At 45.0% G+C, this 144,179-nt stretch overlaps 1 protein-coding gene across 1 annotated transcript; it reads right to left on the bottom strand.

Annotated features, from left to right (window-relative positions):
* Positions 1-35,248: 35,248 nt before the first annotated feature.
* FAM174A (family with sequence similarity 174 member A) lies at positions 35,249-86,854 on the bottom strand (the record flags this gene model as incomplete). Its single annotated transcript, XM_038765569.1, has 3 exons — positions 35,249-35,852; positions 60,219-60,353; positions 86,646-86,854. Coding segments are annotated over 3 exons (348 nt in total), but the record flags the coding sequence as incomplete, so codon positions are not given.
* Positions 86,855-144,179: the final 57,325 nt, after the last annotated feature.

Raw genomic sequence — 144,179 nt, 5'->3', positions numbered from 1 at the left:
GTGAGCCCCCCATGGGACAACCTGATCACCTTGTAACCGCCCCAGTGCTTAGAACAGTGCTTTGTACATAGTAAGCGCTTAATAAATGCCATTATTATTGTTATTATTATTATAGCTTCTCATCTTTCCCCTCCATGGGATGGAAACACCTCACAGTGTTCCCTTTCTAGCCTAAGGACACAGTAAAGGATTCATAATAACTTTGGTGTTTCTTAAGCTCTTACTATGTGCCAAGCACTGGGTTGATACAACATAAGCAGAATGGACACAGTCCTTGTTTCACATAAGGCTCACAGTCTAAAGGGAAGAGAGAAAAAAGGTATTTTATCCTCATATTACAAATGAGGAAACTGAGGAACAGAAAGTTAAGTGACTTGCTTCTCAAGGTCAAGCAATAGCATTACAGCCCTAGAGTTTGCTTCAACACCAAGTTGGGAATCAGAGGGCCTGGGTTCTAATCATGCTTCCCCCATTTATCTGCTGTGCAAACTCAGGCAAGTCACTTAACTTCTCTGGGCCTCAGTTCCCCCATCTGCAAAATGGGGATTCGATCTCTGTTCTCCCTCATACTTAGACTGTGAACCCTATAAGGGACCTGATCATCTTGAGTCTATAGTAAATGCTTTATAAATACCACTGTAATTTATTGCTATTATTATTATTCCAGCACCAAGTACAGTCCTTGGCATATATGATGGCATTTGTTAAGCGCTTACTATGTGCAGAGCACTGTTCTAAGCACTGGGGAGGATACAAGGTGATCAGGTTGTCCCAAGTGGGGCTCACAGTCTTAATCCCCATTTTACAGATGAGGGAACTGAGGCACAGAGAAGTTAAGTGACTTGCCCAAAGTCACACAGCTGACAAGTGGCGGAGCTGGGATTTGAACCCTAGACCTCTGACTCCAAAGCCTGGGCTCTTTCCACTGAGCATATAGTAAGCACTTAACAAATATTATTATTGTTATGGGCAGGGAATGTAACTGCTAATTCTGCTATATTGTGCTCTGCCGAGTGCTTTGCACAGTGCTGTATACATTATGAGTGCTCAATAAATACCACTGATTGACTGACTGAAAGACTATTGACTGAAAGACTGAAGCAGCATGGCTCAGTGGAAAGAGCACGGGCTTTGGAGTCAGAGGTCATGGGTTCAAACCTCGGCTCTGCCAATTGTCAGCTGTGTGACTTTGGGCAAGTCACTTAACTTCTCTGTGCCTCAGTTACCTCATCTGTAAAATGGGGATTAAGACTGTGAGCCCCCCGAGGGACAGCCTGATCACCTTGTAACCTTCCCAGTGCTTAGAACAGTGCTTTGCACATAGTAAGCACTTAATAAATGCCATCATTATTATTATTATCACCCCCTACTTTCTACAGTGCTTGTCACAGAGTAACTACTTAGCAAATACCACAATTAATAATATCATTATTATTATTATTATAGTTGGTTCCAAATTCCTAGCACACCCCAAGGTTAATCATTTGTACTCTGATTTAGAAATGATTTTGGGTCTGGGGAGCTCTGATTCCTATCAACCCAACTTAAGATTCGCCTCAGATTGATGGAGCAATTGTTTCCTGAGAACTGCACCATAAGTCAAATCACTGGAAGTCAGAACCAAGGCTGGAAACTCTATCTTTACTAACATTACCTCCAAACTGGGTTATGTCAGTAAAGATAAAGTTCCCAGTGTAGCGATTATAGATACTGGAGCTACATGGAATATCCCTCTATAATGGAGACAACCAGATATCGATCAGTCATACTTCTTTTTCAGAGCATCGTACTAAGCGCTTGGGAGAGTGCAATATAAAGGAGTTGGTAGACACGTTCCCTGTCTACAGTGTGCTCACAATCAAGAGGGGGAGAGAGACATTAAGAGAAATAAACAAATTATGGATTAGGACATAAGTGCTTTTAGACTTTTAGACTGTGAGCCCACCGTTGGGTAGGGACTGTCTCTATGTGTTGCCAATTTGTACTTCCCAAGCGCTTAGTACAGTGCTCTGCACATAGTAAGCGCTCAATAAATACGATTGATGATGATGATGAAGTGCTGTGGGGCTGAAGGAGGGGTGATAAAAGGGAGGAAATGAGCACGATCCAGAAGGGAGGGGGAAAAGAAGAAATGAGGGTTTAGTCAGAGAAGTCCTCTTGGAAAAGAAGTGCCTTCATTAAGGCTTTGAAAATGGAGAAAGTAATTGTTCATTGGTTATGAAGAAAAAATATGGAATGCTTCAAGAATTTGCATGTCATCAAGGGTGTGGATTTACCCTCCAGGAGTTTACAGTCTGAAAAGGCAAGGACTGACAAGTGCCAGTTAGGATTTACTCAACCGGCTCCGTGTCACACACTAAAGGTAACTGCCATCCCTCCACCGGCATAGTTCGTGAGTTTGGCGGAAGCGCGAACTCGACTTTTGAAAAATAGTTGAAGGAGGAAATGTTTCCCTTCAGAACAAGCTCTCCGTCTGGGCAATGGGCCAGCATATTTATTTATTTATAGTGTGGTTATTATGAAATGTGTCTGCTGCTGGTCGCCCTTGGGCACGAGAACACAGCAGAAACAACTCTGAAATAAATTAGCTCACGCAAAACAGTCTTTTCAATATCAGCTCCAGTACCTGGAGCAATTTACCCAGGACAAGAATACGCCTAACGCCAGTGCTTAAGGTTCATTCGTTCAATCATATTTATGGAGCAATTATTTTGTGCAGAGCACTGCACTAAGTGCTTGGGAGAGTACAACAGAACAATAAACAGGAACATTCTCTGCCCACAATGAGCTTGCAGACCAGAGGGGAAGACAGATGTTTATACAGATGAATAAATTACAGATGTTACATATGTGCCTACTATGTGCAGGGCATGGTACTGAATGCCTTCAACCTATATCGGGAGTCTACTAGGAACAGAGTATTGTTTGGGCTCCTTACCGTGTGCAGAGCATTGTACTGGGCACTTAGGAAAATGAATTAGAAGGAAGACCCCATCCCTGGCCTGGAGGAGCCCCCCTCCCTTGGCTCTTCTGTACATATTTGTAATTTATTTATTTTTATTGATGCCTGTCTCTCCATCTAGACTGTAAGCTTGGAGTGGACAGGGCATGTGTCTGTTTAACAATAATAATGATGGCATTTGTTAAGCGCTTTCTATGTGCAAAGCACTGTTCTAAGCTCTGGGGAGAGTACAAGGTGATCAGGTTGCCCACGTGGGGCTCACAGTCTTCATTCCCATTTTACAAATGAGGGAACTGAGGCCCAGAGAAGTTAAGTGACTTGCCCAAAGTCACACAGCTGACAAGTGGCAGAGGCAGGATTAGAACCCATGACCTCTGACCCCCAAGCATGGGATCTTTCCACTGGGGGCACATTGTACTCTCCCAAGCACTTAGTACAGCACTCTGCACAGAGTAAACACTCAATAAATACGATTGAATGAGAAACGGAAGGTCTCCATTCATTTGCAGAAATCCATGACAGTGGCTGTCCTTTTCATTCCGTCTAATGGTTATGGATGAACTAACACCCCTAACTTTTCCCTCTAATAATAATAATAATAATAATAATGGCATTTATAAAGCACTTACTATGTGCACAGCACTGTTCTAAGCGCTGGGGAGGTTACAAGGTGATCAGGTTGCCCCACGGGGGGCTCACAGTCTTAATCCCCACTTTACAGATGAGGTAACTGAGGTCCAGAGAAGTTAAGTGACTTGCCCAAAGTCACACAGCTGACAACTGGCAGAGGCAGGATTAGAACCCATGACCTCTGACCCCCAAGCCCGGGCTTTTTCCACTGGGACACACTGCTTCGCTACTTTCCTCACTTCCCGTCTCATAGCCCACAATGAACCACTCAATCAGGAATTTATCCAAGGGCCTCTGGATATTTTTAGCTTCTCCAGCTTCCCGTGGTAGTCAATTCCAGATGTTTTACAACCCACTTCATCATGAAGTGGCCTTTGTTGGACTTGGATAGTCCTCGTTTATTTGTGCTTCCTCTAGCTTCTTCCTCAGAGCCTGAAAATGATCTCTTCCCAGACTAATCCCCCTTTTCCTCAGCAACCCCCCATCTCCCTTTGCTCTAACCCCCTCTCTCCGCCCACAGCATTTTTGTATACATGTACATATCTATCATTCTATCTATTTATATTGATTCCTGTTTACTTGTTTTAATGTGTATAGATCTATAATGTATTTACATTGATGCCTGTTTCCTTGTTTTGATTTGTATATATCTATAATTCAGTTTATTTATGTTGATGTCTGTTTACTTGTTTTGATGTCTGTCTCCCCTCTTCTAGACTGTAAGCCCAGAGTGGGCAGGGATCGACTCTCTTTATCACTGAACTCTACTTCCCAAGCTCTTAGTACAGTGCTCTGCACACAGCAAGCGCTCAATAAATATAATTGACTGACTGAATGAATGAATCTCTGTGCATCTCTTAGTAACTGTGAATATTCCAGTTGGGTCTAGATTTATATTTTAATACTTTTTAGGGGCAAACCCATGAATCCCCAAGTCCTTGGCCTGCAACTGATGCTATTAAATTGTGTTGTTCTTGGACAGTCTCCCAAGGTGACTAATAGAGCACAGTTTTCAATGTCTTGTATCCTCTCATATCTTGCTGCGGAAATTTTACTGGACTTGGAAAATCATTTCCACTGGTATTTATCATGCGCTTAATACATGTGAAGCTCCGTACTCAACACTGGAGAGATTGACTGTGAGCCCACTGTTGGGTAGGGACCGTCTCTATATGTTGCCAACTTGTACTTCCCAAGCGCTTAGTACAGTGCTCTGCACGCAGTAAATGCTCAAAAAATATGATTGAATGAATGAATGAATTGACGGAGATGAAACAATCAAACTTTTCAACCGTTTTGGAGAATTTCTTTCATCAAGTTGACAGAAGGTTTGGAAGCAGCCGTGAGCCCTTGGGTTCTGAGAAGACATGCCTCCCGTCAGCCCAATGGCACACCAGAAAAGGACTAATTTTTTACCGGATTGGAAAGTAAGGCAACAACTCAATTTCTGCCTATGGAAAGTCTGAAATCTTCTTCTACCAAGGAGGAAGTGTCAAACGATGTCTATCGACTCTGTGAGATTGTCATTTTGTACTTTTTCAGGGCTTACTACAGTGCTCTGCACACAGTAAGCACTCAGTAAATGCTACTGATTGATCGATTGAGAGCAGTGATGCATGCCAATGATTGGGAAGCAGTGTGGCCTAGTGGAAAGAGCACGGGAATGGGAGTCGGAAGGATGAGGTCGAAGATGAGCACAAAATTTATGTCAAGGATTTGAATTTATTTTGCTGCATTTATCAGAGTAATCACCTACCAACCTCTACCACTGGTTCTTTCTGTGCTAGGGATGGTATCAGAATCAATAGCCTCAAGTCTTTCCCCTTTGCTTCACACAGTGGTTGGCGTGAAATAAGTGCTCAACAAAAGGGGCTTAGTCAGGGAAGGCCTCTTGGAGGAGATGGGCCTTCAAAAAGGCTTTCAAGGTGGGAAGAGTCATTGGATAGGAAGAGGGAGGGCATTCCAGGCCAGAGGCAGGAAAGGGAGTTTGGAGGCAGGTCCCCTACTAGCTGAAATATTTAGAGAGTATTATAAGTGTCTGCGGTGGTCAAAGGAGACAGGCCCCTCAACTCCGGCTCAGTGAACAGGACACATTAAAAAAGGATATTCGAAACTAGATGGCTAGTCCCTCTAGGAGAGGAACATACAAGAAACTCATCAAAGGGACAATTTTAGCCCTTGCTGCTCAGGTGGTATCTCCTTGCTGCAGGTGGGCACCGGGAAACCGACTGCCAACTTCAAATTAGGATGTCGGATGGTTGCATTTCCATGGCAAATGGCTTTGGCGGTCACAGCTGCTTGAAATATGGGACAAAGTTGAGATGACCAGGCAGTGGGTAGTTCCAAACTGGGGAGAGACGTGTCCTGGTACTTGGGATTTAATCCGCACGGACACCTACATAGCTAGCCTGATGGGGAAGATGGAGAAGATGGTTTTTTTGTTTTTTTATGATGTTCGTTAAGTTTTTACTATGTGTCAGGCAGCAGATTAAGTGCTGGGATAGATACAAGTTAATACGAGTAGGGGAGAGCCATCACCATGCGGGCTGGGCTTGGGAGTCAGAAGATCATGAGTTCTATTCCCAGCTCCACCACTTGTCTTCTAGGTGACCTTGGGTAAGTCACTTCACTCCTCTGGGCCTCAGTTCACTCAGCTGGAAAATGGGGATTGAGACTGGGAGCCACATAATAATAACAATGATGGCATTTGTTAAGCACTTACTATGTGCGAAACACTGTTCTAAGCGCTGGGGGTGGGCGGAAACAAGGTGTTCAGGTTGTCCACATGGGACTCACAGTTTTAATCCCCATTTTACAGATGAGGTAACTGAGGCCCAGAGAAGTTAAGTGACTGGCCCAAAGTCACACAGCTGACAAGTGGCAGGGCAGGGATTAGAACCCATGACGTCTGGCCCCCAAGCCCGTGCTCTTTCCACTGAGCCGCACTGCTTCTCTGCTTCTCTGTCCCCAATGCGGGACAGGGGCTGCATCCAATTCGATGTGCTTGTATCTACCCCAGAGCTTAGTACAGTGCTGGGCACATAGGAAGCACTTAAAAAATACTATGATAATAATAATGATAATCAGGTTGGGTGCAGTCCATGTCCCTTAGTTAAGTTAATAATTTGGGAGCCCCAAGCAACCCCCCCACACCCTAACCTCCTCTGCATTGAATTACAAGAAGTAGAAGCAGCGTGGCTCAGTGGAAAGAGCCCGGGCTTTGGAGTCAGAGGTCATGGGTTCAAATCCCGGCTCTGCCAATTGTCAGCTGGGTGACTTTGGGAAAGTCACTTAACTTCTCTGTGCCTCAGTTACCTTATCTGTAAAATAGGGATTAAGACTTTGAGCCCCCGGTGGGACAACCTGATCACCTTGTAACCTCCCCAGCACTTAGAACAGTACTTTGCACATAATAAATGCCATTATCATTATTATCCAACCCTTCTAACAATTTTTTATGGTATTTGTTAAGCACTTACTATGTGCCAGACACTGGACTAAACACTGGGGTAGACATAAACTAATTCATTCTTTCATTCATTCATTCAATAATATTTATTGAGTGCTTACTGTGTGGAAAGAACTAGAATAAGCACTTTGGAGGGTACAATACAATAACAAAAAGACATATTCCTTGCCCAGAATGAGCTCACAGTCTATAGGGTGACACAGACATTAATATACATATATTAATGAATAAATTACAGCTATTTAATAATAATAATAATAATAATAATGATTATGCTATTTGTTAAGCACTTACTGTGTGCCAAGCACTGTTCTAAGTGCTGGGGTAATTACAAGCTAATCAGGTTGTCTCATGTGGGGCTCATAGTCTTAATCACCATTTTACAGATGAGGTAATTGAGGCCCAGGGAAGTCAAGAGACTTACTCAAAGTCACCCAGCTGAAAAGTGGCGGAGCCAGGATTAGAACCCACAGCCTCTGATTCCCAAGCCCATGTTCTTTACAGTAGGTCATTCACTGAGGTGTTGTGGGGCTGGGAGGGAGGATGAATGAAGGGAGCAAGGCAGGGCGATGCAGGAGGGAGCGGGAGAAGCAGAGAGGAGCTGAGAATTCAAGAGGATAAGGATGGAGTAGGGGTCACTGGATTTGGGAAGATGGTAGCTTTTTTTTTTAATGGCCACTGTTAAGTACCTACTATGCTCCAGGGTCGCGTCTGGAGAGTTTCCAGTCCTCTATCAGTCTCAACTACAAGAGGGAGAGTCAAGCAGGGGCCTGTCTATTCCATTCCTAGTTTGGCCAGTGGCTAGCGAGTGGCAGGCAATTGCTACAAGAAAAAACTCACCTGTGCCGGGCAGCAACGTCACGGGAGAGAGTCGAGGGCGGAGACTCAAGTTGACTGCATGGAAGGCGGCGATGGTAAACCACTTCTTTGTTTTTTACCAAGAAAACTCTATGGATACGCTACCAGAACGATTGCAGATGGAAGTTGGGCATTCTGGGAGAGATAAATCCCTCGCGTTGCTATGGGTCAGACCCGACCCGACAGCATACGACAATGATAAGTACAGGAACTGTACTAAACCCTGGGTTAGGTACAAGATAATCAGATTGGACAGAGTCCCTGTCCCACATAGTGCTCACAGTCTGAATCCCCATAGTTCAGATGAGGTAACTGAGGCAAAGAGAAGCTAAGTGACTTGCCCAAGATCAAGCACGGAGACAAACGGCAGAGCCGGGATTAGAACCTAGATCCTCTGAGTCGCAGGCCTGCGCTCTTTTCACTGGGTCATGCTGCTTCTCCAGAGGTTATTCGTGACTCAGAGTGGGCAGTTTCCATTGAATGAAGTGGGCAGAAGCCAAACTGCAGCAAGAGGTAGAGATGGAGAAGAGGGAGTGGAGTCAACAGGTGTGTAAATATGTTGAGATGCCTAGAAAGGAAAGGTAGATGGGAGATGGGGTGATAACTGTGGGGTCAAGGGAAGGTTTTTTTTTTGTAGAATAGGAGATTCATTCATTCATTCATTCGTCTTTATTGAGCGCTTACTGTGTGCAGAGCACTGTACTAAGCGCTTGGGAAGTACAAATCGGCAACATAGAGTGACGGTCCCTACCCAAAAATGGGCTCACAGTCTAGAAGGGGGGAGACAAAGAAACAAAACAAGTAGATAGGTGTCAATACCATCAGAATAAATAGAATTTTGGCTATATATTACATCATTAATAAAATAAATACAGTAAATATATAGAAATACAATAAATAGAGTAATAAATATGTACAAATATATACAAGTGTCATGGGGAGGGGAAGGAGATGCATGGGGGTGTTTCAAAGCAGTTGGAACCCTGGAGCCCCTCCTAGACCAAGTGGTCCAGAGAACTCAGCTCCAACTGTCTAAACTGCAGTTTGTTAATGGATTACCCATGACCCCTTCACCATCTTGGAGGAGGGAAGTGACACAGTCACTTTCGTGAGAAGCCATGTGGTGTCCATCGTAGACTCACCGGGTCAGGGGCTGCCAAATGTGGGAGGGGCCTGTCCTGCCACGTTGTTTGAGAAAAGCCTTTAAGATGGACCAGGAGGCTGGAAGGTCGCCCGCAGCCACCATCCTTGGTGACTGATGAGGTGGTGGTCTGGTTGGGGATGAGCTCGCTAGCCATTGGAAGCTGGGCTTCAGAAGGAGCTTAGTTCAGTGTTCTGCGTATAGTAAGTGTTCATTACACATCCAATCCATCACCAAAACCTGCCAGTCTCACCTCCACAGCATCTCCAAGATCTGCCCTTTCCTCTCCATCCAAACCGCTACCTTGCTGGTTCAATCTCTCATCCTATCCCGAATGGATTACTGCATCGGCCTCCTCTCTGATCTCCCATCCTCCTGTCTCTCCCCACTTCAGTCTATACTTCACGCCGCTGCCCGGATCATCTTTGTGCAGAAACGCTCTGGGCATGTTACTCCCTCCTCAAAAATCTCCAGTGGCTGCCTGTCAACCTACGAATCAAGCAAAAACTCCTCACCCTCGGCTTCAAGGCTGTCCACCACCTCGCCCCCTTCTACCTCACCTCCCTTCTCTTCTTCTCCAGCCCAGCCTGCACCCTTCGCTCCTCTGCCACTGCTAACCTCCTCACTGTACCTCGTTCTCACCTGTCCCGCCGTTGACCCCTGGCCCACGTCCTTCCCCTGGCCTGGAATGCCTTCCCTCCACACATCCGCCAAGCTAGCTCTCTTCCTCCCTTCAAAGCCCTACTGAGAGCTCACCTCCTCCAGGCGGCCTTCCCAGACTGAGCCCCCTTTTTCCTCTCCTCCTCCCCATCTCCCCCACCCTACCTCCTTCCCCTCCCCACAGCACTTGAATATATATTTGTACAGATTTATTACTCTATTTTACTTGTATATATTTACTGTTCTATTTATTTTGTTAATGATATGCATATAGCTTTAATTCTATTTGTTCTATTTTGAAACCTGTCTACATGTTTTGTTTTGTTGTCTGTTTCCCCCATCTAGATTGTGAGCCCGTTGTTGGGTAGGGACCGTCTCTATATGTTGTCGACATGTACTTCCCAAGTGCTTAGTGCAGTGCTCTGCACACAGTAAGCACTCAATATGATCGAATGAATTAATTACACCACTTGGTCAGTTTTCAGTGGATGTTAATGATGTGATGATGCTGATACGAAATGGTTTCAGCTGGACATTGCTTTTTGTCCCACACAGATTTTTTACTTTTTTATTATGGTATTCATTCAATTCATTCAATCGTATTTATTGAGCGCTTACTGTGTGCAGAGCACTGTACTAAGCACTTGGGAAGTCCAAGTTGGCAACATCTAGAGACGGTCCCTACCCAACAGCGGGCTCACAGTCTAGAAGGGGGAGACAGACAACAAAACAGAACATATTAACAAAACAAAATACATAGAATAAATATGTATTTGCTTTATTTGTTGTTTTATGGTATTTGTTAAGTGCTTACTGTGTGCCAGGCACTGAACTAAACGCTGGAGTAGATACCAGCAAATCAAGTTGGACACAGTCCCTGTCCCATGTGTGGCTTACAGTCTTAATCCCCATTTTACAGATGAGGGAACTGAGGCCCAGAGAAGTGAAGTGATTTGCCCAAGATCACACAAACAGACAAGTGGCAGAGCCGGGACTAGAACCCAGGCCTGTGTTCTATCCATTACGCCAAGCTGCTTCTCATGGGTACTTATGGACATATCTAAAATTTATTTTAATGTCTTTCTCCTACTCTAGACTATAAGATCTTTGTGGGCAGGGAACCCATTTACCAACTATGTTGCAGTGCTCCCTCCCAAGCACTTTGTACAGTGTTCTGAACACAGTTAGTGCTTAATACTCATTGATTGATTGGAAACATGACTATCCTACCCATTGCTGAAGGCACTCATTCATCCGTTCAATATTTATTGAGCACTTACTGTGTGCAGAGCACTGTACTACGCACTTGGGCATATAACAATACAAAGACATATTCCCCGACCACATTGAGCTTACAGTATAGAGGGAGCTGGGAGGGGACAGATAATAATAATAATAATAATAATAATAATAATAATAATAATAATAGCATTTGTTAAGTGCTTACTATGTGCAAAGCACTGTTCTAAGCACTGGGGGATACAAGGTAATCAGGTTGTCCCCCATGAGGCTCACACTCTTAATCCCCATAATAATAATAATAATGATGGCATTTGTTAAGCACTTACTATGTGCAAAGCACTGTTTTAAGCGCTGGGGGGTACAAGGTAATCAGGTTGTCCCCCATGGGGCTCACACTCTTAATCCCCATAATAATAATAATAATGATGGCATTTGTTAAGCACTTACTATGTGCAAAGCACTGTTCTAAGCGCTGGGGGGGGATACGAGGTGATCAGGTTGTCCCACGTGGGGCTCACAGTCTTAGTCCCCATTTTACAGATGAGGTAACTGAGGCACAGAGAAGTTAAGTGACTTGCCCAAAGTCACACAGCTGACAAGTGGCGGAATTGGGATTAGAACCTGTGACCTCTGACTCCCAAGCCTGGGCTCTTTCCACTGAGCCACGCTGCTTTGGAATTTAGACCGGAAACTCGTTACGGGCAGAGAACGTTTCTGCTAATTCCGTTGTATTGTGCTCTCCCAAACGCTTAGTATAGTGCTCTGCACATAATAATCACCCAGTAAATACCATTGATTGATTGGAAACACGATTATCCTATCCATTGCTCAAAGCGTTCATTCATTCCAAGAGCAAACACATCCCTGATCGATCGACTGATTGATTGAACTCGATCCGAGGACAGCTTCCCTACTGAGAAGCAGCGTGGCTCAGTGGAAAGAGCCCGGGCTTGGGAGTCAGAGGTCATGGGTTCTAATTCCGGCTCCGCCACTTGTCAGCTGGGAGACTTTGGGCAAGTCGCTTCACTGTGCCTCAGTTCCCTCATCTGTAAAGTGGGGATGAAGATTGTGAGCCCTCCCCATGGGACAATCTGATCACCTTGTATCCCCCCAGCGCTTAGAACAGTGCTGAGCACATAGTAAGCACTTAACAAATACCATTATTATTATTATTATAAGTCGCTTCATGGTGCCTCAGTTCCCTCATTTGAAAAATGGGGATGAAGACTGTGAGCCCCACGTGGGGCAACCTGATCACTTTGCGTCCCCCAAGCGCTTGGAACAGTGCTGGGCACGTGGTAGGTGCTTGACAACTGCCATAATTATTATTATTATTACAAAGTCGCTTCACTGTGACAGTTGGAGCCCACTGTTGGGTAGGGACTGTCTCTATATGTTGCCAACTTATACTTCCCAAGAGCTTAGTACAGTGCTCTGCACACAGTAAGCGCTCAATAAATATGATTGATGATGATGATGATGATTGATTGACTGATTCCCTCATCTGAAAAATGGGGATGAAGACTGTGAGCCCCACGTGGGGCAACTTGATGACCTTATATCCCCCCCAGCGCTTAGAACAGTACTTTGCACATAGTAAGCACTTAATAAATACCATTATTATTATTATTATGATTATTATTATTATTCCTCTAGTCTGTGAGCCGGCTGTGGGCAGGAATCTGTTTGGTGTTATATTGTAACCTCCCAAATGCTTAGTACTATGCTTTGCTCACGGTAAGCGCTCAATATATATGGTTGAATGAATCCCCCCTGCCGCCCCCAGCAACCCTGCTCCTATTGACCTCTCCGATTCCAATTCCCTGCGGTCGCAAGGGAAAGGTTTACCTGGGGAAAACTTAGTCTCTAAACTATTAGTCACTATGTCACTAGAGAAGCAGCATGGCATAGTGGATAGGGCACGGACTTGGGAGTTGGAAGGACCTGGGTTCTAATCCCGGCCCTGCCGCTTGTCTGCTGTGTGACTTTGGGCAAGTCATTTCGCTTCTCTGGGCCTCAGTTACCTCATCTGTAAAATGGGGAGCGAGACTGTGAGCCCATCATGGGACAGGGACTGTGTCCAAGCTAATTTGCTTGTATCTAGCCCAGTGCTTAGCACAGTACCTTTCACATAGTAAGAGTTTAACAATCTGATTGTTATTATTATCATTTATTGCTCCAAACTCTGTTGTCTCCCAGAGACCCACATCCTTCTCAGCTTACTAGGGCTGTTGAATGACCATTCAGTCGGCTACTTAAAAAATGTTTAGGAAAAGCCTCAGGAAATCTCATTCAATCGTATTTATTGAGCGCTTACTGGGTGCAGAGCACTGTACTAAGCGCTTGGAAAGTACAAGTAGGCAACATATAGAGACGGTCCCTACCCAACAGCGGGCTCACAGTCTAGAAGGCTCACAGTCTGTGGAATGACATCTGCATTGCAAGCCCTAATATTGCCAGTTTTTTATTTATCCAGGTTTCAGAATTTCTAGCTTAGTGAGGATTCTTTTGTCACATCATCCATCACAAAAAACGCAAACAAGAGAGATGGAAACAGGCAAAACAAAAGAACACCCCCTCCCCCCATTAAAACAAAAAAACCTGTTTATTGCCCAGGGCATGTTTTGGTTTGTTATTCAGCTCTGTTTGTTTCAGAATTTCACATTTCATGGTTCACTTAGCTCCTGTGAGTCAGATGAAACATTTAAAATGTCTATTATTATCCTATCTATTTGCATATCTGTATATTTTATGCGCCTGCAATTTTCAGATTGAAGTTCTGTTTGCAGGAAGACTTCTTCTCTCCAGGACAGAATGATTGTTCTTTAATTCCCCGAAGTGTTTAAGGTTCCATTTTCCAAAAAGTTGTCTTGAGCCACACTTACCCAGTATGCTGCATTGCTAACAAAAAGGATCCCTTTGCACTAAAGGTAGCTCTGTCAGGTAAAGAGGAAAACGTTTAAATGGGGGTCAGTTCCCTCAGTTCTCCTTGGGAGCAAGTACTTGGAAGACATTACAATGCCTTTTCACAATATCACCTGGGAGGAAATTTCTATTCAAATTCCACGTCTTAAACTATTCCGGAATACTAAGCGGCATGACCTAGTGGATAGAGCAGAGTTATGGGTTCTAATCCCGGCTCTGTCACCTGTCTAATGTGTGACCTTCAGCAAGTCACTTCACTTCTCTGGGCCTCAGTTACTTCATCTGTAAAATGGGGATTAAGACTGTGAGTCCCATGTGGGACCGGGACTGTGTCCAACCTCATTAGCTTGTATCTACCCCAGAGCTTAGTACAGTGCCTGCCATATGGTAAGCATTTAGGAAATACCATAAAAAATTACTGGAAAAATAAACCCTGGAAATAGAGACGGTTTACTGTCTTCCTCTGCTACTGATCTCCAGCCCTTCACCTGCCTCCAAATTCTTCCTCCATTCCATGGTTTAGTAAACTGCCTTCAGCAGCAGGATTTGGGAAAAACAAAACAAAACAAAAAACAAATTCAGAAGCCAAGATTTTCTTTTAATGCTCTCGAAGGTCACCAAGGTGGGGTTCCTCTGAATCATTCTTTCCACAGGCTGCATGAATTGATGGCAGAAGATTTGGTTGAGGTGTGGTTTTACTTTTTTGGCATCTGAATAACTTGGGGTGATTCTTGGCTGATTTGAGAGTCTGCTCGATTGACAGCTTCTGTCCAGGGGAGCTGATTCATTCATTCATTCAATTGTATTTCTTGAGCACGTACTGTGTGCAGAACACTATACTAAGTGATTGGCACTGTTGGTTTTAACCACTCTGGTTTGTTAGGCTGTGCATATATAATAATAAAGATGGCATTTATTAAGCATTTACTACAATAATAATAATAATAATAATGGTATTTGTTAAGCACTTACTATGTGTAAAGCACTGTTCTAAGTGCTGGGGAGATTAGAAGGTGATTAGGTTGTCCCGGGGGGGCTCACAGTCTTCTTAATCCCCATTTTACAGATGAGGGAACTGAGGCCCAGAGAAGTTAAGTGACTTGCCTAAAGTCACACAGCTGACAAGTGGAGGAGTCAGGATTTGAACCCATAACCTCTGACTCCAAAGCCCATGCTGTTTCCACTGAGCCATGCTGCTTACACACACACACACACACACACACACACACACACACACACACACACACACACACACACACACACACACACACACACACACACACACACACACACACACACACACACACACACACACACATATACCATTTAGATTTGTTCTGTAACGATGGTATTTATGAAAGGCTAATTATGTGCCAAGCACTATACTAGGCACTGGGGTAGATCCAATGCAATCAAATCAGAGGTAATCCCAGTCCCATGATGTTCCCAGTCTAAGAGGAAGGAAGAAATGGCCTCATCCTCAATTTGCAAATGAGGAAACTGAAGACCAGAGAGGTTAACTAATCTGCTCAAAGTCACACAGCAGACGAGTTTCAGACCTGGGACTAGAACCTGCGTCTTCTGATTCCTAGTCCAGTTTTCTTTCCCCAAGGCCATGGTGTCTCTAAATAGGAACAATTAATCAATTGGTGATACTTATTGAGCACCGACTGTGTGCAGAGAGCACTGTTCTAAGCGCTTGCGACAGGACAATACAACCAAGTTGGTAGACACGTTCCCTGGCCACCAGGAGTTTGCAATCTAGCAGGGGAGGGAGCCATTAAAATACATTATGGCTACGTACATAAATGAGCAGAATTCTAATTATTTTTTCCTTCGGCTCATAGATGATTAAAAAAGGAGCTTTCCTAAGATGACCCTGGGGAGACCATTTATTTTCACCTTGGTGCAGTCATTTAACTCCTACAATATTAATCAAGTGTAGGCTGGCACGCTTTGTCATACGATAGTTAATAAACAGTTCTCTCTGTAAGCCTAAGATGGTAAGTTCTCCCAGACTCCCGGGATGTCAATCAATCAATCATAGTTATTGACCAGTTACTATGGGCAGAGAGCCATTTCAAGTGCTTGGGAGAGTATAATATGACAGATTTGGTAGACATATCAGCGGAATAAAGAGCAGAGGCCTGAAATATCTTCTCTTAATCAGGTGGGTGGGTTGAGAGGAAAGAAGATGAGGCTAGTGGATGGGTGTGGGGGGAGTGGGGAGTGATTGGTGTGAGTGTGTGTGTTGTGTGATTCTGAAAACATTAGTCTTGTTTGCCTGTCTGGTACTTTCACCTTGGTGCTAACATTAAACTTGCCCTGTTTAGGTTTTATTAATAATAATAATAATGATAATAATGGACTTCTAGACTGTGAGCCCGTTGTTGGGTAGGGATTGTCTCTATCTGTGGCTGAATTGTACTTTCCAAGCGTTCAGTACAGTGCTCTGCACCCAATAAGCGCTCAATAAATACAATGGAAAGAATGAGTAATAATAATTGAAGTATTTGTTAAATGCTTACCATGCGTAAGGTGCTGTACTAAGCACTGGGGTAGATACAAGGTAATAGAGTTGGGCACAGTCCCCGTCCCACATAGGGCTCATATTCTTAATGTCCATTTTACAGATGAAGTGACTGAGGCCCAGAGGAGTGAATTGATTTGCCCAAGCTCACCCACTGAACACGTTTATTTATTTATTATTATTTTATTTTTATTAAGTGGCAGAGCTGGAATCAGAGCCCGTTGTTGGGTAGGGACTGTCTCTACGTGTTGCCAAGTTGTACTTCCCAAGCGCTTAGCACAGTGCTCTGCACACAGTAAGTGCTCAATAAATATGACTGAATGAATGAATGAACCCAGGTCCTTCTCACTCCAAGGCCTGGGCTCTATCTATTAGGCCACACTGAATTCAAAACAGATTTCCATATTTCCCACTCTTTCTCCTCAGAGTATGCCTGTTCCATTGCACGGCCAACAGAGATAAAAGGCAAAACTATCAAGGCCTCATCTCAAAGGAGAAAGAATTCTAGTTTTGGCTCAAGGGCCCAAACTCTGGAACAGCCTTCACTTTGAGAAGTCAGCGTGTGGCCAAACATTTACATCATGGTCTCTTGGGAGCCGGGAAAATCAGCCCTGCTAAAATGTGTACTGTTCTGGGTGTTGGAGGGAGAGATGCAGGAGGGTTATTGGCTGTGAGCCCGTTATCGGGTAGGGACCGTCTCTATATGTTGCCGATTTGTACTTCCCAAGCCCTTAGTACAGTGCTCTGCACACAGTAAGCGCTCAATAAATACGATTGAATGAATGAATTGGCTGGGATGCATTCTAGGTAGAAACATTCGCAGGAAAATCAACTCCATTAGGAGGGCAATACTGCATCATCAATGATTTACAAAGCAGCATGGCCTACTGGAAGTCAGAGGACCTGGGCCTTATTGTAATTCTTTTTTTAAAATTTGCAATGCCCTTACTGTATTCCAGGCACTGTACTAAGGACCGGGGTAGATAAAAGTTAATCAGGTTGGACATAGTCCATGTTCCATATGGGGCTCACTGTCTTAATCCCCATTTATAGATGAGGTAACTGAGGCACAGAGAAATGAAGTGACTTACCCAAGGTCAGAAGGCAGACAAGGGACAGAGCTGGGATTAGAAACCACATCCTTCTGAATTCCAGGCCCATGCTCTATCCAATAGGCAACAATGCTTTTCCAAGCTGGTTATAATCCTGCTGTGTGGCCCTGGACAAATCACAACTTCTCTGTGCCTCAGCTCCCTCATCTGTAAAGTAGGGATGAAATCTTACTCCCTCCTACTTAGATTGTGAGTCCCATGTGGACAGGGACTTTATTCAACCTATCTTGTATCTATCCCAGCTCTTAGTTCAGTGCTCTGCACATAGCAGGCACTTAATAATAATAATAATAATAATAATGTTGGTATTTGTTAAGCGCTTACTATGTGCCAAGCACTGGGGTAATATAATAATGGCATTTGTTAAGCGCTTAATACGTGCCAAGCACTGTTCTAAGCGCTGGGCGGGGGTTACAAGGTAATCAAAGTTGTCCCTCGTGGGGCTCACAATCTTAATCCCCATTTTTACAGATGAGGAAATTGAGGCACAGAGGAGTTAAGTGACTTGCCCAAAGTCACCCAGCTGACAAGTGGCAGAGCCGGGATTAGAACCCATGTCCTTTGCCACTAAGCCATGCTGCTTCTCAGAAGATAAAGAAAAGTGGCATTCTTCTGTCATGCGTGTCTTCCCCACTTAGATTTTGAACCATCTCTGAGGGCCAGGGACCCCAATGCCTGGCATCAATCAATTAAATGTATTTATCGAGCACTTAACTGTGTGCAGAAAACTGTACTATGCACTTGGGAGAGTCCAATAGAGCAGCACTTGGGAGACTACAATAGACCAGAATTGGTAGACATGTTCCCCAGCCTCATGCTTTACATATGGTGAATGCTGAAATTGTTAGTTCTTCACATATCACCTCCCCGGACTCTATCTATCCTCTAGACTGTAAGCTCATTTGGGGCAGGGAATATGTCTGTTTATTGCTTTATTGTCCTCTCCCAAGCGCTTAGTACAGTGCTCCACACACAGTCTTCTTCAAACGCCGTCGAGTCATTTCCGACCCATAGCAACTCCATGATCACACCCTCTTCATAATAATAATAATAATAATAATAATAATAATAATAATAATAATGGCATTTAATAAGCACTTACTGTGTGCAGAACACTGTCCTATGCACTTGGGAGAGTACAATCAATCTGTGCATCAGGCAGAAACTCCTCACCCTCGGCTTCAAGGCTGTCCATCCCCTCACCCCTTCCTACCTCACCTCCCTTCTGTCCTTCTCCAGCCCAGCCGGCACCCTCCGCTCCTCTGCTGCCGCTAATCTCCTCACCATCCCTCGTTCTCGCCTGTCCCGCCGTCGACCCCCGGCCCACGTCCTCCCCCGGGCCCGGAATGCCCCCAATCCCTCTGCACATCCACCAAGCTAGCTCTCTTCCTCCCTTCAAGGCCCTACTGAGAGCTCACCTTCTCCAGGAGGCCTTCCCAGACTGAGCCCCCTCCTTCCTCTCCCCCTCGTCCCCCTCGCCATCCCCCTGTCTTACCTCCTTCCCTTCCCCACGGCACCTGTATATATGTATATATGTTTGTACGTATTTATTACTCTATTTATTTTACTTGTACATATCTATTCTATTTATTTTATTTTGTTAATATGTTTGGTTTTATTCTCTGTCTCCCCCTTCTAGACTGTGAGCCCACCGTTGGGTAGGGGCCGCCTCTTTATGTTGCCAACTTGTACTTCCCAGGTGCTTAGTACAGTGCTCTGCACACAGTAACCGCTCAATAAATACGACTGATGGATTGATTGGGCCTCAGTTACTTCATCTGGAAAATGGGGGTTAAGACCGTGAGTCCCACTTAGGACAGGGACTGTGTCCAATCAGATTTGATTGTAACTACCCCAGCTCTTAGGACAGTGTCTAGCACATACGAAGCACTTAATAAATACCATTTTAGAAAAAGTCACAACTTCTCTGAACCTCAATTTCCTCATCTGTAGAATGGGGATGAAGTGAATACCTGTTCTCTCTCCTACTTAAGACTGTGACCCCCATGTGGAACTTTGACCTAATGATTTTGTACCTTCTCAACTTGTACTTCCCAATTGCTTAGTACAGTGCTCTGCACACAGTAAGCGCTCAATCAATACGATTGATTAATTGACTGGGCCTCAGTTACCTCATCTGGAAAATGGGGGTTAAGACTGTGAGTCCACTTAGGACAGGGACTGTGTCCAATCAGATTTGATTGTCTCTACCCCAGCTCTTAGGACAGTGTCTAGCACATACGAAGCGCTTAATAAATACCATTTTAGAAAAAGTCACTTAACTTCTCTGGACCTCAATTTCCTCTTCTGCAGAATGGGGATGAAGTGAAGACCTGTTTTCTCTCCTACTTAAGACTGTGACCCCCATGTGGAACTTTGTCTGACCTAATGATTTTGTACCTTCTCAACTTGTACTTCCCAAGCGCTTAGTACAGTGCTCTGCACACAGTAAGCGCTCAATAAATACGATTGAATGAATGAATGCTGAGTGATCAGGGTTTGGCACTTAATAAGCAGTTGACAAATACCCCAGTTATCACGATCTCAGATGTGTTTGGGAAAGGCAAGAAAATCTCAGTAGTCTAAGAGGATGTAAAGCAGTTAAAGAGATTTGCCGCTTTTGTTTCCTAAGAAAAGGCAGCTTTTCTCTGACTGATAAAAGAAGGGGAATTTTCTGGTAAAGGACGTAAAGCAGTTAAAGAGATTTGCTACTTTTGTTTCCTAAGAAAAGGCAGCCTTTCTCTGACTGATAAAATAAGGAGAATTTTCTGGTAAAAGACATCACTCACTCCTGAGGATTTGCCCAAGGGTAGACCCCACCTATATAAAAATATGGTGGCATTTACCCCGTGTACCGGCTCAAATGTGAGAACTTAAATTGATTTGAATTAATATTTCAAGGGCAGGTCTGAGAGGCACTTCTAATGGAATCTATATTTACTAAATCATGGCAGGAGAGTTTGAGTATGCCAACGAAGCTTAGGGCGATGCCATATAGGGCTACCCAGAATGGAAAGGTCTAAGCCGAAGCGTCAGCCCAAGTGGATTCACCCACGCTGGGCAGTGGCGGCCTGGGAAAAAGTCAAGTGATTAAAACATTGACCAAAGGCAGCGACAGAGACCCAAATTTTTACTACACAGAAGAAGGCAATGGTAAACCACTTCCGTAGCTTTACCGAGAAAACTCTTGGGTTACGCATACCAGAATGACAGACAATGGGATGAAGAGAAGCAACGTGGCCCAGAGAAGTGAAGTGACTTACCCAAGGTCGCACAGCAGACGCGGCAGAGCCGGGATCATCATCATCATCATCAATCGTATTTACTGAGCGCTTACTTTGTGCAGAGCACTGTACTAAGCGCTTGGGAAGTACCAATTGGCAACATATAGAGACAGTCCCTACCCAACAATGGGCTCACAGTCTAAAAGGGGGAGACAGAGAACAAAACCAAACATACTAACAAAATAAAATAAATAGAATAGATATGTACAAATAAAATAAATAAATAAATAGAGTAATAAATATGTACAAACATATATACATATATACAGGTGCCGTGGGGAAGGGAAGGAGGTAAGATGGGGGTGATGGAGAGGGGGACGAGGGGGAGAGGAAGGAAGGGGTTCAGTCTGGGAAGGCCTCCTGGAGGAGGTGAGCTCTCAGCAGGGCCTTGAAGGGAGGAAGAGAGCTAGCTTGGCGGATGGGCAGATGGAGGGCATTCCAGGCCCGGGGGATGACGTGGGCCGGGGGTCGATGGCGGGACAGGCGAGAACGAGGCCTAACGGTGAGGAGATTAGCGGCGGAGGAGCGGAGGGTGCGGGCTGGGCTGGAGAAGGAGAGAAGGGAGGTGAGGTAGGAGGGGGCGAGGTGATGGACAGCCTTGAAGCCCAGGGTGAGGAGTTTCTGCCTGATGCGCAGATTGATTGGTAGCCACTGGAGATTTTTGAGGAGGGGAGTGATATGCCCAGAGCGTTTCTGGACAAAGATAATCCGGGCAGCAGCATGAAGTATGGATTGAAGTGGAGAGAGACACGAGGATGGGAGATCAGAGAGAAGGCTGGTGCAGTAGTCCAGACGGGATAGGATGAGAGCTTGAATGAGCAGGGTAGCGGTTGGGATGGAGAGGAAGGGGCGGATCTTGGCAATGTTGTGGAGCTGAGACCGGCAGGTTTTGGTCACGGATGAGAAACCAGGTCCTTCTGACTCCCGGGTCCGTGCTCTACCCACTAGGCCTCGCTGCTTCTCGAAAGTCACCCAGCAGGCAAGAGGCACATAAATTCCTTGAGGGCAGGGGCTGTAGTATTTCACTCCCCCCGCAATAACTCCTTCCCCAAATCCTTATTCATTCATTCAATCGTATTTATTGAGCGCTTACTGTGTGCAGAGCACTGGACTAAGCGCTTGGGAAGTACAAGTTGGCAACGTATAGAGACGGTCCCTACCCAACAGTGGGCTCACAGTCTGAGGACTTACCACGGACTCAATCGGTACTTACTCAATAACAAATAATTACGAAAATCGAGACTGGGTGGAGGGGACTGGAGTTCTTTCTAAAATTACTTTTTGTCTTTCGAATTAGTTTTGAAATGACACCTGGGCTCTACTCCTTCCTCTGCTCAATGTTGCCAACCTGTACTTCCCAAGCGCTTAGTACAGTGCTCTGCACACAGTGAGCGCTCAATAAATACGATTGATGATGATGATGATGCTGCTGCTCAACTTCCCGGGTCTCTCCCATAACGACCTGAAACACGGAACCGCTTCTGGGATGAAATATCCAAGCAGCTACTCTTCCTTCAACCTCACTGGGAATAGCTAATCCTCCCAATTTAAGGGCAGCACTGGATATATGTAGGTCACTAAGCAGCACAACATGTTACTACATGACAAGGGACCGCCTAGAGGGGTAGGAAATTAAAAGAAAATTATCTTCACCTCAATGAGAGGATTCCTGACAGGAGGAATTGGCTAAATGTTATGTGCATCTTTTGGAAAATTGTCATGTCAAATATCTTCAAAGCATGAGTAGATACTTGACAGAAAACTGAACCATTTAGATGCTGAAGCTATTCATTCAGAATCACAATTAAGAATCTTAAATTTCTAAAGTGTAACCTTCCCCCTATTATTCCAGCTGCTTTCTATCTTTGGTAGACAATGAAGGATGCTTCTTGGAATGTCAGGGCTGAGAGACGTGGTGATTCCACAAAAATATCCCCTGAAGTCAGAGAATCTTCCACTTTCTCCAATCTGGCGTGTAATAAACCTTTGGGGAAGGCAGAATCATAGAACACAGATACTGAGTCCAGAAAATGCTACCACCTATCACAGTGTGATAAGGGAGAAGTTGGTGAAGAAAATGTTTTATTAAAACTGCAAGTCATACCAAGATAGTTCCAATTAGATCACTATTTATAGTGACACATAGTGACTCCCCTGATAATTTCTCATCTCTCCCATCTATTTCCTTCCTTAGAGCATCACCTTTGCACTTTGAGTCTTTACATTTGGTACTCACCTCACCCTTTCTCCCGCAGCACTTACCTACATATCAATCGATCAAGTGTATTTATTGAGCATTTCCTGGGTGCAGAGCACTGTACTAAGTGCTTCGGAGAGTAGGATATAACAGTGGGCACGTTCCCTGCCCACAATTTATTCAGTCAATTCATCCAATCTTATTTATTGAGAGCTTACTGTGTGCAGAGCACTGTACTAAGCACTTGGGAGAGTACAATAGAACAATAGACACATTCCTTGTCCAAAATGAGCTTATGGTCTGGGGGCGGGGGGATGGACAGACATTAAATTAGGAAACACGTACATCTGTATATTCTGTTATTTCCCCAACCTGACAATTATTTTATAGTCTATCTCCCTTTACAATGTAAATTCCTAGAGGGCAGGGGTGGGGCTTATTTACTCTATTGTACTCTCTCACATAGTAGCATTAATAATAATAATTACGGTATTAAATTCTTACTCTGTGCCGGGCACTGTACTAAGCATCGGGGAGGATACCAGCAAACCGGGTTGGCTTGCAGTCTCGATACCCATTTTTCAGATGAGGTAACTGAGGTACAGAGAAGTAAAGTGACTTGCCCCAGGTCACAGGGCAGACAAGTGGCGGAGACGGAATTAGAACCCACGACCTTCTGACTCTCAGCCCCAGGATCACAACTATTCTGTTGCATTGTACTTTCCCAAGCACTTAATATACAATGCTCTGCACATAGTAAGTGCTCCCCATGGATTGATTAATTGCTGCATATGGAGTAAGCGTTCAATTATTATTATTACTACTATTATTGATTAACTGGATTGAGCCCCTTCCTTCCTCTCCCCCTCTCCATCCCCCCATCTTACCTCCTTCCCTTCCCCACAGAACCTGTATATATGTATATATGGTTGTACATATTTATTACTCTATTTATTTATTTATTTATTTATTTATTTTACTTGTACATTTCTATCCAATTTATTTTATTTTTTTGGTATGTTTGGTTTTGTTCTCTGCCTCCCCCTTTTAGACTGTGAGCCCACTGTTGGGTAGGGACTGTCTCTATGTGTTGCCAATTTGTACTTCCCAAGCGCTTAGTACAGTGCTCTGCACATAGTAAGCGCTCAATAAATACGATTGATTGATTGATTGATTGATTGATCCCAACAACCCAATTATCACTTTCGATTCCAGAGCCAGAGGCACCATGGAATGAGAAGGACTATCTTCATGCCTCATCCGTAGGGGACTTACTCTTAGAAAAATGTCAGCATGCCCAGTCAGGACGGAATATTCCACCAGGTCCGGAATTCCGTGGCTTCGGTTGGCCCGAATGGCCGGTTCGATGAGAATCCAGAGCAAAGCAGTTAGCTCTTCCTCCCTTCCCACTTGATCTATTATTTACTGCTAACAAATAATGCACACAGATGCCCTGAAATCCAAAAGAGCCAAATTTAAAAACCTTACTCATTCAAGGATGGAGAGGAGATAAATCCACCGCTTCAGTGTTAAGGAGCGCGTGCATATCCACAGTTTATTTAGCTGTAAAAGTCAGGATAAGAGAGCTTAAATAATTTATGGAACTGGGTGGATATCTTTGCTGAGAAAATGCATCGCCTCTCTGTGGGAAAGTCTTGATTTCCTAGGAGAATTGTCTCTTTTATCATTCATAGCTCTTTGAGTTTGATAGCCGGGTTAAATACCCCTCCCTATGAGTTGCTGTGGTATAGCAGTGAGCAGAATGAACTTTGGAAACTTCCTAAGAGGAGACTGCTCCAATAGGCAATAATGACTTCTAATTGCCTGGGGTGTATACGGTACTTAAACTCCTTCCTCTCTCTCCCGAGGTAATGTACAGGAAAAGGAAATAAAATTGGGCGGTCCACTTGGTTTTGATTTTCCAAGCAAAGGGGGAGCAGGATTAGAAGTGGGGGATTAAATCCAAGGAAAAATCTCAAACCTCGTTGTAGCTATTAGCTGCCACACCCCTGAAGGTTATGTTGCCAACTTGTACTTCCCAAGCGCTTAGTACAGTGCTCTGCACACAGTAAGCGCTCAATAAATACGATTGATTGATTGATTGATTGGAGCCCTAAAACGGACAGAATACAGAGGGCCTGGATGAAAGAGGACAGCAGGAAAGGGGAGGAGGAAAAGCAAAGGACATCAAACACTACACACTGGATAAAATCCACTCTTCAACAACTCTATTGATTTTATTTTTGTGGCCGCCATGCTGCCTCCTTCAATATGCTGAACAAGGCAACCAATTGAAAAAAGTGACAGAAATATCTGAGGAGAAAATCTCCGCTTGAAAATCTTCTGAATGATTCAGGAGGAAAAATATTTCAGACCCCAAACAAGGACATTTATCATCCCCATTGCACATTCAGACCAATCAGTCAATCAATCAATTCATTAACTAATTATGGTACTGGTTAAGCACTTACTAAGTGCCAAGCACTGTTCTAAGCACCGGGGTAGATACAAATTAATCAGGTTGGACACAGTCCCTGTCCCACATGGGGCTCACACTCTTAATCACCATTTTACAGATGAGGTGACTGAGGCCTAGAGAAATTAAGTGACTTGCCCAAGGTCACACAGCAGGCACATGGTGGAGCCGGGATTAGAAACCCTGGTCCTTTTGACTCCAGGCCTGTGCTCTAACCACTAAGCCACGTTGCTTCTCTTATAGTATTTCTTGAGTGCTGTGTGCAGAGCACTGTACTATGTGCTCCGGAGAGGATAGTATAACAATATACTCAACACGCTCCCTGCCCAGGTCATTCAGGAAAACTGTACGGTCGTTGACCTATTCTCAATCCATCAATGGCATTTATTGAGTACCCACAGTAAGCAGAACACTGTACTAAGTGCTTGGGAGAGTCGATAGTGAGTAGATACGATCCCCGCCCTCAGGACAGGGAACGTGTCTGCCAATGCTGTTACACTGAACTCTCCCAAGTGCTTAGTACAGTGCTCCGCACACAGTGAGCACTCCATAAATGTAATTCATTCAATCGTATTTATTGAGCACTTGCTATGTGCAGAACATTCATTCATTCATTCAATTGTATTTATTGAGCACTTACTGTGTGCACAGCACTGTACTAAGCACTTGGGAAGTACAAGTTGGCAACATATAGAGATGGTCCCTACCCAACAGCGGGCTCACAGTCTAGAAGGGGGAGACAGACAACAAAACAAAACTTATTAACAAAATAAAATAAATAGAAGAAATATGTACAAGTAAAATAGAGTAATAAATATGTACAAACATATATACAGGTGCTGTGGTGGGGGAAGGAGGTAAGGCGGGGGGGGATGGGGAGGAGGAGGAGGGGGAGAGCACTGTACTAAGCACTTGGAAAGTACAATTCAGCAATAAAGAGAGACAATCCCTTCCCACACCGGGTTTACAGTCTAGAATCTAGCAGGGAGAATGACATAAAATAATTCCAGAGACAAGGAAAAAAAGAATGGGAAGATACTTCCCAAGCACTTAGTACAGTGCTCTGCACACAGTAAGCACTCAATAAATACGATTGATGGTGATGGGCACGAGAGTGATTAAGGGCTCAAATAGTGAAATCCAACATGTACTCAAGTGCTAAGTTGCTTGTGAGAGCATAAATGTGTGGGTGGCTGAAAACTGTGGTAGTGGGAAGGGTATAATCTGAGGAGAAAATAATCAATTGTTATATTGTACTCTCCCAAGCTCTTTGTACAGTGCTTTGCACACAGTAAGCGCTCAATAAATATGATTGAATGAAGGAATGACTAATTGGGAAAGGTGTCTTTGGAGGAGATGGGATTTCAGAAAGGCTTTGAAAATGGGGAGAGTTGTGGTCTGGCTGATCTGAAGGGAGAGACAATTCTAGGAAGGAGGAGAACAAGAGCAGGGCGGGCAGAGGTGAGAGAGTTGAGTATGAGGTACCAGGAAAAGATGAGTTGGAGAGGAATAAATAGGGCAAACTGGGATGTAACGGGGAAACACGGTGGATAATCATCATCATCATCAATCGTATTTATTGAGCGGTTACTATGTGCAGAGCACTGTACTAAGCACTTGGGAAGTACAAATTGGCAACATATAGAGACAGCTGATGGAGTGACTGCCTTTATACGTTCCCTGTCCTGAGAGCGGGGATCATATTATTCACTATTAACTCTCCCAAGTGCTTAGTACAGTGCTCTGCTTACTGTGGGCACTCAATAAATGCCATTGATGGATTGAGAATAGGTCAACGACCATACAGTTTTCCTGAATGACCTGGGCAGGGAGCGTGTTGGGTATATTGTTATACTGTCCTCTCCGGACACTTAGTACAGTGCTCTGCACACAGCACTCAAGAAATACTATAAAGGATGGAGGTAGGGAGACCATTCAGGAGGCCGATACAAATGTCTAGTCAAGGTTGACCGGGGTCTGGGTCAGGGTGATGGCTGTCTGGACGGAGACAAAAGGGTGGAACTTGGAATGTCATGGAGGCAAAATCAGTATGATTGTGCAGCAATCAATCAATCATATTTATTGGGCCCTTACTGTGTGCAGAGCCCTGTACTAAGCACTGGGAGGGTACAATACCACAGAGTTGGCAGGAAGGATTCCTTTCCCACACAGAGCTTACAGTCTGGAGGTTAAGGTTAGCTGAAGGCCGTCTGTTGCCAAGCAACAGGCACAGTGCTGGACACATGGTGCTCGCTTGATAGAAACTGGTGATGATGATGAATTCTTTCCATTTTGTTCTTAGTAATAAAGGTATTTATTTCATCCATTCAATCGTATTTATTGAGCGCTTACTGTGTGCAGAGCACTGTACTAAGCACTTGGAAAGTACTATCGCATGCCTACCAACTGTGAAGCCCTGTTCTCAATGCTTCTGGAAGCTGAAACAGATTTAAAAGACACATACATTCCCCAGACACTGGGAGCTTACCACTTAAGAAGACCTAAGAAAAATCCCTCTTTGGCTCAAATCCTTTGTCTCCCATCCTCCTGAACAGGGCTTTATTATTTGAAATAACATCTTTGCTTTTTATTGAAAATACATGTTTTTTTAAATCAAATGTCCAGAGTCGTAACTTAAGAGTAAGTTTCTAGGCATCAAAATGCCAAATGGACATTATGATCCAGACAAATCATTGAATTTTATCGCTCATACCAACACGTGAGGACGCTCATAGGTAGGTAGATAAGAGTTCCAATCAATCAATCAATCAATCATATTTATTGAGTGCTTACTATGTGCAGAGCACTGTACTAAGCGCTTGGGAAGTACAAATTGGCAACACATAGAGACAGTCCCTACCCAACAGTGGGCTCACAGTCTAAAAGTTCCACACATGGAAGTATTCATCAACGTAGAAAAGACAAAATTCCCAATTATGATGGTATGTGTCACGTGCTTACTATGTGCCAGGACATCGGGTGGGGCATAGTCCCTGGCCCGAGTGGGGCTCACTGTCTCGATTCCCATTTTACAGATGAGGTAACTGAGGCCCAGAGAAGTGAAGTGACTTGTCCTAGGTCACGCAACAGACACGTGGGGGAGCCGGGATTAGAACCCATGGCCATCTGCGTGCTCTACCCGCTAGGCCAGGATGTTTCCTGTTGGGTGATCCTGTGAAATGCAATGCTTCTTTGCATTTTGCCATGCCCACGGCAGATTGAAGAGGGTCTGAATGGCCGAAGAGCTTGGGCACTGGATATTGGCAACACGGTGAGAGAAGGCAGGCCGGTGAGGCATTACCGTTTATTGTCCGGACGTGTCCATCCCGTCGCTTTTGGGCACACGCAAAAACGAGACACTTAATTACAACTTCTGGACTCGAAACCGGGCCCGGCGCCTGCCACCTCTTCTGGCGAATGTCTGACAACACAGATGGTCCTTGTGTCGGGTCCCGAAGGCCAGAGAAAGGAGGCTCTGTGGAGCCCGGAGGGAAATCACTGTTTTCCACCTCCGTAGCTCGCTAATGACCCGGAGCCGAGGCTTCGCTCATCGGCCGTGCCAAGATGTGAAATTGGAGGTTCTGGGTTGTAAACATGACAAAGAAGAGGGAAATCGAAAGAAGCCAGCCCTCGGAAAGGGGAGGGACGGCAACTTCAGATTCATTTCAATTTCCAAGATGCAAATGAACGCGTTGAGGAAACACCGGAACAAATGGGGAGAAATATGGGACTCTGCAATGCTGAAAGAGACTTGGGGAGTGAAAAGCAATTAGGTAGTGTACAGAATGCCAGCTAGTGAAAGTGGCCATGGTGATTCTGGAGAATGTTGGCAGAAGCCCATGGAAATGTCAAGAATTGAACGGTCCTCTCTAAATGCAGCTGGTTAAGTCCTCTTTGGGATATTGCAAGCATTTCCTAAACTCCCAACTGACAGTAAGATCCCTGAAGATGATGTCTTCGACTTCTGTTTCCAAGCACTCAGCAAGGGGCTCTGCGGTCAGCAGGGAGGGTGTTAACGGAAACTGGGAATGTTAAACAGCATGGTTGAAGGCATAGTGCACGGGCCCGGGGGTCAGAAGGCCCTGAGTTGTAATCCCGGCTCTGCCACTTCTCTGCTGTGTGACCTTGGGCAAGTCACTTAACTTGTCTGGCCTCAGCTACCTCATCTGTAAAATGAGGATTGAGACTGTGATCCTGTTATTGGGTAGGGACTGTCTCTATATGTTGCCAACTTGTACTTCCCAAGCGTTTAGTACAGTGCTCTGCACACAGTAAGCACTCAATAAATACGATTGAATGAATGAGGGACAGGGCGTGTATCCAACCCGATTTGCTTGTGTCCACCCCAGTGCTTAGTACAGTGCCTGGCACATACTAAGCGCTTAAAAATACCATTATTATTATTATTCTCATTATTACTTCACTTCTCTGGGGCTCAGTTCCCTCATATGCAAAATGGGGGTTAAGACCGTGAGCCCTATGTGGGACAGGGGATTGTTTCCAACCTGATTAGCTTGTTTCCACCCCGGAGCTTAGTACAGTGCTTGGCACATAGTAAGCGTTTACATAATACCACAGTTATTAGGCTCTGAGCGGGAAAGGAATGATTGGGTCTTTTTCCTTTGGAAGTTTTTGAAACCAGATAGGCCTCTCACTGATTTTGTCACCATAGGGAGGGACAAGGATTGAAGGAAGCCTCGTTGAGCAAATACATTAATTACTTAATGATGGCATTTATTAAGCGCTTACTATGTGCAGAGCACTGTTCTAAGCACTGGGGAGGTTACAAGGCGATCAGGTTGTCCCACAGGGGGCTCACAGTCTTAAACCTCATTTTACAGATGAGGTAACTGAGGCACAGAGAAGTTAAGTGACTTGCCCAAAGTCACACAGAGGACAATTGGCGGAGCCGGGATTTGAACCCATGACCTCTGACTCCAAAGCCCGTGCTCTTTCCACTGAGCATGCTGCTTCTCTACATGACAATTTAAGTCCCTTTACTATGTGCCAGGCACTGTTCTAAGCACATGGATGGATACAAGCAAATCAGCTTGGACAGTCCCACTTGAGGCTCACACAGTCTCAGTCCCCATTTGACAGATGAGGGAATGGAGGCCCAGAGAAGTGAAGTGACTTGCCCAAGGTCACAGAGCAGGCAAGTGACGGCGCAGGGATTAGAACCCATGACCTTCTGATCCCCAGGCTCATGATCTCTCCACTACACCATGCAGCTTCCCATCCAGTTATTTACCCACTGACTCCACTAGAAGCATTCATTCATTCATTCAATCGTATTTATTGAGCGCTTACTGTGTTCAGAGCACTGTACTAAGCGTTTGGGAAGTCCAAGTTGGCAACATATAGAGACGGTCCCTACCCAACAGTGGGCTCACAGTCTAGAAGGGGGAGACAGACAACAAAACAAAACATATTAACAAAATAAAATAAATAGAACAGTAAATATACAAAATAAAATCTGTTTGATTGGTGACTGGGGGTTCTCGGTCTCGCTCTCTCTTTCTCCCCGGCAGGTCCTTTCCCTCCCTCTCAACTCTGGCCCCTCTTGGATTCTGCTCGACAGCTGCCACCATCTGGAAGCGCCATCCCCACAGGAGCCTATGGACATGATGGTGAGCTCGCAAATTCCCACTCTAAAGTCCCAAACCAGAATTCATTCATTCAATCGGATTTATTGAGCGCTTACTGTGTGCAGAGCACTGTACTAAGCGCTTGGGAAGTACAAATCGGCAACATATAGAGACGGTCCCTACCCAACAGTGGGTTCACAGTCTAGAAGGGGGAGACAGGCAACAAAACAAAGCATATTAACAAAATAAAATAAATAGAATAAACATGTACAAATAAAATAAGTAAATACAGAGTAATATAAGATAAATAAATAAATGAAAAGAAAGAAAGAGAGAGAGAGAAAGAGAGAGAGAGAGAGAGAGAGAAAGAGAGAAAGAGAGAGAAAGAGAGAGGAAGGAAGGAAGGAAGGAAGGAAGGAAGAAAGGAAGAAAGGAAGAAAGAAAGAAAGAAGGAAAGAAGGAAAGAAGGAAAGAAAGGAAGAAAGGAAGAAAGAAAGAAAGAAAGAAAGAAAAAGAAAGAAAGAGATACACATGGAAAGAGCCCGCTGCAGGACAAGGCCTGCATCCAACCCGATCTCCTTGGGAGCCACCCCGGCATTCATTCATTCATTCAATCGCATTTATTGAGCGCTTACTGTGTGCAGAGCACTGTACTAAGCTCTTGGGAAGTACAAGTTGGCAATATATAGAGACAGTCCCTACCCAACAGTGGGCTCACAGTCTAAAAGGGGGAGACAGAGAACAAAACTATACTAACAAAATAAAATAGAATAGATATGTACAAGTAAAATAAGTAAATAAATAAATAGAGTAATAAATATGTACAAACATATATACATATTCTCCACAGTTTGGGAGGGCGGGCCATTTTACCGCTGCAGGATCGCGTGGGGTGGAGGAGGACGTGGGTACACCTCCATCACCACTTGGTTCTGGTCCATGACCCCACCGCCCCAGCCCACCCAGTGCTGCCGAGCTTCCCGCTCTTCACGACAGGAGGGAACTGAAGTCGCCAATTGGGAGACGGGGGCAAAAATTCATTCCTCGGCCGAGGAGTGTGGCTCAGTGGAAAGAGCACAGGCTTGGGAGTTAGAGGTCGTGGGTTCTAATCCCGGCTCCGCCACTTGTCGGCTGTGTGACTTTGGGCAAGTCACTTCACTTCACTGGGCCTCAGTTACCTCATCTGGAAAATGGGGATTAAGACTGTGAGCCCCACCTGGGACAAACTGATCACCCTGTATCTCCCCCAGAGCTTAGAGCAGGTCTTGGCACATAGCAGGCACTTAAGAAATACCACCACCACCATCATCATCATCATCACTGAGACTTAGTGGAAAGAGTCTGAGAGGTCAAGGGCCTGGATTCCAATCCAGTCTCTGCCATTGGCCTGCTCTGTGACCTTGGGCAAGTCACTTAACTTCTCTATGCCTCAGTTTGCTCACCTGTAAAATGGAGATTAAGACAAAAGCCCCACGTGGGACAACCTGATTACCTTGTATCTACCCCAGCCCTTGAAACAGTGCTTGCCACATAGTAAGCGCTTAACAAATACCATCATCATCAACATCATACCAGTTTTCCTTCCTAATTAGGTTGTGGTCCCATGTGGGACAGAGACTGTCTCTGATCTGATTATCTTGTAACTACTCCAGTGCTTAGAACAGGGTGTAGTACCTAGAAACCACTTAATATCCTTAAAAAAAAAATGGAGAGGGAGGCAAAAACCTTACCAAAAAAAAAAAAAAGAAATCATCACCGATTCCTGGATCCCCTGGCTCCTCATCAAATCTGACACTGTTTCTTGCTAAAGCATTAAGAATTCTTGAGTCAGCTCCACTAGCACAGCTTACACTTTGGCATCTGTTTTCGTTTTTCACCTGGCTCATTCTTTACATTCTCAACTTCAAAAGGCTTCTGGGAACAGAGAGATTTTTCAGTCCCTTGTTAGAGGACGCTAGAAGAGGAAGCAAACTGAGGAAGCCTTGCTGAAGGAGGGACACAACCTCTGCTCTTACCCAGGAAAGCAGGTGAAGGGAGGAGGGGGAAGAGAAGTCCTGGCCTCTTCACAGCCCTACCGGGTCCATCCGAAGCCCTGCATAATGAAAGAAGCCGGTAACGTCCTTTATCGCGGCCTAAATCCAACTGATCCACCAGTGGTGACCCAGAGGTAAAAGCAGATCTCTCTCGACTGTGAGTCTTCTAGACTGTGAGCCAACTGTTGGGTAGGGACCATCTCTGTATGTTGCCGACTTGTACTTCCCAAGCGCTTAGTACAGCGCTCTGCACACAGTAAGCACTCAATAAATACGATTGATTGATATTGATTGATTGACTGAGACGCTGCATGGCCTAATGGCTACAGCCCGGGCCTGGGAATCAGAGGACCTGGGCTCTAATCCTGCCTCGGCCACTTGCCTGCTGTGTGGCCTCGGGCAAGTCGCTTCACTCCTCTGGGCCTCGGGGACCTCATCTCTAAAATGGGGATTAAGACGTTAAGCCCCTCTAATACTACTAATAATAATAATGATGGCATTTATGAAGCGCTTACTATGTGCATAGCACTGTTCTAAGCGCTGGGGAGGTTACAAGGCGATCAGGTTGTCCCACGGGATGGACGACTTGATGCCTGTCCACATGTTCGGATTTGTTGTCTGTCTCCCCCTTCTAGACTGTGAGCAAGTTGTTGGGTAGGGACCGTCTCTATATGTTGCCAACTTGGACTTCCCAAGCGCTTAGTACAGTGCTCTGCACACAGTAAGCCCTCAATAAATACGATTGAATGAATGAATGAATCTCCATTTTACAGATGAGGGAACTGAGGCCCAGAGAAGTGAAGTGACTTGCCCAAAGTCACACAGCTGACAAGTGGCGGAGCCGGGATTTGAACCCATGACCTCTGACTCCAAAGCCCGGGCTCTTTCCACTGAGCCACGCTGCTTCTCCTCTAGACTGCAAGCTCGCTGCGGGCCGGGAATGGGTCTGTTTATTGTTGTACTGTACTTTGCCAAGCATTGAGTACAATGCTCTGCACACGGTAAGCGATCAATAAATACGACTGAATGAATGAATGAACAAATGTTGGACATGGACTTTGTCCAACTTGATTGACTTCTAACTACCCCCAGCACTCAATACAATGCCTGGCACGTAGTAAGCGCTTAACAAGAGAAGCAGCGTGGCTCAGTGGAAAGAGGGTTTGGAGTCAGTGGTCAAGGGTTCCAGCTCCGCCAATTGTCCGCTGTGTGACTTTGGGCAAGTCACTTAACTTCTCTGGGCCTCAGTTACCTCATCTGTAAAATGGGGATTCGTTCATTCATTCATTCAATCGTATTTATTGAGCGCTTACTGTGTGCAGAGCACTGTACTAAGTGCTTGGGAAGTCCAAGTTGGCAACATATAGAGACGGTCCCTACCCAACAATGGGCTCACAGTCTAGAAGGGGGAGAAGCAGCGTGGCTCCGTGGAAAGAGAACGGGCTTTGGAGTCAGAGGTCAGGGGTTCGAATCCCGGCTCCACCACAAGTCTGCTGTGTGACCTTGGGCAAGTCACTTAACTTCTCTGAGCCTCAGTTCCCTCATCTGTAAAAATGGGGATTAAGACTGTGAGCCCCACATGGGACAGCTTGATCACACTGTATCCCCCCCCCCCAGCGCTTAGAACAGTGCTTTGCACATAGTAAGCGCTTAACAAATGCCATCATTATTATTATTATTAACAAAACAGAACATGTGGACAGGTGTCAAGTCGTCAGAACAAAGAGAATTAAAGCTAAATGCACATCAGTAACAAAATAAATAGAATAGTCAATATGTACAAGTAAAATAGAGTAATAAATCTGTACAAACATCTATAAATGTGCTGTGGGGAGGGGAAGGAGGTAGGGCGGGAGGGATGGGGAAGAGGAGAGGAAAAAGGGGGCTCAGTCTGGGAAGGCCTCTATCCACTCCGGCGCTCAGAACGGAGCTTGACACGTAATGAGTGATTAACAAGTACCAGGATTAAATTAAAATTAAACCGAAATTATGGCCAGAAGCTTCTGGGAGCCAGCGGACATGGATTTCCAGCTGCCAACTGCAGGGCTGAAGAGCGAGACAATGGCCACACCTGAAAGCTAGTGGCCCAACAACCAGCCGGCCCACACCATTGAAGTAATGATTCCACACAGGTTCTGAACTGATATTTTGAAAACGTGTTTTATTTCTACCGCTTAGAACCATTTTCAATCATGTCTATTTGTTTGCCTTCAATAACTCAGACGCTCATTGAAGTTTTAAAAACCTCAAGCCACAAAGCAATAAATTTGGCCTTTTTCTTTTTTTTCCTCCCCCAAAGGGGAAATACATCTTGGCTACAAGAAAAAAAATTCTAATTATAGAATTCATCTTAACGTCGGCCGGTTGCTGCGATTTATAATTACTTAAAAATTACACTGACAGAAAAAGGAACGTTAGCTGATTAGTACATAAAAGAAAACTGTTTAGCATATCATGGTAAATAAGAAATAAAGCAAAAAAGACCCTGTTCTCAAGGTAATTTTTTAAATAGATCTCTATTATAGTGCATTTCTCTTTCATCTGCTCAAGCCATTATTGAGCACTCCTCTATATACAAAGGTACAACAAATTAATACAGTACATACTGCAACAACAAATTAAAGTATGTCGTAATATACCAACTTCAATCTCCCCATCTTGTAGCTGAAATATTGGCTTCTTATTCCTCAACTCTTCCTATGTTGTTCAAAGATGACATTTTCTCATCAAAAGGCACATTCTTACCTGCAACACAAAATATATGCAATTATCTTTAATGTGTCTTTTCTTGCTTGGATGTGTTTAATTTCTACCCAAAGCCCTAATGGGAAAAAAAACTGCAACAACACAGATTTACATGGGTTGTTTTGATTATTCCAAAAAAGTACAGTGACTGATTCCAAAAGACTATGGTCTTGTGTGGAAATGATGCCTTGTTAATTACCTGACCGGATTCCAGGAGTGTGTGTCTCTTGTTCGCTGAGCTTCACAGCACAGCACCACACGACAAATGGAAAACATCTCAGTGGCTACTACAGGAAAGGTTAGTTTTTCCGAGCATCTGCAGTTTGAGACCCATTTTTTGAGTTCAACTTTTGCTAATTTATGCCGGTCTATTTAAGAAACCCACCATTATTGTCTTTTTTTGCCAATCAATAGGATTTATTTTATGGTATTTGTTAAGTACAGCCACTACAATAAGCTCTGGGGTAGTCACGGGATACTCAGGTTGGACACAGTCCTAGTCCCACATAGGGCTCACAGTCTTGATTCACATTTTACAGACGAGGTAACTGAGGCACAGAGAAGTTAAGTGATATGCCTGAGGTCACACAGCAGACATGTGGTGGAGCTGGGGGTAGAACGCAGGCCCTCTGACTCCCAGCTCTGTGATCTTTCTACTAGGTCATGCTGCTTCCCCATTTATTGAGCACTTACTGCTTGCAGAGTAATAATAATAATAATAATAATGGTATTTGTTAAGTGCTTACTACGTGCCAATCATCATCATCATCATCATCAATCGTATTTATTGAGCGCTTACTATGTGCAGAGCACTGTACTAAGCGCTTGGGAAGTACAAATTGGCAACATATAGAGACAGTCCCTACCCAACAGTGGGCTCACAGTCTAAAAGGGGGAGACAGAGAACAAAACCAAACATACTAACAAAATAAAATAAATAGAATAGATATATACATATATACAGGTGCTGTGGGGAAGGGAAGGAGGTAAGATGGGGGGGATGGAGAGGGGGACGAGGGGGAACAATCACTGTTCTAAGCGCTGGGAGAGATACAAGGTAATCAGGTTGTCCCATGTGGGGCTCACAGTCTTCATCCCCGTTTTCCAGATGAGGGAACTGAGGCCCAGAGAAGTGAAGTGACTTGCCCAAAGTCACACAGCTGACAAGTGGCGGAGCCGGAATTAGAACCCATGACCTCTGGCTCCCAAGCCCGTGCTCTTTCCGTTGAGCCACACTGCTTCTCAAGTGCTCGGAAGAGTGTAATGTAACAGCGTTGGTGGACACATTCCCTGGCCACAAAGGGCTTACGGTCTAATTGAGCTGTAAACGACAGGGCAGCAAATGAATATCTAGAGATGGATTTAACATTATCATCTGCTTGGGGCGGATGCATTTTCCTCATTCTGTTTGAGGGCACTAAGGATCTAAATGGAAGTGAATCTCTATGTTTCGTTTGAAATCTGAAGGTTGGGAAGGATTCTTAGTTGGGAAAATAACTACCATGGCTACCCCTTCAACATTCATTATTCATTCATTCAATCGTATTTATTGAGTGATTACTGCGTGCAGAGCACTGTACTAAGCGCTTGGGAAGTACAAGTTGGACAGAAACAAGTCATGGCTACCAATCAATCGGTCATATTTATTGAGTGCTTACTGTGTGCAGGGCACTGTACTAAACATTTGGGAGAGTACAGTATTACAACAATACAACAGACACATTCCCTGCCCGCAACGAGGTAAACGATACCATCTTCCCTTGGTAGATCCTATTGCTCCCTCCTTTACTTATTTACTTTATTTTACTTGTGTAAAATCCAAGGATGATTCGCTGTCGACTTTATTTCATTGTCACCGGTATGACTTTTAATTTCCCACATCCAAATGGATTGACCCCAAAGTCCCAGCCACGATTTAAGAGCAGAATCCCGTGGTCCCCTCTCCTGTCACCCGGGTCACCCACGTCCCCTTTCCCGCCAGTTGTAGCAGTCCTGTCACCAGCCCCTGGAGCAATTTACAAAATGGCACCCAGAGGTGCCACAAGACAGGAGCTGAGATGGAGCAAATTACGTGGCTAATGAGGCCCGCCGTCTTCCAGGGAAGCGGCACGGCCTAGTGGGTAGAGCACGCGCGCGGGAGTCAGAGGACGTGGGTTCTAACCCCGGCTTCGCCACTTGTCAGCTGTGTGACCTTGGGCAAGCCACTTAACTTCTCTGTGCCTCAGTTACCTCACCTGTAAAATGGGGATTAAGACTGTGAGCTCCAAGTGGGGCAACCTGATCACCTTGTAGCCCCTCCCCCAGCGCTTAGAACAGTGCTTTGCACATAGTAAGCGCTTAACAAATACCACCATTATTATTATTATTGTCTGCTGTGTGACCTAATGAGGCCTGCTGTTTTCTAGAGAAGTTTGCCCACCTCAGGGAAGTAGACGGTGGGAAAGGACGTGGGTGATGGGAGGTCAGCGTTTGGAGCCCGAGCACTGTGTGGCCTCCAAGGACAATAAATCTCTTTCAGAAGTCTCTTTTTTTTGTGTGGTATTTGTTAAGCGCTTACTATGTGCCAGGCACTGTACAAAGCGCTTGGGGTAGATACGAGCTAATCACGTTGGAGACAGCCCGTGTCCCATACGGGCCTCTCAGTCTTGATCTCTATAGCACAGATGAGGGAACTGAGGCCCAGAGAAGTGAGGTGACTTACTCTGGGTCGTCCAACAGACAAGTGGCAGAGCCGAGATTGGAACCCGTGCTCTATCCACTATTATTATTATTATTGTGAGTCCCATGCAGGACAACCTGATTACCTTGTATCTACCCCAGTGCTTAGAACAGTGCTTGGCACACAGTAAGTGCTTAACAAATACCATCATTATTATTGTTATTACTATTACTATCATACTGTTAAGTGCTTACTATGTGCCAAGCACTGTTCTAAGTCCTGGGGCAGATGCAAGTTGAACAAGTTGGACACAGACCCTAGCCCACATGGGGCTCCCATTCTTCATCCCCATTTTCCTGATGAGGTAACTGAGGTCCAGAGAAGTTAGGTGACTTGCCCAAGGTCCCATACGGATGTGAGGAGGAGGCGGGATCAGAACCCAGGTCCGGGCTGTATCCACAAAGCCACAGTGCTTCTCATCTCGGCTCCAGGCCACCCTGCTCCTCTTCTCCCAGTCCAAATCAGATGCCAAGTTGGCAGGCGCCCTCAACTCAACCCCTCAGAGATGCATTTTGCGAGTGAAGGGCTAGTGTCCCCCTCAAGCCCCTGACCTCCCAGCTGCTTTTGGGTCAATCCATTTGGATTTGGGAAATTAAAAGTCATACTGGTGACAATGAAATAAAGTCAACAGTGAATCACCCCTGGATTTTACACAAGTAAAGGAGGGAGCAATAGGATCTACCAAGGGAAGATGGTATCCTTTACCTCTGTTCACCTTCAGCCCGTTGATAATCACCCTACCCCCATGGCACTTACAGAGAAGCAGCATGGCCCAGTGGAAAGATCCCGGCCCTGGGAGTCAGAGGACCTGGGTTCTAATCCTGGCTCTGCCATTTGTCTGCTGTGTGACCTTGGGCAAGTTACTTCACTTCCTCTGTGCTTCAGTTCCCTCGTCTGTAAAAGGGGGATTCAGTTCCCGTCCTCTCTCCTACTTAGAATGTGAGCCCCATGTGGGACCTGATTATCTTGTATCTACACTAGCACTTTGTAAAATAATTGGTATTATTAATCAATCAATCATTTATTGAGTGCTTACTGTGTGCAGAGCACTGTACTAAGCGCTTGGGAAGTACAAGTTGGCAACATATAGAGACAGTCCCTACCCAACAGTGGGCTCACAGTCTAAAACTATATAACATTATACTACATGTTATAGTATACTATAACATTATACTATATGTTAACTATACTATACTATAACTATACTATAGTTATATACTATAACTACTATAACATTAATGTCCTTCTTCTGAGCTAATCTGAATGCTCACTGTGGGCAGGGAAAATGTCTGCCAACTCTGTTGTATCATACTCAGGTGCTAAGTACAGTGCTTTGCACACAGTAAATGCTCAATAAATCCACTGATGATGATGCTATCCTTATACTCTGTTGCTTCACCAGTCTGTAATTTATTTTAATTTCTATCTCTCCCCCTCTACAGTAAGCTTCTTGAAGACGGGGACTGTGTCTAGCAACTCTATTGTATTCTCCCAAGCACTCAGTTATTACCCTCAGTTATTATTTATTACTCAGTTATTATTATTACTCAGTTATTATTCACTACCCTCTCAATAAATTCCACTTTCTGGGAAAATGCTACTTTATTAAATTACCCCTTTAAATGAACATTATCCACACTTCCATTCTTGATGCTGATGATGGCATCTGTCAAGTGCTTACTATGTGCTGGGCACTGTTCTAAGTGCTGGGGTTAATTAGGCTATCCCACGTGGGGCTCACAGTCTTAATCCCCAATTTACAGATGAGGGAACTGAGGCACTGAGAAGTGAAGTGCCTTGCCCTAAACCACACAGCTGATCAGTGGCGGAGCTGGGATTCGAACCAACGACCTTTGACTCCCAAGCCCGGGCTCTTTCCACTAAGCCAGGCTGCTTCTCTGCTCGGTTGGACTGAAATGAAGGCATTTAGTGTATTTTGTAATAAAATGCCTTTGGTATCCAATCAGTAGCATACAGTAAGTCTCCGAGTTATTAGTGAAAACTAGTGAGATTCTAATGTATTCTTAATTTGAGGGTAGATTTCACGCTTGTCCGATAAATCCTGAGGGCCCTATGACCCCTGGTTCCATGAGCCATGATGCCACAGACCCTCGGCGGGCTTCGAAATTCACGAGTGCCCAGATGGCTTGCAGCCTTGAACTCCAATTGTTCTGGACTTTCGTGGTGTAGCTTAGGAAGAGGCTGACTCCTCAATTACCCATCTGCATTTTTCGTCTACACCTGAGGTTCCTGTCGTGTTTTAGGAGGTCGCTGGGGGTCTGCTTCTTTGTCTCCGGATGAAAAAAACTACCAAAGTTACATGAACAGTGGTCCTGATGGATAGGGGAGCCACAAGAGTCAGAGTTTCTCTTGGATTCTGCAGACTCTGTAAGCTCCTTGCAGGCAGGGATCGTTGTCTACCAACTCTATTATACTTCCCCAAGTGCTTAGCACAGTGCTCTACACACGGCAGGGGCTTAATAACAGAGAAGCAGCGTGGCTCAATGGAAAGAGTCAGAGGTCGTGGGTTTTAATCACGGCTCTGTCCATCAGCTGTGTGACTTTGGGCAAGTCACTTAATTTCCCTGTGCCTCAGTTCCCTCATCTGTAAAATGGGGATTAAGACTGTGAGCCCCACGTGGGACAATCTGATCACTTTGTATCCACCCCAGCGCATAGAACAGTGCTTCGCACATTGTAAGCGCTTAACAAATGCCATTATTATAGAGAAGCAGCGTGGCTCAGTGGAAAGAGCCCGGGCCTTGGAGTCAGAGGTCATGGGTTCAAATCCCGGCTCCGTCAACTGTCAGCTGTGTGACTTTGGGCAAGTCATTTACTGTTCTGTGCCTCAGTTATTTCATCTGTAAAACGGGGATGAAGACTGTGAGCCCCCCCCGTGTGACAATCTGATCACCTTGTAACCTCCCCAGCACTTAGAACAGTGCTCTGCACATAGTAAGCGCTTAATAAATGCCATCTTTGTTATTATAATCAAATGAATCAGATGAGGTTCTACTCCCTAACCTATGATGGCATTGAACAGATTCTTGTTAGGCCCCTAAGACCCTCTAGCCCCCCATCTAGACTGTAAGCTCCTCTCGGGCAGGGAATGTGACCATTAATTCAGTTGGCTTGTCCTCTCCCAAGCGCTTAGTACAGTGCTTTGGACACAGTAAGCACTTAATAAATACCACTGACGGACTGATTGCTACACTGTCATGTACAGCAGACATGCAAATCACACCCAAATTGACCGGGTCGTCAATTCAGCAGCCTGGAAGAGCAATTGCTTCTTTCGCTAAATAATAGTAGCAGTATTCATTCATTCAATCATATTTATTGAGCGCTTACTGTGTGCAGAGCACTGTACTGAGCACTTGGAAAGAACAATTCGGCAACAATGGGCTAACAGTCTAGAAAGGGGAGACAGACAGCAAAACAGAACAAGTAGACAGGTGTCAATACCATCAAAATAAATGAAATTATAGATATAGACACATCATTAATAAAATAGAGCACTGAATATATACAATCAATCAATCGTATTTACTGAGTGCTTACTGTGTGCAGAGCACTGTACTAAGCGCTTGGGAAGTCCAAGTTGGCAACATATAGAGACGGCCCGTACCCAACAGTGGGCTCACAGTCTAGAAGGGGGAGACAGAGAACAAAACAAAACATATTAACAAAATAAAATAAATAGAATAGAATAGATATGTACAAGTAATGTACAAGTACATATGTACAAATATACACAAGTGCTGTGGGGAAGGGAAGGGGTTAAGCACCTGCTGTATGCCAAGCCCTGGAAATGAAATAAAATAATAGTGGTATTTGTTAAACACTTACAATGGGCCAGGCACTGTACTAAGCGCTGAGGGGTGGATACAAGCAAATGGGGTTGGGCACACTAAGTGCTAGGGTAGAAACAGGATAATAATAATAATAATAATAAGGATGGTATTTATTAAGTGCTTACTATGTGCAAAGCACAGTTCTAAGCGCTGGGGAGGTGACAAGGTGATCAGGTTGTCCCCCGGGGGGGCTCACAGTTTTAATCCCCATTTTACAGATGAGGTAACTGAGGCACAGAGAAGTGAAGTGACTTGCTCAAAGTCACACAGCTGACAGTTGGCGGAGCTGGGATTTGAACCCATGACCTCTGACTCCAAAGCCCGTGCCCTTTCAGAGAAGCAACATGACTCACTGGGAAGAGCATGGGCTTTGGAGTCAGAGGTCATGGGTTCGAATCCCAGCTCCGCCACATGCCTGCTGTGTGACCTTGGGCAAGTCACTTAACTTCTCTGAGCCCCAGTTACCTCATCTTTAAAATGGGGATTAAGACTGTGAGCCCCGCGTGGGACAACCTGATCACCTTGTATCCCCCCCAGCGCTTAGAACAGTGCTTTGCACATAGTAAGCGTTTAATAAATGCCATCATTATTGTTATTATCAGGTCCCATACGGGGCTCACAGAATACGTAGGCGGGAGAACACGTATTGAATCCCCATTTTGCAGATGAGGGAACTGTGGCAGAAAGAAGTTCAGTGACTTGCCCAAGATCACAGAGCGGCTAAATGGCGGAGCCGGGATTAGAACCCAGGTCCTCCGACTCCCAGTCCCGTGCTCCTTCCACTAGGTCGCACCACTTCTCGGTTCCAACGAGATTTTTCCAAATATTTGGCTCTCTAATCGATTCAGGAAACGTGGAACCACGTGCTGTTGTTCAATGAATTGGCTGGAGATACGGCATTAGCAATTAAATGCTTTTCCCGTACCGAGGGTGTAAGTCACGGAACATGAATCTTCAAAATTCGAGTTTGTTAACTTGCCAAATGGGATTTCCAGGGCAACAACAGAATAACGGCTTTCTGTTGACTTCGTTTCTCTTACGGTCTAACACATCCTTTCCAAGTGAGCGCGTGAGGGGGGAATTCTACAATTCGCTCCCTCTTATGTGGGAGACCCAATGGGCTGGGCTTCTCTAAGTGGAAAAATAACTTGATGTCCCCGATCTCATTACCTTAGAAAAGCTCGTGGTGGGCAGGGAACACATTTACCAATTCGTTATGCTGCGCTCTCCCAGGTGCTTAGTTCAGTGCTCTGTACATAGTGAACGCTCAAGAAATACCACTGATTTAGACTGTGAGCCCACTGTTGGGTAGGAACTGTCTCTATATGTTGCCAACTTGTACTTCCCAAGCGCTTAGTACAGTGCTCTGCACACAGTAAGCGCTCAATAAATACGATTGATTGATTGAAAAACAGCTCAAAAGAAGCAGCGTAGCCCAGTGGATGGAGCGTGGGCCTACGTGTCAAAAGGACCTGGGTTCTAATCCCGGCTCCACCACGTGTCTGCTGTGGGACCAGGGGCAAGTTACTACGTTTCTCTGCGCCTCCGTTCACTCATCTGCAAAATGGGGATTAAGACTGTGAGCCCGATGTGGGACAGGGACTGTGTCCAACCTGATTAGCTTATATAATAATTAATAATAATTATGGTATTCGGTAAGCGCTTACTATGTGCCAAGCACTGTTCTAAGCACTGGGGGATACACAAGGCTATCAGGTTGTCCCATGGGGGGCTCACAGTTTTAATCCACATTATAGATGAGATAACTGGGGCACAGACAAGTTAAGTAACTTGCCCAAAGTCACACAACTGACAAGCGGTGGAGTCGGGATAAGAACCTATGACCTCTGACTCCCAAGCTGGTGCTCTTTCGGCAGTGCTTAGTACAGTGCCTGACACGTAGTAAACGCTTAACAAATACCCTAACAACAACAAAAAAGCAGGAGAAGGTTTGAATGAATGCCCTACAGCGCTGTAATCGGGCCCCTCCTTCAAATTTCACTCCCGCCTCTTTCCAGCACAAACCCACTGATAAACTATATCCTGAGCCAGGCTAGGGGGACGACAACCCCTTTCTGTTCTCATGTTTGCATTTTGTCCTTCAACCTCCACACTTAGTTGTGCAAATATCTGAAAGCAACTATATTTACAGCAATGACTGCCTCAGAATCCAAGTTCCATTCCTGTATTTTTATTATTTAAACACACTCCTAAAGCACCTTGTAACAAAAGTGACAAAGAAACCTGAATTAAAAAAATGCCACCCTTTGCCTGAGATATGACGGTGTTTGAATGTATGCGCTGCATCATTAAACTTTAGATGTCTTAATCACGGGGTTTTCAACATAAGATACATCTCTAGAAAAAGCTAACAATGTTATGTTCGTTTGATACGTGCAACTATGCCTCCCAAATATGACTGGGATATTTTAAATGCCAAATTGCTGTTGTTTGAAGGACAACTATACCTTTCGTTCACTTGGGTAACAAAGTTTCAAGTAGACAGTCGGGTTGAAGAGGAAACTAAAAACAATGCTTAACAAAGATTGATAGGGACTAAGATGGAGCTGACAAACACTTTTGGAGAAATCTATAGGACACCCCCGCCCCCTTTTTACGCTGGACTGGGCCCTTAGATCAGACAGTCATCATCATCATCATCATCATCAATCGTATTTATTGAGCGCTTACTGTGTGCAGAGCACTGTACTAAGTGCTTGGGAAGTACAAGTTGGCAACATATAGAGACAGTCCCTACCCAACAGTGGGCTCACAGTCTAAAAGGGGGAGACAGTCCAATCAATCCATCAGTGGTAATGTATTGAGAACATACTGCAGGAAGAGTGCTCCAGCGCTTACTACCCACTTCACTCCATACTTCACTCCGCTGCCCGGATCATCTTTCTACAGAAACTTTCATGGCATGTCACCCTGGCCTCCTCAAAAATCTCCAGTGGTTGCCTATCATCATCATCAATCGTATTTATTGAGCGCTTACTATGTGCAGAGCACTGTACTAAGCGCTTGGGAAGTACAAATTGGCAACATCTAGAGACAGTCCCTACCCAACAGCAGGCTCACAGTCTAGAAGGGGGAGACAGACAACAAGACAAAACGTATTAACAAAATAAAATAAATAGAATAAACATGTATTAACAAAATACATAGAGTAATAAATACGTACAAACATCTTCATAGGTACAAACATAGATATGTCAATACAACCTCCGTATCAAACAAAACTCCTCGCTATTGGCTTCAAAGCTCTTCATCCCCTTCATCCCTCACCTCCCTTCTCTCCTTCTCATTCATTCAATGGTATTTATTGAGCGCTTACTGTGTGCAGAGCACTGTACTAAGCGCTTGGGAAGTACAAGTTGGCAACATCTAGAGATGGTCCCTACCCAACAGCGGGCTCACAGTCTAGAAGGGGGAGACAGACAACAAAACAAAACATATTAACAAAGTAAAATAAATAGAAAGCTGGGTGACTTTGGGCATTCATATATATATATATATATATATATATAGGCATTCATATTTATATATATATATATAGGCATTCATATTTATATATATATATATATATATATATATCACATACCACTGATGGCCTTTAAATAAACAAATGGTAAGGGTGGTTCTTCAGCCCAGCCCGCACACTCTGCTCCTCTGCCGCCGCTCACCTCCTCACTGGGCCTTGTTCTCGCCTGTCCCACCGTCGTCCCCTGGCCCATGCCCTACCTCTGGCCTGGAATGCCCTCCCTTCTCAAATCCGCCAAACAATCCCTCATCCCCCTTCAAAGCCCTACTGAGTGTGCACCTCCTCCAAGAGGCCTTCCCAGACTAAGCCCTTTTCCTCAGCTCCCCTTCCCTTCTGCGTCACTGACTCGCTCCCTTTACCCTTCCCCCCCACCCCGCCTAAGCCCCACAGCATTTATTTATATATGTATAATTCTATTTACTTATATTAATGCCCGCTTACTTGTTTTGGTATCTGTCTCCCCGTCCCTACACTTTAAGCCTGTTGTGGTCAGGGATGGTCTCTCTTCATAGCTGTATTGAACTTTCCAAGCACTTAGTAATCCATCCAACCATTCATTCAAACGTATTTATTGAGTGCTTACTGTGTGCACAGCACTCTACAAAGCACTTGGGAAGTACAATTCAGCAACAAATAGAGACAATCCCTGCCCAAAGGGGGCTCACAGTCTAGAAGAGGGGAGACAGACATCAAAACAAGTAAACAGGCATCAGCAGTATCATTATAAACAGAATTATAGATATATACACGATTAATAAAAACAGAATTATAATGATTAATATGTACACATATACACAAGTGCTGTGGGGTGGGGAAGGGGGTAGAGCAGAGGGAGGGAGTTGGGGCGATGGGGAGGGGAAGCAGAGGAAAAGGGGGTTTAGTCTGGGAAGGCCTCCTGGAGGAGGTGAGCTTTCAGTAGGGCTTTGAAGGGGGAAGTGTGCTCATTTGGTGGATTTGAAAAGTGAGGGCATTCCAGGCCAGAGGCAGGATGTGGGCTAGGGGTTGACGGCGGGACAGGTGAGAACGAGTCAAAGTGAGGAGGTTAGTGGCACCAGAAGAGCGGAGTGTGTGGGCTGGGATGGAGGAGGGAAGGGAGGTGTGGTAAGAAGGGGCAAGGTGATGGAGAGCTTTGAAGTCAATAGTGAGGAGGTTTTGCTTGATACGTGGGTTGATAGACAACCACTGGAAATTTTTGAGGAGGGGGGTGACGTGTCCAGACCGTTTCTGTAGAAAGATAATCTGGGCAGCACAGTGAAGTATAGACTGAAGCAGGGAGAGACAGGAGGATGGGAGATCAGAAAGGAGGCTGATCAATCAATCAATCGTATTTATTGAGCACTTACTGTGTGCAGAGCACTGTACTAAGCGCTTGGGAAGTATAAGTTGGCAACATATAGAGACAGTCCCTACCCAACAGTGGGCTCACAGTCTAGAAGGGGGAGACAGAGAACAAAACCAAGCATACTAACAAAATAAAATAAATAGAATAGATATGTACAAGTAAAATAAATAAATAGAGTAATAAATGTGTACAAACATATATACATATATACAGGTGCTGAGGGGAAGGGAAGGAGGTAAGACGGGGGTGGGGGGGGACGAGGGGGCGAGGGAGGAGGGGGCTCAGTCTGGGAAGGCCTCCTGGAGGAGGTGAGCTCTCAGTAGGGCCTTGAAGGGAGGAAGAGAGCTAGCTTGGTGGATGGGCACAGGGAGGCCATTCCAGGCCAGGGGGATGACGTGGGCCGGGGGTCGACGGCAGGACAGGCGAGAACGAGGCACAGTGAGGAGATTAGCGGCAGAGGAGCGGAGGGTGCGGGCTGGGCTGGAGAAGGAGAGAAGGGAGGTGAGGTAGGAAGGGGCAAAGTGATGGAGAACCTTGAAGCAGGTGGTGAGGAATTTTTGCCTGATGTGTAGGTTGATTGGTAGCCACTGGAGATTTTGGAGGAGGGGAGTAACATGCCCAGGGCGTTTCTGGACAAAAACGTTCTGGGCAGCGGCATGAAGTATGGATTGAAATGAAGAGAGACATGAGTATGGGAGATCAGAGAGGAGGCTGATGCAGTAGTCCAGAAGGGATAGGATGAGAGCTTGAACGAGCAGGGTAGCGGTTTGGATGGAGAGGAAAGGGCGGATCTTGGCAATGTTGTGGAGCTGAGACCGGCAGGTTTTGGTGACGGCTTGGATGTGAGGGGTGAACAAGAGAGCGGAGTCGAGGATGACACCAAGGTTGCGGGCTTGTGAGACGGGAAGGATGGTAGTACCGTCAACAGTGATGGGAAAGTCAGGGAGAGGGCAGGGTTTGGGAGGGAAGACAAGGAGTTCAGTCTTGGACATGTTGCAGTATTCCAGTCAGGATAGGATGAGAGATTGAACCAGCAAGGTAGCAGTTTGGATGGAGAGGAAAGGGCGGATCTTGATGATGTGGTGGAGGTGAGAAACCGGCAGGTTTTGATGACGGATTGGATGTGTGGAGTGAATGAGAGAGCGGAGTCAAGGATTCATTCATTCAATCGTATTTACTGAGCGCTTACTGTGTGCACAGCACTGTACTAAGTACTTGGATGACACCAAGGTTGCGGGACTGTGAGACAGGAAGGATGGTAGTGCCGTCCACAGTGATGGGAAAGTCAGGGAGAGGTCTGGATTTGGGAGGGAAGATAAGGAGCTCAGTCTTGGACAAGTACAGTGCTCTGCACACAGTAAGCACTCAGTGCCTGGAACATAGAAAGTGCTTAAATACCATAAATATTATTGCTAAGTGCTTGGGAGAGTACAATATAAGGAACTTGGTGAACATAATCCCCACCACAAAGAGACCGCCTATTCTTTTCTTAGAACTATGCAGAGGAATAGACTCCTCATTCTCCTCCCTCAGCAGCCAGCTAGTGTTCCACACCCAATCACCAAGAAATCCAACCAGAAAGCCTCCTGCCACAACTCAATCCCATTTCCCCCAGCCCAACCCTCAGCGGACTTGGGGAGCAACTTAGCAAGCCTCCTCGCCGTCAAAATCTTCCTCAGTTTCAAATTCTCATTACATGAGTCATCAACTCTTCCCTTCTCCGTGTTAACTCATACCACTCATTTTTCCTTCTCTAACAGGATCTATTTCGTATCCCATCATTCTTCTCCATTCCTTCTCCAGTTGCTCGACATCCACTTGACAATGATTTGACCCCAACTAGGTGTAGCTCTGAGACCAGCCGAATGCACGAAGGATTTGCAGAGCATGTAAAGATCCAGGTTTGCACTCTCTACTCTAACTCCGCCTGAAGTCAGTTTTTGTTTCCACTCAGCTTTTTCCTTTTACCGTCTCAGTCATTCAAAGGGATATCTGGAGCGCTTGCTCTGTGCAGAGCACTGTGCTAAACGCTTTGGACTTGGACACAATCCCTGACCTCAAAGACCTCGCAAGTGAGTGAAAATCAGAACTGTTATTGTGTTCCACGTGGGATTCCTGTCTGAGGGGGAAGGGGGAACAAGTATCTCACCCCGTTTTGTAAATGAGGAAACCGAGGCACAGAGAGGTTAAGCGACTAACCCAAGATCCAGAAAAAGCAGGTGGCAGAGCTAGAATTAGATTTCCAGTCTTATCATCATCAATCGTATTTACTGAGCGCTTACTGTGTGCAGAGCACTGTACTAAGCGCTTGGGAAGTACAAATTGGCAACATATAGAGACAGTCCCTACCCAACAGTGGGGTCACAGTCTTAAAGACAGTGGGCTCACAGTCTAAAAGACTTTTAGAAAAATCTGATTTTTTCTGTGCTCTTCCCACTAAGCCACTCTGCTTCACCCAGGCACCTTCCCACCCCGTGCGAGCTTCCTTTCTAGAGTTTGTTGGATATCCTGTGTCCTGTCTCTCCGCTCATTTTCCGCTGAGGGCTGGCTTCAGGCCAGACACACCCAAAGGGCACTGCCTTGCATTTACCGGAATGAATCTCATCCGGTTTCTACAAGAATCTTTTTCCAAGTAATCAAGGTCACTTTGGATTTTATCCTTGTCCTGTAACGGGAGGCAACCTCCCTTGGAGCATCTGCAAACCTGATTTATTTTATTATGGTATTTCTTAAGTGCTTACTATGTGCCAGACACCGTTCTAAGCACTAGGGTGGATACGGACAAATTGGATTAGACACAGGTCCCTGTCCCATGTGGTGCTCACAGTCTCAATCCCACCATTTTACAGAGAAGGTAACCGAGGCACGGAGAAGTGAAGTGACTTGTCCGGGTTCACAGAGCAGACAAGTGGTAGAACCGGGATTAGAACCGTGATCTTCTGACTCTCAAGCCGTACTCTTTCCGCTACGCCATGCTGCTTCTCTTCTCAGTGTCCTCTCACTGAGCCCCTGATGAGCAGGGGCTCAATTTCTTCATCCCCACCATTGCTAGAGATAACCGGTGTACTCCTTGCAAACACCTGTCTGGACACCTCCCGATAATGTAGCCGAGACAGCGTTAGGCTTTGCAGAAGCATGATGATGAATGAACTAAAACAGATCCAGGCAAATCCCAACACAATAAAATACCCGCAAGAAGGATATTTCCAATGACCCTATTTAGTATATTAGATTGCCTCTGGCCTGCTGGGTGACTATGGGGAAGTCGCTAACCCTCTGACCCGCTGTAGAACGGGCAATGACATATTCATTCACTCACTCAACCATATTTACTGAGTGCTTCCTGTGTGCAGAGCATTGTACTATGCGCTTGGAAAGTACAATTCAGCAACAGAGACAATTCCTACGCAACAAGGGGCTCACAGTCTAGAAGGGGGGAGACAGACAACAAAACAAGTTGACAGGCATCGACAGCATCAATATAAATCAATAGAATTATAGATATAATGACATATCTCTTGGATTGAGAGAGCTGTGTGGGACCCAGCCTGCAACCGACCTGATGAAGAAGCAGCATGGCTCAGTGCAAAAGAGCATGGGCTTTGGAGTCAGAGGTCATGGGTTCAAATGCCGGCTCTGCCAACTGTCAGCTGTGTGACTTTGGGCAAGTCACTTCACTTCTCTGGGCCCCAGTTACCTCATCTGTAAAATGGGGATTAATCCTGTGAGCCCCCTTTGGGACAACCTGATCACCTTGAAACCTCCCCAGTGCTTAGAACAGTGCTTTGCACATAGTAAGCGCTTAACAAATACCATCATCATTATTATTATTATGATCTTGTATTTAACCTGGCATTTAGCATCCGCGGGGGTGAGATAGCAGTCAATCGATCAATTGGATTTATTGGGCGTCTACTGGGCAGGGAGCACTGTACTAAACATGTGGAAAGAGTATATGCTATAACAGAGTTGCTCACCACAAGTTAACAGTTAAGGGCCCGTGTGGGGGATAGAGGATAGGAGGGCTGAGAAGGTACAGACTGTAAGTTCCTTGAGGGCAGAGATTTTATCTACCAACTCACCCCAGCGCTTAGTACGGTACCTGATGCTGTGAGCGCTTAATGGATACCATAATTATTATAATTAAGCACTCAATAAATGCCAGGGATTGACTGAAGACACAAGGGGCTATAGGGACTGGATAAGATGGAGGCCATCCTGGCTGAAGAGGTCTTCCCTGATTAAGCTTTCTATCCCCACCTCCCTCCCCGTTGGGCCTTGCCTATGCGCTTGGATGTGGGACCTCCAGGCTTTTGAAATTCGCCATGCCCCCAACCCCACAGCCTTTAGGGACACACCTTTAAACGTGGTTGACTCATCTGCTCTGCACACAGTAAGTGCTCAATAAATACGATTGATTGATTGATTGATTGATCTGGTAATTCAGGGATCCAGGCAGGTCACCAGCCTCCAGCTTCTCTCTGTTATTATCAGGAGGTGAAGAAAGGGGGAGAAAGGGCCTGCCATGGTCACAGTCTCTTTCCCAGTGATAGAGCCCGGCCCGGGAGTCAGCAGGTCATGGGTTCTAATCCCGGCTCCGCCACTTGTCTGCTGGGTAACCTTGGGCAAGTCACTCCAATTTTCTGGGCCTCAGTTACCTCATCTATAAAATGGGGATTAAGACTGTGAGCCCCACATGGGGCACCTGATTCCCTTGTGTCTACCCCAATGCTTAGAACAGTGCAGAGCACATAGTAAGTGCTTAGCAAATACCATCAATAGTATTATAATTCCCTCATCTGGAAAATGGGCATTGAGACTGTGAGCCCCATGTGGGACAGGGGCTGTGTCCAAAGGGATTTGCTTGTATCTACCCCAGCGCTTAGTACCGTGCCAGGCACATAGTAAGTGCTTACCAAATACCACAATCATTATTATTATTATTATTATTATTATTATTATTATTATTATTATTATTATTATTATTTTATCTTACTCTTTCATAGGCCCCAAATAGCTTAGCTGCTTTCCAAATTTCTCATCCAAAAGTTTTTGGATCGCACATTCTCCCAGCAAAGTGACAGGCTCTATGACAGCACGTACTGTTTAAGTACATTAATTACTATCTAGGCTTAAAGTCATCGGTCAATCAACTTGTATTTATTGAGCGTGCAGAGCAATGGCCTAAGCGCTTGGGAGAAGACAACTGGATTTGAAGACACTGTCCAGGAAAACGTGGACAGCACTATTTAACATGTTTGGCCCTCCAGAGAGCTCTAAGGCCTCTGTTTTTGCAATGAACATTAATCATTCCTTTTCAGTTGCTTCTGTGTGCTGCATGCTGGGGCTAAACTTAGGAATTGATCCTTAAAATGCTTCGAGCCAATACTGAAGGCCATAATTTGCAAATTAGGACAGTTTTCCTTCTATTTGAGCACCGTAAAATAGAATTTGTTTTCTAAACGGGAAAGTTTAAGTGAGGGTTGAGGGGAAAAATAATCCGATTCCAAATTCAGATCTATTTGTTGATTTTAATAATTCAGAAAATACCTGGCAGTAAACTTCTTTTTAACAAAATGCCGTGAGACCACAGTAAAGAAAACCCATTTAGGTGAAGTAATAAGGGGGTGGTTGTGAGGGTATAAAATCAGAGAATTTTAGGTGGAAATTAATGTCAAATATTGTCAAAAGGGAGCCCCCACAGTGATGTTTCCTGGTTCCCGAACCTGCCTTTAAAAATTTCCTGAGCATTAAAAACAAACATTAGAGGCAGTAATTAGGGGTGACTTACACTGCTCAACTCTAAGCAGAGACCTAAGGTAGAATTCACATTTCATATGTTGTCGCATTCGTCCCTTTTCGTTTTACATTACAAAGCAGCCATTTGTAACTCAAGTTCTGTTGAGAATGCCCATGTGTCTATTTTCCACATTTTTCTTCTGGAAAAATGAAAGTAACTTGAAGCTTAAGTCACAACACACATTACCCTCTGGTTCTTCAACAAACAGGCCTGAAATACCCCGCTTTGGTTAACGCCACCAAGGCCTGGTTTTTAAATGGATGCTCGATTACTCCCGACGTAGTGCTTTTAAAGCGAGGAGAAATAAAACCATTTTGCTTACAGCAACGGGTTCTAAGGGGCTTTTAGCTCAGGGGCCCTAACCTATTTATTCCTCCGATTTATAAAATGCATTTTTTCTGCCTTCACTGAGGAACTTGAGCACAAAGTTTAGACAGAAGCTGACTGTCAAAAATATAATCTTAACATCCCTCTGCCCAGGTTCAAACCTTATGAGACCGGGGCTCTCTCAGACCATTATGGGTGTGAAATTGTATTAGAAGTTGCTCTGTGGATCGTGTCTTCTTCCCCTTTCCATCCCTATAGATGGAACTTGGGAGCTGCGGTTAGATCATCTGGCTAGGTCAGAGGTTAGTAGTAGAGCGGCGTTAGCAATGTGGACCTTTGCAAAACCTAGGCGGAAAATACAGATACAGACAGATATACTCAGGCAACGTCAGCATTGCTTTGTCCATCTGAACCAGCTATTTTTTTTAAAAAAAAATTCCTTTTATACCGTAAGGTCTTGGGGAGGGAAAAGACTGTTCTTTTTACCTCAACTCTATAATTCTCACTTAGCAGTAGTAATTCATTCATTCATTCAAATATATTGAGCACTTACTATGTGCAGAGCACTCTACTAAGCGCTTGGGATGGTACAACAAAACAATATAGAGACACATTCCCTGCCCACAACGAGTAATGATAGTATTTATTATTCATCTACTTTGTGGAAAGCACTCTACTAAGCACTGTAAGCTCCCTCTAATAATAATGATAATGACTGGGGTATTTGTTAAGCACTTACTATGTTCCAGGCACTGTACTAAGCACTGGGGTGGATACAAGCAAGACTGTGAGCCCACTGTTGGGTAGGGACTGTCTCTATATGTTGCCAATTTGTACTTCCCAAGCGCTTAGTACAGTGCTCTGCACACAGTAAGCGCTCAATAAATACAATTGATGATGATGATGATGTTGAAAACAGTCCCTGTCCCGCATGGGGTTCACAGTCCTAATCCCCATTTTATAGATGAGGTAACTGAAGCACAGAGAAGTTAAGTGACTTGCCCAAGGCCACACAACTGACGAGTGGCAGGTCCGTGCTCTATCAATCAATCAATCAATCATATTTATTGAGCGCTTACTGTGTGCAGAGCACTGTACTAAGCGCTTGGGAAGTACAAGTTGGCAACATATACAGTCCCTACCCAACAGTGGGCTCTTCCACTAGGCCATGCCTCTTCCCCTCTAAACTGTAAACTCACTGTGGGGAGTGGATGTGTCTTTTATATTACTGTACTGAACTCTCCCAAGCACTTAGCGTTCTGCACATAACGCTCAATAAATATGACTGATAAGACGTACGCTGATCTGATGAAAACTAACAAGTTCCCTGGCCCTCGAGCGGCTCACAGTCTTGTCTGGTGACAGACAAGGAAGGAAAGGGGAAATGACAAAAAAACCCAATAACATGGAAAAATAAGATTGAAACAAACTCCCCAGGAGTTGCAGTCTCATGCTCCTCATCGCCTAGGCACAGAAGGAGCAGGCCTAGTGAGCCCACTGTTGGGTAGGGACTGTCTCTATATGTTGCCAACTTGTACTTCCCAAGCGCTTAGTACAGTGCTCTGCACACAGTAAGCGCTCAATAAATATGACTGAGTGATTGAGTGATTGATTGATTGATGCAACACAGGCCTGGGGGGGTCAGAGGACCCGAGTTCTAACACTGGCTCTACCACTTCTCTGCCACGTGACCCTGGGCAAATCACTCGGTGGCTCGGTTTCCTAATCGTAAAATGGGGAATTAAATGCCTATCCCCCTCTCCCTTACACTGTGAGTCCCACGTGGAACAGGGATGGTATCCAAACTAATTATTGTGTATCTAATTATTGTGTCACTTAATACAATGCCAGGCACAGAGTAGGGCTGAACAAATACCACAGCTGTTGTTATTGTACTCTTCTCTGGACCCAAAAATTGCTAGGGGAGAGGGTAAAGGTGGGTTGGAGAGAGAGAGAGAGTGAGAGAGAGTGAGTGAGTCCGTGCAGAATTTTGGGATTGAAATTTAAATAGCAAATCCGGGCAAACTGAAGGGGAAAACCGGTTAACTGTCATTTCTTCATCTTTGGCCTCCCAGCTAGGTCACTTGGGATCATGCAGTAAATTGTCCCTTTCATAGTCCTTGAAAAGCAAGAGCTAGAACAGGCCACTGAAAGGCCGGTGGTATTCAGATTTAAGCCTCCAGGACACGGCAAACTTGCTTTGAACCGGCAAGCCCAGCTCATTAGCCACTTTCATGTCAGTTCCCGGTCCCTGAAGCTACAGAAAACCCAGCTTCTGCACGCATAATACAACTATAATACATGGCTGGAAGGCTTTATTGGAAGGAATATTTTTTATTATTCTCTGTCTAAAACATATTGTTTAGGTTGCTTTTATCTATCGAGGTAGTGAGTTCAACCAATGTTTTATCAGCGCTATGAGGACTCAGGTGTCTGGAACAATTTATAGACTGCAATCTTGGGGATTCTAACAGGCCCATCCTCATTACTTTACACTTAGTCTTTATAAAAACATTTTTGACTCTGTATGGAGGAGAGAAATATAAAATGAACTTCCTCCGGTCTTCAGGCCCAAGGGAATTTGGAGTAGGAGCTGGCAGAGAGCTGCCCAAGGTCTGGGGACTGGAAAAACCCTTCAGGGGTGAGCTGCTCAAGCAAGAGCAAAGTCACACATCACCACCTCCTTCTCCGCTCCACCTTTCCCCATCTGATGGGTGACTGACTGGGAAAATGGAGAGCAAAGTCACACCCCCGGGTCCCAAAGAGCTACCCCAGCGGAGGGGGTGGGAAGATAATGATCCAAATTCTGGCCCGGTTTCCGATGCTTGATCCAGTCCAGATCCAGGCCAGATGGTGTGGGATATACCAGGAGATTCCATGATAATCCCTAGTTCCAATGACCCTAGAGGAGGCTGAGATTACTAAAAATATTGATAATGATAGTAATTGTGGTATTTGTTAAGCCCTATGTGCCAGGAACTGTACTTTGCACTGGGGTAGATACAAGATAATAATAATAATAACAATAATGGCATTTATTTAGTGCTTACTATGTGCAAAGCACTATTCTAAGCCCTGGAGAGGTTACAAGGTGACCAGGTTGTCCCATGTGGGGCTCACAGTCTAAATCCCCATTTTACAGACGAGGGAACTGAGGCACAGAGTAGTTAAGTGACTTTCCCAAAGTCACACAGCTAACAGTTGGCAGAGCCGGGATTCAAACCCATGTCCTCTGACTCCAAAGCCCGTGCTCTTTCTGCTGAGCCATAGGATAATCAGGTTGGTCACAGTTCATGTCCCAGGCGTGGATCACGGTCTTCACTCTCATTTTACAGATGAGGTAACTGAGGCACGGAGAAGCCAAGTGGCTTGGCCCAGGTCACACAGCAGACGAGTGGCGGAGACGGGATTAGAACCCACGTCCTCTAACTCCCAGGCGCGGGGTCCTTCCACTAGGCCACCTTACTGATGACAATAACAGGGGTCTCTGTTAAGTGCTAACTATGAGCCAAATCTTGTGCTAAGCACTGAGGTACGGAGAACATCATCAGACTGGACAGTGTCCCTGTCTCACATGGGGCTCATAGTTCATTCATTCAATCGTATTTATTGAGTGTATCGTATTTACAATCGTACAATTGTAAATAAGGCATGGAGAACATCGTCAGACTGGACAATGTCCCTGTCTCACATGGGGCTCATAGTTCATTCATTCATTCAATCGTATTTATTGACCGTATCGTATGTACAATCGTATTTATTGATAGTCTAAGAGGAAGGGAGAACAGATTAATTAATTAATAATGGCATTTATTAAGCGCTTACTGTGTGCAAAGCACTGTTCTAAGCGTTGGGGAGGTTACAAGGTGACCAGGTTGTCCCACAGGGGGGCTCACAGTCTTAATCCCCATTTTACAGATGAGGTAACTGAGGCCCAGAGAAGTGAAGTGACTTGCCCAAAGTCACACAGCTGACAATTGGTGGAGCTGGGATTTGAACCCACGACCTCTGACTCCAAAGCCCATGCTCTCTCCACTGAGCCACGCTGCTTCTCAACAGATATTGAACCCCGGTCTCCAGACCGGGAAATAAAGGGCTCGGAGAAGTTAAGTAACTCGCCCTCGGTCACACGGCAGGCAAAGGGCCGAGCCACAGTTAGAACCCAGGTCTCCTGATTCCCAGGCCTGACTCTTTTCACTAGACCCCACTGCTTCCTCATCGACATCAGTATGATATTGGCTAAATGCCTGTGTGATGCTCCCATCAGATTCAGATCAAAGAAGGTCTTGAATGGTGGCCGGAGTTTCAGTACTTGCTTAATGGCAGATTATCCCACAAACATTAAATCCCAACAAAGCCACCTATCTTGCTGTGCCCAAATCTGTCTTTTCCACTTGGGGGTCTTCGTTGCCACCCCAATGGCTGAAGGGGAAATCTGGGGCTATAATAATAATAACGGTGGTATTTGTTAAGCGCTTACTATGTGCAAAGCACTGTTCTAAGCGCTGGGGGGGGATACAAGGTGATCAGGTTGTCCCACTTGGGGCTCACAGTCTTAATCTCCATTTTACAGATGAGGTAACTGAGGCACAGAGAAGCTAAGTGGCTTGCCCAAGGTCACACAGCTTCCCAGTGGCCGAGACGGGATTCGAACCCATGACCTCTGACTCCCAAGCCCGCGCTCTTTCCACTGAGCCGTGCTGCCAGAAACGTCGGCTCACAGGACAACTTGCTACACCTTTCGTGCTTCACCTTCCTCGAAGTTGGTATATCAAGCCTGGCGGAGGTTGCGGGGGGGGCGGCAGAAAAATGAGGGCACGGTGGAGAAGCACGGGAAAAAAGCTAAAGACAGGCAAGGGAGTGGTGAGCAGGATGTTACGAGGATGGCAGAATTTAGGAAGTCCTACGGCCAGTGGAATATAAGAGTTCCACAGGGAGGGAAGGTTAGAGAAGGGGGAAAACAGAACTAGACAACTCGATATTATCTCCTCACCTCCTATCTCTCTGGCTGCTCCTTCTCAGTCTCTTTCTCAGGCTCCTCCTCCGCCTCCCACCTTCAAAACGAGGCTCAGTTTTGGGTTCCCTTCTATTCGCCGTCTATGCCGACTCCTTTGGAGAACTCATTTGTTCCCAGTTTCCCAATTTACTGTGGATGATTCCTCAATCTACCTCTCTGGCCCTGATCTCGCTCCTTCTCTGCAGACCTGCATTTCCTCCTGCCTTCAGGACATTTCTGCGTGGATGGGCCCACTGACACCTCAAAAACGTTCAAACCAGAACTACTCATTTCTCTGCTCAAACGCTGTCCTCCACATGACTTATGCGACACTACAGAGACCACGGAATAAAGGGAGTGAGTCGGGCGACACGGAGGGAAAGAGGAGCTGAGGGAAAGGGGGGGCTTAGTCTGGGAAGGCCTCTTGGAGAAGGGGAGCCTTCAGTAGGGCTTTGAATGGGGGGAAGAATGATTGTTTGGTGGATTTGAGGAGGAAGGGCGTTCCAGGCAAGAGGCAGGACATGGCCCAGAGATTGATGGTGGTGTAGGTGACAACTAGGCACAGTGAAAAGGTTAGCAACAGAGGAGCGGAGTGTGCGGGCTAGGATGGAGAAGGAGAAAAGGGAGGGGAGGTAGGAGGGGGCAAGCTGATGGACAGCTTTGAAGCCATCATCAAACTCATTACCACTGGCTCTAAGGCCCTCACTTAGCTCTCCTCCTCCTATCTTACCTCGCTAATCTACTACATCCTAATCTGCACACTCTGTTCCTCTAATGCCAATTTATTTCCTGTACCCCAATCTCAACTATCTCACTGCCAAACCCTTGCCCATATGCCCTAGAACTCTCTCCCTCATCACATCCACATCACATCCAATCACCACATTCAAAGTCCTCCTAAAATCACATCTTCTCCATGAAGCCTACCCTAAGCCGTCATTTCTCCTCCCCTCCCCTCCCTCCTGCATCATCTTTGGACTTGGATTTGTACTCACTAAGCACTGGACATTCAACTCCACGGCATTTATGTACACATCCTTACATTCTGCCATTTCCACTATCACTAATTTCTTTTCAAGTCTGTCTTCCCCTCAAGACTGAAAGCTCCTTGTGGGCAGAGACCGTGACTGCCAACTCTTTTGAACTGTATTCTCCCAAGTGCTTAGTACAGTGTTCTGCACACAGTAAGGGCTCAAAAAACACCACTGTTTGGCTGACTGATTGAGGTTCTCAATCTGCTTGTTTGCTTGTTACAGAATGGGAAATAACAGATCTTGGGAAATAAAAATCAACATTTTCAGACTCTAATGTTAAAAAAGGCATTCGAGCCATGGGTAAAATGCCCGTTACGAGCAGCTCGCTGGAATTTCTTTGAATTTTTTTCAAATGATTGTCAAAATCAATTTTTGCATGCCAGAAATCCTCTGGGGGCTATCGTAGCTATTAAATTGGAGTGAATTACCTAATTAAGAGAGCTCAAAACTGCATATTCTGTCAGGACGGATCAGATGATTATTTTCTTCTCTCTAATTATTATGACTTTCTTCTTGGTGTGTTCATCTACATGAAATAATTAGAATGCCCTTCTAGCACGTCATTTTATGACTGTATAACTACCCGAGATTTAAAACAACACCACTGAAATGTCAGAAAAGGGGAAAATCCACACCAAGTTCTATCTCCAATGTACACTGCACGACATTGCAAGAGGAAATTAGTTTCTTCAAATGTACACTCTAATATTTTCACTCTCCCCCATCGAAATGATGTCCTTCTCAACTAACCTTCGAGGGTGATTGGCATCAAATGCTGTTATCTCATCGTCATCTTCATCTTGCTCTAACGGTGTCAACTCCATATTTTCTAGATTAGTGTCCAAGACGCCATACTTCCGTGTCTTCCTATTTCTTCTTCTCATCCTACGAAACAAAGGTTTACAACGGGAGGGTTTTAAATCGGTTATATTGAAAAATCAAAACAAGAATCCACGCACATCTAGAATTGTCTTCATATCTGAGGGTGACTCTGCTTAGGGGGAAATCCCAGGCTTGTGTGTGAGTCTGACTGAAGAGACCAATGATTCAGTCCACAATGTGTGTATAAAAAAGAATATCCTTTGCCAAACACACACACCTACCACTTGCAGGGCCACTGAATTCTAATCTGACAATGCCACACACTCATTCATTCTGTATATATGTATATATGCTTGTACATATTTATTACTCTATTTATTTATTTTACTTGTACATATCTATTCTATTTATTTTATTTTGTTAGTACGTTTGGTTTTGTTCTCTGTCTTCCCCTTTTAGACTGTGAGCCCACTGTTGGGTAGGGACTGTCTCTATATGTTGCCAACTTGTACTTCCCAAGCGCTTAGTACAGTGCTCTGCACACAGTAGCGCTCAATAAATACAATTGATTGATTGATTGATTGATTCATACTTCTCTGTGCCTCATTTACCTCACTGGTAAAATGGGGCGCTAACGCTGTGAGACCTGAACTGAGACCTACTTGATGAGCTCAGATCTACCCAGCACTCAATAGAGTGCCTGGAACGTGGTAAGTGCATAACAAATACCATTAAAAAAAACAAACCCACTTGTGAAATTCCTACTCAGTCTTCCAGTCTCTTCCCTCTCCAATCCATACTTCACTTTGGTGCCTGTTTTTTAAAACGCTGTTCCGTACACATCTCCTCCACTCCTCAAATACCTCCAAAGGTGGCCCGTTCCTCTTTGCATCAGTCAATCAACGGTATTCACTGAGTGCTTACTGTGTGTACAGCACTGTACTAAACACTTGGGAGACTACACTATAACAGAGTTGGCAGACATGTACCCTGCCCACAATGAGCTTACGGTCTAGAGTGGGATGGAGCAGAAACTCCTAAGGCACTTGATCATCTTTCTTCCCTTACATACCATCATTCCTCTCCCACTACAACTCACTGCCCCCACGCACTCTGCTCCCCTAACACCAACCTCCTCACCGATTTCATCTCTCGTCGTCAACCCCTCGCTCACTCATTCATTCATTCAATCTTATTTACTGAGCACTTATTGTGTGCAGAGCACTGAACTATGTGCTTGGGAAGTACAAGTCGGCAACATATAGAGACGGTCCCTACCCAACAATGGGCTCACAGTCTAGAAAGGGGAGACAGACAACAAAACAAAACGTGTGGACAGGTGTCAAGTCAGCAGAATAAACAGAAGTAAAGCTAGATGCACATCAGTAACAAAATAAATGGAATAGTAAATATGTACAAGTAAAATGGAGTAATAAATCTATACAAACATATATACAGTTGCAGTGGGGAGGGGAAGGAGGTAGGGCAGGGGGGATGGGGAGGAGAGGAAAAAGGGGGCTCAGTCTGGAAAGGCCTCCTGGAGGAGGTGAGCTCTCAGTAGGGCTTTGAAGGGAGGAAGAGAGCTAGCTTGGCAGATGTGCAGAGGGAGGGCATTCCAGGCCAGGGGGAGGACATGGGCCGGGGGTCGATGGTGGGACAGGCGAGAACGAGGTTGGCAGCAGAGGAGCGGAGGGTGCAGACTGGGCTGGAGAAAGAGAGAAGGGAGATGAGGTAGAAAGGGGTGAGGTGATGGAGAGCCCTGAAGCCAAGAGTGAGGAGTTTTTGCTTGATGCTCAGACCATCCATTTCCCCTGGACCCACCTAAATCTGTCAGATAACTTCACCATTTCTCTCTCCATCCTCCCTTTTAAAAAAAAACAACAACAAAAAAACGGTATTTGTTAAGCGCTTACCATGTGCCAGGCACTCTACTGAGCACTGGGGTAGATACAGGCTAATCAGATCCTGTTACACATGGGGCTCATAGCTTTAATCTCCATTTCACAGTTGAAGTAACTGAGAAGTCCAGTAAAGGCACAGAGAAGTGAAGGGACATGTCCAAGGTCACCCAGCAGACAAGAGGCAGAGCCAGCATTAAAACCCAGGTCCTTCTGATGCCCCGGCTCGTGCTCTTTCCACTATGTCATGCTGCCCTTCTGAAATGACAACTCCTCTGTTAGATAATAATAGTAATGACGACTTTTGTTAAGTGCTTATTAAGTGCCCAGCACCGTTCTAAGCACTGGGGGGGATACAAGGTAATCAGATTGTCCCACTTCGGGCTCACAGTATTAATCCCCATTTTCCAGATGAGGTAATTGAGGCCCAGAAAACTTAAGTGACTTGCCCAAAGTCACATAGCGGACAAGCGGTGGAGCCAGAATTAGAACCCATGACCACCGGCTCCCAAGCCCGGGCTCTTTCCACTGAGCCACGCTGCTTCTGATTAATCTAACATCTCTCAATTCCACTACTGCCATTTCAGCACTTTCACATTCTGTGTTGTACTCTCCCAAGCACTTAGTACAGTGCTTTGCATATACCAGGCACTCAATAAATACGAATGAATGAATGATTTGGACTCTCTGCTGTTCTCATATACATATTTTAATACACTATTTCTTCCCCCTACCTTTAGCTGATTTTAGTGTCTTTTCCCACTGATGGATTGTAAACGCCTTGAGGGCAAGGATCATCTCTATTAAATTCATTCATTCATTCATTCAATCGTATTTATTGAGCGCTTACTGTGTGCAGAGCACTGTACTAAGCGCTTGGGAAGTACAAGTTGGCAACACATAGAGACGGTCCCTACCCAACAGCGGGCTCACAGTCTAGAAGGGGGAGACAGACAACAAAACAAAACGTATTAACAAAATAAAAATAAAGAGAATAAACATGTACAAGTAAAATAAATAGAGTAATAAATATATACAAACATATATGCATATATACAGGTGCTGTGGGGAGGGGAAGGAGGTAAGGCGGGGGATGGGGAGGGGGAGAGGAAGGAGGGGGCTCAGTCTGGGAAGGCCTCCTGGAGGAGATTAGTTAAGGTTAAGCGCTTAGTACAGTGCTCTGCACATAGAAAGCGTTCAATAAATACGATTGAATGAATGAGGTGAGCTCTCAGTAGGGCTATAAATCTACTGTAGTTCCCTAAGCACTTAATATCATGATAATAAATTGTTACTATGCATCAAACACTGTTCTAAGCAGTGGGGAAGATACAAGTAAATCAGGTTGGACATGGTCCCTGTCCCACAGTTGAGGAAAAGGAGGCACAGAGAAGTTACGTAACCCACCCCAGGTCACACAGCAAGCAAGCAGTGGCAGAGCCGGGATTAGAACTAAGGTCCTCTGACTCCAGGGCCTGTGTTCTTTTCCTCTAGGCCGTGCTGCTTCCAATCAATACTGTTGATTGATTGATGGGTCAGGGATCATATCTTTTACCGCTACTGATTCTCCCCCGTGCCTAGTTCTCAGTACTCTACTCAAACACTACTGACTGATCGGCTGATATTTACAAACCCTTCACTTCTAGCCTAGGAAAACAACTCTACCCCTTGACTGATACAATTCAAACCATCCATCAGCTGCTTTTGCCTCCCAACAGCTACAGAGATGGTTCCCGTGGGTTTAAAGCATTAGATCCGTTTCCCCGGCTTGCTCTTTTCCATGAAGCAGTGTGGTCTAGTGGAAAGAATACAAGACGACCTGGAGTTCTGCTCCAGGCTCACTCTTTTCCATGAAGCAGCGTGGCTCGGTGGAAAGAGCCCGGGCTTTGGAGTCAGAGGTCGTGGGTTAAAACCCCGTCTCCACAAGTTGTCAGCTGTGTGACTTTGGGCAAGTCACTTCACTTCTCTGGGCCTCAGTTACCTCAACTGTAAAGTGGGGATTAGGACTGTGAGCCCCCCGTGGGACAACCGGATCACCTTGTAACCTCCCCAGTGCTTAGAACAGTGCTTTGCACATAGAAAGCACTTAATGCCATTATTATTATTATTATTATTATTATTATTACTCCCAGGTCCATCACTTGGGCAAGTCAGTTAATTTCCCTAGACCTCAATGGACATTCAATACTTGTCCTCCTCTAACACCAATCTCCTCACTGTGACTAGATTTCATCTCTCGCCGTCAACCCCTCACTCAGCCTTCCATCCTCCCTGGACCCACATATTCTGGCAGACCACTTCCCTATTTATTTATTATTGATTATACTCTATTTATACTCTGAATCCCGTATGGGACTTGGACTGTGTCTGACCAGTTTATCTTGTATCAACCAAAGCGCTTTGAACGGTGCTTGGCACATAGTAGGCACTTAACAAATATCATGATTATTATTTTCATTATTGCTATGCTTAATTTTAGTTAGAAAGCTTAAATCCAGCCCTTCCTGCTACACAAAAATTCACTTTATGCCTAAATTTCGCTCTATCATGAGGGTCGTATTCTGGCAAAACCCTACATTAGGGAAGCCTATTTTGTATCCTGAAAACAGACTATTGTGCATATAGCTTTAATTCTATTTGTTCTTACGACTTTGACACGTCTCCATGTTTTGTTTTGTTGTCTGTCTCCCCCTTCTAGACTGTGAGCCCGTTGTTGGGTAGGGACAGTCTCCATATGTCGCCAACTTGTACTTCCCAAGCGCTTAGTACAGTGCTCTGCACACAGTAAGCACTCAATAAATACGATTGAATGAATGAATGATGCCGCATATGTGAACAAAGAACACTTCTGTCCAACATCAAGGTGCACGGTGAGTCTTCGGAAGAACGTTTCCTGACTCCCTAATGTTCCGGCCGAATTTCATCATGGAAACACAAAGCTGACCGGTCCGTTCTTTACCTGTGAAGTAAGAAATCGCTCATTGCTTCTTTATCAGGAATGGATTTTTCCTGTTAAGGAAAATTCTGGGGACTTTTTTGTGGAGAAACCATCCTTCCATTTTTTTAAATGCTTTAACTTTTGGAAATTATAGGTTTTAATTAAGGGTTTCAAAAAAAAAGCAAAAAAGCAGTGCTCCCCTTTGTCCAAGTGGTCCTGGCAATCAATCACAGTTAACTGAGCATTTATTGTATGGAGAAGAGCACTGTACTAAGCGCTTGGTGGTGTACGATGTAACAGAATCGGAAGACACATTCCCTGCCCACAGCAAGCTTACGGTCTAGAGGGGAGACAGGCGTTAATGTAAATATATGATGTCTATGTACATAATAATAATTTGGTATTTGTTAAGCGCTTACTATGTGCAAAGCTCTGTTCTAAGCGCTGGGAAGGATACAAGCTGATCAGGTGGTCCCTTGTGGGGCTCACAATCTTAATCCCCATTTTACAGATGAGGTCACTGAGGCACAGAGAATTCATTCATTCATTCAATTGTATTTATTGAGCGCTTACTGTGTGCAGAGCACTGTACTAAGCACTTAGGAAGTACAAGTTGGCAACATATAGAGACAGTCCCTACCCAACAGTGGGCTCACAGTCTAGAAAGTGGGCTCACGGAGAAGTTAAGTGACTTACCCAAAGTCACACAGCTGACAAGTGGCGGAGCCGGGATTAGAACCCATGACCTTCAGTTACAGATATATACATAAGTGTTGTGTTCTGAGGGAGGGGTGAAAAAAAAGAATAAATCTAAATTTAAGGGTGATGCTGTGGGGTTGAGGGAGGGGTGAATAAAGGGAGCAAATTCAAGTGCCATGGCGAAGCTGAATGCAGTGGGAGAAAAGGAAATGAGAGTCTAGTCAGGGGAGGCATGTTGGAAGAGATGTGCCTTAAAAAGGCTTAGAAGGTGGGGAGACTAATTGTCAGATACAAAGGAGGAGGGCGTTCCAGATAAGAGGCAGGACGTGGGCGAGAGTTTGGCGGCGACGAGAATAATGGGATCGGGTACACTGGCGTAACATGTCTACAGAGGACAGGGCACTAGTGCCTCTTGTGTGAGGGTAGACCAGTGGGGGCATGCTGGAACGGAGGGAGTGTTAGGAGGGGAATGGCCTGATTGTTGGAGGAATCAGTGAGGGAGCCCCAGGGGCCTTCATTGGGACCACCAAAAATGTCCATTGTGAATGTACGGGATTCCCTCTGGAGTGGGTGCGGAAGAGCCTTGGGGTTCGGAATGGGGGACTTCCAGCTCTCATTCCTGTGACATTTGATATCTCCTCGGGTCCTGTGACACGCTATCTTATCGTACGCCACAGGACAGAGCACCGGCTTGGGAAGCAAGAGCCCCGGGGCCCAATCCCAATTTGGCCACTGGCCCCTTGGGAGACCGAGGACAAGTCTGAGCCTCAGTTTCCTCATCTCTCAAATGGGAAAGGCACGTGCTCTCCCTTCCCCTTAGATTGTAATTACCGTGTGGGACAGGGACCATGTCTGATGGGATTACTTTGGACCTATTTAGTACAGTGCTGAGCACTTAGCGCTTAGTAAATATGATTGATTGAATGACCTACCTCAGCATTTAGCACAGTGCTTGTCACCTAGTAAGCCCCCTGCTCCTCAAAGCCCTCTAGTGATTGACCATTCCACATGGAGCAGAAACTCCTAACCTTTGGTTTTAATGCACAAAATCAGCGCTTGTGCTATCTCTCTCCCTCAAGCAATTGTATTTATTGAGCACTTTTCGCAGAGCATGGTATTAGGACCTTGGGAGAGCACAATACAACAGAATTAGCAGACCCGTTCCCTACCCATTCATTCATTGTCATGTTTATTGAGCACTTATTCATTCAGTCGTATTTATTGAGCACTTACAGAGTACTCTACTAAGTGCCTGGAAGTACAAGTTGGCAACATATAGAGACAGTCCCTACCCAACAGTGGGCTCTAAAAGGGGGAGACAGAGAACAAAACCAAACATACTAACAAAATAAAATAAATAGAATAGATATGTACAAGTAAAATAAATAAATAGAGTAGCAAATATGTACAAACATATATACATATATACAGGTGCTGTGGGGCGGGAGGGAGGTAAGATGTGGGGGGATGGAGAGGGGGACGAGGGGGAGAGGAAGGAAGGGGCTCAGTCTGGGAAGGCCTCCTGGAGGAGGTGAGCTCTCAGTAGGGCCTTGAAGGGAGGAAGAGAGATAGCTTGGCGGATGGGCAGAGGGAGGGCATTCCAGGCCCGGGGGATTCCCTTGAGGCTCCTCGTGCCTCGGTTATTCACTCAGCAAAGCAAATGGCTCCGGCAGCCCAGAAAGGACTGTGTTCGGGCCCAGGGCTGGAAATGGGCCCCTCGTGCCCAGCAGCTCGGGGCCACTAAATGGTACCCCGAGCCGCCTGAGGCGATCGCTTGTCTTCCGCGACGCCCCAGGGAGCGATTGAAGCCCTGGAGAGACTCCAGCCCAATAGCTCGGCGGACTGCGGGGATAGGGAATGACTGAAAATTGCTCCTCGGTGAACTAAAACTGGGTCACGCTCTCGAAAATCTCCGGCGGGCTCTCTAAAATCTCAATTCCTTTTTCCATCGTCCTCAATGATCTCAGCCTGGTTCTCTTTCGGGGCCTTTGGCTCCCAGGCCCGCGTTCTTTCCATTAGGCCATGCTGCTATCCTAAAGCCCCAGCTGCGGGAGGTACAGATCAGGACTTGGGGCTCCTTTATTTCGAGGAGGCGATCCGGCGTCGTGGCGTCCAGGTCGCACGGACCGGATCGGATGTCGAAACAATCATCGGTAGCCGCTTCGAGACATCTGGAGAAGCAGCGTGGCTCAGTGGAAAGAGCACGGGCTTTGGAGTCAGAGGTCATGGGTTCGAATCCCAGCTCCACCACGTGTCTGCTGTGTGACCTTGGGCAAGTCACTTAACTTCTCGGAGTCTCAGTTACCTCATCTGTAAAATGGGGGTGATGACTGTGAGCCCCATGCGGGACAACCTGATCACCTTGTATCCCCCCCCAGTGCTTAGAACAGTGCTTTGCACATAGTAAGCGCTTAATAAATGCCATTATTATTATCATTATTATTATTATTATTATTATTATTTTATCCCAGCTCTGCCACATACCTGCTGTGTGACCCTGGGCAAGTCACTTAACTTCTCTGTGCCTCAGTTCCCTCATCTGTCAAATGGGGATGAAGACTGTGAGCCCCACGTGGGACAACCTGATCACCCTGTATCCCCCCCAGCGCTTAGAACAGTGCTTGGCACACAGTAAGCGCTTAACAAATGCCATCATTATTATTATTATTATTATTTGATTTTATATCGACAAAGCCAATTTCCTCAACAATCCGTACTTCACATTTTATAGCTCCAGAGTGATGTCAGTCAGCCCTATGGTTCTCGACCAACAGCAGCTTTAAATATGTTAAAGCCATGCTTGAGACTGCAGAAAAAATATCTGAATAACGATCCGCACACTTCTTAGGCTAATTCTTCTAGTATGACTAGGCCTACCCTAAAAGTGGAAAACAAAGATTAGGTTTCAAGCAGCAAAGAATACCAGTTGGGTATTTTGCTTGACTTCCTCATGAGGAAAGTTTATTTTACTTGTACATATCTATTCTATTTATTTTATTTTGTTAGTATGTTTGGTTTTGTTCTCTGTCTCCCCCTTTTAGACTGAGAGCCCACTGTTGGGTAGGGACTGTCTCTATGTGTTGCCAATTTGTACTTCCCAAGCGCTTAGTACAGTGCTCTGCACATAGTAAGCGCTCAATAAATACGATTGATGATGACGATGATGATGAGGCACGATTCCGAGGACCCTCCTTCGGAGGGCTGCCAGATTCATTCATTCATTCAATCGTATTTATTGAGCGCTTACTGTGTGCAGAGGACTGTACTAAGCGCTTGGGAAGTACAAGTTGGCAACATATAGAGACGGTCCCTACCCAACAGTGGGCTCACAGTCCACTAGCATAAACGTGGGTTTCACTCTTACTAGATTTGGAAATAAAAATAAACGGTCCTCACTGCCACCTCTCCTACAGCTTCCACTCCGTCCAAAAGACTCCACTCCACAGTCTTTTAGACTGTGAGCCCACTGTTGGGTAGGGACTGTCTCTATATGTTGCCAATTTGTACTTCCCAAGCGCTTAGTACAGTGCTCTGCACATAGTAAGCGCTCAATAAATACGATTGATGATGAAGAAATGGAGATGTATCTGGTGGAAGGTAAATAGAGGCAGCCATACTGGGGATGGGCCACCATTTTGGCTTACCGGCTACTTCTTTTTAATGATCCTGCGTGGGCAGTGCAGAGGGCCAAGGCATGATGGTGCTTAGTACAGTGCTCTGCACACAGTAAGCGCTCAATAAATACAATTGAATGAATGAATGATGGGAAGAGATCTGATGTCTAGGCCGTATTTTTGCTCCCTCTGAGCCACGCGGTACTTTTGGGACCGCTTAGGAAGATTAAATGATAATAACAATAATAATAATTTGTTAAGCGCTTACTGTGTGCCAGACAATGTACTAAGCGCCAGGGTAGGTGCAGGCAAATCAGGCTGGACACAGTTTCTGTCCCACATGGGGCTGACGCACCTGGCCCTCACTCTGAGCCCTTTGTAACTTACATTCAAACTCTCCAAGTTTCAGAATGCTTTCATTTGAGATGACATTTCTGGTTTTCATATGTGGGCTGCAGTGTAAAAAAAAAAAAAAAATTAACTTAAAACCAACACAAAAAAGCCTCATAAAATTTCTCTAAAAATGTGGGGGGAATTAACTCAGCCATAACAGAATAAAAAGTCCATTTCATTTTACTATTCTGACAGCGAAACTCTTTGCGCCCACCAGATTTACTAGAACTGGGAGTTCTGTTAAATGGAGGATAATTTCAGGGAGATGTTAGAGACAATATCGCTTAGGACATTTACAGCCAGCCTGGGATGTAACTGTTGGCTGCTCCTACTGTGAGCCCACTGTTGGGTAGGGACTGTCTCTATATGTTGCCAATATGTACTTCCCAAGCGCTTAGTACAGTGCTCTGCACATAGTAAGTGCTCAATAAATACGATTGACGATGATAAGAAGAGATGGGGGAAAGGGGGAGGGAGTTGCAATAGGGTAGGGGGTTAGGGCAGGCTGACAGACACATCTCTGCCCACAACAAGCTTACAGTCTAGAGGGGAAGCCCGATATTAATATAAAGAAATACATTACGGGTATATACATAAGTGCTACGGGGAAGAGGGAGGGATTGAATATAGGGTGCAATTCCAAGTAAATCCTTTTTATATTGTATTTTCTCAGGCACTTCCCTGATTCAATCATATTTATGACAATGCCCTGCATATTCATTCATTCAATCATATTTATTTGAGCGCTTACTGTGTGCAGAGCACTGTACTAAGCGCTTGGGAAAATACAATATAGCAACAGAGACAATCCTTGCCCACAACGAGCTCACAGTCTAGAATGGGGGGAATGCTCTGCACATAGTAAATGATCAATAAATACCACCAATGGATTGATTGATTGAGTGAGGGTAGTGGACTAAGACCCCAGTCCACGCTGGAGAAGCAGCGTGGCTCAGTGGAAAGAGCCCGGGCTTTGGAATCAGAGGTCATGGGTTCAAATCCCAGCTCCGCCAACTGTCACCTGTGTGACTTTGTGTAACTCACTTCACTTCTCTGGGCCTCAGTTACCTCATCTGTAAAATGGGGATTAAGACTGTGAGCCCCCTGTGCGACAACCTGATCACCTTGTAACCTCTCCAAAGCTTAGAACAGTGCTTTGCACATGGTAAGCGCTTAATAAATGCCATTATTATTATTATTATTATTATTATTATTATAGTAAATGATCAATAAATACCGCCGATGGATTGATTGATTGAGTGAGGGTAGTGGACTAAGACCCCAATCCACACTGGAGAAGCAGCGTGGCTCAGTGGAAAGAGCATGGGCTTTGGAGTCAGAGGTCATGGGTTCAAATCCCGGCTCCGCCAACTGTCAGCTGTGTGACTTTGGGCAACTCACTTAACTTCTCTGTGCCTCAGCTACCTCATCTGTAAAATGGGGATTAAAACTGTGAGCCCCCTGTGGGACAACGTGATCCTCTTGTAACCTCCCCAGCGCTTAGGACAGTGCTTTGCATATAGTAAGCACTTAACAAATACTATCATTATTATTATATCTTACGTTTGTTCCCCATGTCCCTCCGCTGGCTTGACCCACAGAAACGTGTGAGCGGAAAGAGCAAGGTGATGATGACCAGTGACACAAGACGGGTGTCCATGGAGTCGATTTACAGATGTGGAAACCAAGTCACAGAGAAGTGAAGTGACTTGCTCAAGGTCACACAGCCGGCGAGTAAAGGAGCTGGAATTAGAACTCAGGCCCTTTGACTCCGAGGCTCGTGCTCTTTCCACTAGGCCATACCACTTCTCCGTAAGTAGTACAACTATAAAGGCGAATGTGAATTTCTGCACAGGGGCTGGACCACATATTTTAAACCTCATTCTCTTTTCTGCTCGTTCACTATCTGCCACCAGATCTTCCATTCCCTAATGCCTTTTAATTGCCAGTGTTTTGTCAATCTGATGGGAAAGTGTCAGCAGTGAGCCGATTGGTTTTTTATGTGTCCTTTCACTGACCCAACGCCAAAACGAGGACTTCTGGGGAATTCCGGTCCCCTGGCTCCTGACTTAATGGTGGGAATGGTGTGGATCCTGGGTTTTCATTTTTGCCCACCCCCCCCCCGCCCAACCCACTCCTTCATTATCTCCAAGTGTCACTTCCACACAAACCCCCTTGGACAAGGGCATCGCTTGAGAGGATAGCGTTGCTTGGAGTCCAAGGACTGCTCGGATAGAGAGTCGTGGTGTTGTGCTCTCCCAAGCGCTTAGTACAGTGTGCACAGTAAGCACTCAATAAATACGACTGATAGAATGAATGAATGGTCTGATGAAGGATGGCCCATGGAGAAGGGATCTAGCCAGGCCCTTGGCTTCGTAGAGGTCTTTTCTCAGAGTGCTAGCCAAGTGATGGATGCTTTTGGGGTTAGAGGGGATGGGGAGCAGGGGGGGAATCATCCAAATCTGCCTAGGGGAAGAAGTGATTAGGGGCACTACGCTGACCCCCTAAACAACTGCCCTTTTTTAAAAAAATGGCATTTGTTAAGGGCTTACTATGTGCCAGGCACTGTACTAAGCACTGGGGTAGGTTGGACACAGCCCATTCCCACATGGGGCTCCCTGTATTAATCCCCATTTTATAGATGAGGGAACTGAACCCCAGAGAAGTCAATACGTTGCCCAAGGTCGCACAGCAGACAAGTGGAAGAGCCAGGATTAGAAGTCAGGTCCTTCTGATTCCTGGGTTGGGCTCTACCCACTAGGCCACGCTGCTTCTCAAGAAATATCACTGACTGACTGAATTTTTACTTTGCAATCCACTATAACCTTAGGTTCTTCTGCGAAGGAAGCCCTCGGCTAATCTTTCCTCATCTTGTACTTCTCAAGTTTGTTTACCCTTCCTCAGGGAATCGCCCTATATTTAGCAACAATATCCATCCTGTTCTTAATCGGCGTATTAAGGTCATTTTGAACGATGAGGACTTGAAGTTATCCAACAGTCAGGTCACTGACCTGTTAAGAATTTCTAGTCGAACAGAATAACTTTATAGCCGTATTACTTACAGAAAAGCAGCAAGGCCTAGTGGAAAGAGCACGAGCCTGGGAGTCCGAGGACCTGAGTTCTAATTCCAGCTCCTTTACTCGCCTGCTGTGTGACCTTGGGCAAGTCACTTCACTTCTCTGTGACTTCGCACCTGTAAAATGGGGATTCAACACCTGCTCTCCTTTCTAATGGACCATGAGTTCCATGAGGGGCAGGGACTGTGTCTGATTTAATTATGTCGTATCTACTCTTTACGTAGTATAATGCTTGGCACACAATATCACAATTACTATACATTCTTAAGAGACATGCAGAAAGAGCAAGCACATCCTGCTTCCTGCAAGTACATGGAAATCGTAAAGTAAGACAAAGTTCACCACTGGATTCCTAATTCCCCCTTCCCAGGAGAAAGAAAGATCATCTACTCACTCATGAAGCATAACTGGACCACAGCAATTAGTATTTTTATGGTATTTGTTAAGCGCTTACTGTAGGTTCATCCCTATTCTAAGCACTTGGGTCTTTTTCAGAGGCCGTCGGGTCGTTTCCGACCCATAGCGACTCCAAGGATACACCCACCCATCTTTTCTCATAGAGTTGTTTTAGTATGTGTATCCACAGAGTTTTCTTGGTAAAGATACTGTGAGCCCGTTGTTGGGTAGGGACCGTCTCTATATGTTGCCAACTTTACTTCCCAAGAGCTCAGTACAGTGCCCTGCACACAGTAAGTGCTCAATAAATATGATTGAATGAATGAATACGGAAGTGGTTTACCATCGCCTTCTTCCACGTAGTACAAACTTGAGTCTCCGCTGTTGTCTTTGATCAATGTTTTGATCACTAGAACTTCTGTCTTTGATTCTTTCCCATGCCACTGCTGCCCCGCACGAGAGAACTGACTTTGTCTCTTTGGCTTACACCTTTTCATCAGTGGCTAGTCCTCTACAAAATAGCTCTAAGCTTCAACAGCCTACGCAAACTCTCCTGCCATAATAAGGCGTCGAGTCTCCTACTGAGAGCTCACCTCCTCCAGAGGCCTTCCCAGACTGAGCCCCCTTTTTCCTCTCCCCCTCCCCACCCCCCGGCCTTATCTCCTTCCCCTCCCCACAGCACCTGTATATACGTTTGTACAGATTTATTACTCTATTAATTTTACTTGTACATATTTACTATTCCATTTTTTTGTTAATTATGTGCATCTAGCTTTACTTCTGTTTATTCTGATGATTTGACACCTGTCCACATGTTTTGTTTTGTTGTCTGTCTCCCCTTTCTGGACTACAAGCCCGTTGTTGGGTAGGGACCACCTCTATATGTTGCCGACTTGTACTTCCCAAGCGCTTAGTACAGTGCTCTGCACACAGTAAGCGCTCAATAAATACAACTGAATGAATGAATGAGTCACAGGAGAGAAGCACTGGGGTAGATATAAGTTAGATATTAGATATAAGTCCCTTTTAGACCGTGAGCCCACTGTTGGGTAGGGACTGTCTCTATATGTTGCCAACTTGTACTTCCCAAGTGCTTTGCACACAGTAAGCGCTCAATAAATATGATTGATTGATTGATTGATTGACTGTCTCTATATGTTGTCAACTTGTACTTCCCAAGCGCTTAGTACAGTGCTCTGCACACAGTAAGCGCTCAATAAATACGATTGATTGATTGATTGATTGATTGACTGTCTCTATATGTTGCCAACTTGTACCTCCCAAGCACTTAGTACAGTGCTCTGCACACAGTAAGCGCTCAATAAATACGATTGATTGATTGATTGATTGATTAATCAGGTTGGACACAAGTCCCTGTCCCACGGGGCGCTCAGTCTTCACCCCCATTTTATAGGTGAGGGAACTGAGGCACCCAGAGAAGTTAGGTGACTTGCCCAACGTCTCACACACAGTGGGCGAATGGCAGGGCTGGGATTAGAACCCAGGTCCTCTGACTCTCAGATCTGTGCTGTTTCCTCTAGGCCATGTTGCCCCTATAGCATATACGTAGGTTCCCATCTAAGATGCAGAGGAGAATGTAAGTATGTGGGGGGGTGGAGAGGGAAGCGGGAGGGGGGCAGTTGGAAAAGGCAATTTTGCTAAGGCCCCAGTAGCAATATAGAAGTGGTAAGGCCTGAATCACCTTCAGTTATAGGTGAGAAAGATGCATTAGGTTCCCCTAGCCTCCTGAATCATCATCATCATCATCAATCGTATTTATTGAGCGCTTACTATGTGCAGAGCACTGTACTAAGCACTTGGGAAGTACAAATTGGCAACATATAGAGACAGTCCCTACCCAACAGTGGGCTCACAGTCTAAAAGGGGGAGACAGAGAACAAAACCAAACATACTAACAAAATAAAATAAATAGGATATGTACAAATAAAATAGAGTAATAAATATGTACAAACATATATACATATATACAGGTGCTGTGGGGAAGGGAAGGAGGTAAGATGGGGGGATGGAGAGGGGGACGAGGGGGAGAGGAAGGAAGGGGCTCAGTCTGGGAAGGCCTCCTGGAGGAGGTGAGCTCTCAGTAGGGCTTTGAAGGGAGGAAGAGAGCTAGCTTGGCGGATGGGCAGAGGGAGGGCATTCCAGGCCCGGGGGAGGACGTGGGCCGGGGGTCGATGGCGGGACAGGCGAGAACGAGGTACGGTGAGGAGATCAGCGGTGGAGGAGCGGAGGGTGCGGGCTGGGCTGTAGAAGGAGAGAAGGGAGGTGAGGTAGGAGGGGGCGAGGTGATGGACAGCCTTGAAGCCCAGGGTGAGGAGTTTCTGCCTGATGCGCAGATTGATCGGTAGCCATTGGAGGTTTTTGAGGAGGGGAGTAATATGCCCAGAGCATTTCTGGACAAAGATAATCCGGGCAGCAGCATGAAGTATGGATTGAAGTGGAGAGAGACACGAGGATGGGAGATCAGAGAGAAGGCTGGTGCAGTAGTCCAGACGGGATAGGATGAGAGCTTGAATTAGCAGGGTAGCGGTTTGGATGGAGAGGAAAGGGCGGATCTTGGCAATGTTGCGGACATCTTGGCAATGTCCCTACCCGACAGTGGGCTCACAGTCTAAAATACAATGCAATTGGTAGACACATGTGATCTCTGCCAACAGCAAGTACGTACGCGCATCGCTGATGTACAAACTCATAATTTATTTATTCATATTCCTGTATGTGTGCTTTACACACAGTAAGCGCTTAATAAATGCCATTATTATCATTATTATTATTATTCCCCTCTAGACTGTAAGGTCGTTGTGGGCAGGGAACGCGTGTCCCCCAACTTTCATAGATTGTACTCTCCAAGCGCTTATTAAATTGTACATATTTATTACTCTATTTATTTATTTATTTTACTTGTACATATCTATTCTGTTTATTTTATTTTGTTCGTATGTTTGGTTTCGTCTCCCCCTTTTAGACCGTGAGCCCGCTGGTGGGTAAGGACTGTCTCTATATGTTGCCAATTTGTACTTCCCAAGCGCTTAGTACAGTGCTCTGCCCACAGTAAGCGCTCAATAAATACGATTGATGATAAACCACTCCCAACCACGGCAGGAAGCAGCATGGCCTAGTAGAAAAAGCAGAAGGCTGAGAGTCGGGAGACTCGGGTTCTCCACCTAACTCAGCCTCTTGTCTTCCGTGTGACCTTCGGCAAGTCACTTACAGTCTCTGGGCCTCAGTTTCCTCTTTCATCGCTGTGAGCTGAGCACTGTACAAAGTGCTTGGGAGAGTACAAAACAACAGAATACAGAGTAGAGTGCTCTGCACATAGTAAGCGCTCAATAAATACGATTGATGATGAACAGAATAGGCAGACGCGGTCCCTATCCCACCACGAGCTCAGTTTATAATTGGCAGTTTGGGACCACTTATCTCCTTAATGCTCTGCACACAGTAAGCGCGCAATAACAGAGAAGCAGTGTGGCTCAGTGGAAAGAGCATGGGCTTGGACTCGGAGGTCATGGGTTCAAACCCCGGCTCCGCCAATTGTCAGCTGTGTGACTCTGGACAAGTCACTTCACTTCTCTAGGCCTCAGTGACCTCATCTGTAAAATGGGGATTAAGGCTGTGAGCCCCCTGAGGGACAACCTGATCACCTTGTAGCCTCCCCAGCATTTAGAACAGTGCTTTGCACAAAGTAAGCACTTAATGCCATTATTATTATTATTATTATCATTATTTATATGGTTGAATGAATGAATTTTCTCTATTAGATGGCAATCTCCTTGAGGTCAGGTATTGTATCATAATAATAATAATAATAATGATGGCATTTGTTAAGCGCTTACTATGTGCAAAGCACTGTACTAAGCGCTCTCCACTGTGCATTGCCTGAAATATCTCTGTTATGTGTTGCTCTGCACACAGGTGCTCAATTAATAGTGCTTAATAAATACCATTATTATTATTATTAATACTGTTGATGGTACTGATTCATTCATTCGTTTGCAGAGCGCTGTACTAAGCGCTTGGGAAGTACAAGTCGGCAACATATAGAGATAGTTCCTACCCAACAATGGGCTCGCAGTCTAGAAGGGGGAGACAGACAACAAAAAACAAAACATGTAGACAGGTGTCAAAACCGTCAGCATAAATAGAATTATAGCTATATGCACATTACTGATGATTTTGATAGTTTACTGTTTCCAGCCTGCACGATTTCTAGTCTATAAAATCACATGACGGTGAATTTAGGAGTAATAAATGTAGTGATTTAACAGTTCATATGAAACAAATTGGTCCGACTATCCATCTTTGTAATTTGTTCTAATTGCTAAGGAAAAGATGATAGGAAGAAAGCAAAAAAAAAGGTGCTATAGGGAAAAACCTACGCTTACCAAAAAGTTATCTAAGAGAAATGATCATCAGTAATGACTGTGGGACTTTTACTATTTAATCCCAATTTTACACATGAGGAAATTGATGCAGAGAGAAGTTTAGCGACTCACCCAAGGTCACACAGGAGACAAGTGGCAGAATCTGGATTCAAACCCAGGTCCTCTGACTCCCAAGCCTGTGAACTCTTCCATTAAGGATAAATTGTTGGCCTTTAATAGCCGTGAGAGAAATTTGAGAACGACTGTCTTTAGAGTAGACAGCTGCTATCTATCTGGCTCTGCTACATGTCTGCTGTGTGACCTTGGGCAAGTCACTTTGATTCTCTGCATCTCAGTTGGGTCATCCATAAAATGGGGATGAAATCATACTCCCTCGTACTTAGACTGTGAGCCCCACGTGAGAATGGGGTTTTGTCCAATCCTATTAACTTGTATCTACCCCAGCACTTAGAACAGTGCTTAGCTTAGTGAGCGCTTAAAAGAGCCATAGAGTACAATGTCCTCTTTGTACACATTTTGTTTAAACGGCTATAAATCTGAGCACAAATACATTTAATTCATTCGCTGCAGTGCACAGAATGCTTACTAATCCACGCTGCTAAATATGTTAGCAAAGAAAGTATCATAAATGCACATTTTGATACTTTAATTTGCCAAATTTCCAAAAGGGCAAAAGGGTGAATAAATAAAAGTGAACTATATATGCATATATTTTTCTGTTAGCGCAAACCACACTTTGGTATTTTTTCTCTGGGAAAACACAGGATCATTTGGCTGCAGAAACATAATACAGAAACAAAAATCCCTCTTTAAAAATAGTCAATCGCCTCAAATTATCCCTCCGAAAAAGGCCAATTTCATAATCCGAAAAAAAAAAAGAAGCCAAAGAAAAAGAACACGGAACTAAAGCACCAATGTAGATATTCTAAATAATTACTCAGAAAGTCCATTTGAAATTGAATCCATGAAGCACAATGTAGTTAAGTAGGTTGAATCCATCCTGCAATGCCTAATAATCCATCCATCATATTTATTGAGCACCTACTATGCGTAGAGCACTGTACTAAGTGCTGGGGAGAGTACTGTAACAGAGTTGATATGCCAGAATCATTTGGCTGCAGAAACATAATACAGAAACAAAAATCCCTCCTTAAAAATAGTCAATCACCTCAAATTATCCCTCCAAAAAAGCCCAATTTCATAATCCAAAAAAAAAAAAGTCAAAGAAAAAGAACACGGAACTAAAGCACCAATGTAGATATTCTACATAATTACTCAGAAAGTCCATTTGAAATTGAATCCATGAAGCACAATGTAGGTAAGTAGGCTGAACCCATCCTGCAATGCCTAATAATCCATCGATCATATTTATTGAGCGCTTCCTGTGCGTAGAGCACTGTACTAAGTGCTGGGGAGAGTACTGTAACAGAGTTGATATGCCAGAATCATTTGGCTGCAGAAACATAATACAGAAACAAAAATCCCTCCTTAAAAATAGTCAATCACCTCAAATTATCCCTCCAAAAAAGCCCAATTTCATAATCCAAAAAAAAAAAAAAAGTCAAAGAAAAAGAACACGGAACTAAAGCACCAATGTAGATATTCTACATAATTACTCAGAAAGTCCATTTGAAATTGAATCCATGAAGCACAATGTAGGTAAGTAGGCTGAACCCATCCTGAAATGCCTAATAATCCATCGATCATATTTATTGAGCGCTTCCTGTGCGTAGAGCACTGTACTAAGTGCTGGGGAGAGTACTGTAACAGAGTTGATATGCCAGAATCATCTGGCTGCAGAAACATAATACAGAAACAAAAATCCCTCCTTAAAAATAGTCAATCACCTCAAATTATCCCTCCAAAAAAGCCCAATTTCATAATCCAAAAAAAAAAAAAAGCCAAAGAAAAAGAACACGGAACTAAAGCACCAATGTAGATATTCTACATAATTACTCAGAAAGTCCATTTGAAATTGAATCCATGAAGTACAATGCAGTTAAGTAGGCTGAACCCATCCTGCAATGCCTAATAATCCATCGATCATATTTATTGAGCGCTTCCTGTGCGTAGAGCACTGTACTAAGTGCTGGGGAGAGTACTGTAACAGAGTTGATATGCCAGAATCATCTGGCTGCAGAAACATAATACAGAAACAAAAATCCCTCCTTAAAAATAGTCAATCACCTCAAATTATCCCTCCAAAAAAGCCCAATTTCATAATCCAAAAAAAAAAAAAAGCCAAAGAAAAAGAACACGGAACTAAAGCACCAATGTAGATATTCTACATAATTACTCAGAAAGTCCATTTGAAATTGAATCCATGAAGTACAATGCAGTTAAGTAGGCTGAACCCATCCTGCAATGCCTAATAATCCATCGATCATATTTACTGAGCGCTTCCTGTGCGTAGAGCACTGTACTAAGTACTGGAGAGAGTACTATTTGTAACAGAGTTGATAGGCCAGATTTTAGGGATGTTGTCAAGGTTGCACCTATGAGATATTAAGCTCTCAGAAGAGTAGGACAGAACAGAGTTAGGAGCCACACTGCCTGCCCACAACGAGCTTATGGTCTAGAGGATAACGCCCAGGTTACGGGCTCGCGAGGCAGGGAGGACAGCGGTGCCGTCTACAAGTGATGGGAAAGTCACGGGGAGGACGGAAAGGGTTTGGGTAGGACGATAAGGAGTTCTGTTTTGGATATCAAAGATGAATTTTGAATGATTAATTTATCGTGTTTTGGGAGGGAAGAAATGGAGTGCAAATACGTTTTAGCATTTATCGCAGGTTGCAAATAAACAGAGAATGAAATTCACAGCAAGAGTTAGTACGGACATCGACAAGTTTGGGTTCTCCTCACCAATTACGGAAAACGACCGCCCCTCTGCCTCTTCCGCATCTGTGTTTTATTTGTTTGACTTTGGTACCTTCCCTCGTTACTCCTCTGTTTCTCGTCGCTCTGCTTCTCATACCACGCCACGCTAGGAGAGCAGCTCGACTCAACCCTGAGTTTTCTTTCAGCCCTGCCGACTGGACGCTAGTTTCCCGTTAAATGAAGGACTTTGCTCTTCTAAGAAATGGGGAAAGCCTTTGGAAAAACTCAAAATATTTTAGTAGAAATCAGAAACCGGTGATTTCCAGCTCTCTGATGAGTCTTTCTGCTGCTTGATGGATAAAAAGTAAGTGTACATTCCTTAAATCGCTCTAACAACGGGTGGACAAAATGCATTGAGAAGCAGCGTAGCTCAGTGGAAAGAGCGCAGGCTTTGGAGTCAGAGGTCATGGGTTCGAATCCTGGCTCTGCCACGTCTGCTGTGTGACCTTGGGCAAGTCACTTAACTTCTCTGAGCCTCAGTTCCCTCATCTGTAAAGTGGGGATTAAAACTGTGAGCCCCACGTGGGACAACCTGATCACCTTGTATCCCCCCAGCGCTTAGAACAGTGCTTTGCACATAGTAAGCGCTTAACAAATGCCATCATCATTATTATTATTATTAGGTTTAATCAATCATATTTATTGAGTGCTTAGGGTGTGCAAAGCACTGTACTAAACGCTTACTATGCGCTAAGGGCTTCTACTTGGCTTGTGGCCCTCTTTGCTTGGATCGGGATCCCACGACTCTTTCATATTCAAATTCGGATGGCAAGAAAAAGGGGGTGCGCAGCCCCCGTTTCGCTTCTGCCGTATATTCCAAGCAGATTACCATGAGCCAAAGTCCGGGGAGACATGGTATTTACTGAGCTCTTTTTTTTTAGTAGTCTTTTTTAAACACTTACTATGTGCCAGGCACTGTACTAAGCGCTGGGGTACATACAAGCTAATTGGGTCGGACATAGTCCCTGTCCCATATAAAGCTCACAGTCTTAATCCCCACTTTACAAATGAGGGAACAGAGCCACTGAGAAATGAAGTGACTTGTCCAAGGTCACACAGCAGATGAGTGGCAGAGTCAGGATTAGAAGCCAGGTGTGCGCTCTTTCCACTCGGTCACACCGCTTACCGTGTGCAGGCTGCTGTACTAAGCCTTGGGGAGAGTACACTTCCCTAGTTGGTAGAGAACAGTGCTTTGCACATAGTAAGCGCTTAATAAATGCCATCATTATTATTAGACACGATCGCTGTCCACAAGGAGCTCGCAGTCTACCGGGGGAGACAGATGAGAGGATAAATGACAGATCGCGCAGTGTCCCTGCGGCCTCAGGCTCTGAGCCGAACTTGGGGGTGAGTGAAGGGACTGGGGTGAAAGGAGGGAGGAATATTAGGGTTCCATTTTCCGGCCACCCCCTCTCCCTCCACACCAAGCCTTAGCCCAGAATTGGAAATAGGAAACCATCTGCCCTCATCAGCGGGTGTCTTTGTCACCCCAACTGCCACCAAAGTCCTTCTGCACTACAAAATAGTACTTTTTAAGTGCTCACTCTGTGCCAAGCACTGTTCTAAACACCGGGGTAGATACGAGTTGATCGGGTTGGGCACGGTCCCCGTCCCACATGGGGCTCACAGTCTCAATCTCCATTTTACAGATGAGGTAACTGAGGCCCAGTGAAGCAGTGACTTGAAGACACTTGGCAGAGCCAGGATTAGAATCCAGGTCCATATGGCTTCCAAGCTCATTTTCTATCCACTAAGCCACAATGTGAGATTGTGAGGACTCACAGCCACTCATATTACCTATGGATCAGTCGATCAATAGTATTTATGGAGGGCTTCCTGTGGGCAGAGCACTGTCCTAAACTCTAGCCTGCAAGCTCATCCTCCAGACTGCAACCTTGTTGCGGGCAGGGAATGTGTCTGAACAAAAAACACATTAGGAGAAACATGCATGTAGCTTTTCCTGCTGTTCAAACGATTCCCTACTTAGCACACGCGCGTTTGCAGTCATGACTGCGGCGGAACACTTGGGAATTATTACTTTACGTCTCAGAGACCCCAACTCTGAGGTTGGTGCAAATTGGAGTCTGAATATGAACTTTTTTAAACTCTTCATGTAGGAAAGCAACAGGTGAGAAGCAATACCCGAAATGCAAGCAGTTAAACTGCAGCTTCTAGGATTGGATTGTTGTATAGCACGGGATGGCTATTAACAGGAAGACACTTCTAACCTTGCTTATCAATCGGTCCTATTTATTGAGTGCTTACTGCATGCAGCATGCTGTACTAAGTGCTTGGGAAAGTACAACGCAACAATAGAGGAGACACATTCCCTGCTCACAAGCTTACAATCGTGAGGGGAAGTTGAGGCCAACGTTTCTAGCAACTTGTCCTTGATCTTTGGAGAAGGCTTGGGCAAGTGTTTAGGGCTGGCTTTTATTTTTTTTTTAACAAGAACCGCATCCTTGACTACCATCCCAACCAGAAGGGATCAGAAGCAAAGTGGCTTAGTGGAAAGAGCACGGGACTGGGAGTTAGAAGACTTGAGTTCTAGTCCTGGCTGCTCCACCACCTGCCTGTGTGACCTTGGGCAAGTAGCTTTACTTCTCTTTGCCTTAGTTCCCTTGTGCAAAATGGACACCGAATGCCTGTTCTCCCCCCTACTTAGTCTGTGAGCCCCCATGTGAGACCCGATGATCCTGTATATCTACTCCAGTGCTTGGCAAATAGTAAACGCATAACACAATTATTATCATTAAGGACCGGCAACACGCTGACCCTGGAGTAGCGATCTTCGCTTTTCAGTAGGGGATAAGGGCAGAACGGCAGCGTGAAAAGCAGCATGGACGCAGCACGGGCCTAGGCATCAGAAAGACCTGGATTCGAATCCCAGGTCTGTCACCTGTCTGTTGGATGACAATAACAATGTGTCTGGTTATTGGTGGGGTGTCATCTCCCATTCAATCGTATTTATTGAGCACTTACTGTGTGCAGAGCACTGGACTAAGTGCTGGGGAAGTACAAATCGGCAACACATAGAGACAGTCCCTACCCAACAACGGGCTCACAGTCTCCTCTGTAACAATAATAATATTGCTGGTATTTGCTAAGCGCTTACTATGTGCCAAGCACTGTTCTAAGCACTGCGGAAGACTGTGCATCTAGCTTTAGTTCTATTTGTTCTGACGATTTTGACACCTGTCTCCATGTTCTGTTTTGTTGTCTGTCTCCCCCTTCTAGACTGTGAGCCCGTTGTTGGGTAGGGACCGTCTCTAGATGTTGCCAACTTGTACTTCCCAAGAGCTTAGTACTGTGTTCTGCACACAGTAAGTGCCCCCAAAATACGAGGGAATGAATGAATGAATGAATGAATGAATGAAGGGATGGAGCTCAATAAATACGACTGAATGAATAATGATCGTAATAATAATGATGGTATTTGTTAAGTGTTTACTATGTGCCAAGCGCCATTCTAAGCGCTGGGGGGGATATAAGGTGATCCAAGACTTGTTACATGTCCAAGACTGAACTCCTTGTCTTCCCTCCCAAACCTTGCCCTCTCCCTGACTTTCCCATCTCTGTTGACGGGCACTACCATCCTTCCCGTCTCACAAGCCCGCAACCTTGGTGTCTTCCTGGACTCGGCTCTGTCATTCACCCCTCACATCCAAGCCGTCACCAAAACCTGCCGGTCTCAGCTCCGCAATGTTTCCAAGATCCGCCCTTTCCTCTCCATCAAAACCGCTACCCTGCTCTTTCAAGCTCTCATCCTATCCCGTCTGGACTACTGCATCAGCCTTCTCTCTGATCTCCCATCCTCGTGTCTCTCCCCACTTCAATCTATACTTCATGCGGCTGCCCGGATTGTCTTTGTCCAGAAACGCTCTGGGCATGTTACTCCCCTCATCAAAAATCTCCAGTGGCTACCAATCAATCTGCACACCAGGCAGAAACTCCTCACCCTGGGCTTCAAGGCTGTCCATCACTTCGCCCCCTCCTACCTCACCTCCCTTCTCTCCTTCTACAGCCCACCCCGCACCCTCCGCTCCTCTGCCGCTAATTCATTCATTCAATTGCATTTATTGAGCGCTTACTGTGTGCAGAGCACTGTACTAAGCGCTTGGGAAGTACAAGTTGGCAACAAATAGAGACAGTCCCTACCCAACAACGGGCTCACAGTCTAGAAGGGGGGAGACAGACAACAAGACAAAACATGTGGAAAGGAGAGAAAGGGGCAATGAAAGGAGGAGGAGAAATTCATTCACACATTCATTCAGTCGTATTTATTGAGCGCTTACTGTGTGCAGAGCACTGTACTAAGCGCCTGGGAAGTACAATATGAACATGAGTGCTAATGGTTTTTTTTACATCTGGCTTTCTCCTTTTTTTTTTTACTGAAAAACAGCAGTTACAGCTCTTAATTCCATTAAAATAGAATGCAAAGCAAAAGAGCAGAAACAAACTACATAGGAAATTATGTAAAGTGCAGTACTGTGTTCCCAAGACCCAAACACTGACCAACACAATAAAACCCATAACAGTGGACACTTTGGTAGTTTCCATGATGAAAAGGCAGTGCACCGATAATAAAAGATCATTAAATAAATAAGAGCAAAATTATTTATTAATCGAAGGCACGGTATTCACCGGAAACTGCAAACATTGACACTGTGATCGCCCAAGACTAGGCTCTTCAGCACAACTAATTTAACTACCAAGAAGTGGCATGGTCCAGTAAGAAGACCTAACGGCCAGAGCACGGGCCGCGGAGTCAGAAGGACCTGGGTTCGAATTCTGGCTCCACCATTTGTCTGCTGTGTGTCCCTCGCCAAGTCACTTAAGGGCTCTGTGCCTCAGTTACCTCATCTGTAAAATGGGGATTAAAGCTGTGGGATATGGACTGTGTCCATCTTATCTTGTATCTACCTCAGCCTTTGCCCCTCTCAGGGTCACACCTGGAGAGTTTCCAGTCCTCTACCAGTCTGGACTATGGGAGGGAGAATCAAGTAGAGACCTACCCATTCCGTTCCTAGCTTGGCCAGTGGGTAGCAAGTGAAAGACAATCTGCTACACAAGTCAAAACTCCCCTGTGCTGGGCAATCGAGACCGTGAGCCCGTTGTTGGGTAGGGACAGTCTCTATATGTTGCCAACTTGTACTTCCCAAGCGCTTAGTACGGTGCTCTGCACACAGTAAGCGCTCAATAAATAGGATTGAATGAATGAATTGAGGGCAGAGACTCGAGTTTACTGCATGGAAGGAGGAGGTGGTAATCTCCTCACCGTACCTCGTTCTCGCCTGTCCCACCATCGACCCCCGGCCCACGTCATCCCCCGGGCCTGGAATGCCCTCCCTCTGCCCACCCGCCAAGCTAGCTCTCTTCCTCCCTTCAAGGCCCTACTGAGCGCTCACCTCCCCCAGGAGGCCTTCCCAGACTGAGCCCCTTCCTTCCTCTTCCCCTCGTCCCCCTCTCCACCCCATCTTGCCTCCATCCCTTCCCCACAACACCTGTATATATGTATATATGTTTGTACAGATTTATTACTCTATTTATTTATTTTACTTGTCCATATCTATTCTATTTATTTTATTTTGTTAGTATGTTTGGTTTTGTTCTCTGTCTGTCTCTCTGTTTTAGACTGTGAGCCCTCTGTTGGGTAGGGACTGTCTTTGTATGTTGCCAACTTGTACTTCCCAAGCGCTTAGTACAGTGCTCTGCACACAGTCAGCGCTCAATAAATACTATTGATGATGATGATGGAGCGCGGCGTGGATCCAGGCGGGGGACGAGGCGGAGCAGGAGACCCCAGCCAATCAGCACCGGCAGCGCGTTGCCGGGGCAACGACCCGCCCAGGACGTTCCCAGCCAATCAGCGCCGGCGGCGCGTTGCCGGGGCAGCGGCCTGCCCAGGACGCTCCCAGCCAATCAGCGCCGGCGGCGCGTTGCCGGGGCAACGGCCCGCCCAGGATGCTCCCGGGCCCCTCGGCCAACTGCGGTGCGGTCGGCCGGCGCTGCCCTAAGCGCTGCGGCCAGCCCGCGCGCGGGAGGTCGGCGGGGGCTCACCGGACGGTGCGGATGACGAAGTAGACGAGCACGGCGGCGCTGACGGCCATCAGCACGGACAGGGCTCGCTGGGTCATCGGCTTGTCTCCCGGCTTGGGGGCCACCGCCAGGCCCTCCCCGGCTGCCGCCGCCGCCGCCGCCGCCGCCGCCGTGCCGTTGCCAACCCTGGCGGGCTCCCCGGCGGCGGTGTCCGGGGCGGGCGGCGGGGAGGACGGGGCGGCCGGGGGGGCGAGGGCCAGGCCCGGCCCCGGCGGCAGGAGCAGCAGCAGCGGGGGCAGGAGGCCGACGAAAACGACGACATGGAGGAGGGGGCGGCGGTGCCAGCCCCGCATGGCCGCGGGCACGGAGCGGGGAAGGGACCGGCGCGAGCACCGGAAGTCCGCGCATCTCCGGGGCCCCGTGACGTCACCGGCGGGGCGGGGAGAGTCGACGGAGGACCGGGAGCGCGCCGCGCATGCGTGCCGGGGCGCCGCGCATGCGCGCTGGGGCGCCGCGGCCCCGAGCCGGAGGCCGGAAGTGGCGCGGCTCCAGCCTGAGGGAACGCCCTTCTGCGGCCTGGGCCGCCATCACCTCATCCCACCTCCCCTTCATTCCATCAATCAATCAATCAATCAATCAATCAATCAATCAAACATATTTATTGAGCGGTTTACTGTGTGCAGAGCACTGGACTAAGCGCTTGGGAAGTACAAGTTGGCAACAGTACAAGTTCAGTCGTATTTACTGAGCGCTTACTGGGCGCAGAGCACTGGACTAATCAATCAGTCGTATTTATTGAGCGCTTACTGTGTGCAGAGCACTGTACTAAGCGCTTGGGAAGTACAAGTCGGCAACACATAGAGACAGTCCCTACCCAACAGCGGGCTCACAGTCTAGAAGGGGGACACAGAGAACAAAACCAAACATACTAAACAAATAAAGTAAATAAATAGATATGTACATGTAAAATAAATAAATAGAGTAATAAATATGTACAAGCATATATACATATATACAGGTGCTGCGGGGAAGGGAAGGAGGTAAGATGGGATGGAGAGGGGGACGAGGGGGAGAGGAAGGAAGGCTCAGAGTCTAGAAGGACGAGACAGACATCACAACAAGTCAACAGGCATCACTCATTCCTTCATTCAGACACCAAACACAGACACCAAAACTCAATAAATACGATTAAATGAATGAATGAATGAATGAACAAGTCAACAGGCATCACTCATTCCTTCATTCAATCTTATTTATTGAGCTCTTACTGTGTGCAGAGCACTGGACTAAGCACTTAAAAAGTACAGATCGTCAATGAACAGAGAGAATCCATGCCCACAGTGGGCTCACAGTCTAGAAGGACGAGACAGACATCAAAACAAGTCAACAGGCATCACTCATTCATTCAGTCAGTCATATTTATTGAGCGCTTACTGGGTGCAGAGCACTGGACTAAGCGCTTAGAAAGTACAAATCGTTAATAAACTGAGAGGATCCCTGCCCACAACGGGCTCATGGCCTAGAAGGACGAGGCAGACATCCAAACATGTCAACAGGCATCACTCATTCCTTCATTCAGACACCAAAGACAGACACCAAAACTCAATAAATACGATTGAGTGAATGAATGAATGAACAAGTCAACAGGCATCACTCATTCCTTCATTCAGTCATATTTACTGAGCGCTTACTGGGTGCAGAGCACTGGACTAAGCGTTTAGAAAGTACAAATCGGCAACAAACAGAGAGGAGCCCTGCCCACAACGGGCTCACCGTCTAGAAGGACGAGACAGACATCAAAACATGTCAACAAGCATCACTCATTCCTTCATTCAGACACCAAAACCCAATAAATACGATTGAGTGAATGAATGAATGAACAAGTCAACAGGCATCACTCATTCCTTCATTCAGTCATATTTATTGAGCGCTTACTGGGTGCAGAGCACTGGACTAAGTGCTTAGACAGTACAAATTGGCAATAAAGAGAGAGAATCTCTGCCCACAATGGGCTCACAGTCTAGAAGGATGAGACAGACATCCAAACAAGTCAACAGGCATCACTCATTCCTTCATTCAGACACCAAAACTCAATAAATACGACTGAGTGAATGAATGAATGAACAAGTCAACAGGCATCACTCATTCCTTCATTCAGACACCAAAACTCAATATGATTGAGTGAATGAATGAATGAACAAGTCAACAGGCATCACTCATTCATTCAGACACCAAAACTCAATAAATACGATTGAGTGAATGAATGAATGAACAAGTCAACAGGCAACACTCATTCCTTCATTCAATCGTATTTACTGAGCACTTACTGGGTGCAGAGCACTGGTCTAAGCGCTTAGAAAGTACAAATCGTTAATAAACAGAGAGGATCCCTGCCCACAACGGGCTCACCGTCTAGAAGGACGAGGCAGACATCCAAACAAGTCAACAGGCATCGCTCATTCCTTCATTCAATCGTATTTACTGAGCGCTTACTGGGTGCAGAGCACTGGACTAAGCGCTTAGAAAGTACAAATCGGCATAAACTGAAAGGATCCCTGCCCACAACGGGCTCACGGTCTAGAAGGACGAGGCAGACATCCAAACATGTTGACAGGCATCGCTCATTCCTTCATTCAGACACCAAAGACAGACACCAAAACTCAAAAAATATGATTGAGTGAATGAATGAACAAGTCAACAGGCATCACTCATTCCTTCATTCAGTCATATTTATTGAGTGTTTCTCTGTCTCCCCCTTCTAGACTGTGAGCCCGCTGTTGGGTAGGGACTGTCTCTATGTGTTGCCAACTTGTACTTCCCAAGCGCTTAGTACAGTGCTCTGCACACAGGAAGCGCTCAATAAATACGATTGATTGATTGATTGATTACTGGGTGCAGAGCACTGGACTAAGCGCTTAGACAGTACAAATTGGCAATAAAGGGAGAGGATCTCTGCCCACAATGGGCTCACGGTCTAGAAGGATGAGACGGACATCCAAACAAGTCAACAGGCATCACTCATTCCTTCATTCAGACACCAAAACTCAATAAATACGATTGAGTGAATGAATGAATGAACAAGTCAACAGGCATCACTCATTCCTTCATTCAGACACCAAAACTCAATAAATACGATTGAGTGAATGAATGAATGAACAAGTCAATAGGCATCACTCATTCCTTCATTCAGACACCAAAGCTCAATAAATATGATTGAGTGAACGAATGAATGAACAAGTCAACAGGCATCACTCATTCCTTCATTCAGTCGTATTTATTGAGCGCTTACTGGGTGCAGAGCACTGGACTAAGCGCTTAGACAGTACAAATCGGCCATAAAAAGAGAGGATCCCTGCCCGCAATGGGCTCACAGTCTAGAAGGACGAGACAGACATCCAAACAAGTCAACAGGCATCGCTCACTCCTTCATTCAGACACCAAAGACAGACACCAAAACTCAATAAATACGATTGAGTGAATGAATGAATGAACAAGTCAACAGGCATCACTCATTCCTTCATTCAGACACCAAAACTCAATAAATATGATTGAGTGAATGAATGAATGAACAAGTCAACAGGCATCACTCATTCCTTCATTCAGTCGTACTTATTGAGCACTTACTGGGTGCAGAGCACTGGACTAAGCGCTTAGACAGTACAAATCAGCAATAAAGAGAGAGGATCCCTGCCCACAACAGGCTCACAGTCTAGAAGGATGAGACAGACATCCAAACAATTCAACAGGCATCACTCATTCCTTCATTCAGACACTAAAGACAGACACCAAAACTCAATAAATACGATTGAGTGAATGAATGAACAAGTCAACAGGCATCACTCATTCCTTCATTCAATCGTATTTACTGAGCGCTTACTGGGTGCAGAGCACTGGACTAAGCGCTTAGAAAGTACAAATCGGCAATAAATAGAGAGGATCCCTGCCCACAGCGGGCTCACCATCTAGAAGGACGAGGCAGACATCCAAACAAGTCAACAGGCATCGCTCATTCCTTCATTCACACACCAAAGACAGACACCAAAACTCAATAAATATAATTGAGTGAATGAATGAATGAATGAACAAGTCAACAGGCATCACTCATTCCTTCATTCAGTTGTATTTATTGAGCGCTTACTGGGTTCAGAGCACTGGACTAAGCACTTAGAAAGTACAAATCGGCAATAAACTGAGAGGATCCCTGCCCACAACGGGCTCACAGTCTAGAAGGACGAGGCAGACATCCAAACCAGTCAACAGGCATCACTCATTCCTTCATTCAATCGTATTTATTGAGCGCTAACTGGGTGTAGAGCACTGGACTAAGCGCTTAGAAAGTACAAATCGGCAATAAACTGAGAGAATCCCTGCCCACAACAGGCTCACAGTCTAGAAGGATGAGACACATCAAAACAAGTCAACAGGCATTACTCATTCGTTCATTCAGTCGTATTTATTGAGCGCTTACTGGGTGCCAAGCATTGGCCTAAGCGCTTAGACAGTACATTTTGTCAATAAAGAGAGAGGATCCCTGCCCACAACGGGCTCGCAGTCTTGAAGGACGAGACAGATATCAAAACAAGTCAACAGGCATCACTCATTCCTTCATTCAGTCGTATTTATTGAATGCTTACTGGGTGCAGAGCACCGGGCTAAGCACTTAGAAAGTACAAATCAGCAATAAACTGAGAGAATCCCTGCCCACAATGGCCTCACAGTCTAGAAGGGGGAGACCCGCCGTTGGGTAGGGACCGTCTCTGTACTTCCCAAGCGCTTAGTCCAGTGCTCTGCACACAGTAAGCGCTCAATAAATGCGATTGAATGAATGAATGAATGAGACAGACAACCAAAAAAACCATGAAGACAGGTGTCAAAATCATCAGAACAAATAGAATTAAAGCTATATGCACATCATTAACAAAATAAATAGTAAATATATACAGGTAATAAGTGGAGGAATAAATCTGAGCAAATATATCTGTGCGGAGGGATGGGGAGGAAGGGAGGAGGGGAGGTGGGGAGGAGAAAGGGGGCTCAGTCTGGGAAGGCCTCCTGGAGGAGGTGAGCTCTCAATAGGGCTTTAAATGGAGGAAGAGAGCTAGCTTGGCAGATGTGGGGAGGGAGGGCATTCCAGGCCAGGGAAAGGACGTGGGCCGGGGCTCGACGGCGGGACAGTCTAAATCCCCGTTTTACAGATGAGGTCACTGAGGCCCAGAGAAGTAAAGTGACCTGCCCAAGATCACACAGCAGACAGTGGCAGAGTCAGGATTAGAATCCATGACCTTCCAAGTCCCAGGCCCACGCTCTATCCACTAGGACAACGTTATTAAGTGCTTACTATGTGTTAATCGCTGTTCTAAACATCTGGGACTGTGAGCCCACTGTTGGGTAGGGACTGTCTCTATATGTTGCCAACTTGTACTTCCCAAGCGCTTAGTACAGTGCTCTGCACACAGTAAGTGCTCAATAAATACGATTGATGATGATGATGATGATACAAGCAGATCAGGTTGGGCACTGTCCCCGTCCCACATTGGGCCCACGGTCCTAATCCCCATTTTACACATGAGGTAACTGAGGCACAGAGAAATGAAGCGTTTGGCCCAAGGTCCCACAGCAGACGAGTGCAGACCTGGGATGAGAACCCAGCTCCTTCTGATTCCCAGGCCTGTGCTCTGCCCACTGAGCCGCACTTCATCTTGAGCCTCAGTTTTTCCATCTGTAGAGTGGGGAAAATACCCCCTGCATGGCATAGTGGACAGAGCACGGGCCTGCCTGGGAGTCACAAAGTCATGGGTTCTAATCCCGGCTCTGCCACTTGTCGGCTGTGTGACCTTGGGCAAGTCACTGCTCTTCTTTGTGCCTCAGTTACCTCATCTGTAAAGGAAGATTTAGACTGTGAGCCCCGTGCAGGACCTGATTTGCTTGGATCCACCCAGCACTTAGTACAGTGCCTGGCACATAGTAAGCACTTAAATGATTCCCATCAGCGCGAGAAGCAGTGTGGCTCAGTGGAAAGAGCCCGGGCTTTGGAGTCAGAGGACACGGATTCAAATCCTGGCTCTGCCACTTGTCAGCTGTGTGACTTTGGGCAAGTCACTTCACTTCTCTGTGCCTCAGTTACCTCATCTGTCAAATGGGGATGAAGACTGTGAGCCCCCCGTGGGACAACCTGATCGCCTCGTAACCTCCCCAGAGCTTAGAACAGTGCTTTGCACATAGTAAGCGCTTAATAAATGCCATCATCATCATTATTATTGTCATTATTATTATTAAAACCACATCTCCTCCAAAAGGTCTTCCCTGACAAAGCTCTCATTTCCCTTGCCTACCCTCCCATGTGCATCACCTAAGCACTTCACTTCCCTGCGCCTCAGTTACCTCATCTGGAAAATGGGGATTACGACTGTGATCCCCCCGAGGGACAACCCGATCACCTTGTAACCTTCCCAGCGCTTAGAACAGTGCTTTGCACATAGTATGCGCTTAACAAATGCCATCATCATCATCATCATCATCACTTGGGTCTGTGCTCTTCAAGTATATAGTAATAACAATAATAATAAATAGTATTTTTTAAGCGCTCACTATGTGCCAACGACTGAACTAGGAGGCGGGGCAGATTCAAGATCAACCGGTCCCACCTGGGACTCACAGTCTAAGTAGGAGGGAGAACAGGTAATGTAGTCTCATTTTGCATAGTACAGTGCTCTGCACATAGTAAGCGCTCAATAAATACGATTGATAATATGGGGGAACTGAGGCACAGAGCAGTTAAGAAAATTGTCCTAAGTCACACAGAAGATAAACGGCGGAGTGGGATTAGAACCTAGGTTCTCTAATTTGCTCCTTCCACTGGGCTATCTCTGCTTCAAGCGAGGTGACTTGATAGTTACCTCCCCCTCAGCACTTATGTACATATCCTTATTCTCTGCCATTTCACTTATTTTTCATTTATATTAAGGGCTCTCTCCCCTCTAGACTGTAAACTCCTTTTAGGCAGTGATTACTCGGAGAACTCATTCGCTCCCATGGCTTCGACCGCCATCTCTACGCAGATGACACCCAAATCTACATCTCCTCTCCTGATCTCTCTCCCTCTCTGGAGTCTCGCATCTCCCCTGGCCTTCAAGACATCACTACTTGGCTGCCCTCCCACCCCCTCCAGCTTAACGTGTCCGAAACAGAGCTTCTTATCTTCCCTCCCAAACCCTGTCCTCTCCCCAACTTTCCCGTCACTGTAGACGGCACAACCGTCCTTCCCGCCCCCCAAGCCTGTAACCTTGGTGTCATCCTGGACTCCGCTGTCTCATTCAACCAACAGAACCGTCACCGAATCCGGTCAGTCTCACTTTCACAGTGTGGCTAATATCCTCCCTTTCAGCGTAGCTCAGTGGAAAGAGCCCGGGCTTTGGAGTCAAAGGTCATGGGTTCAAATCCCGGCTCCGCCAACTTTCAGCTGTGACTTTGGGCAAGTCTCTTCACTTCTCTGGGCCTCAGTTCCCTCATCTGTAAAATGGGGATTAAGATTGTGAGCCCCACGTGGGACAAGCTGATCACCTTGTATCCCCCCAGCGCTTAGAAAACTGCTTTGCACATAGTAAGTGCTTAACAAATACCACCATTATTATTATTATTCTCCATCCAAACCACTACCACACTACTACAATCACTCATCCAATCCCAGATTACTGCATCAGCATCCTTCCTGGCCTCCCAGCTTCCTGCCTTTCCCCACTCCAGTCCATACTTCTCTCCGCTGCTCGGATTATCTTTCTACAGAATCGTTCAGGGCATCATCATCAATCGTATTTACTGAGCGCTTACTATGCGCAGAGCACTGTACTAAGCGCTTGGGAAGTACAAATTGGCAACGTATAGAGACGGTCCCTACCCAACAGTGGGCTCACAGTCTAAAAGGGGGAGACAGAGAACAAAACCAAACATACTAACAAAATAAAATAAATAGAATAGAGATGTACAAGTAAAATAAATCAATAAATAAATAGAGTAATAAATATGTTCAAACATATATACATATATACATATACATATATATATGTATATATATACATATATACATATATATATATACAGGGCATGTCACTCGCCTCCTCAAAAATCTCCGGTGGTTGCCCATCAACTTCCGTATCAAACAAAAACTCCTCACTATTGACTTTAAAGCTCTCCATCACCCCTCCGACCCTCCCTCCCATCTCTCCTTCTACAACCCAGTCCGGACCCTCAGCTCCTCTGGTGCTAACCTTCTCACTGGACCTCCATCTCCCCCGTCCCGCCATCGACCCCCGGCCCACGTCCTCCCTCTGGCCTGGAACGCCCTCCCTCCTCACATCCACCGGACAAATTTGCCAACTTGGACTTCCCAAGCGCTTAGTACAGTGCTCTGCGCACAGTAAGCGCTCAATAAATACGATTGAATGAATGAATGAATGAATCACTCTCCCCCCTTCAAAGCCCTGCTGAACAGGCATCTCCTCCAAGATGCCTTCCCATACTATTCCTCTTTTAGACTGTGAGCCCACTGCTGGGTAGGGACTGTCTCTATATGTTGCCAACTTGTACTTCCCAAGCGCTTAGTACAGTGCTCTGCACACAGTAAGCGCTCAATAAATACGATTGATGATGATCTCCCATTCCCTTCCATGTCACCCTGACTCTTTCCCTTTACTTTCCCCACCCTCCCCACCCCACAACACTTATGTATATATCTGTAATTTTATTTATTTATATTGATGCCTGTTTACTTGTACTGATGTTGGGTAGGGACTGTCTCTATATGTTGCCAACTTGTACTTCCCAAGCGCTTAGTTCAGTGCTCTGCACACAGTAAGCGCTCAATAAATACGATTGATTGATTGATTGATGTCTGTTTCCCCCCCTTCTAGATTGTGTGCTCTTTGTGGGCAGGGGTTGTCTCTCTTTATTGCTGTAATGTACTTTCTCAAGCGCTTATTTTAGTGCTCTGCACATAGTAAACGCTCAATTAATACGACTGAATGAATGACTATTGTATTGTACTTTCCTAGACACTTAGCACAGTGTTCTACACATAGTAAATGTTCAATACCCTCGATTGATTTATTGAGAGGGATGTTGAGGCAACTGATGTAAAAGTACTTTGGAAAACTAGATATGCTATATAAAAAGCAAGGTATTGTTACAGCTAATGAAAATCTCTGGTCATTTTAGGATTTCTTCGGGCCTTAGCTTTGGATTTCTGCTTGTTTATTGTCAATATACCGTGTCAATGTATTGACAATGGCAACTGTCAAATGTCAATGTCATATTTATTGCACAATGTTGGGATGACTTTGGAAACAGATTATAGTTATCTGCCTATCTTCATGTGCCCGTATCTCCAAAGTCAATGTATTTATTGAGCACTTTCGGTGTGCAGAGCTATATGCTAAGCATTTGGGAAAATCAATCAATCAATCAATCGTATTTATTGAGCGCTTACTGTGTGCAGAGCACTGTACTAAGCGCTTGGGAAGTAGAAGTCGGCAACGTATAGAGACAGTCCCTATCCAACAGTGGGCTTACAGTCTAAAATACAATGCAATTGGTAGACACGTGATCTCTGCCAACAGCAAGTACGTACGCGCATCGCTGATGTACAAACTCATAATTTATTTATTCATATTCCTGTGTGTGTGCTTTACACACAGTAAGCGCTTAATAAATGCCATTATTATCATTATTATTATTATTCCCCTCTGGACTGTAAGGTCGTTGTGGGCAGGGAACGCGTGTCCCCCAACTTTAATAGATTGTACTCTCCCAAGCGCTTAGTACGGTGCTCTGCACACAAAGTGCTCAATCGATATGATTAATTGATTGATTGATTAGTACTGTGTTCTGTGTAGCGTTCTGCTCTCAGTAAGCACTCCATAAATACTATTGGTTAATTGACGGCTAGCGGGGTGATGATAACTAAACTTCACATACGTGTACGCAGGCAGCTTTAAAAAATGGGAGTCTTCTTCTTCTTCAAGGCCTTGTTCTTCTTCTTGAAGGCCATCATTGTGACACAAAGCATTACAGTAGCGTTTACTGCGTGAACCACATGCATCCTCACAAGTGTTTCCTTCACGTTTCATACCGAGAGACATGTGTTATTAAGAAGAATGTTCCATTAAATCAACCAATGTTTCATACCGAGAGACATGCGTTATTAAGAAGAATGTTCCATTAAATCAACCGATGGTAATTGAGTTCTTACTGAGTGCAGAGCACTGTCCTAACTGCTTGAGAAAATATAATACAAAAGAGGTGAGGGTTGCAACGCTAGTCCACAAGGAGCTGACAGTCTAGTGGGAGAGACAAACATCAAAATAAATTACAGATAATAATAATGATGATGGCATTTATTAAGCGCTTACTACTTGCAAAGCACTGTTCTAAGCGCTGGGGAGGTTACAAGGTGATCAGGTTGTCCCATGGGGGGCTCACAGTCTTCATCCCTATTTTACAGATGGGGTAACTGAGGCCCAGAGAAGTGAAGTGACTTGCCCAAAGTCACACAGCTGACGAGTGGCAGAGCCGGGATTTGAACCCATGACTTCTGACTCCAAAGCCCGGGCTCTTTTTCCACTTAGCCAGGATGCTTCTCTAGATAGGGGAAAGAGCATGCATGGATATTTACATAAGGGCAGTGGGGCTTCGGTGAGTATTCAAGTGCTTAAGGGACGTAAAGAAAGATGTATAGGGGGTGAAGGAGGGAGAATTGGTAATAATTATGGTATTTGTTAAGCACTTACTATGTGCCAGGCACTGAACTAAGCTCTGGGTAAGACGCAGTGAGGGACGACCTCTTGGAGGAGTTGAGTGTTGGGTGGGTTTTGAAGATGGAGAGAGGGGTGGATTGTTCAAAGTCACGTTTTATCCAAATACCTGGTTAAGAGCATTCTTTATAGGAGAACTGACAGGCTATATAATGCGACTGCACCTACGTATGTCCACAGTCACCTATACATGGTGAATTATGAATAGTCACATACACAAAAAAGTTGAACGAGGAGAAAGAAAAAGAAAAACCTCAAGAAAATGAAACATCGAAAAGAGAAATATGGTAACAGGCTATTTGAATGAAACAAGATGAAAAGAAATCATTCGAATTCAGAAACAACAACACCCAGTGTTCTGAAGATGGAAAAAAAAATTGGGGGCGGGGGAGATAAAACGGTGAGTTGTTCAGTTAGCACAGAATAAAAGGCTTTGTTCGATCTTCAGCGAGGTCTGTGATGATCCTGAATAATACTAATGATGAGATTTGTTAAGCGCTTACTATGTGCAAGGCACTGTTCTAAGCGCTGGAGTAATAATGATGGCATTTGTTAAGCACTTACTATGTGCAAAGCACTGGGGGGGATACAAGGTTGTCCCTGAACTTACACCTGCAGAAACAGTAGCTTGTTTGTGCTAAGTGCTTGAGAAAGTATAGTACAAAAGGGGTGGGGGTTGCAATGCTAGCCCACAAGGAGCCTACAGTCTAGTGGGAGAGACAAACATCAAAATAAATTACAGATGATAATAACAATGATGGCATTTATTAAGCGCTTACTATGTGCAAAGCATTGTTCTAAGCACTGGGGAGGTTACAAGGTAATCAGGTTGTCCCACGGGGGGCTCGCAGTCTTCATCCCTATTTTACAGATGGGGTAACTGAGGCACAGAGAAGTGCACAAACTGCTACTGCACAAACAGTAGCAGGTGTGGCAGTTTTCGATGCACAAAAGAAACGCTTTCCGGTACGCAACATGAAATGAGGCACAATTTCCCGATTAATTTAGAAAACCAAGGTGCATGGTTCTCTGCCGTTCACTGGCTATGCTGTTCACGGTTTATGATTTATTATTTTGCCGTGGTAGAAACAGTGGCCCCTTACCTCCACCTCCCCCAGTCTCGACCAGTTTTGAATCTTTCATACCACACCACACCACACCACACCTCGGGAACACCCACTTGTTGTTCAGGATATAAAATTTTTTGTTTTTGTTTTGTTTTTAGTGAAGCAGTACAGCCCAGTGAAAAGAACACAGGCCCAAGAGCCAGAGGACTTTCATTCATTCGCTCAATCATATTTATTGAGCGCTTACAGTGTGCAGAGCACTGTACTAAGCGCTTGGGAAGTATAAGTCGGCAACATATAGAGTCGGTCCTTACTCAATAATGGGCTCACAGTCTAGAAGGGGGAGATAGACAACAAGACAAAACATGTGGACAGGTGTCAAGTCATCAGAATAAATAGAAGTAAAGCTGGATGCACATCATTAACACAATAAACAGAATACTAAATATGTACAAGTAAAATAGAGTAATAAATCTGTACGAACTGTATGATTGATTGATTGATATACAGGTGCTGTGGGGAGGGGAAGGAGGGAGGGCGGAGGGGCCTATGGCTGGCTCTGCAACTTGCCTCCTGTGTGACATTGGCCATGTCACTTCCCTTGTCTGTGCCTCAGCTTCCTCATTTATAAAACGTGGATTCAATATGTGTTTTCCCTCCTACTTAGACGGTGAGCCCCAGGTGGGACAGGAACAAAATCCAATCTGATTATCTTGTATCTCTTCTGGCGCTTCCCCTCTCATTCATTCATTCATTCAATCGTATTTATTGAGCGCTTACTGTGTGCAGAGCACTGTACTAAGCACTTGGGAAGTACAGGTTGGCAACATATAGAGACGGCCCCTACCCAACAGTGGGCTCACAGTCTAGAATTTGAGGAGGGAGGGCATTCCAGGCCAGAGGTAGGACGCGGACCGGGGGTCGACGGCGGGACAGGCGACAACGAGGCACAGGGAGGTTAGCACAAGAGGAGCGGCTCTCGGGGCGGCGCATGGAGAGTTTCCAGTCCTCTACCAGTCTCAACTATGAGAGGAAGAGTCAAGCGGAGGCCTACCCATTCCATTCAATCAATCAATCGTACTTATTGAGCGCTTACTATGTGCAGAGCACTGTACTAAGCGCTTGGGAAGTACAAATTGGCAACACATAGAGATAGTCCCTACCCAACAGTGGGCTCACAGTCTAAAAGGGGGAGACAGAGAACAGAACCAAACATACCAACAAAATAAAATAGGATAGAAATGTACAAGTAAAATAAATAAATAAATAAATAAATAGAGTAATAAATATGTACAACCATATATACATATATACAGGTGCTGTGGGGAAGGGAAGGAGGTAAGATGGGGGGATGGAGAGGGGGACGAGGGGGAGAGGAAGGAAGGGGCTCAGTCTGGGAAGGCCTCCTGGAGGAGGTGAGCTCTCAGCAGGGCCTTGAAGGGAGGAAGAGAGCTAGCTTGGCGGAGGGGCAGAGGGAGGCCATTCCAGGCCCGGGGGATGACGTGGGCCGGGGGTCGACGGCGGGACAGGCGAGAGCGAGTCACAGTGAGGAGATTAGCGGTGGAGGAGCGGAGGGTGCGGGCTGGGCTGGAGAAGGAGAGAAGGGAGGTGAGGTAGGAGGGGGCGAGGTGATGGACAGCCTGGAAGCCCAGGGTGAGGAGTTTCTGCCTGATGCGCAGATTGATTGGTAGCCACTGGAGATTTTTGAGGAGGGGAGTAATATGCCCAGAGCGTTTCTGGACAAAGATAATCCGGGCAGCAGCATGAAGTATGGATTGAAGTGGAGAGAGACACGAGGATGGGAGATCAGAGAGAAGGCTGGCTTCCTAGCTTGAGCAGTGGCTAGCGAGGGGAAGGCCACCTGCCACAAGTCAAAATTCACCTACGCTGGGTAGCGGCCGCATGGGAGAGAGTCGAGGGCGGAGATTCGAGTTTACCGTCCACATGTTTTGTTTTGTTGCTTGTCTCCCCCTTCTAGACTGTGAGCCCGTTGTTGGGTAGGGACTGTCTCTATCTGTTGCCAACTTGTACTTCCCAAGCGCTTAGTACAGTGCTCTGCATACAGTAAGCGCTCAATAAATATGATTGAATGAATGAATGAATGAATGAAAGAAGGCAAGGGAAAACCGCTTCTAACGGAAGGAGCCCGGGCTTGGGAGTCAGAGGTCGTGGGTTCTAAATGCATTCATTCAATCGTATTTATTGAGCGCTTACTGTGTGCAGAGCACTGAACTAAACGCTTGGGAAGTACAAGTCGGCAACATATAGAGATGGTCCCTACCCAACAGCAGGCTCACAGTCTAGACGGGAGAGACAGACGGCCAGACAAAACATGTGGACGGGTTTCAAGTCATCAGAATAAACAGAAGTAAAGCTAGATGCACCTCATTAACAAAATAAATCAAATAGTAAATATTCATTCATTCAATCGTATTTATTGGGCGCTTACTGTGTGCAGAGCACTGTACTAAGCACTTGGGAAGTACAAGTTGGCAGCATATAGAGACGGTCCCTAGAGACGGGAGACAGACAACAAAACAAAACATGTGGATGGGTTTCAAGTCATCAGAATAAATAGAAGTAAAGCTAGATGCACCTCATTAACAAAATAAATCAAATAGTAAATATTCATTCATTCAATCGTATTTATTGGGTGCTTACTGTGTGCAGAGCACCGTACTAAGTGCTTGGGAAGTACAAGTCAGCAACATATAGAGACGGTCCCTACCCAACAGCGGGCTCACAGTCTAGAAGGGGGAGACAGACAACCAGACAAAACATGTGGACTGGTTTCAAGTCATCAGGATAAACAGAAGTAAAGCTAGATGCACCTCCTTAACAAAATAAATAAAATAGTAAATATTCATTCATTCAATCGTATTTATTGGGCACTTACTGTGTGCAGAGCACTGTACTAAGCGCTTGGGAAGTACAAGTCGGCAACATATAGAGACGGTCCCTACCCAACAGCGGGCTCACAGTCTAGATGCGGGAGACAGACGACCAAACAAAACATGTGGACAGGCTTCAAGTCATCAGGATAAACAGAAGTAAAGCTAGATGCACCTCATTAACAAAATAAATAAAATAGTAAATATTCTTTCATTCAATCGTATTTATTGGGTGCTTACTGTGTGCAGAGCACTGTACTAAGCGCTTGGGAAGTACAAGTTGGCAACATATAGAGATGGTCCCTAGAGATGGGAGACGGACAACAAAACAAAACATGTGGACAGGTTTCAAGTCATCAGAATAAACAGAAGTAAAGTTAGATGCACCTCATTAACAAAATAAATAAAATAGTAAATATTCATTCATTCAATCATATTTATTGGGCACTTACTGTGTGCAGAGCACCGTACTAAGAGCTTGGGAAGTACGAGTTGGCAACATATAGAGACGGTCCCTAGAGATGGGAGACGGACAACAAAACAAAACATGTGGACAGGTTTCAAGTCATCAGAATAAACAGAAGTAAAGCTAGATGCACCTCCTTAACAAAATAAATAAAATAGTAAATATTCATTCATTCAATTGTATTTATTGGGTGCTTACTTTGTGCAGAGCACTGTACTAAGAGCTTGGGAAGTACAAGTTGGCAACATATAGAGACGGTCCCTAGAGACGGGAGACGGACAACAAAACAAAACATGTGGACAGGTTTCAAGTCATCAGAATAAACAGAAGTAAAGCTAGATGCACCTCATTAACAAAAAAAATAAAATAGTAAATATTCAAATCTGGCTCCACCACTTGTCAGCTGTGTGACTCTGGGCAAGTCACTTCACTTCTCTGTGCCTCAGTTACCTCATCTGTAAAATGGGGATTAAGACTGTGAGCCCCACTTGGGACAATCTGATTACCACGTATCTACCCCAGCACTTAGAACAGTGTTTGGCACACAGTAAGCGCTTAACAAATACCATTATTATTATTATTAGACTGTTCTAGACTGTGAGCCCACTGTTGGGTAGGGACCGTCTCTATATGTTGCCAATTTGTACTTTCCAAGCATTTAGTACAGTGCTCTGCAATAGTAAGCGCTTAATAAATACGATTGATTGATTGATTGATTATTATTTTTATTCTGTATTTTTCCCAAGAAAACTCTATGGATACACCATCAGGACGAATGCAGATAGGAGTAGGGCTTTCTGGGAGAGACGCGTCCATGGAGTCGCTATGGGTCGGAGATGACCCAGCATCATAAGACAAGACTGGGATTCAGCGCTTGGTACAGTGCTGGGCGTGTAGTAAGCGCTCAACAAATACTATCAGTGTGATTATTATTACTAGCATGTGACTTCAGGTTATCAATCGTATTTATTGAGCACTTACTGTGTGCAGAGCACTGTACTAAGCGCTTGGGAAGTATAAGTTGGCAACATATAGAGACAGTCCCTACCCAACAGTGGGCTCACAGTCTAAAAGCCTCAGGTTATGAGGCTTGGCTGCCTCTGGTCTCATATGTTGCCAACTTGTACTTCCCAAGCGCTTAGTCCAGTGCTCTGCACACAGTAAGCGCTCAATAAATACGATTGAATGAATGAATGAATGGGAAGCGCATGGGTTGGGCGTCTTTCCATGCCTTTCTCCTCTAGACTGTAAACTCCTTGTGGACAGGTAACACTTCAACCATCTCTCCCAAGCACTTAGTACAGATCTCTGTACACAGTAAGTGTTCAATAAATCAATCAATCGTATTTATTGAGCGCTTACTGTGTGCAGAGCACTGGACTAAGCGCTTGGGAAGTACAAGTTGGCAACACATAGAGACAGTCCCTACCCAACAGTGGGCTCACAGTCTAAAAGAAATACCATTAATTCCATTAATTCCATTCCATTAGTAATACCAATAAATACAATTGATTGATCGATTGATTGAGTCAGGAGAACCTAGCTCTAAACCCAGCTCTGCCAAATGATTTGCTGTGGGATATTGGCTAAGTACCTTACCCTGTCTGAATCAACTTCTTCATCTGGGAATCAGGTACCAGCTTACTCTAATGCTTAGAATTTGAGCCCTGGGACAGAAGGGAGGCAGGGAGCGGTATCTGATATGATTATTTTATATCTACCCCAAGAAGAAGGTGAGAGCATATGAATGCGGTCTGCTACCCAGAGGTTTTAGCTTATTTTACTTTGCTGCAAATGGAAGGAACGGAGAAACTGAGGAACAATATGGCCTCGTGAATAGAGCATGAGTCTAGGAGTCTGAAGGATGTGGCTTCTCATCCCTGCTCCACCGCTCGTCCCCAGTGTGACCTTGGACAAGTCACTTAACTTCTCGGAACCTCAGTTACCTCATTTGTAAATTAAAACCATGAGCCTCACGCGAGACACGGACTGTGTCTGACCTGATTACCTTGTATCTACCCCAGACCTTAGAACCGTGCCCGGCAAATAGTAAGCACTTAACCAATACCATAAGAAAGTGGCATCTAGCTTCAAGAAAGGACCAACGTAAAGTCTCAATTAAAAAAAAAATATGTGGGAGGACACAAAATAATATCATTGCTTCTTGTAATCAGTCAATTTTATTTATTAAGCATTTTTATGGGTACAGTACTGTACTAATCACTAGGGAGAGTATAGTAGAATTCATAGACATTATCCCTACCCTTAAGGAGTTTACAGAATAGCAGGGAAGTCAGACACTGAAGTGATTGGCCAATGGAAGGAAGAAAGAAAATTGGATATTGTTGGGATGTGATTTCTTAACCTCACTGTCCTGGCCTGTTTTCCTGAAAGTACCTGCAGAGAAGCAGAATAGCCTAGTGGAAAGAGCATGGGCTTGTGTTCTAACTCTATTTCCCAAGGCTCTTTCTTGGCTCCTCTCTCTGGCATCTCCCCCCTCCCTTTCCCTCCCTCACTACATTCCCTCCGACTTGGAACTCCCTCCCAACGTCAGCCCTCCCCACATTCAAAATCGCACATTCACCAATGAGTTTTTTCCGATTAATTTCCCAGCACTCTGAGCCATATCATCCCTTCAGTCAACACTGCGGCTCTTACTGACTGAGATGCTTAGTGGAACTCTCAATCAGGCAGAAGAATCAGGCTTCCCTTTCCAGCGGGAGAGAAATGATTGCCGGTAGGAAAAGAGCATGAATCTTAAATTTTCCAGTTTCAAAATCTAAGCCGTTTCTCCTGCTCCCAGTTTGCAATGGAAATTTCTAAGTTATTAACACCTCCTCACCTTCAATGACTTCTGCTATTTCACTTACTGTTTCTGAACTTTCGAAGTGTCTCAACGATCTGGAAAAAAATATACCTGTCAATGGGATGGCACTTCTTTGGTTGGGTCTTTCTTCACAAAGGTCAGTTTTGTTTTGTTTTTTTTCCCCATGGTATTTGTTAAGTGCTTACTATGTGTCAGGCACTGTACTAAACTTTGGGGCAGAGATAAGTTAATCAGGTTGGACACAGTCCAGGTCTCACAAGGGGCTCATGGTCTTAATCCCCATTTCATAGATGAGGGAATTGAGGCACGGAGAAATGAAGTGACTTGTCCAAGGTCACACAGCAGACAAGAGAATCTGGTTTCCATCCCCTTCTTTCCACTGAAACCTCCCTCTCAAAGGTCACCTATGATCTCCTTCTTGCCAAATCCAATGCCTCCTACTCCATCCTAATCCTCCTCGACCTCTCAGCTGCCTTTGACACTGTGCCCCCCCCCATCTCCTGGAAACGTTAACCAACCTTGGCTTCACTGACTCTGTCCTCTCCTGGTCCTCCTCTTGTCTCTCTGACCGTTCATACTCAATCTCCTTCAAGGGGCTCCTCTTCTGCCTCCCGCCCCGTAACCGTGAAGGTCCCTCAAGGTACAGTTCTGGGTCCCCTTCTATTCTCCATCTACACTCATTCCCTGGGAGAACTCATTCGCTCCCACGGCTTCAACTACCATCTCTATGAAGATGATACCCAAATCTCATCTCCTCCCCTGATCTCTCTCCCTCTCTCCAGGCTCGCACCTCTGCCTTCAAGACATCTCTACGTGGATGTCCTCCCTTCACCTCAAACTTAACATGTCCAAAACAGAGCTCCTTATCTTCCCACCCAAACCCTGTCCTCTCCCAGATTTTCCCGTCACTGTAGTCGGCACTACCATCCTTCCCATCTCACAAGCCCGTAAACCTGGAGGTATCCTCGACTCCTCTCTCATTCAACCCACACATTAAATCCATCAACAAATTCTTGCAGATCTCACCTTCACAACATCACCAAGATCTGCCTTTTCCTCTCCTTCCAAATTGCTACCATGTTAATCCAGTCACTCATCCTATCCCGCCTAGATTGCTGCATCAGCCTCCTTGCTGATCTCCCAACCTCCTGCCTCTCCCTATTCCAGTCCATACTTCTCTCCACTGCCCAGATCATCTTTCTACAGAAACGTGCAGGACATGTCACCACGCCCTCAAAAATCTCCAGTGGTTGCTTAGCCACCTCTGTTGCAAACAAAACTTTCTCACCATTGGCTTTAAAGCTCTCCATCAACTTGCCCCCTCCTACCTTACCTTGCTTCTTTCCTTCTATAAACCAGCTCTCACACTTCGCTCCTCTGGTGCTAACCTTCTCTCTGGGCCTTGTTATCGCCTCACTCTCTGCCAAACCCTGGCCCACGTCCTACCTCTGGCCTGAGATGCCCTCCCTCCTCAAATCCACCAGACAATTCCTCTCCCCGCTCCTTCAAAGCCTTACTGAAGGCCCATCTCCTCCAAGAGGCCTTCCCGGACTAAGCCCCACTTTTCCTCATCTCCCATTCCCTTCTGTGTTGCCGTGACTCCCTCTCTTTGCTCTTCCCCCCATCCCTGCCCCTCAGCACTTATTCATTCATTCAATAATATTTATTGAGCACTTACTGTGTGCAGAGCACTGTACTAAGTGCTTGGGAAGTACAAGTTGGCAACATATAGAGATGGTCCCTACCCAATAATGGGCTCACACTTATCTGTAATTTGATTCATTTATATTGGTGTCTGTTTATCTGTACTGATGTCTGCCTCCCCTCTCCAGACTGTGAGCTCACTGTGGGAATGGACTGTCACTCTTTAATAATAATAATAATAACAATAATAATAATAATAATGGAATTTATTAAGCTCTTAATATGTGCAAAGCACCGTTCTAAGCACTGGGGAGGTTACGTTGCTGTAGTGTACTTTCTCAAGTGCTTAGTACAGTGCTCTGCACACAGTAAGCACTTCATAAATACGATGGAATGAAAGAACCACAGGAGCTATGTCCAACCTGATTATCCTGTGTCTACCCCAGAGCTTAGTGCCGTGTCTGCCACATAGTAAGCACTTATCATACATCACAATTATTATTACCCTTATTAAATGGTGGAGCCTGGATAAGTGCTTCGTACAGTGCTCTGCACACTGTAAGCGCTCAATAAATACGATTGAATTAGAACCCAGGTGCTTTGGACTCTCAGGTTTGTCTGCTACCCATTAGACCACGCTGCTTTTCAGCTTCTCGAGTTGGGCTCAGGTGGCTCAAACAGCTAGCTGGACAGCACCAGTGGAGCCGTTAGGAATATCTTGCGCATCAGTGAGAGAACTCTTTCGGTTTGTTTCAATTATCTGTAATGAGAGACAGACGCAGAAACTCACATCTTCAAACTGCTCACCCTAGCTTAGTTGAACAGAACAAGGGAAATTAAACCAAATTTAGGAAACTTCCCCCTAAATAAGGTATCATTTGAATAATTTAAATAGATTTCAAGCTACTTAAGGGCAGGGATTATTTCCACTAATCCTTTTGTACACTCCCAAGGGCTCGGTGCAATAATAATGACTATGACTTTTGTTAAGTGCTTACTGTGTACCAAGCTTTTGGTTAGGTACAATGTAATCAGATCGGACACAGCCCCTCTCCCTCATGGGGTCACACAGAACAGGTCTTGAACCGCCATTTGAATACAGTGCCTGGCACATAGTAAGTGAAGCACTGTTCTAAGGTGATGAGGTTGTCCCTCGGGGGGGCTCACGGTTTTAATCCCCATTTTACAGATGAGGTAATTGAGGGACAGAGAAGTGAAGTGACTTGCCCAAAGTCCCACAGCTGACAATTAGCAGAGCAGGGATTTGAACCCACGAACTCTGACCCCAAAGCCCGGGCTCTTTCCACTGAGCCATGCTGCTTCTCACTATACATATAATTGCTTAAATAATACCGTGTTTATCATTATTATTACGAGATGGAGGTACGGGGAGTAGGTTGGACCCCTCAAACACAGGCATTGTCAAGTTATGCGATCTGGTGTCCAGCAGTAAAACACAGGATGGGACTAAGAACTTAGTACAGTGCTCTGCACACAGTAAGCGCTCAATAAATACAATTGAATGAATTAAATGAATGACAGAGAACAGAGAAAGCCAAAGTACGTAACACATTTCTTACTAGTCAATAAATCACATTTAATGAACATTTACTCAATAATCCTTGATGAAAACTCAGTAAAACTACTTTGAAGGACTTCTTTTGGTTATTTGGTTAATGAGGGAGCTGGTTTCCAACCTAGTGGTAAGAACTTGGGCCTGGAAGCCTGAGGGCCTGGGTTCTAATCCCAACTCCATCATTTCTGCTGTGCGACCTCGGGCAAAGCACCTAACTTCTCTTGCCTAAATTCTTTTTCTTCTAATGTCGTCGAGCCCTTTCCCACTCATAGCTACTCCATGGACATACCCTCTTCAGAACACCCCATCTTCTGCCAGAAAGTTGTTCTGTTAGAGTTTTGCCTCAGTTACTTCTGTAAAATGGGGATTAAGACTGTGAGTCCTATGTTGGAAAGGGACTATATCCAGCCCGATTACGTCATACCTACCCCAGTGCTTAGTACAGTGTCCGACACGCAGTAAGCGCTTAACAAGTACCATAAAAAAGTAGCTCCGCTGGGGAGGTTACGAGGTGATTGGGTTGTCCCTTGTGGGGCTCACAGTCTTAATTCCCATTTTACAGATGAGGGAACCGAGGCACAGAGAAGTGAAGTGACTTGCCCAAAGTCACCCAGCTGACAACTGGCAGAGCGGGGATTTGAACCCATTCATTCATTCATTCAATCAATCGTATTTATTGAGCGCTTACTGTGTGCAGAGCACTGTACTAAGCGGTTGGGAAGTACAAGTTGGCAACATATAGAGACGGTCCCTACCCCACAGTGGGCTCACAGTCTAGAACCCATGACCTGTGACTCCAAAGCCCAGGCTTGGGTTCTAATTCCACCTCTGCTGTCCAACCTTGGGCAAGTCACTTCAATTCTTTGTGCCTCAGTTCCTTCATCTGGAAAATGGGGATTAAGACTGTGAGCTCTGTTGGACATAGACTGTGTCCAACCTGATCAGTTTGTATCCAACCCTGCACTTCATACAGTGCCTGGCATATAGTTAGTGACTAGGAGAAGCAGCGTGGCTCAATGGAATGAGCATGGCCTTGGGAGTCGGAGGTCGTGGGCTCAAATCCCAGCTCCTCCAGTTGTCAGCTGTGTGACTTTTGGGCAAGTCACTTAACTTCTCTGGGCCTCAGTTCCCTCATCTGTAAAATGGGGATTGAGACTGTGAGCCCCACGTGGGACAACCTGTCACCTTGTATCCTCCCCAGCACTTAGAACAGTGCTTTGCATATACTAAGTGCTGAACAAATGTCATTATTAATAACAATATAATTATTAATATGGCATTAATCATAATATTAATATATAATATAAATAAAATAAAATAAAATGATATAATATAATATAATATAATATAATGCAATGTAATACATATTACATAATATAATGTAATGCAATATAATATAATAATATAATATAATATAATATAATGTAATGTAATGTAATGTAATATAATATAATATATAATATAATATAATATAATATATAATAAATATAACAGAATAGAATAGAATAGAATGTATTATATATATAATATATTATTATATTAATTAATTTCAAATTAGATTGTTGCAGCCCCCAGTTGGTCTAGTAGCAGCAACAGTATTTATTATGCAATCATATTTCATTCAATTGTATTTATTGAGTGCTTACTGTGTGCCAAGCACCTTAATAAGTGCTTATTGTGTGCAGAACACTTTACTAAGTGTGGGGAGAGAATACATAGGTGGGAATTAAATATAGTTCCTGTGCCTTTCGGAGCTCATGATCTGAAGGAGCACCACATGGGACAGGGGTTGTGTCCAACCCGATTTGCTCGTATCTCCCCGAGCACTTAGTACGGTGCCTGGCACATAGTAAGCACTTAACAAAAACCTAAATAAATGAATAAATAACAATTATTTTTGCATTGTTTTCTGTTGTTTTCACCCAGGTTAATAATCTTTCATTCGTGTTTGTATTACAATTAGTCAATCTATCCATCAATGGCATTTATTAGAGAAGCAGCGTGGCTCAGTGGAAAGAGTTCGGGCTTTGGAGTCAGAGGTCATGTGTTCAAATCCCGGCTCCGCCAATTGTCAGCTGTGTGACTTTGGGCAAGTCACTTCACTTCTCTGGGCCTCAGTTCCCTCATCTGTAAAATGGGGATTAAGACTGTGAGCCCCCTGTGGGACAACCTGATCACCTTGTAACCTCCCCAGCGCTTAGAACAGTGCTTTGCACATACTAAGTGCTTAATAAATGCCATTATTATTATTATTATTTATTGAGCACTTACTATGTACAGAGCAATGTTCTAAGCTCTTGGGAGAGTACATTCATTCATTCAATCGTATTTATTGAGCGCTTACGATGTGCAGAGCACTGTACTAAGCTTTTTGGATGGGTACAATACAGCAGTAAAAGACACAGTACAGTCTAGAGAAGGAGACAGACAATAAATCAGTTACACAAACAAGTCAGTGGGAGAGAAACCATAATAATAATAGCGACTGTGGAACACTTACTGTGTGGCAGACACTGTACTAAGAGCTGGGATACATACAAGCTAATCAGGTGGACACAGTATTAATCCCCATTTTCCCAATGAGGTAACTGAGGCCCAGAGAAGTGAAGTGACTTGTCTAAAGTCACACAGCAGACAAGTGACCGAGGCAGAATTAGAACCCAGGTCCTTCTGGCTCCCAATCCCGTGCTCTCTCCACTAGGAAGCAGCATGGCTCAATGAAAAGAGCACGGGCTTTGGAGTCAGAGGTCATGGGTTCAAATCCCGGCTCCCTCAATAGTCAGCTGTGTGACCAGGCAAGTCACTTAACTTCTCTGTGCTTCAGTTGTCTCATCTGTAAAATGGGGATTAAGACTGTAAGCCCCCCGTGGGACAACCTGATCACCTGGTAACCTCTCCAGCGCTTAGAACAGTGCTTTGCACATAGTAAGCGCTTAATAAATGCCATCATCATCATCACTAGGCCAGGCTGCTTCCTTACTGACTGTTGGAGGGGAGATTCTAAGGGAACACAGTATCAGACACAGCTCGGCTCTCAGGCTTTCAGATTAGCGTCTGGGTGATCGTCATTGCTCTGGAACAAAATATTAGGTGTTCTCAAAACTTTTCCCTTAAATTTAGACCCCATAGAAAGACTGTCTACTCTCCTTCCACACCCTCTTCTCCCCACTCTGCCTAGCAAAATGGTTCTCTTTATTCAGTGCTGAGACCGGACTTACCGCTGCTTTAGAGGGAGGAAAATGGCCTGGTGGATCAATGGTTGGGGCCTCGGCCCACTTAACGTAGAGAAGGAGTGTGGCCCAGCAGTATGGCCCTTATCTGAGAGTCAGAAGGACCTGGGTTCTAATCCCGGCTCTGCCGCTCGTTGGCTATGTGATCTCGACCAGACACTTCACTTCCCTGGGCCTCAGTTCCCTCATCTGTAAAACTGTGGATTATAACTGTGAGCCCCAAATGGGACAGGGACTGTGGCCAACCTGATGAGCTTGTATCTATCCCCGTGCTTCTTACAGTGCCTGGCACACAATAAGCGCTTAACAAATACCATAAAACGAAAACAAAACGAAAATCTATTGTCAGTCACATGGTGACCAAGCCGCCCGGCATTAACTCAAATAACTCCTCAGCTGAGGGCATGTAGCCAGCCCTGCAGACCAAATAAAAACCCCAAATCCACTCCCAGCTGGTGGAAAAAAATAATTCGTTCATAAAGAAGAGAAAGCACTGCCTTCTTGTGGGTTTTTATTCGTCTTGATAATTAGCCTTAAAAAATGATCACTGCATCCTGTACATCTGCATAGTGACTTATCTTAATTTGTTCCACTATTGTGTTTCCTGTGTGTTACAATCCCACAGAGGGGCGATTACCCAGAGGGGAGGCTCTGTTCCCACTGAAGCCGCCGCCCATTACAACGGAAAACCGCTCAAAGTGAGTGGCAGGAAAATTGCTTCATGTTTATTTACAGCTTTCAATTGGAGGCTTTGAATTATTCCCTCGATGGTGTTTACAGCCCCCTAAGGGTTTTATTAGGACCGGTGTATAATATCTCCTCTCACACTCTGAGAAAGCAAGGCACTGGAGAAGAATGATAGTAGTAGTAGCAGGAAGAAGATGAGGAGAGAGGAGGAGGAGGAGAATGAGGAAGAGGAGGGGGAGAATGAGGAAAATGAGAAGGACAAGGAAGAGGAGGCAAAGGAAGAGGAGAAGGAGAGAGGACGGGGAAGATGAGGAGGAGGAGAAAGAGGAAGAGAAAGATGAGGGGGGAGATAAGGAGAGTGAAGAGGAGGAGGAGAAGGGGGAAGGATGGGAGAATGGGGAACAGGAAGAGGACAAGAAAGAGGAGGAGGAGGAAGAGAGAGAGAGGAAGAGAAAGATGAGGAGGAGGAGAAAGAGGAAAAGAAAGATGAGGGGGAAGATAAGGAGAGTGAAGAGGAGGAGGGGAATGAGGAAGGATGGGAGAATGGGGAACAGGAAGAGGACAAGAAGGAGGAGGAGGAGGAGAAGGAGGAAGAGGAGGGGAAGAATGAGGAAAACGAGAAGGACAAGGAAGAGGAGGAGGAGAGAGGAAGAGAAAGATGAGGAGGAGGAGAAAGAGGAAGAGAAAGATGGGGGAGATAAGGAGAGTGAAGAGGAGGAGGAGAATGAGGAAGGATGGGAGAATGGGGAACAGGAAGAGGACAAGGAAGAGGAGGAGGAGAAGGAAGAGGAGGGTAAGAATGAGGAAAACGAGAAGGACAAGGAAGAAGAGGCAAAGGAAGAGGAGGAAGAGAGAGGAAGAGAAAGATGGGGGGAGATAAGGAGAGTGAAGAGGAAGAGGAGAATGGGGAAGGATGGGAGAATGGGAAACAGGAAGAGGACAAGAAAGAGGAGGAGGAGGAGAGAGAGAGGAAGAGAAAGATGAGGAGGAGGAGAGAGAGAGGAAGAGAAAGATGAGGAGGAGGAGAAAGAGGAAAAGAAAGATGAGGGGGAAGATAAGGAGAGTGAAGAGGAGGAGGAGAATGAGGAAGAATGGGAGTATCGGGAACAGGAAGAGGACAAGGAAGGAGGAGGAGGAGAATGAGAAAGGATGGGAGAATGGGGAACAGGAAGAGGACAAGAAGGAGGAGGAGGAGAGAGAGGAAGAGAAAGATGAGGAGGAGGAGAAAGAGGAAGAGAAAGATGAGGGGGAAGATAAGGAGAGTGAAGAGGAGGAGGAGAATGAGGAAGGATGGGAGAATGGAGAACAGGAAGAGGACAAGGAAGAGGAGGAGGAGGAGGAGAAGGAAGAGGAGGGGAAAAAGGAAGAGGAAGAGAAGAGGGAGAAGAATGAGGAAGAAGAGGAGGGAAAGGTAATTTAGGGACAGGAGGGTCCTTACCTCTCTTCCTTCTCCTCCAGTATCCTCTCCCATCAAACCCAGCCCTCTGACCTCGCCCGTGATCCCCAACTATTGCTGAAACTTTGGTGGGAAGCAGGTCCAGCTGCGGATGCTTAGCCCAGCTGTTTAGCTCCAGCCTCTTGGACAAGTGGCTCCCAATGGACCCCGATGGGCAGGCCAGTGGCCAGAAGCAGGCGGTGGGCATTGACGGGCAGCTGGAGCTTGGTCACAATGTTGGCCCTCTGGCCACACCCGAGCTGGCCCTTCTAGGCAACAAATGCAGTTTCCATCACGGTCTCATGATGAAACAGTGCGGTCGAGTGGAGGGAACCCAGGTCTAGGAGTCAGGAGGACCTGGGTTCTAATCCTGCTTCTCCACTTGCCTTCTGTACGATCTTGGGAAAGTCACTTGAATTCTCTGTGCCCCTGTTTCCTCATCTGGAAACTGGGGATTTAAACTGGGAGCCCCAAGTGGGAAAGGGACTGTGTCTGACCCGATTTGCTAATATCCACCCCAACGCTTAGTGCAGTGCCTGGCACACAGTAAGCGCTTAACAAAAAGCACAATTATTAGGAAGAGACAGGAAAGCCCTTGCCTCTTTTTCAAGTGGCAACAGAAACTGCTGCCAATGCTATCAATAATAACAGTTATGATGACGGGTTTTAATAAGTGCTTACTATATGTCAAGCACTAGTCTAAACTGTGGGGGAAATACAAGATAGTCTGGTTGGACCCAATCCATGTCCCACATGGGGCTCAAAGCATTAACCTCCATTTTACAGATGAGATAACTGAGGCCCAAAGAAGTGCAGTGACTTGCCCAAGTTCTTGCAGCAAACATGAGAAGTAGCGTGGCTCAGTAGAAAGAGCCCAGGCTTGGGAGTCAGAGGTCACGGGTTCTAATCCCAGCTCCGCCGCTTGTCTGCTGTGTGACCTTGGGCAAGTCACTTCACTTCTCTGTGCCTCAGTTCCCTCATCTGTAAAATGGAGATTAAGACGGTGAGCCCCACCTGATCACATTGTACCTTCCCAGCTCTTAGAACAGTGCTTTGCACATAGTAAGAGTTTAACAAATACCAACTCCCAGATTCCCAGGCCTGTGTTCTTGCTATTTAGCCAAACTGCTATCACTTCCAAGGCCTTCCATCATCCTGGCTTAAATTGGAAATTGGGACTTAATCAATCACTCAATCGTAATTATTGAGTGCTAACTGTGGGCAGGGCACTGTAGTAAGCACCTAAGAGAGTGCAATATAACAGAGTTTGGTAGACACATTCCCTTAAATCCCAGAGAGACAGAGGCACGGAAGAAGGGACAGAGACAAGAAAAGGGCAAAAGACACAATCACACATGGAAAGACAGACTGCTAGATAAATACTTTCAGGGGAATTAGAGAATCAGAATGAATCCAGTGGACAGAGCACAAGCCTAGTGAGTAGAGCATGGCCCCAGGGGTCAGAAGGACGTGGATTTTAATCCTGGCTCCACCATTTGTCCGCTGCGTTACCATGAGTGAGCCACTCAGCTTCCCTGTGCCTCTGTTACCACATCTGTAAAATAGGGATTAAGACTGTGAGCCCCACGTAGGAAATGGACTGGATCCAACCTGATTAGCTTGTATCTGCCCCAGCACTTAGTACAGTGTCTGGCACACCGTAAATGCTTAATAAACACCATAACCACCCCCCCCTCCAAAAAAAACCCCCAAGAAACAGGTAAGAATTCCAAAGAACAAGCATATAACTAGGAGAGAGAAGGATGTGGTAGAAAGGAAGGAGAAATTTTCTCCTCCCTCATTTATGACTGCTCCTTCCTTTTCTTTTAATCTCTCCTTTAAATTGTAATTTTTCCATCTGAAAGGCACAGGGAGCTGTATATGCTATTATGGGAGGATTAGGTTATAATCAGTCACTTTCTTGAGTGACGGACAGAAAGACACAGAAAAATCGGAAGGAAACGATCACTATTACTTAGAATTTCCATAGGCAATTATGCAAATGGATCTCTGGTGGACACCTCTCTCACCATAAACTATCCGATTAGCCTGATGGCCCTCGCCCCATGTCTTCTACCACATTCATTCAGTCATTCCATCGTATTTACTGAGCGCTTACTGTGTGCAGAGCACTGTACTAAGTGCTTGGGAAGCACAAGTTTGCATAGAGACGGTCTCTACCCAACAGCGGGCTCACAGTCTAGAAGGTATAATGAAGGAGTCAAGTGAGAACTAAGGAAAACATATAGGTAATAATAATAATAATGATGATGATGGCATCTGTTAAGTGCTTACTATGTGCAAAGCATTGTTCTAAGCGCAGATACAGAAGCGACATTATTTATGTCCCACATGGGCTAACCACATGAGGATGAAAATCCATTCACCCCACACATCCAATCTATCACCAAAACCTGCCGGTCTCAGGGTCACAACATCGCCAAGATCCGGCCTTTCCTCTCCATCCAAACCACTGCCACGTTAGTACAATCACTCATCCTATCCCGACTGGATGACTGCATCGGCCTCCTTTCTGATCTCCCGTCCTCCTGTCTCTCCCCACTTTGGTCTATACTTCATTCTGCTGCCCGGATTTTCTTTCTACAGAAACGTTCTGGGCAGGTCACCCCCCTCCTCAAAAATCTCCAGTGGCTGCTATCACAACGTCCATATCAAGCAAAAACTCCTCACTCTTGGCTTCAAAACTCTCCATCACCTCGCCCCCTCCCACCTCACCTCCCTTCTCTCCTTCTCTAGCCCAGCCCGCACCCTCCGCTCCTCTGCCTCCTCACTGGGCCTCGTTCTCACCTGTCCCACCATTGACCCCTGGCCCAAGTCCTTCCTCTGTCCTGGAATGCTCTCCCTCCTCAAATCCACCAAACAATCACACTTCCCCCCCTTTTCAAAGCCCTACTGAAGGCTCACCTCCTCCAAGAGGCCTTTCCAGACTAAGCCTCCCCTTTCCTCAGTTCCCCTTCCCCTCCCCAATGCCCCGACTCCCTCCCTTTCCTCTACCCACTTTCCACGCCCCACAGCCCTTATGTATACATGTACATATCTATAATTCTATCTCTTTATATTAATGCCTGTTTACTTGTTTTGATGTGCATATATATATCTATAATTCTATTTATTTATATTGATGCTATTGATGCCTGTTTACTTGTTTTGATGTGCATATATATCTATAACTATTTATTCATATTGATGCTATTGATGCCTGTTTACTTGTTTTGATGTGCATATATATCTATAATTCTATTTATTTATATTGATGCTATTGATGCCTGTTTACTTGTTTTGATGTGCATATATATCTATAACTCTATTTATTCATATTGATGCTATTGATGCCTGTTTACTTGTTTTGATGTCTGTCTCCCCGCCTAGGCTGTGAGCCCGTTGTGGGCAGGGACTGTCTCTCTTGCTGAATTGTACTTTCCAAGCGCTTAGTACAGTGCTCTGCACACAGTAAGCACTCCATAAACATGATTGAATAAATGAAAATGTACGAAAATTGAATTTTCAAAGACTCTCACAGAAGGTCCCATAGGTTGAGAGCACCATTCAGAAATGTGGTTTTTGCTTACAATAATAGGTCTCCCTTATTATCTCCCTGGGGAATTATTGGTGTTCAGAATTCCAGAAACTGATCGTGAAAAACAGACCTCACAGTATCTTCCACGCATCTCTCAGTTGTCCTTGGAGAAGCGTGACCTGGACGGTTGATTAGTTTTTTGATGTTGGTGTACAGGTTAAGGAAAATCTTGGGGAGCATGGGTGGGCTTCTTGCTTTCTCACAGGCTTCGATTTTTGCTTCTGACGAGTTTTACATTATCATGGGCAAGCCCTGTGTTAAAATGCAACCTCGAGGGGGAAAATCTGAAAGGATTTGTTCAGCAGGCTCTAGAAGCTAGCTGCAGGTTGTATTAGAGATTGAGCTGAGCGGGAAAAAAAGATTCCGACTTTGATAAACAAGGTCCATTGAGCATGGGTTGAATTATAAATGGAATAGCTCAGCCCAGAAAAGAGATCAAGCTGAAACATACCATTGTCTTTGATGTCTATCGATGGGTAAGTTCTGATTATCAGCGCTTAGAAAAGTTCTTGGCACATAGTAAGCACTTAACAAATACCATCATTATTATTATTATTATTAGCAGACAAGTTTGTTGTTTCTGTTCATTCATTCATTGTCGTATTTATTGAGTGCTTACTGTGTACAGAGCACTGTACTAAGCGCTTGTTTTATGTTCCTAAGCACCTAACACAGTCCATTTCGTCCAGTGAATGCTCAATTAATACCACCATTAGTACTAAGCCAACGGGGGGTGTCAGAATCATTTCTATAGCTGGAAAACTGACACTTTTAAAGGGGCCTAGCATAAACTGAGGAAATCATTAGCACAAAAAGTCCCTCTCTTCTTGAGGACTGTCACATCCTTAGATCTGAACAGCAGGCCTGATGGTGTTAGAATTCAACAATTCCTATTTTCTAAGAAGAACGTGAAACAAGCATCTTTGTAGGTGCTCCAGCAATCAATCAATCAGTCAATCGTATTTATTGAGCGCGTACTGTGTGCAGAACACTGTACCAAGTGCTTGGGAAGTACAAGTTGGCAACATATAGAGACAGTACCAGAATGGCTTTTCAGCGGTACAAGACAGAAACAGCTACAGCTGTTAAGAAGTGGATGTCTAAAATAGTTTTGTCTGAACTGAATTCAGACAGAGTGGGAAGTTGTTCATCCACTCATTCATTCAATGGTGTTTATTGAGAAGCAGTGTGGCTCAGTGGAAAGAGCCCGGGCTTTGGAGTCAGAGGTCATGGGTTCAAATTCCGGCTCTTCCAATTGTCAGCTGTGTGACTTTGGGCAAGTTGCTTAACTTCTCTGTGTCTCAGTTACCTCATCTGTAATATGGGGATTAAGACTGCGAGCCCCCCGTGGGACAATCTGATCACCTTGTAACCTCCCCAGTGCTTAGAACAGTGCTTTGCACGGAGTAAGTGCCTAATAAATGCCATCCATTATTATATTATTATTATTATTATTATTGAGCACTTACCATGTACAGAGCACTGTACTAAGTACTTAGGAGAGTACAATATAACAATAAACAGTCACAATCCTCATCCACAAGGAGCTCACAGTCTAGATGGGGGGAGACAGACATCAATACAAATAAATGACAGATACATACATAAGAGCTCGGGCTTTGGAGTCAGAGGTCAAGGGTTCTAATCCAGGCTCCACTGCTTGTCAGCTGTGTGACTTTGGGCAAGTCACTTAACTTCTCTGAGCCTCAGTTACCACATCTGTAAAATGGGGATGAAGACTGTGAACCCCCCGTGGGACAACCTGATCCCCTTGTAACCTCCCCAGTACTTTGCACATAGTGCTTAATAAATGCCATTATTATTATTATTATTATTATTATTACACAAGTGAGTTGGGGCTGGAATGGGGTTAGCAAGTCAAGGAGGTGCAAAACAGAAGGGGAGAAGAGGAAATTTGGGTGGGGGTGGTGCTCAGTCTGGGAGGGCCTCTCGGAGATGTGTCTTCAGTAATCAATCAATCGTATTTATTGAGCGCTTACTGTGTGCAGAGCACTGTACTAAGCGCTTGGGAAGTACAAGTTGGCAAGTTGACGGTCCCTACCCAACAGTGGGCTCACAGTCTAGAAGGGGGAGACAGAGAACAAAACCAAACATATTAACAAAATAAAATAAATAGAATAGATATGTACAAGTAAAATAAATAAATAAATAGAGTAATAAATACGTACAAACATATATACATATATACAGGTGCCGTGGGGAAAGGAAGGAGGTAAGACGGGGGGATGGAGAGGGGGAGCCTTCAATAAGGCTTTGAAGGACTGGGGGAGAGGAATTGTCTAGCAGTTTAAGGAGGGAATTCCAGGCCAGAGGCAGGATGTGGGCCAGGGGTCGGCGGTGAGATGGGTGAGGTCGAGGCCCAGTGAGAAGGCTGTCCATCCCCTCGCCCCCTCCTATCTCACCTCCCTTCTGTCCTTCTCCAGCCCAGCCCGCACCCTCCGCTCCTCTGCTGCCGCTAATCTCCTCACCGTCCCTCGTTCTCGCCTGTCCCGCCATCGACCCCCGGCCCACATCATCCCCCGGGCCTGGAATGGCCTCCCTCTGCCCATCCGCCAAGCTCGCTCTCTTCCTCTCTTCAAGGCCCTACTGAGAGCTCACCTCCTCCAGGAGGCCTTCCCACACTGAGCCCCTTCCTTCCTCTCCCCCTCGTCCCCCTCTCCATCCCCCCCATCTTACCTCCTTCCCTTCCCCACAGCCCCTGTATATATGTATATATGTTTGTACATATTTATTACTCTATTTATTTATTTATTTTACTTGTACATATCTATTCTATTTATTTTATTTTGTTAATACGTTTGGTTTTGTTCTCTGTCTCCCCCTTTTAGACTGTGAGCCCACTGTTGGGTAGGGACGGTCTATATGTTGCCAACTTGTACTTCCCAAGCGCTTAGTACAGTGCTCTGCACACAGTAAGTGCTCAATAAATACGATTGATTGATTGATTGATTGATTGATAGCCTGAAAAGAGCCAAGTTTGCAGGCTGGGGTATAGTAGAAGAGCAGAGAGGTGAAGTAGGAGCGGGGAGGAGCTGTTCTGATCTGTTGTACCATGGTTCATTTTACAGGGAAACTTCTTTTGATTCTTGTTGATTAGCACTTTTTCTGCCCCCAGCAATTGGATTATTTTCCTCTCCCCCTCTCCACCCCCCCGCCTTACCTCCTTCCCTTCCCCACAGCCCCTGTATATATGTATATATGTTTGTACGTATTTATTACTCTATTTATTTATTTATTTTACTTGTACATATCTATTCTATTTATTTTATTTTGTTAATATGTTTGGTTTTGTTCTCTGTCTCCCCCTTCTAGACTGTGAGCCAGCTGTTGGGTAGCGACCATCTCTATATGTTGCCAACTTGTACTTCCCAAGCGCTTAGTACAGTGCTCTGCACACAGTAAGTGCTCAATAAATATGATTGATTGACTGATGGATTGATTGATTGATTGATAATCCACCTCTCCCCGACCAGCCACTACCACTTAGAAGCTATTTCTACAGTAAACTCGATTTTTTTATAGTATTTGTTCAGTGCTTACGATGAGAAGCAGCGTGGCTCAGTGGAAAGAGCCCGGGCTTGGGAGTCAGAAGTCATGGGTTCAAATCCCAGCTCCGCCAATTGTCAGCTCTGTGATCTTGGGCAAATCACTTAGCTTCTCTGTGCCTCAGTTACCTCATCTGTAAAATGGGGATTAAGACTGAGCCACGCTGCTTGTCTAATGTGTCTCTAAGTATGTAATGTGTCTCCGTAGGCTGGGTGGACAATGTCAGACCAAAGCCTCGAAGTGCATTTACCTCAGGAAAACAAAATCAATCAATCAATCCATCCTACTTTTTGAGCACTTAGTGGGTGAAGAGCACTCTATAAAGCTCTTTCATTCATTCAATTGTATTTATTGAGCACTTACTGTGTGCAGAGCACTGTACTAAGCGCTTGGGAGAGTACTGAAGCAGCGTGGCTTGTTAGGAAGAGCACGGGCTTGAGAGTCTGAAGACGCGGGTCCTAATCCCAGCTCCGCCACTTGTCTGCTGTGTGACCTTGGGCAAGTCACTTCACTTCTCTGGGCCTCAGTTACCTCATCTGTAAAATGGAGATGAAGACCGTGAGACCCATGTGGGAGAACCTTCTTACCGTGTATCTACCCCAGTGCTTAGAACGGTGCTTGGCACATTTTAATAAATATGTAAACATATTCTTTTATTATTATATATAAAATAACCTATTATTTTAAAATATTATTACTGTGTATCTACCCCAGTGCTTAGAACAGTGGTTTGCACATAGTAAGCGCTTAATAAATGCCATCATTTTATATATATATATATATATATATATATATATATATATATATATAAAATGATGGCATTTATTAAGCGCTTACTATGTGCAAACCACTGTTATATATGTTATATATGTTATATAGCTATATATGTATATATAGATATATTTGAGAAACAGTGTGGCTTAGTGAGAAACAGCATATCTTACTGGAAAGAGCGTGGGCTAAAGAGTCAGAGGTTGTGGTTTCTAATCCTGGCTCGGACATTTATCAGCTGTATGACTGGGCAGGTCACAGTTTCTCTGTGCCTCAGTTACCTCATCTGGAAAATGGGGATTAAGACTGTGAACCCCAAGTGGAACAACTTCATTACCTTGTACCTACCCCAGCGCTTAGAACAGAGCTTGGCATATAGAAAGTGCTTAATAAATGCTATTATTATAAGGGAAGCAGCGTGGCTTAGTTGAAAGACCATGGGCTTGGGAGTCAGCGGTCGTGGGTTCTAATCCCATCTCTGCCACTTGCCTGCTGTATGACCTTGGGCAAGTCACTTAACTTCTCTGTGCCTCAGTTACCTCATCTGTAAAATGGGGATTTAGACTGTGAACCCCACATGGGACAACCTGATCACCTTGTATCCCACCCAGCGCTTAGAGCAGTGCTTGGCATAAAACAAATACCATCATTATTATTTTTACTGTATAACAGTGTTGGTAGACACGTTCCCTGCCCACAGTGAGTTTCCACTCTATGAGAAGCAGTGTCACTTAGTGCATAGAACCCGGGCCTGGGCTCTAATTCCAGTTCCACCACATGTCTGCTGTGTGACATTGGGCAAGGCTCTTCACTTCTCTGGGCCTCAGTTATCTCATCTGTAAAATGGCAATTAAGCGTGTGAGCCCTATGTGGGACAGGGACTGTGTCCAACCCGACTGCCTTGTATCTACCTCAGCGCTTAGAACAGTGCCTGGCACATAGTAAGTGCTTAACAATTACCCTAATTATTACTATTATTATTAGAGGGGGGATACAGACAATAGTATAAATAAATAAATTATGGATATGTATGCAAACGACTCGACCACCTTTGAGAAAGACCCAAGTGCTTAGAATAGGAATGAACCTACAATAAGCGCTTAACAAATACCATAAAAATAATAATAGCTGTGGTCCAGTTATGCTTCATGAGTGAGTAGATGATCTTCCTTTTTCCTGGGAAGGGGGAATTAGGAATCCAGTGGTGAACTTTGTCTTTACGATATCCATGTACTTGCAGGAAGCAGGATGTGCTTGCTCTTTCTGCATGTCTCTTAAGAATGTGTATATATGTTTGTACATATTTATTACTCTATTTATTTTACTTGTATATATTTATTCTATTTATTTTATTTGGTTTCTGTGTTTTGTTTTGTTGTCTGTCTCCCCCTTCAAGACTGTGAGCCCACTGTTGGGTAGGGACCATCTCTATATGTTGCCAACTTGTACTTCCCAAGTGCTTAGTCCAGTGCTCTGCACAAAGTAAGCGCCCAATAAATACGATTGAATGAATGAATGCAAAGTGCTGTGGGGCTGAGGGAGAGCTAAATAAAGGATACAAATCCAAGTGCAAGGTTTAAATCTACGCTTGGTCTTTCTGGCTGCAGTCTTTGAAAGAGGCCTAAGACCCGTGTTCCATGAAGGGAAGTGAATCTCTTTACGGCAAAAGCCAGGACTCCGAGACACTGATTTTCATTAGTCCCATTGCTTGATTTCTTTCAGGCCCCAGGGGGTGTGGGCCAGAGTTTATTTTCCCAGCTAATTTAACCTATACAACCCAGGCCAATAAAACCAGCTCCCTCTGGAATCTAATATTTCACTTATCCCGCTCCTGCTAGTTTTCAGTCAGCTAAAAGGTACATTACACCAGTCCAAAGCTTGGAGAGAATTTTCCCACACTGACCCTCATTCTGACATTGTACAAAAGCCAATTCAGTTCAATCAGTTGTTTTTCACACGGGAGATCAATAAACTCTTGGCCGATCCATGACCTGCATACTCTATCTTGCTCACACAGGTGTTTGGTGGATTTTTTTTTTCCCAATCATTAAACCTGATGGAAAGGGCCTCTGACTGCTTTCAGTCGAGAACTTACAACTGATGCGCCTTTTGACGGCGCACTAATCAACCCCTCAAACTACATTTATCCTCTCTCATTTTTCAAAACAAGCACTTTCTTGGATACATAGTAGTTCTTGTTGCTAATGTAGACACGTTGATTTTGAAAAATCATCACTCTTCTGGTCAACTGGATCGTCAGGGAAATAATCAAACTCGGAGTTGGCCTGTGGTTTCTACCTCATTCGTCTATTCCTCCAATCCAGCTGAATATTTTGTGCCCATGTCAATAAATGACACATCCTCTCCCACCTACATTTTCTTTCTCGAATTGTCCATTTCCCCCAAGGCTGATCTTACGGGCGTGGGATGGTTTCAGAAATATTTTGGAGGCTGGAGATCCACTGGATCTTGAAGTTGTGTTACACTTTTCTTTTCCAAAGTACTTTTGCATGATAGTAATTGTGGTATTTGCTAAGTGTTTAGTATACATCAAGCACTGTACTAAGCACTGGGGCAGATACCAGCTAATCAGATCCCACATGGGACTCATTGTCTAAGGAGAATATATGATAATGATAATTATAATAATTGTTCATTCTATCACATCTATTGAGCCCTTAATGTGTGCAGAGCACTGTACTAAGTGCTTGGGAGAGTACAATACAACAATAAACGGACACATTTCCAGCCTACAATGAGCTTACAGTCTAGAGGCGGGGAGACAGACATTAATATAACTAAATAACAGATATGGACATAAGTGGTGTGAGGCTGTAACCGGGGAAGAACAAAGCGGGCAAGTCAGGGTGATGCGGAAGGAAGAGGGAGAAGAGGATAGAGGGGTCTTAGTCAGGTAAGGTGACTTGGAGGAGATGGGACTTCAACATCCATGGAGTCGCTATGAATCGGAAATGACTCGATGGCACTTAATAATCAAATGGTATTTTTTCAATGGATAGAGACAATAACAACGATAACAGAAAAAAACATTAGAAAGACTGTGGATTATGGCAGAGGACAGGACGTTCGGGAGAAAGTATATCCATGGAGTCGCTATGAATCGGAAACGACTCGATGGCACTTAATAATAATCAAATGGTATTTTTTCAATGGATAGAGACAATAACAACGATAACAGAAAAAAACATTAGGAAGACTGTGGATTATGGCAGAGGACAGGACGTTCAGGAGAAAGTATATCCATGGAGTCGCTATGAATCGGAAATGACTCGATGGCACTTAATAATAATCAAATGGTATTTTTTCAATGGATAGAGACAATAACAACGATAACAGAAAAAACATTAGAAAGACTGTGGATTATGGTAGAGGACAGGATGTTTCGGAGAAAGTATATCCATGGAGTTGCTATGAATCGGAAATGACTCGATGGCACTTCATAATAATCAAATGGTATTTGGTATTTTTTCAATGGATAGAGACAATAACAACGATAACAGAAAATACATTAGAAAGACTGTGGATTATGGCAGAGGACAGGACGTTCGGGAGAAAGTATATCCATGGAGTCGCTATGAATCGGAAACAACTCGATGGCACTTAATAATAATCAAATGGTATTTTTTCAGTGCTTTTTATGTATGTGCGAGGCACTGTTCTAAGCTCTGAGAAAGACACAAGATTATCAAGTCAGGTTGGACACCAGGTGTGGAGAAGTTGTGAAGCCTCTAGACTGTAAGTTCACTGTGGGGAAGGAATGTGTCTGTTTATATTGTAATACTGAACTCTCCCAAGCACTTTAGTACAGTGCTCTGCACACAGTTAGCACTCAAGAAACTCACTTGATTGACAATTTCAAATCATTTTGTCACTCAAATGAGTGTATGAGCCACCAGAGCCAGTAATAATAATAATAATAATGATGGTATTTGTTAAGCTCTTACTAAGCGCTGGTGGGGGGGGGGGATATAAGGTAATCAAGATTGTCCCATGGGGGGCTCACAGTTTTAATCCTCATTTTACAGATGGGGTAACTGAGGCACAGAGAAGTGAAGTGACTTGCCCAGTAGCTTGTCCAGTACCTCTACTGGAGAGACAAAGAAGAAAACAGTCATGGCGAAGTGCGTTTTTGTTATCCTAGCTAAGGCAGGAGAAAAAACCACCTTGCTCAAATTACATAATTTTCTGTACAGAGCATGTGACAGTTGACATGAGGAATTTATTAACAACCCTGTAACACTTGTTTCTGATGCACGGCTTAATATGTCCCATGATAAGCGTGACAGCTTCCTCTCCTAATGGTTCCTAATAAAGCAGAGATGAATAATGTGCTAATTTCAAAAGTGTTATTGCCTTAATCCCCACACCGACCCATCCCCAAATGTGGTTTCTACTGCTGCTTCTCTGTTAGTTCTGCTCTGTCTTCTGCCAGAAAATGAAGCTTTTGACAAAACCAGAATGATTTATTTTCGGGGTCCCAACCTGGGAGGAGAGTGGAGCATATATATCTTATTAATGATAATAATTATAGTACTTATTAAGGGCTTCCAGTATTTTTACGGCATTTGTTTAGCACTTATTATGTGCCAGGCATTGTACTGAGCATTGGAATAGGTACAAGATAATCAGGTTGGACACAGTCCACATCCCACAGGGGGCTCCCCATTGTGATCTCTATTTTCACAGATGAGGGAACTGAGGCACAGAGAATAATAATGATGGCATTTATTAAGCGCTTACTATGTGCAAAGCACTGTTCTAAGCACTGGGGACGTTCCAAGGTGATCACGTTGTCTCAAGGGGGGCTCACAATCTTAATCCCCATTTTACAGATGAGGTAACCGAGGCCGAGAGAAGTTAAGTGCCTTGCCCAAAGTCACACAGCTGACAAGTGGTGGAGCTGGGATTTGAACCCGTGACCTCTGATTCCAAAGCTCGTGCTCTTTCCACTGACTGAGCCACGCTGCTATTTGCCCCAGGTCACCCAGCTGTCACGTAGCAGAGATAGGATTAGAACTCAGGCCTGTGCTCTATCCATTAGGCCATACTGCTTTGCTCTGTGCCCAGCAATGCTGACTGATCACCATCTCTAAGGTAGCGAGAACCAACCGCAGCAATTATCGGGATGACTTGTTCCTCTCCATTGTCGACAGGATCTTAGCCAGAGTTCTCTTGCTGGTCTAGTGGAAATATCACACGCCTGGGAGTCAGAGGACTTGGGTTCTAACCCTGGCTCTGCCACTTGTCTGCTGGATGAATCTCTTTCCCTGCCTCAGTTTCTTCCTCTAAAATGGGGATTCAATCCCAGTCCCTCCTATTTAGACTCCGAGTCCCATATGGGACAGGGACTGTGTCTGACCTGATTATCTTGGGTCTGCTATTTTATCTGTAAATAAGGAGTTATCCGTGCCCCATCAGAAGCATGACTGGTAATAATAATAATAATAATAATAATAATAATGTTGGTATTTGTTAAGTGCTTACTATGTGCTAAGCACTGTTCTAAGCGCTGGGGTACATACAAGGTAATCAGGTTGTCCCAAGTGGGGCTCACAGTCTTCATCCGCATTTTACAGATGAGAGAACTGAGGCCCGGAGAATAATAATAATAATAATAATAACGGTGGCATTTATTAAGCGCTTACTATGTGCAAAGCACTGTTCTAAGCGCTGGGGAGGTTACAAGATAATCAGGTTGTCCCAGAGGGGGCTCACAGTCTTAATCCCCATTTTACAGATGAGGTAACTGAGGCACAGAGAAGTGAAGTGACTTGCCAAAGGTCACACAGCTGACAAGTGGCGGAGCGGGGATTAGAACCCATGACCTCTGGCTCCCCAGCCCATGCTCTTAAATCAATCAATCAATCAATCGTATTTATTGAGCACTTACTGTGTGCAGAGCACTGTACTAAGCGCTTGGGAAGTATAAGTTGGCAACATATAGAGACAGTCCCTACCCAACAGTGGGCTCACAGTCTAAAAGAGGAAAGAGAGTGCGATCGATCGATTAATCAATGGTATTTATTGAGCCCTTACGTTGTGCAGAGCGCTGTACTGTTTGGGAGAGTACCAAACAACAGAGTTAGTAGAAATGTTCCCTAACCACAAGAATCTCCCAATTTAGCTGAGGAGACAGATAATAAAATAAATTACAGATGCATACTTAAGTGCTGTGGGGCTGAAGATGAGGTGAAAGTCAAGGGCTAAAAGGGTAGAGACTCACATGCATGTGACAGGGAAAAGGAGTATTACTCTATTATTCTATTTATTTATTTATTTATTTTACTTGTACATATCTATTCTATTTATTTTATTTTGTTAGTATGTTTGGTTTTGTTCTCTGTTTCCCCCTTTTAGACTGTGAGCCCACTGTTGGGTAGGGACTGTCTCTATATGTTGCCAACTTGTACTTCCCAAGAGCTTAGTCCAGTGCTCTGCACACAGTAAGCGCTCAATAAATATGATTGATTGATTGATTGATTGATTGAGTAAGGGAAAAGAAGCCTTTTTTATTTTTATAATAGTATTTGTTAAGTGCTTACTATGTGCCAAGCACTGTTCTAAGCACTGGGGGGGATACAAGGTTGTGCCACATGGGGCTCACAGTCTTAATCCCCATTTTACCGATGAGGTAACTGAGGCACAGAGAAGTTAAGTGACTTGCCCAAGGTCACACAGCAGACATGTGGCAGAGCTGGGATTAGAACCCATGACCTCTGATTCCCAAGCCCATGCTCTTTCCACCGAGCCACGCTGCTTCTCTATATGATACAACAGAGTTAGTCGAAATGTTCCCCAGCCACAAGAATCTCCCAATCTAGGTGAGGAGACAGAAAATGAAATAAATTACAGATGCATACAAAAGAGTTAGTAGAAATGTTCCCCAGCCACAAGAATCTCCCAATCTAGGTGAGGAGACAGATAATAAAATAAATTACAGATGCATACATGAGTGTGGGGCTGAAAGCGGGGTGAATGCCAAGGGGTAAAAGGGAACAGACTCAAATGCATGTGACACAGGGAAAAGGAGTAAGGGACAAGAAGACTTAATTGGTGAAGGATTCTTGGAGGAAATGGCAATATAATCCATCCTTAGCACAGGTTTTTAGCCCCCCAAACAGGATCAAGGCTCATCCCTCATTTTTATGGAAGATTCCATCAAATAAAGAATTAGGAGGAATATGATTTGAAAACAACTGGAACCGTTCAGAACTTGGGTCCTCGTGGGGGGAATTGAGGAAGGCTGAGGAAACTGAAAAAAAAATTCTTGCTTCAAATAGTGTGCATTGTTTACTTAACTTCTTGAGTCACGTAACTGCTCTGTGCCTCAGTTACCTCATCTGTAAGACTGTGAGCCCCAAGTGGGACAACCTGATTACCCTGTATCTAACCTAGTGCTTAGAACAGTGCTTGGCACATAGTAAGCACTTAACAAATGCCATCATCATCATCCTTCCCCCTTCTAGAGTGTGAGCCCACTGTTGGGTAGGGGCCGTCTCTATATGTTGCCAACTTGTACTTCCCAAGCGCTTAGTACAGTGCTCTGCACACAGTAAGCGCTCAATAAATACGATTGATTGATCGATTGATTGATCCTTGTTTAGATTTGGGGGCAAGACAAGCCTGGAGATTGAGGGGTCTGGGTTCTAATTCCAGCTCTGTCACTTGCCTGCAGTGAGACCTTGGGGAAGTCAAGTAACTTCTCTGTGCCTCAGTGCCCTCATATGGAAAAATAGGGCTTAAAAACCCATTCTCCCTTCTCCTTAGACTGAAACTCCCATGTGGGATAGGGATTGTGTGCGACTTGATTGTCTTTTATCTACTCCAGTGTTTAGATCAGCGCTTGGCACAAAGAAAGTACTTAAAAAATGCCACAATTATTATTAGCAACATGACGCTGAGAACCAACTTACAATAACTCAATTTTTACCTGTTTTTTGAATGGCATTTGTTATGCACTGTAATATGTGCCAGGCAGGGTACTGGGGTAGATATAATTTGTGTCCCACACGGAGCTCACACTCTTAATCCCTCTTTTAGAGATAACTGAGGCACAGAGAAGTTAAATGACTTTACCAAAGTCACCCAGAAGACAGGTGATGGAACTGAGATTAGAACCCAGGTCCTGTGCCCCCCCGCCCAGGCCCGTGCTCTAGCCATTGGGCAGCACTGCTTCTCACAGCAAATCGTGGCTCCAACACTGCAGTTGGGTCCCTGTGGAATGGTTGTGAATCAATGCTAGCTTTGTGGCAGGATTAAACTCAGAAAGAGGAGCACTTTGCTGTAATATTGTAGGGGTGAAACTCAGGCGTCTCATTCATTCAATCATATTTATTGAGCTCTTACTATGTGCAGAGCACTGCACTAAGTGCTTGGAAAGTAGAGAAGCAGTGTGGCTCAGTGGAAAGAGCACGGGCTTTGGAGTCAGTGGTCATGGGTTCAAACAATAATAATAATAATAATAATAATAATGGCATTTGTTAAGCACTTATTATGTGCAAAGCACTGTTCAAATCCCGACTCGGCCAGTTGTCAGCTGTGTGACTTTGGCAATTCACTTCACTTCTCTGTGCCTCAGTTTCCTCATCTGTAAAATGGAGATTAAGACTGTGAGCCCCACGTGGGACAACCTGATCACCTTGTATCCCCCAGCGCTTAGAACAGTGCTTTGCACATAGTAAGCTCTTAATAAATGCCGTTATTATTATTATTATTATTACTATTCAGCAACAGAGACAATCCCTGCCCACAATGGGCTCATAGTCTAGAAGAATAATTATGGTATTTGCTAAGCACTTACACTGTGCCAGGCACTGTTCTAAGAGCTGGGGTGTGTACAAGCAAATTGGGTTAACACAGTCTGTGTCCCACGTAGGGCTCACCGTCTCAATCCCCATTTTGCAGATGAGGGAACTGAGGCCCAGAGAAGTGAAGTGACTTGCCCAAGGTCACACAGCAGATGGGTAGCAGTCTCAATCCCCATTTTGCAGATGAGGGAACTGAGGCCCAGAGAAGTGAAGTGACTTGCCCAAGGTCACACAGCAGATGAGTGGCAGTCTCAATCCCCATTTTGCAGATGAGGGAATTGAGGCCCAGAGAAGTGAAGTGACTTGCCCAGGGTCACACAGCAGACGAGTGGCAGTCTCAATCCCCATTTTCCAGATGAGGGAACTGAGGCCCAGAGAAGTGAAGTGACTTGCCCAGGGTCACACAGCAGACAAGTGGCAGTCTCAATCCCCATTTTGCAGATGAGGGAACTGAGGCCCAGAGAAGTGTAGTGACTTACCCAAGGTCACACAGCAGATGAGTGGCAGAGCCGGGATTAGAACCTATGACCTTCTTGAATCCCAGACCTGTGCTCTATCCAGTATGCCATGCTACTTCACTATCATTATTATTATGGTATTTGTTAAGTGCTTCCTAGGTGCTGGACCCTGTTCTAAGCACTGGGGTAGATACAAGATAATCGGGTTGGACGCAGTCCCTATCCCACACCGGGCTCACAGTCTTAATCCCTATTTTAAAAATGAGAGGATTTAGGTGCCGGACCCTGTTCTAAGCACTGGGATAGATGCAAGATATAATCGGGTTGGACGCAGTCCCTATTCCACACCGGGCTCACAGTCTTAATCCCTATTTTAAAAATGAGAGGATTTAGGTGCCGGACCCTGTTCTAAGCACTGGGGTAGATACAAGATAATCGGGTTGGACGCAGTTCCTATCCCACACTGGCCTCACAGTCTGAATCCCTATTTTAAAAATGAGAGGACTGAGGCACGGAGAAGTTAAGTAATTTGCCCAAGGTCACACAACAGACAAGTGGCAGAGCCGGGATTAGTATCCATGACCTTCTAACTCCCAGGCTTGTGTTGTATCCACTAGGCCACGTTGCCTCTCAATCCTCTTGAGAAGCAGCGTGGCTCAGCGGAAAGAGCCTGGGCTTTGGAGTCAGAGGTTACGGGTTCAAATCCCAGCTCCACCAACTGTCAGCTGTGTGACTTTGGGCAAGTCACGACTTCTCTGGGCCTCAGTTACCTCATCTGTAAAACGGGGATTAAGATTGTGAGCCCCCCGTGGGACAACCTGATCACCTTGTAACCTCCCCAGCGCTTACAACAGTGCTTTGCACATAGTAAGTGCTTAATAAATGCCATCATTATTGTTATCCAAGATGGAGAAGACTCTTCCTTGCCTTCTGGAGCAGGGCCCTGTCCTCCGCCACTATTGCCTTTCCTCATTTCCTTACCTTCCTGAAAATCTCTCGGTTTGAGGACCCACTTCCCACACATGTTGGATAAACATTTTGGCTCTCCATGCTGACATAAGGAAGTCAAGCCTCCGTTCCCATTCTGCCAAGCGCCGAGAAAAAAATGAGCCTTCCCTCTTTGAAAATCACATCCAAAGCAACTTTCCCTACTTTCTTGTACCCATCTTTTTAAATGTCCCCATCTGTGTCCTCTCGCACAATATAGCTAATTGCATTTTTATTTGGCTGTGCCACTGCGGTTGCAGCTGTGGCTAGCCCGTCTACTAAAAATGCCTCTAGCCATGAAATTCTTTTGAGAACAACCGATCTGATTGCCAACGTGTCCACTGCAATCAGGCCATAGACGCTCTTGTTTTTCAGAGGGAAGGGGATTAATTGCCTTTTTTCTCTTTTTTGTTTTTTTCTAATTCAAAGTATTTCATCGTTTGGGGATGCCTGGCACAAAGATTTCAGCAGTCACACTGAGGCCTGACAGCAAGTGGAGAGGAAGCGAGCTTAGACATATACCTGAACATACTGACAAGGTCGTACGCGAATTTTTAAAATAGCTTTTTTGAATGCAGACATTGAAGGGGAAAGTCTGATGCGTGATCGTCGTGACACTAAGACCATCTGTTTCCAGAAATTTTGAAGAGGGGAAGGGAGTGGGTTTGAAAATCTAGTGCTACATCAGTGGCTTGTCTTCTTACAACCCACTGTATCTCTTCCAAGAAGACAGAAACGCCGTTAATAACTGCGGTATTTGTGAATAATAATAATAATGATGGTATTTGTTAAGCGCTTACTATGTGCAAAGCACTGTCCTAAGCGCTGGGGGGATACAAGGTGATCACGTTGTCCCACGGGGCGGCTCACAGCCTTAATCCCCATTTTACAGATGAGGGAACTGAGGCCCAGAGAAGTTAAGTGACTTGCCCAAAGTCACACAGCTGGCAATTGGCGGAGTCAGGATTTGAACACTGCTTTGCACATAGTAAGTGCTTAACAAATGCCATTATTATTATTATTATTATTATTGTTATTATTATTATTATTATTTGAACCCATGACCACTGACTCCAAAGCCCGTGCTCTTTCCACTGAGCCACGCTGCCTCTCTACTTTCCAAGCACTTAGTACAGTGCTCTGCACATAGTAAGCGCTCAATAAATATGATTGAATGAATGAGACCCCTGAGTTTCACCAATGACCTCTGACTCTAAAGCCCGGGCTCTTTTCACTGAGCCATGCTGCTTCAATAATAATAATAATATTAATCTCCATTTTACAGATGAGGTAATTGAGGCACAGAGAAGTTAAGTGACTTGCCCGAGCTCACACAGCAGACAAGTGGTGGAGCCAGGATTAGAATCTATGTCCCCTGACTCCTAAGCTCACGCTCTTTCCCTTACACCCTTAAACACTTACTATATTGCAGGGAGGAGCAGGCGAAATTGGCTTCTAATCCTGGCTGTGCCACCTGCTTTCTGTGTGACCTTGGGCAAGTCACTTAACTTCTCAGTGCCTCAGTTATACTGAGAAGCAGCACGGCTCAGTGGAAAGAGCCCGTGCTAGGGAGCCAAAGGTCGTGGGTTCAAATCCCGGCTCCGCCACTTGTCATCATCATCATCATCAATCGTATTTATTGAGCGCTTACTATGTGCAGAGCACTGTACTAAGCGCTTGGGAAATACAAATTGGCAACATATAGAGACAGTCCCTACCCAACAGTGGGCTCACAGTCTAAAAGGGGGAGACAGAGAACAAAACCAAACATACTAACAAAATAAAATAGAATAGATATGCACAAATAAATTAAATAAATAAATAAATAGAGTAAAAAAATATGTACAAACATATATACATATATACAGGTGCTGTGGGGAAGGGAGGGAGGTAAGATGGGGGAATGGAGAGGGGGACGAGGGGGAGAGGAAGGAAGGGGCTCAGTCTGGGAATGCCTCCTGGAGGAGGTGAGCTCTCAGCAGGGCCTTGAAGGAAGGAAGAGAGCTAGCTTGGCGGATGGGCAGAGGGAGGGCATTCCAGGCCCGGGGGATGACGTGGGCCGGGGGTCGATGGCGGGACAGGCGAGAGCGAGGTACAGTGAGGAGATTAGTGGTGGAGGAGCGGAGGGTGCGGGCTGGGCTGGAGAAGGAGAGAAGGGAGGTGAGGTAGGAGGGGGCGAGGTGATGGACAGCCTTGAAGCCCAGGGTGAGGAGTTTCTGCCTGATGCGCAGATTGATTGGTAGCCACTGGAGATTTTTGAGGAGGGGAGTGATATGCCCAGAGCGTTTCTGGACAAAGATAATCCGGGCAGCAGTATGAAGTATGGATTGAAGTGGAGAGAGACACGAGGATGGGAGATCAGAGAGAAGGCTGGTGCAGTAGTCCAGACGGGATAGGATGAGAGCTTGAACGAGAACGGTAGCGGTGTGGATGGAGAGGAAAGGGCGGAGCTTGGCAATGTTGCGGAGCGGAGACCAGCAGGTTTCGGTCACGGTTTGGATGTGAGGGGTGAATGAGAGAGCGGAGTCGAGGATGACACCAAGGTTGCGGGCTTGTGAGACGGGAAGGATGGTAGTGCCGTCAACAGAGATGGGAAAGTCAGGGAGAGGGCAAGGTTTGGGAGGGAAGACAATCAATCAATCAATCAATCGTATTTATTGAGCGCTTACTATGTGCAGAGCACTGTACTAAGCGCTTGAGAAGTACAAATTGGCATCACATAGAGACAGTCCCTACCCAACAGTGGGCTCACAGTCTAAAAGGGGGAGACAGAGAACAGAACCAAACATACCAACAAAATAAAATAAGTAGGATAGAAATGTACAAGTAAAATAAATAAATGAATAAATAAAGAGTAATAAATATGTACAACCATATATACATATATACAGGTGCTGTGGGGAAGGGAAGGAGGTAAGACGGGGGGATGGAGAGGGGGACGAGGGGGAGAGGAAAGAAGGGGCTCAGTCTGGGAAGGCCTCCTGGAGGAGGTGAGCTCTCAGCAGGGCCTTGAAGGGAGGAAGAGAGCTAGCTTGGCGGATGGGCAGAGGGATTGGGGGCATTCCAGGCCCGGGGGATGACGTGGGCCGGGGGTCGATGGCGGGACAGGCGAGAGCGTCAGCTGCGTGACTTTGGGCAAGTCGCTTCACTTCTCTGGGCCTCAGTTCGCTCATCTGTAAAATGGGGATTAAGACTGTGAGCCCCACGTGGGACAACCTGATTACTTTGTATCCCCCCAAGCGCTTAGAACAGTGCTTCACACATAGTAAGCGCTTAACAAATACCCTTATTATTATTATTATTATTATTATTACATCCCCTGCAAAATGGGGATTAAGATTACGATCAAGACATTGGACAGGGACTCTGTCCCGTTAAGCTCATATCTACCCCGGAACGTAATACAGTGCCTGGCATACAGTAAGCACTTCACAAGCACATTATTATTATTACCCAACTGTATTTATATCTTTAATCTACCCGATATTAGATACACTTTATGAGGAAAGGGTGAAACGGGGTGATTTAAGGAAGGCAGTCTAACCCATACTTGGGATCTTTTTTCAAAGATTAAACATCATTTAAAAGTTAAAGCCTTACTTCCTTTGGATTTCTTCAGAGGTAAATATACTTATTCGGAATTGCCGAAATACATTACGCCTGTAGGTCAGGTATTATTCTCCACCGGCGCTTAATTACTGAAAGAAAAATTTCCTTTGTGCGTCCTTTATTTCTTTTCATCGTCTATAAATATCCACGCTGTGCTTATATTTCCGTTGTGGGGAATGAGTGTCAGCTGTCGAAAGATCATTTTGATGGGATGTGGAAAGATAGCAAGAAGCCGGCTGCTCCCCTGAGGAAACGGTGCGATTGGGCTGGCAATATTAATTACTTGATAAGCACGCAGAGTGCAAGTGGGGACAGGGATGTCTTTAACCCTGTTCATATTATGCCGGCTTGTTCGGTCCAATCTCACCCAAAAGGCAAAAATTCCCTCACGTAATTGATTGATTATTTTATGGTACTTGTAAAGCGCTTACTGTGTGCCAAGCTCCGTACTAAACACTGGGGCAGATACACGCTAATCAGGATTCATTCAAGAGAAGCAGTGTGGCTCTGTGGAAAGAGCCCGGGCTTGGGAGCCAGAGGTCATGGGTTCAAATCCCAACTCCGCCACTTGTCAGCTGGGTGACTTTGGACAATCAATCAATCAATCGTATTTATTGAGCGCTTACTGTGTGCAGAGCACTGTACTAAGCGCTTGGGAAGTACAAGTTGGCAACATATAGAGACGGTCCCTACCCAACAGTGGGCTTACAGTCTAGAAAGGGGAGACAGAGAACAAAACAAAACATATTAACAAAATAAAATCACTCTTACTTCTCTGGGCCTCGGTTACCTCATCATCATCATCATCATCATCAATCGTATTTATTGAGCGCTTACTGTGTGCAGAGCACTGTACTAAGCGCTTGGGAAGTACAAGTTGGCAACATATAGAGACGGTCCCTACCCAACAGTGGGCTCACAGTCTAGAAGGGGGAGACAGAGAACAAAACAAAACATATTAACAAAATACAATCACTTTTACTTCTCTGGGCCTCGGTTACCTCATCATCATCATCATCATCAATCGTATTTATTGAGTGCTTACTGTGTGCAGAGCACTGTACTAAGTATATGCACACCCAATATGCGTAGCCTAAAGCGCCTTCCGTCTGAAAACAAAGACCAAAATTGTTTTTGATCCCTGCTCAAGTGGAGAAGCAGCGTGGCTCAGTGGAAAGAGCACGGGCTTGGAAGTCGGAGGTCGTGGGTTCTAATCCCACCTCTGCCTTTTGCCAGCTGTGTGACTTTGGGCAAGCCACTTAACTTCTCTGTACCTCAGTTACCTCATCTGTAAAATGGGGATTAAGACTGTGAAGACTGTGAGCCCCATGTGGGACAACCCGATTACCTTGTATTTCTCCCCCAGTGCTTAGAACAGTGCTTGGCACATAGTATAAATCATCTGTAAAATGGGGATTAAGACTGTGAGCCCCACATGGGACAACCCGATCACCTTGTATCCCCCCCAGTGCTTAGAACAGTGCTTTGCATATAGTAAGCGCTTAACAAATGCCATCATCATTATTATTATTCATTCAGTCATTTATTGAGCATTTACTGTGTGCAGAGCACTGGACTAAGCGCTTGGGAAGTACAAATCGGCAACATATAGAGACGGTCCCTACCCAGGAATGGGCTCACAGTCTAGAAGGGTGGACACAGTCCCTGTCCAACCTGGGGCTCACACTCTTAATCCCCACTTTACAGATGAGGTAACTGAGGCCCAGACAAGTGAAGTGACTTGCCCAAAGTCACACAGCAGACAAAGGATGGAGCAGAATTAGAACCCAGGTCCTTCGGACTCTTAGTCCAGTGATCTGTCCACCACTGCTTGGCCGTTACTCTGGCTATGCCGACCAAGCAACGCTATGCCCTTTGCTGGTCTTTTTCTGGGAGTTCTCTGAGAAATCCAGGAATTCTCTCCGGGAGGGAATCCAGACCGAGCTGGAAGCAAGAAGACAGCTCGGGCATATTGTGGGGAGCATAATATTTTGTCGGTGACGTGGGGATGGAAAAATACAGATGATAAAACACATTTGGAAGGCAGTCAGCATGTCAGGTAATTAGTACTAATATTCTGTTTGGAATTAAATAGAATCTTTTTAATTGGCACATCTCGGTGGAGATATAGATGGGAACTGGGTAATTAAGTGATTGGGCTGATTATCAGGGCCTTGTCAGCTTAACTTGCTGTGAGAGATGGTCCTCCTTATTGCCTGGATTACTTTATAACGTATATCAAGGTAAGAATCACTTGTTTCACAGACAAAATAAGACAACATAGTAGCTAGAATTAAGTAGGACTCTAGGCAATGAGCAAAGAACACAGGCCTGGAGTCAGAGGACCTGGATTCTAATCATGACTCAATCAATCAATCAATCAATCGTATTTGTTGAGCGCTTACTGTGTGCAGAGCACTGTACTAAGCGCTTGGGAAGTACAAGTCGGCAACACATGTTGCCGACTCAGCCACTTGTCTGCTGTGTGACCTTGGGCAAGTCACTTAAATTCTCTGGGCTCAGGTACCCCATCTGTAAAACGGGGATTAAGACTGTTGTAACTACCCAAGTTCTTAGAACGGTTCCTGGCACAAAGTGCTTAACAAATACCATTTTTATGATTAGTAATAGTAATAATGATAATAATAATGGCATTTATTAAGCGCTTGCTACGTGCAAAGCACTGCTCTAAGCTCTGGGGGGATACAAGGTGATCAGGTTGTCCCATAGGGGATCACAGTCTTCACCCCCATTTTCCAGAAGAGGTAACAGAGGCCCAGAGAAATGAAGTGACTTGCCTAAAGTCACACAGCTGACCAGTGGCGGAGCCGGGATTTGAACCCATGACCTCTGACTCCAAAGCCCGGGCTCTTTCCACTGAGCCACGCTGCTTCTCCTTAACAAGTAACAAGTAGTAACAAGAGCACAGGTTCGAGAGTCAAACTCAATCAACCAATCAATCGTATTTATTGAGCGCTTACTGTGTGCAGAGCACTGTACTAAGCGCTTGGGAAGTACAAGTTGGCAACATATAGAGAGTTCTAATCTCAGCCCTGCCACTTACTTGCCTGCTGGGTCACCTTGAGCAACTCACTTAACTTCTCTGTGCCTCACTTTCCTCAGCTGTCAAATGGGAATTCAATACCCGTTCTTCCTTCTTCTTATATGGAGAGCGCTTTGTGGGCAGGGGCAGGGACTTCCAATCCTTCCTTAGTGTTTAGTACAGTGCTTGGCATGCAGTAAACACCTAACAAATACAACACCTAGGGGTCATCATAGTAATAGAACAGTGCTTTGCACATAGTAAGTGCTTCATAAATGCCATTATCATTATTAATAATTGTGATATTTGTTAAGGGTTTATTATGTGCACTTTTGGGGGTGGATTCAAGCTAATTCATTCATTCATTCAATCGTATTTGTTGAGCGCTTACTGTGTGCAGAGCACTGTACTAAGCGCTTGGGAAGTACAAGTTGGCAACATATAGAGACAGTCCCTACTCAACAATGGGCTCACAGTCTAGAAGGGGGAAACAGAGAACAAAACAAAACATGTGGACAGGTGTCAAGTCGTCAGAAAAAATAGAATTAAAGCTAAATGCACATCATTTAGCACTGAGTCCTCTTTTTCCTCTCCTCCTCCCTATCCCCCCGGCCCTACCTCCTTCCCCTCCCCACAGCACCTGTATCTATGTTTGTACAGATTTATTACTCTATTTATTTTACTAGTACATATTTACTATTCTATTTATTTTGTTAATGTATTTTGTTTTGTTGTCCGTCTCCCCCTTCTAGACTGTGAGCCCGTTGTTGGGTAGGGACCGTCTCTAGATGTTGCCAACTTATACTTCCCACTCAGTAGAGTGCTCTGCACACAGTAAGCGCTCAATAAATACAGTTGAATGAATGAATGAATCTAGCTTTAATTCTATTTGTTCTGATGACTTGACACCTGTCCACATGTTTTGTTTTGTTGTCTGTCTCCCCAACTTTTTTAAAAATGGCATTTATTAAGCGCTTACTATGTGCAAAGCACTGTTCTAAGCGCTGGGGAGGTTACAAGGTGATCAGGTTCTCCCATGTGGGGCTCACAGTCTTCATCCCCATTTTACAAATGAGGTAACTGAGGCACAGAGAAGTTAAGTGACTTGCCCAAAGTCACACAGCTGACAAGTGGTAGAGCTAGGATTTGAACCCATGACCTCTGACTCCAAAGCCCACACTCTGTCCACTGAGCCACAATGCTTCTCAATCAGTAAAATTGGAATCCATCCATATGAATTGTAATCTAGTGGTAGACAATTGGTCCAAAGTTGCACATGACTCTGCTGATTAATAGTGATAAGAATGATAATAATTATGGTGTTTGTTAATGCTTACTATGTGCCTAACACTGTGCTAACTGCTGAGAGGATCAAAATATTCAGGTCCCACATGGGGCTTACAATCTAAGTAGGAGGGAGAACTGGTATTGAGCCCCATTTTGCAAATGAGGAAACTGAGGCACAGAGAAGTTAAGTGACTTGCCCAAGGTCACTCACCAGGTAGTGGCAGAGGTTGGGTGGAGTCGGTACTAGAACCCAGAGCTCTCTCACTAGAACCCACGAGAAGCAGCGTGGCTCCGTGGAAAGAGCACAGGCTTTGGAGTCAGAAGTCATGGGTTCGAATCCCAACTCCGCCAATTGTCAGCTGTGTGACTTTGGGCAAGCCACTTAACTTCTCTGGGCCTCAGTTACCTCATCTGTAAAATGAGGATGAAGACTGTGAGCCTCATGTGGGGCAACCTGATGACCTTGTAACCTCCCCAGCGCTTAGAACAGTGCTTTGCACATAGTAAGTGCTTAATAAATGCCATTATTATTATCTCGACTCCCATTTAAGCACCTGTTGGTCGATGGGAGGAGAATGCAGAGTTGAGGACAGATTACTTACTCAGACAAGTAGTGCAGAGAAGTCATTTGAGGTAATTCAGGCGTCATTCTTCTGGGGTCTTAAAAGATCCCGACACACCTACATTCTCTGGCTGTTTGTCCACCTCTTATTCTTTTCTCTGCCTTACAGGCTTGGCAAATATTTCAGAATCTTTTTTTCAGAATAGGGAGAGCATCCTTGCGCTCTACTCCACCGATATCAAGAGAGACGCCAAAGGGCACACTAATGTACTTGGATAGTATTTTGTGCTTAAAAGGCCAGAGCAGAAGACACAAATCACTCTTTATTTAGGGATCAGAACTCTATTCACTCCACTGAACTACACAGAAGGACAAACTGTCTTATTAGAAAATCCCTTTGCATTAGACCCTGACAGAAATGGTTTTCAAAGGACGATTCATTACTTGACCAAGGGGACAAAGGATCATCTCTCCTCATTTGTTCTCAATGAACAAAGCCTTATCTGCCTATTGGCATAGAAAAGAATAGGCTATGAGATGGTTCCCCCTTCGGCTTTGACCATCCAGACCCTGACTTTCCACTCTGGCCAGAACTATAGCTGGATATCTGGATATAGCAGGGGGACGAGGAAGATTTTGGTTTTTTCTCCAAGGTTTGGCCTGGGGGTAATAATAATAATGACAACAATAATAATAGTATGTATTAAGCACTTACTACGTGCCAGGCACTGTACTAATAAGAGCTGTGATGGACACAAACAAAGACAAGGGTCACGTCCCACATGGAACTCACCATCTTCATCCCCATTTTACAGATGATGTAACTGAAGCAAGTGACTTGTCCAAAGTCCCACGGCAGACAAGTGGCAGAGCCGGGATTAGAACCCAGGCCCGGGCTCTACCCACTAGGTCACACTGCTGATAACCTGAGATGAGTCTCCCCCTTAACATTTAAATCGATCCTTGTGTCTTTTAGACTGTGAGCCCACTGCTCGGTAGGGACTGTCTCTGTATGTTACCAACTTGTACTTCCCAAGCGCTTAGTACAGTGCTCTGCACACAGTAAGCGCTCAATAAATATGATTGATGATGATGATGATGTTGATTAACCAAGATAAACTCATTATATTGCTATTATTATTGTTATTATATTTGTTAAGCGCTTACTATGTGCCAAGCACTGTTGTAAATGCGGGGGTAGTTCCAATATGATCAGATTGGGCACAGCTCCTGTCCCACACCATCTAAGTAGTAATGAGAACGGATATTGAATAGCCATTTTAAGGGAGAAGAAACTGCGGCCCAGAGAAGTGAAGTGACTTGTTCAAGGTCACACAAAACAAACAAGCAGCAGAGACTGGATTAGGAAACACGTTCTTTGTCTCTCAGTTTCAGGCTCTTTTTACTAGGCCACACTGGCTTCTCCAGACAATAAGGCATTAGTTTCCGGTGTGCAGCTTCAATCGTAGCTTTTCCTTTTAACTTCAATTTATTGTCATGAGCATGCCTTTACCTAAGTAACTGTTTTTCTGAGTAAACTATTATTTGCTGGCATTTATTGGATTTGCAGATTTCCTCTTAAACGTATTACCTGAGGATCTTGTAGCTTTCTAAATGGCCTCTGCAGAGTTTTTATTTGAAATACCCACCTTCAAAGCCTTAATAAAAGCACCTCACCAAGAGAAGCGGCATGGCTCAGTGCATCAATCAATCAATCAATCAATCGTATTTATTGAGCGCTTACTGTGTGCAGAGCACTGTACTAAGCGCTTGGGAAGTACAAGTCGGCAACATATAGAGACAGTCCCTACCTAACAGTGGGCTCACAGTCTAAAAGGGCCTGGGCCTGGGAATCAGAGGGACCTGGGTTCTAATTCCAACTCCGCCGCTGGCATGCTGTGTGACCTTGGGCAAGTCATTTCACTTCCCTGTAAGAGATGTGTATATCTGTACTCCATTTCTTTATTTATTTATTTTACTTGTACATATCTATTCTATTTATTTTATTTTGTTAGTATGTTTGGTTTTGTTCTCTGTCTCCCCCTTTTAGACTGTGAGCCCACTGTTGGGTAGGGACTGTCTCTATATGTTGCCAACTTGGACTTCCCAAGCGCTTAGTACAGTGCTGTGCACACAGTAAGCACTCAATAAATACGATTGATGATTGATGATGTGATGAATGAGGAGCAGAAAGAACAGCATCCATCCAATCAAGGCACCAAAAGGAATCAAGGAGATAAAGAATCTCATTAAGATTCTCTTTTTTTTTTTTTTAATTGTATCTGTGAAGCACTTACTCTGTGCCAGGCACTGTTCTAAGCACCGGGTGGTAGATACAAGGGAATCAGGTTGGCACGGTCCCTGTCCCACATGGGGCTCACAGTCTTAATCCCCATTTGGCAGATGAGGCAAACTGAGTCCTCAGGGAATCAATCTATCAATCAATCGTATTTATTGAGCGCTTACTGTGTGCACGAGCACTGTACTAAGCGCTTGGGAAGTCCAAGTTGGCAACATATAGAGACAGTCCTACCCAACAGTGGGCTCACAGTCTAAAAGGGGGAGACAGGGAACAAAACCAAACATACTAACAAAATAAAATAAATAGAATAGATATATACAAGTAAAATAAATAAATAAAGAAATAGAGTACAGATATACACAGCTCTTACAGGGAAGTGAAATGACTTGCCCAAGGTCACACAGCATGCCAGAGGCGGAGTTGGAATTAGAACCCAGGTCCCTCTGATTCCCAGGCCCAGGCCCTTTTAGACTGTGATCCCACTGTTGGGTAGGGACTGTCTCTATATGTTGCCGACTTGTACTTCCCAAGCGCTTAGTACAGTGCTCTGCACACAGTAAGCGCTCAATAAATGCGATTGATTGATTGATTGATTGATGCACTGAGCCATGCTGCTTCTCTTGGTGAGGTGCTTTCATTAAGGCTTTGAAGGTGGGTATTTCAAATAAAAACTCTGCAGAGGCCATTTAGAAAGCTACAAGATCCTCAGGTAATACGTTTAAGAGGAAATTTGCAAATCCAATAAATGCCAGCAAATAATAGTTTACTCAGAAAAACATTTACTTAGGTAAAGGCATGCTCATGACACTGAATTGAAGTTAAAAGGAAAAGCTACGATTGAAGCTGCACACCAGAAACTAATGCCTAATTGTTTGGAGAAGCCAGTGTGGCCTAGTAAAAAGAGCCTGAAACTGAGAAACAAAGAACGTGTTTCCTAATCCAGTCTCTGCTGCTTGTTTGTTTCGTGTGACCTTGAACAAGTCACTTCACTTCTCTGGGCCGCAGTTTCTTCTCCCTTAAAATGGCTATTCAATATCCGTTCTCATTACTACTTAGATGGTGTGGGACAGGAGCTGTGCCCAATCTGATCATATTGGAACTACCCCCGCATTTACAACAGTGCTTGGCACATAGTAAGCGCTTAACAAATATAATAACAATAATAATAGCAATATAATGAGTTTATCTTGGTTAATCAACATCATCATCATCATCAATCATATTTATTGAGCGCTTACTGTGTGCAGAGCACTGTACTAAGCGCTTGGGAAGTACAAGTTGGTAACATACAGAGACAGTCCCTACCGAGCAGTGGGCTCACAGTCTAAAAGACACAAGGATCGATTTAAATGTTAAGGGGGAGACTCATCTCAGGTTATCAGCAGTGTGACCTAGTGGGTAGAGCCCGGGCCTGGGTTCTAATCCCGGCTCTGCCACTTGTCTGCCGTGGGACTTTGGACAAGTCACTTGCTTCAGTTACATCATCTGTAAAATGGGGATGAAGATGGTGAGTTCCATGTGGGACGTGACCCTTGTCTTTGTTTGTGTCCATCACAGCTCTTATTAGTACAGTGCCTGGCACGTAGTAAGTGCTTAATACATACTATTATTATTGTTGTCATTATTATTATTACCCCCAGGCCAAACCTTGGAGAAAAAACCAAAATCTTCCTCGTCCCCCTGCTATATCCAGATATCCAGCTATAGTTCTGGCCGGAGTGGAAAGTCAGGGTCTGGATGGTCAAAGCCGAAGGGGGAACCATCTCATAGCCTATTCTTTTCTATGCCAATAGGCAGATAAGGCTTTGTTCATTGAGAACAAATGAGGAGAGATGATCCTTTGTCCCCCTTGGTCAAGTAATGAATCGTCCTTTGAAAACCATTTCTGTCAGGGTCTAATGCAAAGGGATTTTCT

This window comes from Tachyglossus aculeatus, chromosome 23 (genome assembly GCF_015852505.1).
Source record: "Tachyglossus aculeatus isolate mTacAcu1 chromosome 23, mTacAcu1.pri, whole genome shotgun sequence".
NCBI classification, from domain to species: domain Eukaryota; kingdom Metazoa; phylum Chordata; class Mammalia; order Monotremata; family Tachyglossidae; genus Tachyglossus; species Tachyglossus aculeatus.
This window is presented reverse-complemented; position numbering and strand designations above follow the sequence as displayed.